Here is a 144,179-nt window from a genome sequence, read left to right as displayed (position 1 = left end):
TATAACCGGCCAATCCTCACAGCACATAGTGTATGCGCTGGAGGTGAATCATTTTGGACTGGACAACCTCTTTAATAACTTGTGAAATACTATGTCCATCATAAGGCGTCTCCCTTCAGTATTGGCAGTATTCAGCCATTATCTGCTTTTAGAAGTTGCAGCTGGAATGAAGCTCCGCCCTCAGCTGTTAACATGTTAACCCCTTAGCGACCGCCGATACGCCTTTTAACGGCGGCCGCTAAGGGTACTTAAACCACAGCGCCGTTAATTAACGGCGCTGTGGAAAAAGTGTATAGCGCCCCCCACAGGCCGATTTTCTCCGGGGTCTCGGCTGCCGAGGGTAGCCGAGACCCCAGAGAACATGATTCGGGGGGGTTTTAACCCTCCCCGCATTTGCGATCGCCGGTAATTAACCGTTTACCGGCGATCGCAAAAAAAAAAAAAAAAAAGCGATCTCTTTTTAATTTCTCTGTCCTCCGATGTGATCGCACATCGGAGGACAGAGAAAAGGGCTCCCAGGTGGCCCCCCAATACTCACCTAGCTCCCCCGATGCTCCTCGTGTCTCCCGGTGGGCGCCGCCATCTTCAAAATGGCGGGCGCATGCGCAGTGCGCCCGCCGGCCGGCACCGGGAGAATCTTTGGGGTCTCGGCTGCCTGGGGTAGCCGAGACCCCAAAGAGCATGATCGGGGGTCGGTTTTAGCGACCCCTGTTTTGCGATCGCCGGTAATTAACTGTTTACCGGCGACCGCAAAAAAAAAAAAAAAGTAAAGTGTAATTCTCTGTCCTCTGATGTGATCGCACATCAGAGGACAGAGAAATAGGGGGATTCGGGGACCCTAGCATACTCACCTAGGTCCCTGGATCCTCTTGCTGCTCCTCCTGGCCGCCGGCAGCAGAACATGGCGGACGCATGCCCAGTGCGCCCGCCATCTGTCTCCATCTGCCGGCCGGCAGGAGAACAGCGGTTAGGGCTAAAATTAGGGTTAGGGGTAGGGTTAGGGTTAGGGTTAGGGGTAGGGTTAGGGGTAGGGTTAGGGTAGGGTTAGGGTTAGGGGTAGGGTTAGGGGTAGGGGTAGGGTAGGGTTAGGGTTAGGGTTAGGTTAGGGTAGGGGTAGGGTTAGGGCTAGGGTTAGGTTAGGGGTAGGGTTACGGCTAGGGTTAGGTTAGGGGTAGGGTTAGGTTAGGGGTAGGGTTACGGCTAGGGTTAGGTTAGGGGTAGGGTTAGGTTAGGGTTAGGGGTAGGGTTGGGTTAGGGGTAGGGTTGGGGCTAAATTTAGGGTTAGGGTTGGGGCTAAATTTAGGGTTAGGGTTGGGGCTAAATTTAGGGTTAGGCTTCTTTCACACTTACGTCGGTACGGGGCCGTCGCAATGCGTCGGCCCGACATACCGACGCACGTTGTGAAAATTGTGCACAACGTGGGCAGCAGCTGTAGTTTTTCAACGCATCCGCTGCCCAATCTATGTCCTGGGGAGGAGGGGGCGGAGTTACGGCCACGCATGCGCGGTCAGAAATGGCGGATGCGACGTACAAAAAAACGTTTCATTGAACGTTTTTTTGTGCCGACGCTCCGCCAAAACACAACTGATCCAGTGCACGACGGACGCGACGTGTGGCCATCCGTCACGATCCGTCGGCAATACTATGGGCAAAAAACGCATCCTGCGGGCACATTTGCAGGATCCGTTTCTTGTCCAAAACGACGGATTGCGACGGAATGCCAAACAACGCAAGTGTGAAAGTAGCCCTAGGGCTAGGGTTAGGGTTGGGGCTAAAGTTAGGGCTAGGGTTGGGTCTAAAGTTAGGGTTAGAGCTGGGATTAGGTTTAGGGTTTGGATTAGGGTTGGTATTAGGGTTAGAGTTGGCATTAGGGTTACGCTTGGGATTAGGGTTAGGTTTGGGATTAGGGTTAAGGTTAGGGTTGTGATTAGGGGTGTATTGGGATTAGGGTTAGGTTTGAGGTTAGGGTTGAGATTAGGATTAGGGGTGTGTTGGATTTAGGGTTTTGATTAGGGTTATGGTTAGGGTTGACATTAGGGTTGTTTTGGGGTAAGGGTTGTGATTATGGTTAGGGTTAGTGATTAGGATTATGGATCAGGTTGGGATTAGGGTTAGGGGTTGGAGCTAGAATTGGGGGGTTTCCACTGTTTAGGTACATCAGGGGGTCTCCAAACACGACAGCCAATTTTGCGCTCAAAAAGTCAAATGGTGCTCCCTCCCTTCTGAGCTCTGCCGTGCGCCCAAACAGTGGGTTACCCCCACATATGGGGCATCAGCGTACTCGGGATAAATTGGACAACAACTTCTGGGGTCCAATTTCTCTTGTTACCCTTGTGAAAATAAAAACTTGGGGGCTACAAAATCTTTTTTGTGAAAAAAAAAAATATTTTTTATTTTCACGACTCTGCATTCTAAACTTCTGTGAAGCACTTGGGCATTCAAAGTTCTCACCACACATCTAGATAAGTTCCTTGGGGGGTCTAGTTTCCAAAATGGGGTCACTTGTGGGGGGTTACTACAGTTTAGGTATATCAGGGGCTCTGCAATCGCAACATAATGCCCACAGACCATTCTATCAAAGTCTGCATTCCAAAAAGGCGCTCCTTCCCTTCCGAGCTCTGCCGTGCGCCCAAACAGTGGTTTACCCCCACATATGGCACATCAGCGTACTCGGGATAAATTGGACAACAACTATTGCAGTCCAATTTCTCCTGTTACCCTTGTGAAAATAAAAACTTGGGGGCTACAAAATCTTTTTTGTGAAAAAAAAAATATTTTTTATTTTCACGACTCTGCATTCTAAACTTCTGTGAAGCACTTGGGCATTCAAAGTTCTCAACACACATCTAGATAAGTTCCTTGGGGGGTCTAGTTTCCAAAATGGGGTCACTTGTGGAGGGTTTCTACTGGTTAGGTACATCAGGGGCTCTGCAAATGCAACATAATACCCGCAGACCATTCTATCAAAGTCTGCATTCCAAAACGGCGCTCCTTCCTTCCGAGCTCTGCCGTGCGCCCAAACAGTGGTTTACCCCCACATATGGGGTACCAGCATACTCAAGACAAATTGGACAACAACTTTTGGGGTCCAATTTCTCTTGTTACCCTTGTAAAAATAAAAACTTGGGGGCTACAATATCTTTTTTGTGGAAAAAAAAAATATTTTTTATTTTCACGGCTCTGCATTATAAACTTCTGTGAAGCACTTGGGCATTCAAGGTTCTCACCACACATCTAGATAAGTTCCATGGGGGGTCTAGTTTCCAAAATGGTGTCACTTGTGGGGGGTTTCCACTGTTTAGGCACATCAGGGGCTCTCCAAACGCGACATGGCGTCCAATCTCAATTCCAGCCAATTCTACATTGAAAAAGTAAAACGGCGCTCCTTCACTTCCAAGCTCTGCGGTGCGCCCAAACAGTGGTTTACCCTCACATATGGGGTATCGACGTATTCAGGAGAAATCGCACAACAACTTTTGTGGTCTAATTTCTCCTGTTACCCTTGTGAAAATAAGAATTTGTGGGCAAAAAGATCATTTTTGTGTAAACAAAAGCGATTTTTTTATTTTCACGGCTCTACGTTATAAACTTCTGTGAAGCACTTGGGGGTTCAAAGTGCTCGCCACACATCTAGATAAGTTCCTTAAGGGGTCTAGTTTCCAAAATGGTGTCACTTGTGGGGGGTTTCCACTGTTTAGGCACATCAGGGGCTCTCTAAACGTGACATGGCGTCCGATCTCAATTCCAGCCAATTCTGCATTGAAAAAGTCAAACGGCGCTCCTTCACTTCTAAGTTCTGCGGTGCGCCCTAACAGTGGTTTACCCCCACATATGGGGTATTGGCGTATTCAGGAGAAATTGCATAACAAAATTTATGGTTACATTTCTGTTTTTACACTTGTGAAAATAAAAAAAATGGTTCTGAATTAAGAAGTTTGCAAAAAAAAGTTAAATGTTCATTTTTTCCTTCCACATTGTTTCAGTTCCTGTGAAGCACGTAAAGGGTTAATAAACTTCTTGAATGTGGTTTTGAGAACCTTGAGGGGTGTAGTTTTTAGAATGGTGTCACACTTCATTATTTTCTATCATATAGACCCCTCAAAATGACTTCAAATGTGATGTGGTCCCTAAAAAAAAATGGTGTTGTAAAAATGAGAAATTGCTGGTCAACTTTTAACCCTTATAACTCCCTAACAAAAAAAAATTTTGTTTCCAAAATTGTGCTGATGTAAAGTAGACATGTGGGAAATGTTATTTATTAACTATTTTTCGTGACATATCTCTCTGATTTAAGGGCATAAAAATACAAAGTTTGAAAATTGCAAAATTTTAAAAATTTTCGCCATATTTCCGTTTTTTTCATAAATAATCGCAAGTAATATCGAAGAAATGTTACCACTATCATGAAGTACAATATGTCACGAAAAAATAATCTCAGAATCAGCGGGATCCGTTGAAGAGTTCCAGAGTTATAACCTCATAAAGTGACAGTGGTCAGAATTGCAAAAATTGGCTCGGTCATTAAGTACCAAATTGGCTCTGTCACTAAGGGGTTAAATGGTGCTGTCAATCTGCAACAGAGGCATTTAATGCACACCGGAGGGGGACATGCCATTTTATTTCCTCATCGGCATTCCTGTGACGTGCTCAAGGAATCCAAGGTTTTGCCATAACGCCGGCGTCACACCAGTGAGTTTTATGGACGTATAAGAGGCGCAGAAAATACAGATTGCATACGGCACAATGATTCGCTATGGCCCAGCTCCTATCTGCCGTATTTTACTGATCCGTATTATACGTTCTTCAACGGCCGTAGAAAATCACAGCATGCTGCGTTTGTCACCGTATTGCGCAAAAAATACGCCAATGAAAGTCTATGGGGTGAGAAAAATACGGATTACACACGGACCAACAGTGTGACTTGCGAGAACTACGCAGCGGTGTTCTAGCGAAAAGCCGGCAATGCAGCGCGGTGTACAGTAAAATCACACTGGCAGGTTAGAATAGAATAGCTAAAATAAATGTCTACACATTGTATAGGGGTAAATAACGGACCGTATTTTCATACGCTATGTGTGACGCTCGCCTTATAGCCAGGGGTGTGCTGAAGACCCCTGTGTCTGTCATCATGATACTCCTGCAAAAAACAGCCTACGTACATAAATCCTTTGTCATTGCTGTATATAGCACAAAAACGAATAGACGATTGCAGGTTCAAGTTGGACACTGTGAAAAGTAAAAAAAAAAGTTTTTATAAAATTAAAGAGAAACAAAAAAGTTCAAATCACCCACCATTTCAGTAATTAAAAATAAAAAAATAAAAAAATACATATTTGATATCATTCAGAAAAGTCTGCTCGATAAAAAAAAATGAATTTATCCAATAGGTAAATGGCATAATGATAAAAATAATCAGAACACCAGAAAATTCCATGGCAGACAAAATGACTAGTGATAACAAAAATTCCCCATTAAATGTCACCTGCTTAACACAGTAGGAAGTACGGCGGCGTCTAAAAATCACTAAAATTGACAAATCTCCGGGCTCAGATGGGATACACCCTCGAGTACTGCAGGAATTAAGTACAGCCATTGATAGACCATTATTTTTAATCTTTAAAGATTCCATAATAACATAGTCTGTACCACAGGACTGGCGTATAGCAAATGTGGTGCCAATATTCAAAAAGGGGACAAAAACTGAACTTGGAAATTATAGGCCAGTGAGCTTAACCTCTACTGTGGGTAAAATCCTGGAGGGTATTCTAAGAGATGCTATGCTGGAGTATCTGAGGAGGAATAACCTCATGACCCAATATCAACATGGGTTTACGAGGGACAGTTCATGTCAGACTAATCTGATCAGCTTCTATGAAGAGGTCTGTTCCGGACTGGACCAAGGGAACCCAGTGGATGTAGTGTATATGGACTTTTCAAAAGCTTTTGATATGGTGCCACACTAAACGTTGATACGATTGTGAGCCCTCGCGGGCAGGGTCCTCTCCTCCTGTACCAGTTGTGACTTGTATTGTTCAAGATTATTGTACTTGTTTTATTATGTATACCCCTCCTCACATGTAAAGCGCCATGGAATAAATGGCGCTATAATAATAAATAATAATAATAATAATACATAAAATGAGAATAATGGGGATAGGGGAAAATATGTGTAAGTGGGTTAAGAGCTGGCTCAGAGATAGGAAACAAAGGGTGGTTATTAATGGAACACACTCGAACTGGGTCACGGTTAGCAGTGGGGTGCCACGGGGTCAGTATTGGGCCCACTTTTTAACATATCACATAGAAAAAACTCAGAAAAAATACATACCATGAGATATGGCCTTCCCAAAACCCTGTCTGATGACAAATGCACACTTAGCAGGATGCAGCAGGCCTTCACTGACAAAGGCCAGGGGCGGCACAGGTGCAAACTACTTGACAAAAACAGCCACCCCCACACCAACCAAACATTGCAGGGGTTGGCTGCCTAGTAGAAAAAATGCACAATGATATAACTCACATAGGACGCCAGTCACACTGATAAGTGTCGTGCACAGTGTCTGGTATGCAACCTATTAATGACACCCCTTGTATTAACAGCTGGGCTGCCCAGCACTATAATATGCAGCACACAGTGACAGACGCCCCAGAAAAACCTAACCAACATAAAGAGGCCTGGCCACATCCTGCAAAAAAGGATATGATATAGTGCAAAAAAATGTATGCATATGATAAACGCATACACTATATGAGGTATTGGTTTAATATTTTGGCCAAAATAAAGTAAGCCCGCAACCCAACGTCAAGGGTCCTCATAATATTGTGGGTCCTACCACTAATATCAAAAAACAGCTCACATAGAAAAAACTCAGAAAAAATACATACCATGAGATACGGCCTTCCCAAAACCCTGTCTGATGACAAATGCACACTTAGCAGGATGCAGCAGGCTGCCACTGATAAAGGCTAGGACCTTGCAGCGCTAGTGCTCAGTTCTCTGCACTGTTCACGGCTGTCTGCGAGGTCTCTTTGTGTGAGTGCAGCTCACGTTGTAGTGTGTTCTGCAGCCACCTCCGGTTGTAGTCGGCTCAGTGTGCATCACTGCCTCATACATTGTCCTTTTTTGCATTATTGCAGCTCATTTTTCCTTATTTCTCATATTAGTGTGGTTCCATCCGTATCCAGCTAGATTGCTTGCAAACACTATATAGGAGTAAATAGAGGAGCCTTTCTGCTGGCTTGTGCCCTGCAGCCCCAGCCAGATTAGTATTAGCCTATTTTTTGGAGCCTCATCTATTGCATTGTAGGTTACCTTCCTGCATTGTAATAGCTACAAACAGTTTGTGATACTATTGGTTTTACATCTTTGGGCACATCCAGTGTCTTTTTGTGAAAAAAAAAGGAAATAAAGTTCACCAAACACTCCACTTTACAGTTGTGTAGGCCACATTAGCTCATATTAAAGTCTAGTCCACACTTTATAAAATTAGTGTTTCTTATAACTGTTAGCAGCTGTTCAGGAATAAGCACACTAAGCCCTTAGTACATTTCTGCCTATCTTTATCAGTCTACCAAGATGAAGAAGGCAGGGAGTAAGGCACGTGGTCGTGGAAGTGGAGTTTCTGCAGTGAGAGGACATGGAAATTCTGTGCCTGCCGAGGGCACCAGTGACTCAGCATCCCCAGTTTTACCAGGGAACAGTCCTTTATGCGCAGCTTTGTAGGAGGCTGCTGCAGGTGGAACAAATTGAAGCCATTGTCGGATGGATGGCAGCTAACGCATCGACTTCAATTATTTCCAGATCCTCTCAGGTCCTGAGCACTGAAGAGCACCCATCAGTCTCTTCACCACCTGTCAAATTGCCCACGCAGTCAGAGAGCCCTGGACAGGAGACCTCTCTACTTCTGTTCTCTGAATCTCTTGGCTTGGAAAGAGGGGGCCAGCCAAGCAGCATTCTAGAAGTTGAAGAAGAGGTAGTATGCAGTGATGCACAACAGCTTTGTCTCTCTGAATCTGAAGAGGCGGTGGGCCAGTGCCTATGGTCAGCACACCTCAGTACGCATCTGATGATGAGACTCAGGTGCCACTATCTGGTGCATACTGTGCTGTCGAGACTACCCAGGAGAAGCAGTTGGTGGAAGAGGGTAGAGTAGATGATGAGGTCGTTGACCCATCATATCATGAGGTACAGGAAGGTGGTGGGAATAGCTCTGAGGAAGAGATTCCCCAAATGGCCAAAAAGGAGGGAGAGCGAGGGGGCAGACTCAGTTGCCTGTAGCCTCCACTTCGGCACCCATTAGGAGCATGCATCTTCCAAAACCCAAAATGGGCGCTCCCAAGACTTTCAGTGCCTGGTCCTTTTTTGCACAGTTGCGGATTACATTTGCTTTATCAAATACAAGCTGTTTAATCAGAAAATAAAAAGAGGGAAAAGTGTCAGCAACCTCAATACCACAAATTTGTGGAATCATGTGTATACCAAGCACGTGGTGGAGTTACAAAGACACACTGCAGACCTAGGCCAACCTACAGCGCCACCTACCACCTCTTCAGCTCGTGTTGTAGCCTCTTCCTCCAGCTCACACACAGCTGGTTCGGCTTCCTCTCAAGATCGCCTTGGAAGAACCTCTGGCACTGTTGTACAGAGACACAGTGTCATTCCACCCACAGCACCACGTTCCCTGTCATCCTCACACTCTCAGGCCAGTCTACAGCCATCGGTAGCACAGGCATGGGAAAAAAGGCGCCCATACTCGGCAAACCACCCCTGAGCACAGGCTCTGAATGCTGGCATTGTAAAACTACTGTCCCTTGAAATGCTATCATTCAGGCTGGTGGAGACTGACACCTTCCGTAACTTCATGGCATTGGCAGTCCCACAATACAATGTGCCCAGCCACTTTTATTTCAGCAGGCAAGCCGTCCCTGCCCTGCAAAAGCATGTGAATGGAAAAATTAAACATGTGCTACTAAACACCATCAGTAGCAAGGTCCACCTGACCACCGATACGTGGACCAGTAAGCACGGGCAGGGACGATACCTTTCCCTCAATGCCCATAGGGTAAATGTTGTGGAGCTGGGTACAGATCTTAAGAGTGGCGCTGTAAGTGTTCTGCCAACTCCAAGGATTGCAGGAATCCAGTCTGTACACATTGACTCCTCCTCATACTCCAGTTCTTCTAAATCAGCGCTGCAGGAGCCATCACGATCTACCTCCACATGGACCCGTGAACGCTTACCTGTTACGACCGATATGAGCACAGCCATGGCCAAACTTCAACAGGCTGTATTGAAATTAATTTCTTTGGGGAATCGAAGCCACACAGCGCAGGAGCTCTGGAATGCCATCAAGCAGCAGAGAGACATGTGTGGTTTGTGCCAGCGAATCTCCAGCCAGGCATGGTAGTGTGTGACAATGGCCGAAATCTGGTGGCAGCTCTGGGCCTAGGCAACCTCACTCACATCCCATGTCTGGCACATGTGCTCAAATTGGTCGTGCAGAGTTTTTTGAGGGACTATCCGGATCTTGATGCACTGCTGCACAAGGTCCGCATAGAGTGCGCTCACTTGCGGCATTCCAGCATGGCAAGATCGCGCATTGCAGCTCTGCAGCACCGATTCCGCCTTCCGGAACATCGCATCATATGTGACCTACCCACCAGGTGGAATTCAACGTTACATATGTTGGAGAAGTTGTGTGAGTAGCAGGAAGCAGTAATGGAGTACCAGCTGCATAAGACGCAAATAAGTCTCACTGCGCACCGTTCACACTTCACCACCACTGAGTGGGCCTCTATGAAGGACATCTGCCACGTTTTGCGTGCATTCGATGATTCCACGTGGATGGCGAGTGCAGATGATGCACTAGTCGGCATGACTGTCCCCCTTATCTGCCTGCTTGAAAAAACACTGCAAGCACTAAGGGAGAAGGTTGTGGAAGAGGTGGAGGATGAGGAGTCACAAATGCCATCTGCTTCTGGACAGTCTGTGCAATGTGGTTCCTCACAAAGGCCTAGGCCGGGGACCCTTTGTAAGGAGGATGAGGAGGAGCCAATGGAGGAGAAAGACAGAGGAGGGAGGTACACAATGCTATAGATGTCAGTATGTAGAGCGAGGGTGGGGTGATGCAGAGCAGGGAGAGATCATGCCTCAAGCAGGGGACAGCATTTCTTGGGGAGTTGGCAGGCTGCAGGACATTGTTGAGTTCATGCTGCAGTGCCTGAGAAATGACTGCCGCATTGCCCACATTCTCAACACGGCTGATTATTGGATGTACACCCTCCTAGATCCTCGGTACCGGGACAATTTACAAAGCCTCATAACACCGTTGAACCGGGAGCGTAAAATGCGGGAGTACCAAGACGCACTGGTGCATTCCATGATGTTCTCCATTCCACCCGAGAGCAGTGTTGCTAGTGCTTTACAAAGCAGCTCAGTGTGTCGAGGCAGTGGAGGAAGTTCTGCACAAAGAGGGAGCAGAAGCAGTGCCTCAGCACAAGGCAAGACCAGTATGGCTCAAATGTGACAAAGTTTTGTGTCCCCGCCACAAACGTCTATACCATCACAGATGGCTCCAGTCAGCGGGAGGCAACGTTTCTGTCAGATGGTGACAGACTACATGTCTTGCCCTCTCAGTGTACTCCAAGACAGCTCTTCCCCTTTAAGTTTTGGGTCTCTAAGCTGGATACATGGCCAGAGCTTAGCCAGTATGCATTGGGGGTGCTGGCTTGCCCAGCTGCTAGTGTATTATCGGAACGCATCTTTAGTGCCGCAGTTGGTGTACTAACAGACCGTTGCATGCGACTATCCTCCAATAACATTGACCAGCTTACTTTTCTGAAAATGAACAAGGCCTGGATCTCACTTTGCCAGTCTTCTTCCAGATTAATTAATTGGTTGGCAACAGTATCCAGGTCTCCTGTTGTGTTCATGTTTCTGCCACCTGAACTGTAATCTCTAGGCTCCAACACCGGTAGTTGCTGCTCAGAAGTGCCGTCTGCACAGTCAACACATGCTCCAGTGTTATTGGGGTTCAGTAACGTCAGCTGATCCCTTGCTGTGTCTCCGGCAATTTCTCCTGCTCTGTCCACATTCACACTACTAATGATTTTAAACTTGCTCCAATTAGGCCTCTGCCTCCACTCTGTTTCTAGTATTCACCCTGGGCTCCAACACCGCCAGTTGCTGCTCAGAAGTGCCGTCTGCACAGTCAACACATGCTCCAGTGTTATTGGGGTTCAATAGCGTCAGCTGATCCCCTGCTGTGTGTCCAGCAATTTCTCCTGCTCTGTCCACATTCACACTACTAATGATTTTAAACTTGCTCCAAGTAGGCCTCTGCCTCCACTCTGTTTCTAGTATTTACCCTGGGCACCAACACCGCCAGTTGCTGCTCAGAAGTGCCATCTGCACAGTCAACACTTGCTCCTGTGTTATTGGGGTTCAGTAACGTCAGCTGATCCCCTGCTGTGTGTCCAGCAATTTCTCCTGCTCTGTCCACTTTCACACTACTAATGATTTTAAACTTGCTCCAATTAGGCCTCTGCCTCCACTCTGTTTCTAGTATTTATCCTGGGCACCAACACCGCCAGTTGCTGCTCAGAAGTGCCGTCTGTACAGTCAACACATGCTCCAGTGTTATTGGTGTTCAGTAACGTCAGCTGATCCCCTGCTGTGTGTCTGGCAATTTCTCCTGCTCTGTCCACATTCCCACTACTACTAATTTTAAACTTGCTCCAATTAGGCCTCTGCCTCCACTCTGTTTCTAGTATTTACCCTGGGCTCCAGCACCGCCAGCTGGTTATCGGCAATGTCTTTGGCACGAGTACTCCCTCCTGCCCAGCCTGGTTCAGCACGCCAGCTGTTTCCGGTTAGTGTCAACGTCACTTTGCCTCCAATACGTTGTCCTGTCGTGTTGCGGTCGGGTTAGCTGACTCAATAGTGCCTTTGACATGCTCACGCCCTGACTGGTGGGCGTGAGCTCGGGGGGTTTGTGGCCCCTCTGTGCCACAAACCAGACTACCCTGGAAGGGGCGTGACTATGACAGCTGCCTGGGTTTTCACTGGAGCCTCTGATGGTGAGGTCAGGCTTGAGCAGTAGGCAGCTGCCAGGTGCTACTCCAAGTTTGTGTCCGGCTGTGGCTGCTGATCCCACTTGGAGAACAGGAACACTAGGACAGGTGCGGGTATCAGGCAAAACTGGCAGAAGAGAACGGCTGAAACTCAGACGAGTAGGCTGGCACGGATGAGACACAGGGCTGGCAGAGACATGGCAGAGAACACAGGGCTGGCAGGCACGGCAGAGAACACAGGACTGGCAGGCACGACAGAGAACACAGGGCTGGCAGGCATGGCAGAGAATACAGGGCTGGCAGAGACAGCAGAGAGCACAGGGCTGGCAGAGACACAGCAGAGCACAGGGCTGGCATAGACACGGCAGAGAACACAGGGCTGGCAGAGACACAGCAGAGAACACAGGGCTGGTTGGTGTGGTGTATGAAGGTACAGGTAGGGACCTGTTCACACTGGAGGTGGAGGTAAGGAAACAAGCAGAAAGGAAAGAAGTATGAACTAACAGGTTGGGACCTGTTCACACAGGAGATGCAGGTACAGAAACAAGCCAGAAGGAAAGGAGAATGAAGGAACAGGTATGGACCTGGTCACACTAGAAGAGAACTGCAAGGCTGCAGATAGGAGTGGAAGAGCAGCAAGAGATAGCGTAGCAACAAAAGCTAAGCACAGCAGAACTGTAAGGAATGTGGAGAGGAGCTGAAGCAAGAGATTACTGCAGTAGCAGAGCGGAGCCACAAAGAATGTGGAGAGGAGCTGCAGCAAGAGGTTTCTGCAGCAGCAAAGCAGAGCAGAACTGCAAGGAATGCGGAGAGGAGCTGCAGCAAGAGATTACTGCAGGGGCAAAGCAGAACTGCAAGGAATGCAGAGAGGAGCTGCAGCAAGAGATTACTGCAGAAGCTAAGCAGAGGAGAGCCACAAGGAATGTGGAGAGGCGCTGCAGCAAGAGATTACTGCAGCAGTTGAAGCTAAGCAGAGCGGAGCCACAAGGAATGTGGAGAGGCGCTGCAGCAAGAGATTACTGCAGCAGCAGAAGCTAAGCAGAGCGGAGCCTCAAGGAATGTGGAGAGGAGCTGCAGCAAGAGATTTCTGCAGCAGAAAAGCAGAGCAGAACCGCAATGAATGTGGAGAGGATCTGCAGCAAGAGATTACTGCAGCAGCAGAAGCTAAGCAGAGTAGAACCGCAGGAGTGTGGAGCAGAGCTAAAGCCACAAAGGTACAGAGCAGGCAGAGCCGCAAGAGTGCAGAGCATAAGCAGACTGAGAACACAAGGAAAGACACAACAGGGAAGGAAGCCACAGACAAGGAGACCGAGATAAGACTAAGTTCAGACAAGGAAATGGAACAAGACAAGAAACAAGAACAAAGACTAGGGGACCAGGATATTCTGCCTCCTGGAGGGCAGAAACAAGATCAAGGCAAGGAGAAAAGCCTCTAGAGAGGGAGTAACACAGAGCAAGGCCTGGCAAACTCAGAAGCTAAGCACAAACTGAGCTAACACATTGCACAGGCCCAGTCCACTGGGTGGAGCTGCACTAAATACTGGAGGCCTCTTGGTAATTGGTCAGGAACAGATTAGACAGGTGCACCTGATTCCTATAAGAACCAGAGAGTTCAGGCGCCTCCCCCTTATACACACAGCCAGGAAGCATGCAGAGAGCAGAGGAACAGAATATGGAGCTGGCAAGAAACAGAATCCACATCATGGCCTGGAGCAGTGGGTAAGATAGTGTGAGAGATGAGAGGCCATGCCGTGATGCCAGCAGAGTTGTTACAGCCTGCAGTTTAGGTGCTTCCTATGTGGGCTGCGGAATCTGGCAATGAAGCCTGGTTCCGTAGTGCCAATAGGACAAGCACCCCCTGTAGGACTGTGGGTTTTGGTAACTCTGTCCGGCTCGCGGTCTTGCAACTTTTTTTTTCATGTGTACCTTCTGCTACCTATCTGAGTTCCTGTACCATTAGCTGGTTCTTTGGAAGTCAATCTTGAATATGTCCCCCTGGGTTCCAGTAACATCAGCTGGTTCCAGGCAGTGCCTTTGGTTTAGATGCCTCCTTCTCGGTATCCGAGTTCCACCAATGTCTACTGGTCCTTGGTAGTGCTTTCTGGCACAGGTACCTCCTACTTAGTAACCGGGTTCCAGTACCATCAGCTGGTCCTCGGTAGTTCCTTTGGCTCTTGTACCTTCTGCTACCCATCCGGGTTCCAGTACTGCCAACTGGTTCTCGGCAGTGTCTTTGGCATGGTACTCCCTCCTGCCCAGCCTGGTTCCAGCACGTCAGCTGTTTCTGGGTAGTGTCAATGTCACTTTGCCTCCAATACATTGTCCTGTCGTATTGCAGTCGGGTTAGCTGACTCTATGGTTCCTGCAGTTTAGGTGCTTCCTATGTGGGCTGCGGGATCTGGCAATAAAGGCTGGTTCTGTAGTTCCAATAGGACAAGCACCCCCTGTAGGACTGTGGGTTTCGGTAACTCCAGCCGGCTCGCGGCCTTGCAACTTTTTTTCATGTGTACCTTCTGCTGCCTATCTGAGTTCCTGTACCATTAGCTGGTTCTTTGGAAGTCAATCTTGAATATGTCCCCCTGGGTGTTGTGAATTCTGTGGCTGAATTCACTCCTGTGGTCCAAGTTCCTGGGCTTTGCTACTTTTTATCGTCGCTTCATCTGTAATTTTTCTAGCATTGCCAAACCATTGACCGATTTGACCAAGAAGGGTGCTGATTTGGTTAATTGGTCTTCTGCTGCTGTGGAAGCTTTTCAGGAGTTGAAGCGTCGTTTTTGTTCTGCCCCTGTGTTGTGTCAGCCAGATGTTTCTCTTCCGTTCCAGGTCGAGGTTGATGCTTCTGAGATTGGAGCAGGGGCGGTTTTGTCACAGAGAGGTTCTGATTGCTCAGTGATGAAACCATGTGCTTTCTTTTCCAGGAAGTTTTCGCCCGCTGAGCGTAATTATGATGTGGGCAATCGAGAGTTGCTGGCCATGAAGTGGGCATTCGAGGAGTGGCGTCATTGGCTTGAAGGAGCTAAGCATCGCGTGGTGGTATTGACTGATCATAAGAACTTGACTTATCTCGAGTCTGCCAAGCGCTTGAATCCTAGACAGGCCCGTTGGTCGTTATTTTTTGCCCGCTTCGACTTTGTGATTTCGTACCTTCCGGGCTCTAAAAATGTGAAGGCGGATGCTCTGTCTAGGAGTTTTGTGCCCGACTCTCCGGGTTTATCTGAGCCAGCGGGTATCCTCAAGGAAGGAGTCATTGTGTCTGCCATCTCCCCTGATTTGCGGCGGGTGCTGCAAAAATTTCAGGCGAATAAACCTGATCGTTGTCCAGCAGAGAAACTGTTCGTCCCTGATAGGTGGACTAATAAACTTATCTCTGAACTTCATTGTTCGGTGTTGGCTGGTCATCCTGGAATCTTTGGTACCAGAGAGTTAGTGGCTAGATCCTTCTGGTGGCCATCTCTGTCACGGGATGTACGTACTTTTGTGCAGTCCTGTGGGATTTGTGCTAGGGCTAAGCCCTGCTGTTCTGGTGCCAGTGGGTTGCTTTTGCCCTTGCCGGTCCCAAAGAGGCCTTGGACACATATTTCGATGGATTTCATTTCTGACCTTCCCGTTTCTCAAAAGATGTCAGTCATTTGGGTGGTCTGTGATCGCTTTTCTAAAATGGTCCATCTGGTGCCCTTGGCTAAATTGCCTTCCTCCTCTGATTTGGTACCTTTGTTCTTTCAGCATGTGGTTCGGTTGCATGGCATTCCTGAGAATATTGTTTCTGACAGAGGTTCCCAGTTTGTTTCAAGGTTTTGGCGAGCCTTTTGTGGTAGGATGGGCATTGACCTATCCTTTTCCTCGGCTTTCCATCCTCAGACTAATGGCCAGACCGAACGAACCAATCAGACCTTGGAAACATATCTGAGATGTTTTGTTTCTGCAGACCAGGATGACTGGGTGTCCTTTTTGCCGTTGGCTGAGTTCGCCCTTAATAATCGGGCCAGCTCGGCTACCTTGGTTTCTCCATTTTTTTGCAATTCTGGGTTCCATCCTCGTTTCTCTTCAGGACAGGTTGAGTCTTCGGACTGTCCTGGTGTGGATTCTGTGGTGGATAGGTTGCAGCAGATCTGGACTCAGGTAGTGGACAATTTGATCTTGTCCCAGGAGAAAGCTCAACTTTTCGCTAATCGCAGACGCCGTGTGGGTCCCCGACTTCGTGTTGGGGATCTGGTTTGGTTATCTTCTCATCATATTCCTATGAAGGTTTCCTCTCCTAAATTTAAACCTCGTTTTATTGGTCCGTATAGGATTTCTGAGGTTCTCAATCCTGTGTCTTTTCGTTTGACCCTCCCAGACTCCTTTTCCATACATAATGTATTCCATAGGTCGTTGTTGCGGAGATACGTGGCACCTATGGTTCCATCTGTTGAGCCTCCTGCCCCGGTTTTGGTGGAGGGGGAATTGGAGTATATTGTGGAGAAGATTTTGGATTCTCGTGTTTCTAGACGGAAACTCCAGTATCTGGTTAAATGGAAGGGTTATGCTCAGGAAGATAATTCCTGGGTTTTTGCCTCTGATGTTCATGCTTCCGATCTTGTTCGTGCCTTTCATGCGGCTCATCCTGGTCGGCCTGGAGGCTCTGGTGAGGGTTCGGTGACCCCTCCTCAAGGGGGGGGTACTGTTGTGAATTCTGTGGCTGAATTCACTCCTGTGGTCACAAGTGGTACTGCAGCTTCTGAGCTTCCTCCCTCAGGTGTTCTGGTGAGCTCATTAACTGCTTCATTACTTAACTCCGCCTGATGCTGCTATCCTTGCTCCTTGTCAATGTTTCAGTGTTGGATCTGAGCTTCTCCTGATTGTTCCTGTGACCTGCTGCTCTGTATAGCTAAGTGCTTTTTGCTTTTTTGTTGCTTTTTTTCTGTCCAGCTTGTCTTTTGTTTTGCTGGAAGCTCTGAGACGCAAAGGGTGTACCGCCGTGCCGTTAGTTCGGCACGGTGGGTTTTTTTGCCCCCTTTGCGTGGTTTTGCTTTAGGGTTTTTTGTAGACTGCAAAGTTCGCTTTACTGTCCTCGCTCTGTCCTAGAATATCGGGCCCCACTTTGCTGAATCTATTTCATCCCTACGTTTTGTCTTTTCATCTTACTCACAGTCATTATATGTGGGGGGCTGCCTTTTCCTTTGGGGAATTTCTCTGGGGCAAGTCAGGCCTATTTTTCTATCTTCAGGCTAGCTAGTTTCTTAGGCTGTGCCGAGTTGCCTAGGTAGTTGTTAGGCGCAATCCACAGCCGCTTTTAGTTGTGTTTAGGATAGGATCAGGTGTGCAGTCTACAGAGTTTCCACGTCTCAGAGCTCGTTCTTGTATTTTTGGGTATTTGTCAGATCACTGTGTGCGCTCTGATTGCTAAGCACACTGTGTTTCTGGATATCCTTCATAACACCTGTCATTAGCAAACAGAACACCTGGGTTCCAGTAACATCAGCTGGTTCCAGGCAGTGCCTTTGGATTAGCTGCCTCCTTCTCGGTATCTGAGTTCCACCAACGTCTGCTGGTCCTTGGTAGTGCTTTCTGGCACAGGTACCTCCTGCTTAGTAACCGGGTTCCAGTACCATCAGCTGGTCCTCGGTAGTTCCATTGGCTCTTGTACCTTCTGCTACCCATCCGAGTTCCAGTACCGTCAGCTGGTTCTCGGCAGTTCCTCAGCTTTCTTGTACCTTCTGCTACATTTCCAAGTTCAAGCTTTTTGAAATGGTTTTTGATAATCACTCTGGATCTCCCTAACGACGACCCTAAAGATGACAACCCTGAAGACCACCCCGAAAAAGACGATGACCCCGAAGATGACAACCCTGAAGATGACCCTGAAGACCACCCCAAAGAAGACGACGATCCCGAAGATGACGACCCTAAAGATGACAACCTTGAAGACCACCCCGAAGAAGACGACGACCCCGAAGATGACGACCCTGAAGACGATGACCCTGAAGACCACCCCGAAGAAGACAATGACCCCGAAGACGATGACCCTGAAGACTATCCCAAAGAAGACGACGACCCCGAAGACGACGGCCCTGAAGACCACCCCAAAGAAGACGACGACCCCGAAGACAACGACCCTGAAGACCATTCTGAAGAAGACGATGACCCCAAAGACGATGACCCTGAAGACAAAGACCTTGAAGACCACCCCGAAGAAGAAGATGATCCTGAAGATGACAACCCTGAAGACCACCCCGAAGAAGATGACCCCGAAGACGCCAACCCTGAAGACGACGACCATGAAGACCACCCCAAAGAAGATGATGACTCCAAAGACGATGACCCTGAAGACGACTACCCTGAAGACCACCCCGAAGAAGAAGACGACCTCGAAGATGACAACCCTAAAGACCACGCTGAAGAAGACGTCAACCCTGAAGACGGCGATCCAGAAGACCACCCCAAAGAAGACGACGACCCTGAAGACGATGACCCTGAAGGCCACCCTGAAGAAGACGATGACCCCGAAGATGACGACCCTGAAGACGACGACCCTGAAGACCACCTTGAAGAAGACGACAACCCTGAAGATGATGAACCTGAAGACCACCTCAAAGAATACCAAGAAGATGACCCTGACAAAGATGACCAAGAGGACAAAGAACAAGAAAACAACCACCAAGATACAGAAGAGCAAGAGACAGAAGACCAAGAAGCAGAAGAACAAGAAGCTGCAGAACAATAAGCAGAAGAACATTAAGCATAAGACTAAAAAACAGAGCAAAAGATATTATCTATATTATAAGCAGAAGAAGACTAAGCAGTGTATGGGGGTGAATCCGTTCCTCCTCATGGTGCCCCTGGAAAATACCTGCTGCTGCAGGCGAAACTGAACGCGGACAAATCCTGTTGTAAATCTTTTGTGACAGGCAGAAAGGAAGGTGTAACCTTCAAACTTTTATAGATAATAACTACAGGAATGCCTGCCACAAATAAGAATATGATGAAGAAAAAGAATATGAAGAAGTTGAAGAAGTAGAATATGAAGAAGAATAATAGTTGAATAAGAAGAATATGAAGAATGTAAAAAAAGAATGATAGTAAGAAGGTGAAGAAGATGAATAAGTTGAAGAAGAAGTTGATGAAAAAGATGCTGCTGCTGAGGATGATGAAGGAGAAAGTGTGGGAGAAGTAAAAAAGAAGGTGAAGAGCATGGAAGTAGTGAAACATAAATATCTGACAAAATTTAAAAAAGCTTAACATAGTCAATATCTTTGTAACTCCGAACGTCTTAAAAAAAATTTAATTTCTGCTATTCCATTTGATTGGGCTAAACCTCTATGCCTTTAATGCCTCCTTCACCTCCCCAATACATTCTACATTATTCTTAGTTGTTTTCCTTCATATAGAATTAACCTACAAGGAAAGAAAGGGTTTATTTTCATTCCGAAATTTGTGTCCCATTGACTTGCATTGGTTTCTGGTATCGGAATCGGCATATCCGATATTTTTTGGGCATCGGTCTGATCCAATCCGATCCGATATTTCCTGATATCGGAAGGTATCGCTCAACACTAATTATAACCTATTCTATTCTATACTGCATGCCGCAGATCATTTGCCAGCTTTTAAACTATCTATCTATCTAAGTATCTATGTATCTAATATTTATATATCTATATGTTTTGAAGAATATTTCAATTGAAAACAATGTGTTAATTACAGAGAACTGTATGTAAAAGCTCATGTTAAAATCACATTGCATACAGATGTCATACGGATGCGAAGAAATCGCATCATCACATTGCAAACGGATTACACATGGATGACCATACAAAGGACATTGGTGCGATTCTTGGCCGTCAAAATCGGACTGATTTTTTTATACCTTGAGTGTGACTCCGGCCTTAGGCTAGGTTCATATTTATACAGAGCATTTCACTGGAACTACATACCTCAGTTTCAAAAAGCTGCATTCAGACATATATAGCAATGTATTCATAGACAAAAATAGACAAAACAATGTCAAAATAATGTTCTTTTGACTACATTTTGTCAGGTATACATCACTTTGTATTTCCAAATCGTAGTTCACAACATTTTTTGCTCACCAAAAAGTATGAAAACGAATACGTAATTTTCTCCATTATTTTCAATTGAAGACGTAATGAAATGGAGCGCCCCCAGACACAGGGCCGCGGGTTACTCGGTACCGGTCCTCTACTGGCTCAGTTCTGGGGATGTCACGGTGGCTGGACCCGGTCCGTGACCCTGCTAAGGGGCACCCAATGAAAGGTGACACGAGTCTGTCAAGGTTTAGTGACGCCACCTGTGGTATTCGGTCAGGGTGACCGACGCTGCTTGGGGTCCACTGGGGTGATGTGATGGCAGCTAGATGGTATACCTTCCCACAGGTGAAGTATGTCCCCAGGGCTTCCCAGTATGATGGATGGTGATGGTGTGGGGTGCAGACAATAACGAGGACACAAGGTTGCAGTCTCTTTACCTCTTTACTGAAGACATCAGGATCCTCAATCCAGAGCACAGTTAACAGGGCTGTCTGAGACCGGCTGGTCCGAAGGCACATCCAGAGTTCCCTTTGCAGGTGGAAATCGTTGCCTACCACTAGAGCCTGTGTGTTGCAGTGCTTCCCTGCTGAGCATTCGGGATAGTCCTCCCAACTTCTATTCTCATTTTTTTCTAATTCGTTCCAGTTCTTTCTAGTTCTCCGTCCCCCAGGTATCTTATGGCTAGGATGCACCCGTTTGACGGGTAGGCTCGGAGTTCTTCCGGGACCCTAGAGACACCCCTCTCCACGCGTTGCCCCCTATGTCTGCTTAGGTGATGTAAGGTAGACAGCCAACCTATAATTAACTGTCCTGCGGAGTTTGAAGTAAGGCATAGAGTCAGTTACTTCCTCGGTGTTCCGGCCACCGGCTACGCGCCTCAGTAGGATGTTGCTGTTCTCCGGGCACGACTCCTACTGGCTCTCCTTTGTGCTTGATCTCGTTTCTCACTGTCCACAATATCCTTCGCCTCGTGTCTCTTTCTTAGGATACCGCCGCGGGTAGTGCAGGCGCGGTTCCGTAACATTCTGTTCTGGTCGCTAGGTACCTGCCAGGTTCCCACGCCTGAAAGGGACCCCCCTGAATCTTCTCCCTGCAACACCCCCTGTTGCCTGAATCCAACCCAGTCAGCTTCTGACTAACTTCCTATCCAACCCCTAGTTTTACCAGTGTGAGGAGTGGCCTAATAAATAAAACCTTTTGCTCCCCCTAGTGGCCGGAGTGTGAAGTGTAATGTGTGCTGGTGATATCTTGTCAGAAGAACTCCTTTAGTGCCATCAGACGTACCATCACTCCCCTTAGTGGCAGAGCGACGTTACTGCAGCGACCAGATCTCTGGGGCGCTGCAGAAACATACGAGGGGCGATCCAAAAGTAATGATAATCGGTTATTTCTATTGCACACAGAAATTAAATTAAAATGTTTTCTTCTCTCTTAGTGGATGCTTTCCTGAAACGGAAAGTACTTGCAAGCAGCATAATACAAAGAATAGCAGGTTTACCCAGAATCCTTTGCAGTAGGCGGAGCTATGCAAATCATCTCTTTCCACCCCAGTCTAATCCACAGCGCTTGGAATCGCCAAGCGTGCAATGCTGCGGATTAGTTTCTAAATTTACACAGCCAACCAATTCCTACCTGTGGACACGTGTTTCGGGCTTTAGGCCCTCATCAGCACAGGGCTGGAATTGGTTGGCTGTATGGAGTGGGGCTCGGTGAGCAAGCGATACATACATGCTAGCCACCTTAGGGAGAGACCCAAGTTGGGCTAAATGTAGCGGGACGAAAGAGACCGAAAAGCCCTCTACTTAAAGGAAATACATAGTGGATGCTTTCCTGAAACGGAAAGTACTTGCAAGCAGCATAATACAAAGAATAGCAGGTTTACCCAGAATTAGGGTTGAGCGAAACGGGTCGAACATTTTCAAAAGTCGCCGACTTTTGGCGAAGTCGAGTTTCATGAAACCCGATCCGACCCCTGTGCGTGGTCGGCCATGCGGTACGCGACTTTCGCGCCAAAGTCGCGTTTCAATGACGCGAAAAGCGCCATTTCTCAGCCAATGAAGGAAAACGCAGAGTGTGGGCAGCGTGATGACATAGGTCCTGGTCCCCACCATCTTAGAGAAGGGCATTGCAGTGATTGGCTTGCTGTCTGCGGCGTCACAGGGGCTATAAAGGGGAGTTCCCGCCGACCGCCATGTTACTGCTGCTGATCTGAGCTTAGGGAGAGGTTGCTGCCGCTTCGTCAGAAGCAGGGATAGCGTTAGGCAGGGTCCATTAACCACAAAACCGCTTGTGCTGTAGCGATTTCCACTGCCCAACACCACCTTCGGTGTGCAGGGACAGTGGAAGCTCCTTTTTTTTTTTTTTTTCCTCAGCGCTGTAGCTCATTGGGCTGCCCTAGAAGGCTCCCTGATAGCTGCATTGCTGTGTGTACGCCGCTGTGCAAACCAAATGCTTTTTTCAAAGCACAAATCCTCTTGTTCCTTCCTTTCTGCACAGCTATCTTGTTTGTTTGTCCACACTTTTTATTTAATTTGTGCATCAGTCCACTCCTTATTGCTGCCTGCCATACCTGGCTGAGATTACTGCAGGGAGATAGTAATTGAAGGACAGTTCCTTTTTTTTTTTTTTGTGGGAGATTAAGATTGACATTTCTGCTAGAGTGCCATCTCTGTCTGTGTCATCTCTCACTCAGTGGGCCATAGAAAGCCTATTTATTTTTTTGCTTGATTTGGGTTCCAAAATCTACCAGAAAAAATCACAACATCAATCAGTGGGAGAAAAATATTGGCCTCAGGGCTTGTGTGCCACTCCTTAAGGCCCCTTCACATTTAGCGACGCTGCAGCGATACCGACAACGATCCGGATCGCTGCAGCGTCGCTGTTTGGTCGCTGGAGAGCTGTCACACAGACCGCTCTCCAGCGACCAACGATGCCGGTAACCAGGGTAAACATCGGGTAACTAAGCGCAGGGCCGCGCTTAGTAACCCGATGTTTACCCTGGTTACCATGCTAAAAGTAAAAAAAAACAAACACTAGATACTTACCTACCGCTGTCTGTCCTCGCCGCTCTGCTTCTCTGCTCTCCTCCTGTACTGTCTGTGAGCCGGAAAGCAGAGCGGTGACGTCACCGCTCTGCTTTCCGGCTCACAGCCAGTACAGGAGGAGAGCAGAGCACAGCGCTGGAGGACAGACAGCGGTAGGTAAGTATCTAGTGTTTGTTTTTTTTTACTTTTAGCATGGTAACCAGGGTAAACATCGGGTTACTAAGCGCGGCCCTGCGCTTAGTTACCCGATGTTTACCCTGGTTACCAGTGAAGACATCGCTGGATCGGTGTCACACACGCCGATCCAGCGATGTCTCCAGGGAGTCCAGCGACGAAATAAAGTTCTGGACTTTATTCAGCGACCAACGATCTCCCAGCAGGGGCCTGATCGTTGGTCGCTGTCACACATAACGATTTCATTAACGATATCGTTGCTACGTCACAAATAGCAACGATATCGTTAACAATATCGTTATGTGTGAAGGTACCTTTACTCCTGTGTGTGCCATCTCTCACTCAGTGGGCCATAGAAAGCCTATTAATTTTTTTGCTTGATTTGGGTTCTAAATTCTACCTGAAAAAATCAATAAATCAATCAGTGGGAGAATAATATTGGCCTTTGGGCTTGTGTGCCAGTCCTAAGCGTGCCATCTCTCTCTCTCTCAGATAGTGGGCCATAGAAAGCCTATTTTTTTATTATTTTATTGGGTTTATAAATTTTCCCTGGAAAAAAAAAAAAGTGGGAGATTAATATTGGCCTCTGGGCTTGTGTGCCAGTCCTGAGCGTGCCATCTCTCTCACAAATAGTGGGCCATAGAAAGCCTATTTATTTTTTTGGTTGATTTGGGTTCATAATTCTACCTGAAAAAATCAATCAATCAATCAGTGGGAGATTAGTATTGGCCTTTGGGCTTGTGTGCCAGTCCTAAGCGTGCCATCTCTCTCTCTCAGATAGTGGGCCATAGAAAGCCTATTTATTATTATTTTTTTTATTGGGTTTATAAATTTTCCCTGGAAAAAAAAAAAAAAGTGGGAGATTAATATTGGCCTCTGGGCTTGTGTGCCAGTCCTGAGCGTGCCATCTCTCTCACAAATAGTGGGCCATAGAAAGCCTATTTATTTTTTGGGTTGATTTGGGTTCCTAATTCTACCTGAAAAAATCAATCAATCAATCAGTGGGAGAAAAATATTTGCCTCAGGGCTTGTGTGCCACTCCTTACTCCTGTGTGTGCCATCTCTCACTCAGTGGGCCATAGAAAGCCTATTAATTTTTTTGCTTGATTTGGGTTCTAAATTCTACCTGAAAAAATCATTAAATCAATCAGTGGGAGATTAATATTGGCCTCTGGGCTTGTGTGCCACTCCTGACTCCTGTGTGCGTCATCTGTCACTCAGTGGGCCCTAGAAAGCCTATTTTTTGTTTTATTTGTTTTCTAAATTCTCCCTGAAACAATCATTTTATTTTCTTTGGTTTCTAAATTATTCCTGAAAAAAATCATTTTTTTTGTATTTTTTTTCTCTCAAGTCTCCCTGAAAAAAAAAAAAAAAAATCTGTGGGAGATTCATATTGCCCCTTCTGCTTGTGTGCCAGTCTTGACTCCTGGGTGTGCCATCTCTCTCTCTCTCCCCAATTGTGGGCCATAGAAAGCCTATACATTTTTTTGCTTGATTTGGGTTCCAAAATCTACCAAAAAAAAACACTAAATCAATCGGTGGGAGATTAATATTGGCCTCTGGGCTTGTGTGCCACTCCTGACTCCTGTGTGCGTCCTCTCTCACTCAGTGGGCCCTACAAAGCCTTTTTTTTTTTTTTTTTTCCTAAATTCTCCCTGAAACAATCATTTCATTTTATTTGTTTTATAAATTCTTCTGTAAAAAATAATTTTTTTTTAATTTTTTTTTTTTCTGAAGTCTCCCTTTTAAAAAAAACAAACACAAATCAGTGGGAGATAAATATTTACATTTGCGCTTCAGTGACAGTCCTGCGTGTGTGCCATCTCATTTGTTGCCAACAACAACAGAGTGTGTAACATTGTGGCTGATTTTCGTTGTGGTCTCACCCACCTGTAAAGGGGTAGCTAAATCATACTGAAGTTATAGCTCACCGTGTAAGTTGTGTGACAGCAACAAATACCGTTCGTTTGGTAACGTTTTTAAAACAATGAGGAAGTCTGGTGGAAGAGGTCGTGGCCGGGGGCGTTCATTGTCAGCTGGTAATGAGGGTAGTGGTAGTGGTGGAGCATCAGCTGGTCGTGGGAAAAAAAATATTGCACCTAAGTCTGGAGCTGTGGAGCCAGGTTCGTCGTCTGGCTACACAAGGCCTCGAACGCTCCCTTTTCTGGGAGTAGGAAAACCGCTTTTAAAGCCGGAGCAGCAAGAGCAAGTTTTGGCTTATCTTGCTGACTCAGCCTCTAGCTCTTTTGCCTCCTCTCGTGAAACTGGTAAATGTCAAAGCAGCGCGTCGTTAGTGGATGTTCACGGTCAGGGACAAGTCGCTTCCTTGTCCTCTTCAGCAAAAACAACAACAGAGAAGAATGCAGCAGGCGACACAACGGGTTACTCCATGGAGCTCTTTACACATACCGTCCCTGGCTTAGAAAGTGAAGCAGTTAACAGTCCATGCCCATTACAAGTTGAATCTGACATGGAGTGCACTGATGCACAGCCACAGCCAGACTACTATCCTGGTCCTTTGACTCAGACCACAACATTGCCATCGCAGGGTGCTGATCAAGAATCAGACCCTGATGAGACTATGTTGCCCCATCACGAACGCTATACCACCGACCGACACGGTGACACAGACGAAGTTGCACACGAGCTACAAGAAGAGGTAATAGATGACCCAGTTCTTGACCCCGATTCGCAGCCATTGGGGGAACAGGGTGCAGGCGGCAGCAGTTCTGAAGCGGAGGAGGAGGGGCCGCAGCAGGCATCAACATCGCAACAGGTTCCATCTGCCGGGCCCGTATCTTGCCCAAAACGCGTGGCAAAGCTAAAACCTGTTGGAGGACAGCGTTGCCATCCGGTTAAAGCTCAGTCTGCAATGCCTGAAAAGGTATCCGATGCTAGAAAGAGTGCAGTCTGGCATTTTTTTAAACAACATCCAATTGATCAGCGCAAAGTCATCTGTCAAAAATGTTCAACTACCTTAAGCAGAGGACAGAATCTGAAAAGTCTCAATACAAGTTGCATGCATAGACATTTAACCACCATGCATTTGCAAGCCTGGACTAACTACCAAACGTCCCTTAAGGTTGTAGCACCCTCGGCCAATGAAGCTAGTCAGCAACGCAACATCCCTTCCGGCAGTGTAGGGCCACCATTTTCCGCACCACCTGCAGTATCTGTGCAGGTTTCTTTGCCAGGCCAAAGCCGTCAGGGTCAGGGAATCACCAGTTTCGTAGTAGGAAACACTGTATCTAGGGCACCGGTGGCAACAATACCATCTCCCACCGTCTCTCAGTCTGCCATGTCCACCGGCACCCCCGCTAGTTCCACGATCTCCAGCTCTCCAGTCCAGCTCACCCTACATGAGACTATGGTTAGAAAAAGGAAGTACTTAGCCTCGCATCCGCGTACACAGGGTTTGAACGCACACATAGCTAGACTAATCTCGTTAGAGATGATGCCCTACCGGTTAGTTGAAAGCGAAGCTTTCAAAGCCCTGATGGACTACGCTGTACCACGCTACGAGCTACCCAGTCGACACTTTTTTTCCAGAAAAGCCATCCCAGCCCTCCACCAGCATGTTAAAGAGCGCATCGTCCATGCACTCAGGCAATCTGTGAGCACAAAGGTGCACCTGACAACAGATGCATGGACCAGTAGGCATGGCCAGGGACGTTACGTGTCCATCACGGCACACTGGGTAAATGTGGTGGATGCAGCGTCCACAGGGGACAGCAAGTTTGGGACAGTTCTGCCTAGCCCACGGTCTAGGAAACAATTGGCTGTAGCTGTTCGCACCCCCTCCTCCTCCTCTTCGTCCTCCTGCAGAAGCGAGAGCTCGTCCACAGACCGCAGTCGCACAACCACTCCATCCGCAGCTGCCACTGTTGCACACCAGGTCTCCCATTATGGGGCAGCTACTGGCAAACGTCAGCAGGCTGTATTGGCTATGAAGTGTTTGGGCGACAACAGACACACCGCGGAAGTTCTGTCCGAGTTCTTGCAGAAAGAAACGCAGTCGTGGCTGGGCACTGTAGATCTTGAGGCAGGCAAGGTAGTGAGTGATAACGGAAGGAATTTCATGGCTGCCATCTCCCTTTCCCAACTGAAACACATTCCTTGCCTGGCTCACACCTTAAACCTGGTGGTGCAGTGCTTCCTGAAAAGTTATCCGGGGTTATCCGACCTGCTCCTCAAAGTGCGTGGACTTTGCTCACATATCCGCCGTTCGCCCGTACACTCCAGCCGTATGCAGACCTATCAGCGTTCTTTGAACCTTCCCCAGCATCGCCTAATCATAGACGTTGCAACAAGGTGGAACTCAACACTGCACATGCTTCAGAGACTGTGTGAACAGAGGCGGGCTGTTATGTTTTTGTGGGAGGATACACATACACGGGCAGGCAGTAGGATGGCAGACATGGAGTTGTCAGGTGTGCAGTGGTCGAAGATTCAAGACATGTGTCAAGTCCTTCAGTGTTTTGAGGAATGCACACGGCTGGTTAGTGCAGACAACGCCATAATAAGCATGAGCATCCCCCTAATGCGTCTGCTGATGCAAAGTTTGACGCACATAAAGGATCAGGCGTCTGCAGCTGAGGAAGAGGAAAGCCTTGATGACAGTCAGCCATTGTCTGGCCAGGGCAGTGTACAGGACGAGGTAGCGGGCGAAGAGGAGGAGGAGGACGAGGAGGATGATGGGGATGATTATATTTTTAATGAGGAAGCTTTTCCGGGGCCACTGGAAATTGGTGGCGCGGCAAGGCCGGGTTCTGGTTTTTTGAGGGACACAAGTGACGTGGATTTGCCTGAAACTGCCCCTCAACCAAGCACAACCGCAGATTTGAGAACTGGAACTTTGGCCCACATGGCGGATTATGCCTTACGTATCCTCAAAAGGGACACACGCATAACTAAAATGATGAATGATGACGATTGCTGGTTGGCCTGCCTCCTTGATCCTCGCTATAAAGGCAAATTGCAAAATATAATGCCACATGAGAACTTGGAACTAATATTAGCAACCAAACAATCAACTCTTGTTGACCGTTTGCTTCTGGCATTCCCTGCACACAGCGCCCGTGATCGTTCTCACACGAGCTGCAGGGGCCAGCAGACCAGAGGAGTTAGAGGGGCAGAAATCAGAAGTGGCGTTGGCCAGAGGGGTTTTCTGACCAGGTTGTGGAGTGATTTTGCTATGACCGCAGACAGGACAGGTACTGCAGCATCAATTCAAAGTGACAGGAGACAACATTTGTCCAGTATGGTTACAAACTATTTTTCATCCCTTATCGATGTTCTCCCTCAACCGTCATTCCCATTTGATTACTGGGCATCAAAATTAGACACCTGGCCAGAATTGGCAGAATATGCATTGCAGGAGCTTGCTTGCCCGGCAGCTAGTGTCCTATCAGAAAGAGTATTCAGTGCTGCAGGTTCAATACTAACAGAAAAAAGGACTCGTCTGGCTACCCAAAATGTAGATGATCTAACCTTCATTAAAATGAACCACAACTGGATTTCGAAATCTTTTGCCCCACCTTGCCCGGCTGACACCTAGCTTTCCTATGAAAAGGTCTTGCCTGTGGACTATTCTGAATGCCTTTTCCAATCTCGTAATTTTCAGCACCTGATTGTCCAGCATACGACATGTTTACACCTCACTAAATGGCCAAACTCCCCACACGGGGCCATGGTATCGACACTTGGCGACAGCACCCGTGAGAGTGCAGTTTGTCTGAAGAGGTGGGTGAGCCCGCTTTTGGTCGACGGCACTGCCACTGGGCCCCTCCTAGTACAATAAAGTGTCTCTGGCGGTGGTGGTGCGCACCCAACGTCAGACACACCGTTGTAATATGAGGGGCCCTGGGCCTGTACCGCCGGCCACAAGACAGTTTCCCCCCACCCCAGCTCAAACAGTGCTCTACCACTTGCAAAATTATCTCACAGCTCCACCAATGTTTAGTCTATGCGCTGACATCCTTCAATGCCTGCCACTGACAATACCATTGTATTGACATTTTTGTTATGTTAGGCCTTCGATGCCTGTCTGTGGTCACTCCTTCCACTAGGCCTCCACTGACCACACCACTGCTGCCCGTGTACCCCTGGAACCAATTTAAAATTGCCTACAGCCATGTGTTATTATTTTAGGCCTTCGATGCCTGTCTGCGGTCACTCCTTCCACTAGGCCTCTACTGACCACACCACTGCTGCCAGTGTACCCCTGGAACCAATTTAAAATTGCCTACAGCCAGCCCAATTTTTTTATTTTAGGCCTTCGATGCCTGTCTGCGGTCCATTCTTTCAACTACTACTACACTGACCAGGTCACTGCTGCCCGTGTACCCCTGGAACCAATTTAAAATTGCCTACAGCCATGTGTTATTATTTTAGGCCTTCGATGCCTGTCTGCGGTCACTCCTTCCACTAGGCCTCCACTGACCACACCACTGCTGCCCGTGTACCCCTGGAACCAATTTAAAATTGCCTACAGCCATGTGTTATTATTTTAGGCCTTCGATGCCTATCTGCGGTCACTCCTTCCACTAGGCCTCCACTGACCACACCACTGCTGCCCGTGTACCCCTGGAACCAATTTAAAATTGCCTACAGCCATGTGTTATTATTTTAGGCCTTCGATGCCTGTCTGCGGTCACTCCTTCCACTAGGCCTCCACTGACCACACCACTGCTGTCCGTGTACCCCTGGAACCAATTTAAAATTGCCTACAGCCATGTGTTATTATTTTAGGCCTTCGATGCCTGTCTGCGGTCACTCCTTCCACTAGGCCTCCACTGACCACACCACTGCTGTCCGTGTACCCCTGGAACCAATTTAAAATTGCCTACAGCCATGTGTTATTATTTTAGGCCTTCGATGCCTGTCTGCGGTCACTCCTTCCACTAGGCCTCCACTGACCACACCACTGCTGTCCGTGTACCCCTGGAACCAATTTAAAATTGCCTACAGCCATGTGTTATTATTTTAGGCCTTCGATGCCTGTCTGCGGTCCATTCTTTCAACTACTACTACACTGACCAGGGCACTGCTGCCCGTGTACCCCTGGAACCAATTTAAAATTGCCTACAGCCATGTGTTATTATTTTAGGCCTTCGATGCCTGTCTGCGGTCACTCCTTCCACTAGGCCTCCACTGACCACACCACTGCTGTCCGTGTACCCCTGGAACCAATTTAAAATTGCCTACAGCCATGTGTTATTATTTTAGGCCTTCGATGCCTGTCTGCGGTCACTCCTTCCACTAGGCCTCCACTGACCACACCACTGCTGTCCGTGTACCCCTGGAACCAATTTAAAATTGCCTACAGCAATGTGTTATTATTTTAGGCCTTCGATGCCTGTCTGCGGTCCATTCTTTCAACTACTACTACACTGACCAGGGCACTGCTGCCCGTGTACCCCTGGAACCAATTTAAAATTGCCTACAGCCATGTGTTATTATTTTAGGCCTTCGATGCCTGTCTGCGGTCACTCCTTCCACTAGGCCTCCACTGACCACACCACTGCTGCCCATGTACCCCTGGAACCAATTTAAAATTGCCTACAGCCATATGTTATTATTTTAGGCCTTCGATGCCTGTCTGCGGTCACTCCTTCCACTAGGCCTCCACTGACCACACCACTGCTGTCCGTGTACCCCTGGAACCAATTTAAAATTGCCTACAGCCATGTGTTATTATTTTAGGCCTTCGATGCCTGTCTGCGGTCCATTCTTTCAACTACTACTACACTGACCAGGGCACTGCTGCCCGTGTACCCCTGGAACCAATTTAAAATTGCCTACAGCCATGTGTTATTATTTTAGGCCTTCGATGCCTGTCTGCGGTCACTCCTTCCACTAGGCCTCCACTCACCACACCACTGCTGCCCGTGTACCCCTGGAACCAATTTAAAATTGCCTACAGCCATGTGTTATTATTTTAGGCCTTCGATGCCTGTCTGCGGTCACTCCTTCCACTAGGCCTCCACTGACCACACCACTGCTGTCCGTGTACCCCTGGAACCAATTTAAAATTGCCTACAGCCATGTGTTATTATTTTAGGCCTTCGATGCCTGTCTGCGGTCACTCCTTCCACTAGGCCTCCACTGACCACACCACTGCTGTCCGTGTACCCCTGGAACCAATTTAAAATTGCCTACAGCCATGTGTTATTATTTTAGGCCTTCGATGCCTGTCTGCGGTCACTCCTTCCACTAGGCCTCCACTGACCACACCACTGCTGTCCGTGTACCCCTGGAACCAATTTAAAATTGCCTACAGCCATGTGTTATTATTTTAGGCCTCCGATGCCTGTCTGCGGTCCATTCTTTCAACTACTACTACACTGACCAGGGCACTGCTGCCCGTGTACCCCTGGAACCAATTTAAAATTGCCTACAGCCATGTGTTATTATTTTAGGCCTTCGATGCCTGTCTGCGGTCACTCCTTCCACTAGGCCTCCACTGACCACACCACTGCTGCCCGTGTACCCCTGGAACCAATTTAAAATTGCCTACAGCCAGCCCAATTTTTTTATTTTAGGCCTTCGATGCCTGTCTGCGGTCCATTCTTTCAACTTCTACTACACTGACCAGGTCACTGCTGCCCGTGTACCCCTGGAACCAATTTAAAATTGCCTACAGCCATGTGTTATTATTTTAGGCCTTCGATGCCTGTCTGCGGTCACTCCTTCCATTAGGCCTCCACTGACCACACCACTGCTGCCCGTGTACCCCTGGAACCAATTTAAAATTGCCTACAGCCATGTGTTATTATTTTAGGCCTTCGATGCCTGTCTGCGGTCACTCCTTCCACTAGGCCTCCACTGACCACACCACTGCTGCCCGTGTACCCCTGGAACCAATTTAAAATTGCCTACAGCCAGCCCAATTTTTTTATTTTAGGCCTTCGATGCCTGTCTGCGGTCCATTCTTTCAACTACTACTACACTGACCAGGGCACTGCTGCCCGTGTACCCCTGGAACCAACATCAGAAAATATAAAAATAAGTATTTTGCTTACAAAAAAGAAAATACTGGTGAGATATCAAATGCAGACATTTTAACATTAAAAACAAACACACAACTAAAATCTGGTACAGTACTAAAAATGGCCACCAGCTACAATTACTTTCTCATGCAAGTAGTTAACTGAAAGGTTTTTTAAATTGAAAACACACATATGGCATCCACCGAGTGTTGTCCTGTCGCGTCTTCTTTATATTATTGCCGAGAAGATGCAAAACAATGAAAATAATAAAATCATTAATTACCAAAATAATAGAGAAAGTCAACACCACATTGCAAATAAACATTCATTCCAAATAAAGAAGCAGGGCGCGTCCGAGGGTGAGTATATACCTAATAAGAATATAATCACCCTCGGACGCGCAATGCTTATTTCCAACAGCCTTCCTTCCTAAGAATCAGCCCTTCCGTGGTGTAGAGAGACGTTGTGTTACACTCCAAGGTGTTCCCCAGGTTGCCTTTCCTGAGCTTCGATCTTCCGGCTCTCGTTTAGTAGTTGTTGGAAACTACGCTGCATTAGGCCTTCAAATTGGGTATGGGGTGTAGAGAGATGGTGTGTTCCACTCCAAGGTGTTCCCCAGGTTGCCTTTCCTGAGCTTCGATCTTCCGGCTCTCGTTTAGTAGTTCTTGGAAACTACACTGCATTAGGCCTACAAATTGGGTATGGGGTGGAGAGAGATGGTGTGTTACACTCCAAGGTGTTCCCCAGGTTTCCTTGCCATTGCTTCAGTCTTCCGACTCTCGTTTAGTAGTTGTAGAAAAGTACACTGCATTTGGCCTACAAAATGGGTATGGGGTGGAGAGAGATGGTGTGTTACACTCCAAGGTGTTCCCCAGGTTGCCTTTCCTGAGCTTCCATCTTCAGGCTCTCATTAAATTGTGGTTAAATGGAACAACTGCATTTGGCGTACTAGTTGGTTTGGGGCCTACTATCGGTGTCTGCCACTCCTTGCTGTTCTCCTGGTTTCCTGTCCTGAAATTCCATTTTCAGGCTCTCGTTAAGTAGTTGTTAATGTTAGACTGCATTTGGCCTACTAGTTGGGTTGGGGCCTACTATCGGTGTCTGCCACTCCTTGCTGTTCTCCTCCACTGAACAAAGCTGTGCCGCCTGTTTACTACGGTTGCCAATTTTGAACTGCATTTCGACTACTTACTGATTTGGCCCTACTCTCTGTGTCAGCCTCTCATTCCAGTTGTCCTCCACTGCAATGCCCCCTGGTTATTCCTGTGTTACCAATTTTGAACTGCATTTAGCCCACTTTATTCTTTGGGCCTATATCTGTGTTTCCACTTCATCGTGCCCATTGCCCAGCCAGTGATAGATGAGTCTGCTGGTACATTGACCCATAACGCAACATTCCCCGTGCATGCTACACAACAACATTGTGACCCTGCTGAAAGTCAGGTTGCTCTTCCCGCATACCATACCACCTTACACGGGGACAAAGAGGAAGGTGCAGATGAAAGTGCAGGTTCCTTCATCAGGTGGGGGGAGGAATACTAGTTGGCGACATCACTGGCACAGGGCCTCTCATAGTACGCAAAAGTGTTGCTGCCGGTGGGAGGCGCCCCCGCCGTGCAAACACACCGCTGTACTTTGAGGGGCCCTGTGCCAGTGCCAATGCCAACAAGTGGGCCCCCCCTGCTTGCTCAGGATCACAGCACTTGCAAAGTTGAAATACTTACCTCTCCCTGCTCCACTGCCGTGACGTGGTCCAGATTTCCTGGGCCCACTAATTACTTGAACCAGCCCTACCCCACACAACTTTAGCCAAATGACCCCCAATTTCAAATGCCTTCCAATTATTATAAGGTAAATTACGCTTGACAAGCTTCATTAAGAAGAATGGATGGTTTTGACATTAAAATGGGCACTCTAGGTGTTTTCCTGGCCCCCACTCACTGCCGACTATGCTGCCCCATTGACTTGCATTGGGTTTCGTGTTTCGGTCGATCCCGACTTTACGTCATAATCGGCCGATTTCACTCGACCCGACTTTTGAGATAGTCGGGTTTCGCGAAACCCGGCTCGACTCTAAAAAGGTCAAGGTCGCTCAACTCTACCCAGAATCCTTTGCAGTAGGCGGAGCTATGCAAATCATCTCTTTCCACCCCAGTCTAATCCACAGCGCTTGGAATCGCCAAGCGTGCAATGCTGCGGATTAGTTTCTAAATTTACACAGCCAACCAATTCCTACCTGTGGACACGTGTTTCGGGCTTTAGGCCCTCATCAGCACAGGGCTGGAATTGGATGGCTGTATGGAGTGGGGCTCAGTGAGCAAGCGATACATACATGCTAGCCACCTTAGGGAGAGACCTAAGTTGGGCTAAATGTAGCGGGACGAAAGAGACCGAAAAGCCCTCTACTTAAAGGAAATACATAGTGGATGCTTTCCTGAAACGGAAAGTACTTGCAAGCAGCATAATACAAAGAATAGCAGGTTTACCCAGAATACTTTGCAGTAGGCGGAGCTATGCAAATCATCTCTTTCCACCCCAGTCTAATCCAGTCTTTCCACCCCAGTCTAATCCGCAGCATTGCACGCTTGGCGATTCCAAGCGCTGTGGATTAGACTGGGGTGGAAAGAGATGATTTGCATAGCTCCGCCTACTGCAAAGGATTCTGGGTAAACCTGCTATTCTTTGTATTATGCTGCTTGCAAGTACTTTCCGTTTCAGGAAAGCATCCACTATGTATTTCCTTTAAGTAGAGGGCTTTTCGGTCTCTTTCGTCCCGCTACATTTAGCCCAACTTGGGTCTCTCCCTAAGGTGGCTAGCATGTATGTATCGCTTGCTCACCGAGCCCCACTCCATACAGCCAACCAATTCCAGCCCTGTGTTGATGAGGGCCTAAAGCCCGAAACACGTGTCCACAGGTAGGAATTGGCTGGCTGTGTAAATTTAGAAACTAATCTAAAGAAACCAGGGATTCAAGCTTGAGGAGGCTAATTTGCATATTCCAGGTGCCTTCTGGGAAAAGCGAAGAGTCTCCCTAAGCTAGAAGAGCGTTGGGTACAGCCGGGACCAGCTGCTTGGAAAGAATCACTAAACCAGGGATTCAAGCTTGAGGAGGCTAATTTGCATATTCCAGGTGCCTTCTGGGAAAAGCGAAGAGTCTCCCTAAGCTAGAAGATCGTTGGGTACAGCCGGGACCAGCTGCTTGGAAAGAATCACCAAACTTTTTGCCTGTAGGGCATTATTGCAAGAGAGCTTGGCTGACTAGATTACACAAGAAGGAAAACACACAGCAAGTCAGCAGGATCTAGGAGCAACATGGCAGATGTGACAACCTACATGGTGAGCTGCAGCATGTGCTACATGTTCACAGATCGACCAGAAGAAGAATTAAATTTCACTTGTCAGAAGTGTAGACTAGTGGCCCTTTTAGAAGAAAAGGTGCGGGGTCTGGAAAAAAGAATAGCAACTTTGAAACTCATCAAAGAGAATGAAGACTTTCTAGACAGAACAGAAGCATCTCTACTGGTCACAGAAGGTGAAAAAAGTGTCAGAGAACCTCTCTCTGATGAGTGGAAGCATGTGACCAAAAGAAGCAAGAAGACCATGGAGAAATCACCAACCACACAACTGAAGAACCGATATCAAATCTTTGTAGAGGATGAAGATGGCACACCTAAGGATGAAGCAATACCAGCAAGCAAAAAAGAAAAGGGCACACAGCAACAAGTGACAGCAAAAAGTACAGCCAAGAAGCAACGAAGAGTGGTGGTGGTGGGAGACTCACTACTGAGAGGCACAGAAGCAGCCATCTGCAGACCGGACATAACTGTAAGAGAAGTATGCTGCCTTCCAGGTGCGATGATCAAGGATGTGACCGATAGGATACCAAAGCTCTTCAACTCCAAGGACGTCCACCCATTTCTTCTGATACATGTTGGCACCAATGACACGGCAAGGAAGGACCTACCGACAATCTGCAAAGACTTTGAAGAGTTGGGGAAGAAAGTAAAGGAACTGGATGCACAGGTAGTTTTTTCTTCTATCCTTCCAGTAGACGGGCATGGCACCAGGAGATGGAACAGGATCCTTGATGCAAACAACTGGCTAAGACGATGGTGCAGACAACAAGGATTCGGATTCCTGGACCACGGTGTGAATTACTTGTACGATGGACTCCTCGCCAGAGACGGACTACACCTCAACAAACCTGGGAAACACACATTCGCCAGAAGACTCGCTACACTCATCAGGAGGGCGTTAAACCAGAAGAAGAGGGGACGGGAAGAAAAACATTAGACTTGAACAAAGAAGATCCAGGAAAACATGCTCAGAAGGGAGGTAAGAACATTTCTAAAACAATCCACAGTGAGGAGATTGGAACAAATCAAAATCCTCTAAACTGCATGCTCGCAAACGCCAGAAACCTGACAAACAAGATGGAAGAACTAGAAGCAGAAATATCTACAGGTAACTTTGACATAGTGGGAATAACCGAGACATGGTTAGATAAAAGCTATGACTGGGCAGTTAACTTACAGGGTTACAGTCTGTTTAGAAAGGATCGTAAAAATCGGAGAGGAGGAGGGGTTTGTCTCTATGTAAAGTCTTGTCTAAAGTCCACTTTAAGGGAGGATATTAGCGAAGGGAATGAGGATGTCGAGTTCATATGGGTCGAAATTCATGGAGGGAAAAATGGTAACAAAATTCTCATTGGGGTCTGTTACAAACCCCCAAATATAACAGAAACCATGGAAAGTCTACTTCTAAAGCAGATAGATGAAGCTGCAACCCATAATGAGGTCCTGGTTATGGGGGACTTTAACTACCCGGATATTAACTGGGAAACAGAAACCTGTGAAACCCATAAAGGCAACAGGTTTCTGCTAATAACCAAGAAAAATTATCTTTCACAATTGGTGCAGAATCCAACCAGAGGAGCAGCACTTTTAGACCTAATACTATCTAATAGACCTGACAGAATAACAAATCTGCAGGTGGTCGGGCATCTAGGAAATAGCGACCACAATATTGTACAGTTTCACCTGTCTTTCACTAGGGGGACTTGTCAGGGAGTCACAAAAACACTGAACTTTAGGAAGGCAAAGTTTGACCAGCTTAGAGATGCCCTTAATCTGGTAGACTGGGACAATATCCTCAGAAATAAGAATACAGATAATAAATGGGAAATGTTTAAGAACATCCTAAATAGGCAGTGTAAGCGGTTTATACCTTGTGGGAATAAAAGGACTAGAAATAGGAAAAACCCAATGTGGTTAAACAAAGAAGTAAGACAGGCAATTAACAGTAAAAAGAAAGCATTTGCACTACTAAAGAAGGATGGCACCATTGAAGCTCTAAAAAACTATAGGGAGAAAAATACTTTATCTAAAAAACTAATTAAAGCTGCCAAAAAGGAAACAGAGAAGCACATTGCTAAGGAGAGTAAAACTAATCCCAAACTGTTCTTCAACTATATCAATAGTAAAAGAATAAAAACTGAAAATGTAGGCCCCTTAAAAAATAGTGAGGAAAGAATGGTTGTAGATGACGAGGAAAAAGCTAACATATTAAACACCTTCTTCTCCACGGTATTCACGGTGGAAAATGAAATGCTAGGTGAAATCCCAAGAAACAATGAAAACCCTATATTAAGGGTCACCAATCTAACCCAAGAAGAGGTGCGAAACCGGCTAAATAAGATTAAAATAGATAAATCTCCGGGTCCGGATGGCATACACCCACGAGTACTAAGAGAACTAAGTAATGTAATAGATAAACCATTATTTCTTATTTTTAGGGACTCTATAGCGACAGGGTCTGTTCCGCAGGATTGGCGCATAGCAAATGTGGTGCCAATATTCAAAAAGGGCTCTAAAAGTGAACCTGGAAATTATAGGCCAGTAAGTCTAACCTCTATTGTTGGTAAAATATTTGAAGGGTTTCTGAGGGATGTTATTCTGGATTATCTCAATGAGAATAACTGTTTAACTCCATATCAGCATGGGTTTATGAGAAATCGCTCCTGTCAAACCAATCTAATCAGTTTTTATGAAGAGGTAAGCTATAGGCTGGACCACGGTGAGTCATTGGACGTGGTATATCTCGATTTTTCCAAAGCGTTTGATACCGTGCCGCACAAGAGGTTGGTACACAAAATGAGAATGCTTGGTCTGGGGGAAAATGTGTGTAAATGGGTTAGTAACTGGCTTAGTGATAGAAAGCAGAGGGTGGTTATAAATGGTATAGTCTCTAACTGGGTCGCTGTGACCAGTGGGGTACCGCAGGGGTCGGTATTGGGACCTGTTCTCTTCAACATATTCATTAATGATCTGGTAGAAGGTTTACACAGTAAAATATCGATATTTGCAGATGATACAAAACTATGTAAAGCAGTTAATACAAGAGAAGATAGTATTCTGCTACAGATGGATCTGGATAAGTTGGAAACTTGGGCTGAAAGGTGGCAGATGAGGTTTAACAATGATAAATGTAAGGTTATACACATGGGAAGAAGGAATCAATGTCACCATTACACACTGAATGGGAAACCACTGGGTAAATCTGACAGGGAGAAGGACTTGGGGATCCTAGTTAATGATAAACTTACCTGGAGCAGCCAGTGCCAGGCAGCAGCTGCCAAGGCAAACAGGATCATGGGGTGCATTAAAAGAGGTCTGGATACACATGATGAGAGCATTATACTGCCTCTGTACAAATCCCTAGTTAGACCGCACATGGAGTACTGTGTCCAGTTTTGGGCACCGGTGCTCAGGAAGGATATAATGGAACTAGAGAGAGTACAAAGGAGGGCAACAAAATTAATAAAGGGGATGGGAGAACTACAATACCCAGATAGATTAGCGAAATTAGGATTATTTAGTCTAGAAAAAAGACGACTGAGGGGCGATCTAATAACCATGTATAAGTATATAAGGGGACAATACAAATATCTCGCTGAGGATCTGTTTATACCAAGGAAGGTGACGGGCACAAGGGGGCATTCTTTGCGTCTGGAGGAGAGAAGGTTTTTCCACCAACATAGAAGAGGATTCTTTACTGTTAGGGCAGTGAGAATCTGGAATTGCTTGCCTGAGGAGGTGGTGATGGCGAACTCAGTCGTGGGGTTCAAGAGAGGCCTGGATGTCTTCCTGGAGCAGAACAATATTGTATCATACAATTAGGTTCTGTAGAAGGACGTAGATCTGGGGATTTATTATGATGGAATATAGGCTGAACTGGATGGACAAATGTCTTTTTTCGGCCTTACTAACTATGTTACTATGTTACTATGTAATCCGCAGCATTGCACGCTTGGCGATTCCAAGCGCTGTGGATTAGACTGGGGTGGAAAGAGATGATTTGCATAGCTCCGCCTACTGCAAAGGATTCTGGGTAAACCTGCTATTCTTTGTATTATGCTGCTTGCAAGTACTTTCCGTTTCAGGAAAGCATCCACTATGTATTTCCTTTAAGTAGAGGGCTTTTCGGTCTCTTTCGTCCCGCTACATTTAGCCCAACTTGGGTCTCTCCCTAAGGTGGCTAGCATGTATGTATCGCTTGCTCACCGAGCCCCACTCCATACAGCCAACCAATTCCAGCCCTGTGCTGATGAGGGCCTAAAGCCCGAAACACGTGTCCACAGGTAGGAATTGGTTGGCTGTGTAAATTTAGAAACTAATCCGCAGCATTGCACGCTTGGCGATTCCAAGCGCTGTGGATTAGACTGGGGTGGAAAGAGATGATTTGCATAGCTCCGCCTACTGCAAAGGATTCTGGGTAAACCTGCTATTCTTTCTATTATGCTGCTTGCAAGTACTTTCCGTTTCAGGAAAGCATCCACTATGTATTTCCTTTAAGTAGAGAGCTTTTCGGTCTCTTTCGTCCCACTACATTTAGCCCAACTTGGGTCTCTCCCTAAGGTGGCTAGCATGTATGTATCGCTTGCTCACCGAGCCCCACTCCATACAGCCATCCAATTCCAGCCCTGTGCTGATGAGGGCCTAAAGCCCGAAACACGTGTCCACAGGTAGGAATTGGTTGGCTGTGTAAATTTAGAAACTAATCCGCAGCATTGCACGCTTGGCGATTCCAAGCGCTGTGGATTAGACTGGGGTGGAAAGAGATGATTTGCATAGCTCCGCCTACTGCAAAGGATTCTGGGTAAACCTGCTATTCTTTGTATTATGCTGCTTGCAAGTACTTTCCGTTTCAGGAAAGCATCCACTATGTATTTCCTTTAAGTAGAGGGCTTTTCGGTCTCTTTCGTCCCGCTACATTTAGCCCAACTTGGGTCTCTCCCTAAGGTGGCTAGCATGTATGTATCGCTTGCTCACCGAGCCCCACTCCATACAGCCAACCAATTCCAGCCCTGTGCTGATGAGGGCCTAAAGCCCGAAACACGTGTCCACAGGTAGGAATTGGTTGGCTGTGTAAATTTAGAAACTAATCCGCAGCATTGCACGCTTGGCGATTCCAAGCGCTGTGGATTAGACTGGGGTGGAAAGAGATGATTTGCATAGCTCCGCCTACTGCAAAGGATTCTGGGTAAACCTGCTATTCTTTGTATTATGCTGCTTGCAAGTACTTTCCGTTTCAGGAAAGCATCCACTATGTATTTCCTTTAAGTAGAGGGCTTTTCGGTCTCTTTCGTCCCGCTACATTTATCCCAACTTGGGTCTCTCCCTAAGGTGGCTAGCATGTATGTATCGCTTGCTCACCGAGCCCCACTCCATACAGCCAACCAATTCCAGCCCTGTGCTGATGAGGGCCTAAAGCCCGAAACACGTGTCCACATGTAGGAATTGGTTGGCTGTGTAAATTTAGAAACTAATCCGCAGCATTGCACGCTTGGCGATTCCAAGCGCTGTGGATTAGACTGGGGTGGAAAGAGATGATTTGCATAGCTCCGCCTACTGCAAAGGATTCTGGGTAAACCTGCTATTCTTTGTATTATGCTGCTTGCAAGTACTTTCCGTTTCAGGAAAGCATCCACTATGTATTTCCTTTAAGTAGAGGGCTTTTCGGTCTCTTTCGTCCCGCTACATTTAGCCCAACTTGGGTCTCTCCCTAAGGTGGCTAGCATGTATGTTCTTCTCTCTTAGGTACCCACTAGTCCAGGAAAAAAAAAATCACTTAAATAGACCACTATTCCTGGGAGCTACATTCATTTGAATATGAACTGCCGAGGAGTGAACATCAAAATGGAAAAAAATGAGCTCAGAGCTGTCATCAAATACCTCTGCTTGAAAAAAATGACTACCAAAGACATACACAGCGACTTGGTGGAAACATTGGGGGACTCTTCTCCTCCATATTCCACAGTTGCACGCTGAGCCAAGGAATTTAAGCTGGGTAGAACATCGACGGAAGATGAATGCATAATTGTGGCTTTAAGTCTCCTCATCTCAGCATGCTTAGCATGTCAATCTCCGCAAGGAGAAACAATACTTCTTGGATAACGGTCTGACGCCTCTCACACAGCCAAACTAGATCTCCGCTTTGCACTGATGAGAGGCAGTACCCTGAAACACAGTGTCTGCAAATTGAGATTCTGCAATCAGAAGAGAAACCAATCGTATGTACAAATAAATTATTTCTAGCACTAATTGACAAAAATCCTCCTAAAAATTTTGTGCAATAAAACGACAATGTTCTTATAAAATTAATTATTTTATTGAAAATTGTAAAAATAAAATATAATATATAAAAACAGTTAACAGCTGATAATAGAAGCACATATGATCATGTATGATACAGGTATAGGAAACTCAATAATTCATAATATATTATAACATACTTTGTAATACAAAAATTATAACTAAAACCGTGAAAGATTCCCTAAAAACGTCATATACTAAAGTGCATATTATTGTGAAAATATTAGATAATTCCCAAGCAACATGTGCTGCAGCATATAATAAATATTATATTATTGCCACAATTCCACAAAAAGTTCTATCGTGCAAAAAATAAAATACATAATAAATGTGTCTTATTAGGAATCACCTATATCAGGTACTGCCAGAAGCCTAACAAAGTGCCGAAAAAAAGGAGGGGGAAAAAATACCCTGAAAATGTCATACACTAAAATGCATGATATTGTGTCAATGTTGAATAACTCCTAAAAACATGTGAAACAGTGCAAAAAATGTGTAATTATATTATTGCCACAATGCCACAAGGTGTAAACAAAACCATGAAAAAAGTGCTATAGTGCTAAAATAACGTCCACAAAAAGTGTATCCTATTAGGAGCCACCTATATCAGGCATTGCCAGAAACCTAACAAAGTGTCATAGTACTAAATTAATTAGACCTGTATAAACCTAGATGACAAGTATTATCAAATGTATGCAGAGCTCCTCATACCTGGTGTGCTTCTTAAATCCCTAAGCACGTTTTGGCGTTTAGCCTTCTTCGGGGGGGCGTAAATTGAGATTCTGGTTTGGCTATTATCCTAAGTCATGTGACAAGGCTCGTTAAAGGGTCAACATTGACTTGTAGGATTGGTAACTTCCAATAGGTGGAACTAGAGTTCTAGCTCTCTTGCTCTCTGAAGAGATAATTAGCATATTACCCAGAGGAGCATTGCGGCTTTATGTCTCCTCATCTCGGCATGCTTAGCATGTCGATCTCCGCAAGGAGAAACGATACTTCTTGGATAACGGTCTGACGCCTCTCACACAGCCAAACTAGATCTCCGCTTTGCACTGACGAGAGGCAGTACCCCAAAACACAGTGTCTGCAAATTGAGATTCTGGTTTGGCTATTATCCTAAGTCATGTGACAAGGCTCATTAAAGGGTCAACATTGACTTGTAGGATTGCTACCTTCCAATAGGTGGCACTAGAGTTCTAGCTCTCTTCCTCTCTGAAAAGACGTTTTGCATAATTTAAAAAAAATTAGATGGAAGTCGAAGCAGCGTTCAAGAAGGCAGATGGAGCGCCCCCAAGGGCGGCGAGGTACTCGGTACCAGGCCCTTTGGTTCTCAAGGGGAATGTCACGGTGGCTGACCCGGTCCGTGGCCCTAGGGGAGTACATTGCAAAAAAGGGGGAAAGGTATTTAAAGGGATAATGTTCTTGACGCCACCTGTGGTATTCGGTCAGGGTGACTGACGCTGCTTAGGGGTCCACTCGGGTGATGTTATGGCAGCTAGATGGTATACCTTCCCACAGGTGAAGTGTGTCCCCAGGGCTTCACAGAGGTGTAGATAGTGGATGGTATGAGGCGCACTGAAGAACGAGGACACAAGGTTGCAGTCTCTTTACCTTTTTACTGAAGGCTTCAGCATCCACAGTCCAGAGCACCAGATCACAGGATAGGCAGAGTCCGGCCGGTCTGAAGGCAAATCCAGAGTACCCTTATCCAGGTGGAAATAAGTAGCCTTCCTCTAGCGCCTGGATGTTGTAGTGCCTTACTGCTGAGCTTCTCATAAGGTCCTCACAACTGCTGAATATGTTATATCTTTCTCTCTGTCCCCCAGATGGATAGGAACAACCTGTATGACTGATGGCCTGAGGCTTTTTACAGGGACTCTAGCACGCCCCAGCCCACACAAGTTGCCACCGTGCCTCCTGGGTAAAGGTCGGGCAACTAATATGGAATTAGCTGTCCTGCCGGTCTCTGGAGCAAGTCTTGGAGACGATGATTCCCTCGGTGTTCCGGCTACCGGATCCTGCGCCTCAGAAAGGAGGCAGCCTTTTACAGGGCAGAACTCCTTCTGGTTTCCTCTCCTTTTGCTATGACTTCGTTTCTCACTCTCTGCAACACATTTCTCCCTCAATGTCTTTTTCTTAGGATGCTGCCGCACATCGGGCCGATGCAGCTCCGTGGCCTTCTGTCTAGGCCTCTGACAGGATCCCACCCCTGTCAGGGACCCACTACCTGAGTTGAACTCTGATAGCAGCTAACTGGGTGAAGCCCAGCTCGCTTCTGCCAAACTTCCTATCCAGACCACCAGTTTTACCTAATTGTGAAGAGTGCCCTACTAAATAGGAGCATAGCTCCCCCTGGTGGACTGGAGTATGAAGTGTGTTGTGTGGTCGGTGATACCTGGTAAAGTGATCTCATTTATTTCCTTCAGACGTATCATCACTCCCCATGGTGGAAGAATGACATTACTGCAACGACCAGGACCCTGGGGCGCTGCACAGAAATGAAAGCAAGTGCAGCACGCATGAAGGCAGAAATGGGAGCCAGTGCAGCATGCAAAGAGGCAGAAATAGAGGCCCTAGAGAAGGAATGTGAATACGCCACAGCCATGTCAAGGTTAAAGGTCCTGGAACAAGCTATCACTTGGAGCCAAAGAGATCGCATCAGTTTAAGTGATTTTAATACTGAAGACCCTCTTAAGTGACAAGGAAAGAGACTATGTACTAAGCCAAAATAGGGCACCCCTGACTCCAACAATTATTTTTGATCCCACAAACATTCCTCTAAGACAACAGAATGCAGATCGTTCACCAGCATCCTGCATTCAAGATCAATACAACATGCTGCCAATTCTTCATTCAGAACATCCTTTATGCACCAGAGCGTTCCAGGCCCCTGCACCTCAACAAACCCTATACACAGAAGCGCACATGCAAGCCAATATGCAGGCAAGTTATCATGCTCTGGTCAGCCACACAGTCCCAGCTTCATGGCAGAAACTATGCACATTAAACCAGTGACTGGACTGAATACCTATGCTGCACCAAACTTTCCTGTGTTCCTAGGTCATAACGCCACAAAAAATTCTGTGGAAGCATGGTAGAAAAGCAATGTCTGACTTTCATTTGTTCATTTTCATAGAATTATATTTATTATTACATTTGTCAGATTCAGGTTATTTCTGTGACTATTGTGGGTTGTTCTGTTATTAAACGAGGGGTACCAACAATTTTGACCACGTGTGTAGGTTCAGTGTTTTGAGCATTTTTAAGAGAACTCAGGCAAGCATCAACTAGCTGATTTCAGAACAGGACTTCAGATTAAAAAAAGGTAGTCTTTTCGAGACAAGCCAAATAATGAGTTAAATAATAATTTTTAATATAAGCATTATATATTTGATGTAAGCAGGTATCTAATGTATTAACTTTTTTTAAACAAAGGAAAATATTTTGCATCTTCAATATTTAGGTAAATTAGACAAATATAAATATGTAGAAAAAAACACGTAGAACTAATATCTGGTTCTGGTATATCTGAAAGTACAGCACAAGGTCAAAGAAAACTATTTCTTTTTCAATCCTTAAAACACGTACAAGAGTTGGGACTGATTTATGAATGTATTTCCACAATTTACTTGGAAATGTGTAATGTCTGTGCAACTTGGCAGAAAAAAAGTTGAGGGTAATTTGAAGGAATGTTTCTATTCCACTTTATTGTAAAATTATCCCATGTTACCTGCTTTAATCCCCTGAAAACAAATTAAATCCTCACTAAGCTGACTTTAAATCAATAGTTTCATTTAAGAATGGTGTGACTTAATAAAAATAAAAAACTAACCGCTCCAGCCAATTTAAAAGGGAAATAAATCATTGCCCAATGAAAAAAGGCAGATTTGACTTGTATATCAGGGAAGACTTTGTTGAAATAAAGATCCGGGTGTCTAAATCTACTTCAGTTCTGCTGCAAATCTCCAAGATATCATTAGCAAAATCTCTATTGAGTGAGTATGTTAAAATAAGTTACAGGAAAATGTGCAGAATAAAAAGAAAAAGGCTCAGAATAAAGTGTCCATGTCTCCTCATTCTCTTACATATTGTTTTATCAGGTAAGATCATGTTACTAAGCAATTTCCTGGACTAGTGACCAGAATTGAAGACGAGATATAATGTTTCACAATTTGGTGGAAGGAATACATTTTATAGTTCAAAAAATGATTCTGATATTGAAAGGTTTTCAACATTTTTTATATATTTTTTCTCACTCTCAAAAAAATCCCATCTAATATGACTATACTTGCCTCATTTTGTTTTCAGGAGAGTTTTTCTCCTTTCTCCTGTCTTTGTGCTTGCTAAGGCGGGCGCACCTGATTGATTCACAGCTCGGACCAACGACTTGGTAGCATCCCTGGCTTGTACTGTGTTCTCCAATGCTGCAAGCAAAAGTAGCTGTGCCTCTACAGTATCGAAGGAACACAGAGGAGCGGAAGCCGGTTGGATGAAATTCCCCAGCCAGCTTCTGAGCAGCGCTTACAAACTTTATAGAAGGGAGCTTGTGAGAGCTGCACTCCTTGTATAGAAAAAAAGCAACCACTGACTGTAACAGTAGCCAGTAACCTAGATGACAGGCAGTAAACTGCAGAATTAAAAAACATTTTGTTCTTGAAAATGAAGATTTTTTTATAAAAATTAAAGTGTAAACTTTTTTGCTTTACTGGCATTTTTACCCATTTATGAAGATAGGCAGAGAACCTCAAAGGTAAAATCACTTATAGTAAATAAATAATGGCCAACAATAGAGATACTAGAGGTGAGAAAAATGACAATCACCACTACATGTGTATATAAGATGAGTAAAGACTAGTGATTAGGGTTGAGCGACCTTGACCTTTTTAGAGTCGAGCCGTGTTTCGCGAAACCCGACTATCTTAGAAGTCGAGTCGAGTGGAATCGGCCGATTATCGCGAAAAGTCGGGTATCGCCCGAAACACGAAACCCAATGCAAGTCAATGGGGGAGCATAGTCGGCAGTGAGTGGAGGCCAGGAAAACATCTACACTGCCCATTTTAATGGCAAAAACATCCATTCTTGTTAAAGAAGCTTGTCAATCGTAATTTACCTTATAATAATTGGAAGGCATTTGAAATTGGGGGTCATTTGGCTAAAGTTGTGGGGGGTAGGGCTGGTTCAAGTAATTAGTGGGCCCAGTAAATCTGGACCACGTCACGGCAGTGGAGCAGGGAGAGGTAAGTATTTCAACTTTGCAAGTGCTGTGATCCTGAGCAAGCAGGGGGGGGCCCACTCGTTGGCATTGGCACTGGCACAGGGCCCCTCAAAGTACAGCGGTGTGTTTGCACGGCGGGGGCGCCTCCCACCGGCAGCAACACTTTTGCGTACTATGAGAGGCCCTGTGCCAGTGACGTCGCCAACTAGTATTCCTCCCCCCACCTGATGAAGGAACCTGCACTTTCATCTGCACCTTCCTCTTTGTCCCCGTGTAAGGTGGTATGGTATGCGGGAAGAGGAACATGACTTTCAGCAGGGTCACAATCTTGCTGTGTAGCGTGCACGGGGAATTTTGCATTATGGGTCAATGTACCAGCAGACTCATCTATCACTGGCTGGGCAATGGGCAGGATGAGGAGGAAACACAGATATAGGCCCAAAGAATAAAGTTGGCTAAATGCAGTTCAAAATTGGTAACACAGGACTAACCAGGGGGCATTGCAGTGGAGGACAACTGGAATGAGAGGCTGACACAGAGAGTAGGCCCAAATCAGTAAGTAGTCGAAATGCAGTTCAAAATTGGCAACCGTAGTAAACAGGCGAAACAGCTTTGTTCAGTGGAGGAGAACAGCAAGGAGTGGCAGACACCGATAGTAGGCCCCAACCCAACTAGTAGGCCAAATGCAGTCTAACATTAACAACTACTTAACGAGAGCCTGAAAATGGAATTTCAGGACAGGAAACCAGGAGAACAGCAAGGAGTGGCAGACACCGATAGTAGGCCCCAAACCAACTAGTACGCCAAATGCAGTTGTTCCGTTTAACCACAATTTAATGAGAGCCTGAAGATAGAAGTTCAGGAAAGGCAACCTGGAGAACACCTTGGAGTGTAACACACCATCTCTCTACACCCCATACCCAATTTGTAGGCCTAATGCAGCGTAGTTTCCAACAACTACTAAACGAGAGCCGGAAGATCGAAGCTCAGGAAAGGCAACCTGGAGAACACCTTGGAGTGGAACACACCATCTCTCTACACCCCATACCCAATTTGTAGGCCTAATGCAGTGTAGTTTCCAACAACTACTAAACGAGAGCATGAAGATCGAAGCATTGGCGAGGAAACCTGGGGAACACCTTGGAGTGGAACACACCATCTCTCTACACTCCATACCCAATTTGTAGGCCTAATGCAGCGTAGTTTCCAACAACTACTAAACGAGAGCCGGAAGATCGAAGCTCAGGAAAGGCAACCTGGAGAACACCTTGGAGTGGAACACACCATCTCTCTACACCCCATACCCAATTTGTAGGCCTAATGCAGTGTAGTTTCCAAGAACTACTAAACGAGAGCCGGAAGATCGAAGCTCAGGAAAGGCAACCTGGAGAACACCTTGGAGTGGAACACACCATCTCTCTACACCCCATACCCAATTTGTAGGCCTAATGCAGTGTAGTTTCCAAGAACTACTAAACGAGAGCCGGAAGATCGGAGCTCAGGAAAGGTAACCTGGAGAACACCTTGGAGTGGAACACACCATCTCTCTACACCCCATACCCAATTTGTAGGCCTAATGCAGCGTAGTTTCCAACAACTACTAAACGAGAGCCGGAAGATCGAAGCTCAGGAAAGGCAACCTGGAGAACACCTTGCAGTGGAACACACCATCTCTCTACACCCCATACCCAATTTGTAGGCCTAATGCAGTGTAGTTTCCAAGAACTACTAAACGAGAGCCGGAAGATCGAAGCTCAGGAAAGGCAACCTGGAGAACACCTTGGAGTGGAACACACCATCTCTCTACACCCCATACCCAATTTGTAGGCCTAATGCAGTGTAGTTTCCAAGAACTACTAAACGAGAGCCGGAAGATCGGAGCTCAGGAAAGGTAACCTGGAGAACACCTTGGAGTGGAACACACCATCTCTCTACACCCCATACCCAATTTGTAGGCCTAATGCAGTGTAGTTTCCAACAACTACTAAACGAGAGCATTAAGATCGAAGCAATGGCGAGGAAACCTGGGGCACACCTTGGGGAGGCAGACACCGTTAGTAGGCCCTACCAAAGTTGTACCCCCAATGCAGTTTTAAAATTCCTAGAGGCTGAAAACAAGACTATTGACGCTCAGCTTTTTTCAAAGGAACACAGCTGAATTGAGTGGCGCAAACAGACACAGGTAGTAGGACTTAACCCAAAAATGTGGCTCACTGCAGCTTAAAAAAGTTACAGGGGTACACAAGCAGCAGTGCTCTGGGCAGTGGAGGACAATTTCAATAGTGGACCGCAGACAGACTTTGTACGCCTACTATTAAAAAAAGGATGCTCTATGCAATTAAAAATAGGTTCCAGGGGTCCACGGGCAGCAGTGGTGTGGTCAGTGGACGAGTATTGGAAGGAGGGACCGCAGACAGGCGTAGTAGGCCTAACATAACAAAATTAGGCTGTAGACACTGTAAAATTGGTTCCAGGGGTACACGGGCAGCAGTGGTGTGGTCAACGGAGGAAAATTGGAATTAGGGACTGCAGACAGACTTTGTAGGCTGTCCCCTGTGGACCATGCATCCAACACATTAACCCAGTGCGCCGTAATGGACACGTAACTTTTTGTGGACATGCCTACTGGTCCATGCGTCTCTTGTCAGGTGCACCTTTCTACTGTTTGATTGCCTGAGTGCTATGACAATGCAGACTTTTTCATGCCGGCGGAGGGCTGGGATGGCTTTTCTCGCAAAAGAAATGTCGACTGGGTAGCTTGAACCGTTGCACAGCGTAGTTCATCTGGGCTTTCTAAATATAAAACAAAGAAAAAAAGGAGGCTACATGCACTTTCAGCTGGGTTCCAGGGGTACACGGCCAGCATTGGTCTGGTCAGTGGAGAACTATTGGAAGGAGTGACCGCAAACAGGCATCGAAGGCCTAACATAATAACACATTGCTGTTGGCAATTTTAAATTGGTTCCAGGGGAACACGGGCAGCAGTGGCCTGGTCAGTGTAGTAGTAGTAGAAAGAACGGACCGCAGACAGCCATCGAAGGCCTAAAATAAAAAAATTGGGCTGCCTGTAGGCAATTTTAAATTGGTTCCAGGGGTACACGGGCAGCAGTGGTGTGGTCAGTGGAGGCATATTGTAAGGAGTTACCGCAGACAGGCATCGAAGGCCTAAAATAATAACACATGGCTGTAGGCAATTTTAAATTGGTTCCAGGGGTACACGGGCAGCAGTGGTGTGGTCAGTGGAGGCCTAGTGGAAGAAGTGACCGCAGACAGGCATCGAAGGCCTAAAATAATAACACATGGCTGTAGGCAATTTTAAATTGGTTCCAGGGGTACACGGGCAGCAGTGGTGTGGTCAGTGGAGGCCTAGTGGAAGGAGTGACCGCAGACAGGCATCGAAGGCCTAAAATAATAACACATGGCTGTAGGCAATTTTAAATTGGTTCCAGGGGTACACGGGCAGCAGTGGTGTGGTCAGTGGAGGCCTAGTGGAAGGAGTGACCGCAGACAGGCATCGAAGGCCTAAAGTAAAAAAATTGGGCTGGCTGTAGGCAATTTTAAATTGGTTCCAGGGGTACACGGGCAGCAGTGGTGTGGTCAGTGGAGGCCTAGTGGAAGGAGTGAACGCAGACAGGCATCGAAGGCCTAAAATAATAACACATGGCTGTAGGCAATTTTAAATTGGTTCCAGGGGTACACGGGCAGCAGTGGTGTGGTCAGTGGAGGCATATTGTAAGGAGTGACCGCAGACAGGCATCGAAGGCCTAAAATAATAACACATGGCTGTAGGCAATTTTAAATTGGTTCCAGGGGTATACGGGCAGCAGTGGTGTGGTCAGTGGAGGCCTAGTGGAAGGAGTGACCGCAGACAGGCATCGAAGGCCTAAAATAATAACACATGGCTGTAGGCAATTTTAAATTGGTTCCAGGGGTACACGGGCAGCAGTGGTGTGGTCAGTGGAGGCCTAGTGAAAGGAGTGACCGCAGACAGGCATCGAAGGCCTAAAATAATAACACATGGCTGTAGGCAATTTTAAATTGGTTCCAGGGGTACACGGGCAGCAGTGGTGTGGTCAGTGGAGGCCTAGTGGAAGGAGTGACCGCAGACAGGCATCGAAGGCCTAAAGTAAAAAAATTGGGCTGGCTGTAGGCAATTTTAAATTGGTTCCAGGGGTACACGGGCAGCAGTGGTGTGGTCAGTGGAGGCCTAGTGGAAGGAGTGACCGCAGACAGGCATCGAAGGCCTAAAATAATAACACATGGCTGTAGGCAATTTTAAATTGGTTCCAGGGGTACACGGGCAGCAGTGGCCTGGTCAGTGTAGTAGTAGTAGAAAGAACGGACCGCAGACAGGCATCGAAGGCCTAAAATAAAAAAATTGGGCTGGCTGTAGGCAATTTTAAATTGGTTCCAGGGGTACACGGGCAGCAGTGGTGTGGTCAGTGGAGGCATATTGTAAGGAGTGACCGCAGACAGGCATCGAAGGCCTAAAATAATAACACATGGCTGTAGGCAATTTTAAATTGGTTCCAGGGGTACACGGGCAGCAGTGGCCTGGTCAGTGTAGTAGTAGTAGAAAGAACGGACCGCAGACAGGCATCGAAGGCCTAAAATAAAAAAATTGGGCTGGCTGTAGGCAATTTTAAATTGGTTCCAGGGGTACACGGGCAGCAGTGGTGTGGTCAGTGGAGGCCTAGTGGAAGGAGTGACCGCAGACAGGCATCGAAGGCCTAAAGTAAAAAAATTGGGCTGGCTGTAGGCAATTTTAAATTGGTTCCAGGGGTACACGGGCAGCAGTGGTGTGGTCAGTGGAGGCATAGTGGAAGGAGTGACCGCAGACAGGCTTCGAAGGCCTAACATAACAAAAATGTCAATACAATGGTATTGTCAGTGGCAGGCATTGAAGGATGTCAGCGCACAGACTAAACATTGGTGGAGCTGTGAGATAATTTTGCAAGTGGTAGAGCACTGTTTGAGCTGGGGGGGTGGGAACTGTCTTGTGGCCGGCGGTACAGGCCCAGGGCCCCTCATATTACAACGGTGTGTCTGACGTTGGGTGCGCACCACCACCGCCAGAGACACTTTATTGTACTAGGAGGGACCCAGTGGCAGTGCTGTCGACCAAAAGCGGGCACACCCACCTCTTCAGACAAACAGCACTCTCACGGGTGCTGTCGCCAAGTGTCGATACCACGGCCCCGTGTGGGGAGTTTGGCCATTTAGTGAGGTGTAAACATGTCGTATGCTGGACAATCAGGTGCAGAAAATTACGAGATTGGAAAAGGCATTCAGAATAGTCCACAGGCAAGACCTTTTCATAGGAAAGCTAGGTGTCAGCCGGGCAAGGTGGGGCAAAAGATTTCGAAATCCAGTTGTGGTTCATTTTAATGAAGGTTAGATCATCTACATTTTGGGTAGCCAGACGAGTCCTTTTTTCTGTTAGTATTGAACCTGCAGCACTGAATACTCTTTCTGATAGGACACTAGCTGCCGGGCAAGCAAGCTCCTGCAATGCATATTCTGCCAATTCTGGCCAGGTGTCTAATTTTGATGCCCAGTAATCAAATGGGAATGACGGTTGAGGGAGAACATCGATAAGGGATGAAAAATAGTTTGTAACCATACTGGACAAATGTTGTCACCTGTCACTTTGAATTGATGCTGCAGTACCTGTCCTGTCTGCGGTCATAGCAAAATCACTCCACATCCTGGTCAGAAAACCCCTCTGGCCAACGCCACTTCTGATTTCTGCCCCTCTAACTCCTCTGGTCTGCTGGCCCCTGCAGCTCGTGTGAGAACGATCACGGGCGCTGTGTGCAGGGAATGCCAGAAGCAAACGGTCAACAAGTGTTGATTGTTTGGTTGCTAATATTAGTTCCAAGTTCTCATGTGGCATTATATTTTGCAATTTGCCTTTATAGCGAGGATCAAGGAGGCAGGCCAACCAGTAATCGTCATCGTTCATCATTTTAGTTATGCGTGTGTCCCTTTTGAGGATACGTAAGGCATAATCCGCCATGTGGGCCAAAGTTCCAGTTCTCAAATCTGCGGTTGTGCTTGGTTGAGGGGCAGTTTCAGGCAAATCCACGTCACTTGTGTCCCTCCAAAAACCAGAACCCGGCCTTGCCGCGCCACCAATTTCCAGTGGCCCCGGAAAAGCTTCCTCATTAAAAATATAATCATCCCCATCATCCTCCTCGTCCTCCTCCTCCTCTTCGCCCGCTAACTCGTCCTGTACACTGCCCTGGCCAGACAATGGCTGACTGTCATCAAGGCTTTCCTCTTCCTCAGCTGCAGACGCCTGATCCTTTATGTGCGTCAAACTTTGCATCAGCAGACGCATTAGGGGGATGCTCATGCTTATTATGGCGTTGTCTGCACTAACCAGCCGTGTGCATTCCTCAAAACACTGAAGGACTTGACACATGTCTTGAATCTTCGACCACTGCACACCTGACAACTCCATGTCTGCCATCCTACTGCCTGCCCGTGTATGTGTATCCTCCCACAAAAACATAACAGCCCGCCTCTGTTCGCACAGTCTCTGAAGCATGTGCAGTGTTGAGTTCCACCTTGTTGCAACGTCTATGATTAGGCGATGCTGGGGAAGGTTCAAAGAACGCTGATAGGTCTGCATACGGCTGGAGTGTACGGGTGAACGGCGGATATGTGAGCAAAGTCCACGCACTTTGAGGAGCAGGTCGGATAACCCCGGATAACTTTTCAGGAAGCACTGCACCACCAGGTTTAAGGTGTGAGCCAGGCAAGGAATGTGTTTCAGTTGGGAAAGGGAGATGGCAGCCATGAAATTCCTTCCGTTATCACTCACTACCTTGCCTGCCTCAAGATCTACAGTGCCCAGCCACGACTGCGTTTCTTTCTGCAAGAACTCGGACAGAACTTCCGCGGTGTGTCTGTTGTCGCCCAAACACTTCATAGCCAATACAGCCTGCTGACGTTTGCCAGTAGCTGCCCCATAATGGGAGACCTGGTGTGCAACAGTGGCAGCTGCGGATGGAGTGGTTGTGCGACTGCGGTCTGTGGACGAGCTCTCGCTTCTGCAGGAGGACGAAGAGGAGGAGGAGGGGGTGCGAACGGCTACAGCCAACTGTTTCCTAGACCGTGGGCTAGGCAGAACTGTCCCAAACTTGCTGTCCCCTGTGGACCCTGCATCCACAACATTCACCCAGTGTGCCGTGATGGACACGTAACGTCCCTGGCCATGCCTACTGGTCCATGCATCTGTTGTCAGGTGCACCTTTGTGCTCACAGATTGCCTGAGTGCATGGACGATGCGCTCTTTAACATGCTGGTGGAGGGCTGGGATGGCTTTTCTGGAAAAAAAGTGTCGACTGGGTAGCTCGTAGCGTGGTACAGCGTAGTCCATCAGGGCTTTGAAAGCTTCGCTTTCAACTAACCGGTAGGGTATCATCTCTAACGAGATTAGTCTAGCTATGTGGGCGTTCAAACCCTGTGTACGCGGATGCGAGGCTAAGTACTTCCTTTTTCTAACCATAGTCTCATGTAGGGTGAGCTGGACTGGAGAGCTGGAGATCGTGGAACTAGCGGGGGTGCCGGTGGACATGGCAGACTGAGAGACGGTGGGAGATGGTATTGTTGCCGCCGGTGCCCTAGATGCAGTGTTTCCTACTACGAAACTGGTGATTCCCTGACCCTGACTGCTTTGGCCTGGCAAAGAAACCTGCACAGATACTGCAGGTGGTGCGGAAAATGGTGGCCCTACACTGCCGGAAGGGATGTTGCGTTGCTGACTAGCTTCATTGGCCGAGGGTGCTACAACCTTAAGGGACGTTTGGTAGTTAGTCCAGGCTTGCAAATGCATGGTGGTTAAATGTCTATGCATGCAACTTGTATTGAGACTTTTCAGATTCTGTCCTCTGCTTAAGGTAGTTGAACATTTTTGACAGATGACTTTGCGCTGATCAATTGGATGTTGTTTAAAAAAATGCCAGACTGCACTCTTGCTAGCATCGGATACCTTTTCAGGCATTGCAGACTGAGCTTTAACCGGATGGCCACGCTGTCCTCCAACAGGTTTTGGCTTTGCCACGCGTTTTGGGCAAGATACGGGCCCGGCAGATGGAACCTGTTGCGATGTTGATGCCTGCTGCGGCCCCTCCTCCTCCGCTTCAGAACCGCTGCCGCCGGCACCCTGTTCCCCCAATGGCTGCCAATCGGGGTCAAGAACTGGGTCATCTATTACCTCTTCTTGTAGCTCGTGTGCAACTTCATCTGTGTCACCGTGTCGGTCGGTGGTATAGCGTTCGTGATGGGGCAACATAGTCTCACCAGGGTCTGATTCTTGATCATTACCCTGCGAGGGCAATGTTGTGGTCTGAGTCAAAGGACCAGCATAGTAGTCTGGCTGTGGCTGTGCATCAGTGCACTCCATGTCAGATTCAACTTGTAATGGGCATGGACTGTTAACTGCTTCACTTTCTAAGCCAGGGATGGTATGTGTAAAGAGCTCCATGGAGTAACCCGTTGTGTCGCCTGCTGCATTCTTCTCTGTTGTTGTTTTTGCTGAAGAGGACAAGGAAGCGACTTGTCCCTGACCGTGAACATCCACTAACGACGCGCTGCTTTGACATTTACCAGTTTCACGAGAGGAGGCAAAAGAGCTAGAGGCTGAGTCAGCAAGATAAGCCAAAACTTGCTCTTGCTGCTCCGGCTTTAAAAGCGGTTTTCCTACTCCCAGAAAAGGGAGCGTTCGAGGCCTTGTGTAGCCAGACTTAGGTGCAATATTTTTTTTCCCACGACCAGCTGATGCTCCACCACTACCACTACCCTCATTACCAGCTGACAATGAACGCCCCCGGCCACGACCTCTTCCACCAGACTTCCTCATTGTTTTAAAAACATAACCAAACTAACGGTATTTGTTGCTGTCAAACAACTTACACGGTGAGCTATAACTTCAGTATGATTTAGCTACCCCTTTACAGGTGAGTGAGACCACAACGAAAATCAGGCACAATGTTACACACTCTGTTGTTGGTGGCAACAAATGAGAGAGATGCCACACACGCAGGACTGTCACTGAAGCACAAATGTAAATATTAATCTCCCACTGATTTGTTTTTTTTGTTTTTTTCAGGGAGACTTTAGGAAAAAAAAATAATAGAATAAAATGATTTTTTCAGGAAGAATTTAGAAACCAAATAAAATAAAATGATTTTTTCAGGGAGAATTTAGAAAACAAAAAAAACAAAAAAAGGCTTTCTATGGCCCACTGAGTGAGAGATGACGCACACAGGAGTCAGGAGTGGCACACAAGCCCAGAGGCCAATATTTATCTCCCACTGATTGATGTAGTGATTTTTTCAGGTGGATTTTGGAACCCAAATCAAGCTAAAAAAATAATAGGCTTTCTATGGCCCACAATTGGAGAGAGAGAGAGAGATGGCACACCCAGGAGTCAAGACTGGCACACAAGCAGAAAGGGCAATATTAATCTCCCACTGATTTGTTTTTTTTTTTTTTTCATGGAGACTTTAGGAAAAAAAAATAATAGAATAAAATGATTTTTTCAGGAAGAATTTAGAAACCAAATAAAATAAAATGATTTTTTTCAGGGAGAATTTAGAAAACAAATAAAACAAAAAAAGGCTTTCTATGGCCCACTGAGTGAGAGATGACGCACACAGGAGTCAGGAGTGGCACACAAGCCCAGAGGCCAATATTTATCTCCCACTGATTGATGTAGTGATTTTTTCAGGTAGATTTTGGAACCCAAATCAAGCTAAAAAAAATAATAGGCTTTCTATGGCCCACAATTGGAGAGAGAGAGAGAGAGATGGCACACCCAGGAGTCAAGACTGGCACACAAGCAGAAAGGGCAATATTAATCTCCCACTGATTTGTTTTATTTGTTTTTTTCAGGGAGACTTTAGGAAAAAAAAATAATAGAATAAAATGATTTTTTCAGGAAGAATTTAGAAACCAAATAAAATAAAATGATTTTTTCAGGGAGAATTTAGAAAACAAATAAAACAAAAAAAGGCTTTCTATGGCCCACTGAGTGAGAGATGACGCACACAGGAGTCAGGAGTGGCACACAAGCCCAGAGGCCAATATTTATCTCCCACTGATTGATTTATTGATTTTTTCAGGTAGAATTTAGAACCCAAATCAACCAAAAACATAAATTGGCTTTCTATGGCCCACTATCTGAGAGAGAGAGATGGCACGCTTAGGACTGGCACACAAGCCCAAAGGCCAATATTAATCTCCCTTTTTTTTTTCAGGGAGAATTTATAAAACCAAAAAAAAAAAAATAAATAGGCTTTCTATGGCCCACTATTTGTGAGAGAGATGGCACGCTCAGGACTGGCACACAAGCCCAGAGGCCAATATTAATCTCCCACTTTTTTTTTTTTGTTCCAGGGAAAATTTATAAACCCAATAAAAAAATAAATAAATAGGCTTTCTATGGCCCACTATCAGAGAGAGAGAGATGGCACGCTTAGGACTGGCACACAAGCCCAAAGGCCAATATTAATCTCCCTTTTTTTTTTCAGGGAGAATTTATAAAACCAAAAAAAAAAAAATAAATAGGCTTTCTATGGCCCACTATTTGTGAGAGAGATGGCACGCTCAGGGCTGGCACACAAGCCCAGAGGCCAATATTAATCTCCCACTTTTTTTTTTTTTGTTCCAGGGAAAATTTATAAACCCAATAAAAAAAATAATAAATAGGCTTTCTATGGCCCACTATCTGAGAGAGAGAGATGGCACGCTTAGGACTGGCACACAAGCCCAAAGGCCAATATTAATCTCCCACTGATTGATTTATTGATTTTTTCAGGTAGAATTTAGAACCCAAATAAAGCAAAAAAAAAAAAAAATGGGCTTTCTATGGCCCACTGAGTGAGTGATGATGCACACAGGAGTCAGGAGTGGCACACAAGCCCTGAGGCCAATATTTTTCTCCCACTGATTGATGTAGTGATTTTTTCAGGTAGATTTTAGAACCCAAATCAAGCAAAAAAATAAATAGGCTTTCTGTGGCCCACTATTTGTGAGAGAGATGGCACGCTCAGGACTGGCACACAAGCCCAGAGGCCAATATTAATCTCCCACTTTTTTTTTTTTGTTCCAGGGAAAATTTATAAACCCAATAAAAAAAATAATAAATAGGCTTTCTATGGCCCACTATCTGAGAGAGAGAGATGGCACGCTTAGGACTGGCACACAAGCCCAAAGGCCAATATTAATCTCCCACTGATTGATTTATTGATTTTTTCAGGTTGAATTTAGAACCCAAATAAAGCAAAAAAAAAAAAATGGGCTTTCTATGGCCCACTGAGTGAGTGATGATGCACACAGGAGTCAGGAGTGGCACACAAGCCCTGAGGCCAATATTTTTCTCCCACTGATTGATGTAGTGATTTTTTCAGGTAGATTTTATAACCCAAATCAAGCAAAAAAATAAATAGGCTTTCTATGGCCCACTGAGTGAGAGATGGCACACACAGGGATGGCACTCTAGAAGAAATGTCAATCTTAATCTCCCACAAAAAAAAAAAAAAAAAAACAGGGAGTGTCCAACAATTACTATCTCCCTGCAGTAATCTCAGCCAGGTATGGCAGGCAGCAATAAGGAGTGGACTGATGCACAAATTAAATAAAAAGTGTGGACAAACAAAAAAGATAGCTGTGCAGAAAGGTAGGAACAAGAGGATTTGTGCTTTGAAAAAAGCAATTGGTTTGCACAGCGGCGTACACACAGCAATGCAGCTATCAGGGAGCCTTCTAGGGCAGCCCAATGAGCTACAGCGCTGAGGGGAAAAAAAAAAATGTAGCTTCCACTGTCCCTGCACACCGAAGATGGTGTTGGGCAGTGGAAATCGCTACAGCACAAGCGGTTTGGTGGTTAATGGACCCTGCCTAACGCTATCCCTGCTTCTGACGAAGCGGCAGCAACCTCTCCCTAAGCTCAGATCAGCAGCAGTAACATGGCGGTCGGCGGGAACGCCCCTTTATAGCCCCTGTGACGCCGCAGACAGCAAGCCAATCACTGCAATGCCCTTCTCTAAGATGGTGGGGACCAGGACCTATGTCATCACGCTGCCCACACTCTGCGTTTACCTTCATTGGCTGAGAAATGGCGCTTTTCGCGTCATTGAAACGCGACTTTGGCGCGAAAGTCGCGTACCACATGGCCGACCCCGCACAGGGGTCGGATCGGGTTTCATGAAACCCGACTTTGCCAAAAGTCGGCGACTTTTGAAAATGAACGACCCGTTTCGCTCAACCCTACTAGTGATGAGTGAGTATACTCGTTGCTTGGGTTTCTCTGAGCACGCTTGGGTGGTCTCCGACTGTTTGTGAGTGCTCGGAGATTTAGTTTTTGTAAACACAGCTGCATGATTTGCAGCTTCTAGACAGCTTGAATACATGTGGGGATTCCCTAGCAACCAGGCAACTCCCACATGTATTCAGGCTGGCTAGCAGCTGTAAATCATACAGCTGCTTCAACAAAAACTAAATCTCCGAGCACTCACAAATACTCAAAGTCCACCGGAGCATGCTCGGGAAAACCCGAGCAATGAGTATACTCGCTCATCACTAAGGCTGGTTTCACACTTGCGTTTTTGAATGCATGCGTTTTTAAAAAAAAAACGCATGGTGCAAAAACGCATGTAAACGCGTGTAAACGCTGCGTTTTTTTGCCGCACGCGTTTACCGCATGCGTCAAAAAAACGCAGCGTTTACACGCGTTTACATGCGTTTTTGCATGCGTTTGCGTTTTTTTGAGCATTTTACAAAAAAAAATACAAAAAAAAGGTAACCAGACACAACCAATGGGAATAGAGAGGGTGTGTATGATTGTCTCTCAATATATAGACCCTAGGGGTACAGAAATTTTCACAGCTTGCTACTGTTTCCGGTGTCATGATGGATCTTTCAATGGAGAACTTTTATTTCAAACTGGAGTTCAGCTTCAAGATTTTCCTTGCCTGTGTTTTTGCTTGGGAGCAAGACCGAAACCGCCAAAGATGGAGAAGGAGACAGCGTCGGCGTTTTTGGAGGCACCCCATCATTGAAGTGCGTGAGAGCCGTGGAGCATATCACACGCTCTATGCGGAGCTGAATGCCAACCCGGAGAAATTCCAGGATTACACGAGAATGTCTCAAGAATCTTTCCGGGATTTACTGTCTCATGTCGAAATTTCCCCAAAGGAAAAGGCAGCCCCCCACAAATATTAACTGTGAGTTAAGTTGAAAGTCACAAACACAGAAATGAAACAGGTTTAGCAAAGGGAGGCCAGACTAACTAAATAGACAGAGGATAGGAAAGGTATCTTTGCGGTCAGCACAAAACTACAAAAGACCACGCAGAGTGTGCAAAAAGACCCCCGCACCGACTCACGGTGCGGAGGTGCCACCCTGCATCCCAGAGCTTCCAGCTAGCAAGACAAAATCATGAAAGCAAGCTGGACTAGAAAACCATGAACAGAAAATAACAAACGGGGACTTAGCTTCTTGCAGGAAGAGACAGGTCTCCAGAAGATCCAAGAGCAAACTGAACCAGCACAGGAACATTGACAGCTGGCCTGGAGTAACGATCTGAGTGGAGTTAAATAGAGCGGCCAACCAAAGGATAAACCACGTCACCTGTGTAAGGAACCTCAGAAGCAGCAGCTTCACTCACAGCCACCAGAGGGAGTCCATGGACAGAACTCGCCGAAGTACCATTCACGACCACAGGAGGGAGTTCAACAACAGAATTCACAACACTCGTCATTGTGTTGGCACTGTAGTGGAGTACACCTGTGGAGGGAATAGAGGTGGCCGTGCAGTGGTATGCAGCAGAGGTAGGAATGGTGGTTAATCGTGACAGTGACGGCACAGTTGGATATGCCGCCACATTACGACTCTGACTCTGCTGCATAGCCTGCACAAAAGCAACATTGCAGGCCTGCATCACACTCAGCTGGAGATCAGGGCTAAGGTGTTCCGACATGCCCTGTTGTATTTGATTAAAAAAATGATGAGCTGGCTTCTGGAGGTCGGCTTTAACTTGATCAACGCTTTTGGCGACATCCTGGATGCGGCAATCTAAGAGGTTATGGGACACACCCATTCTGTCACCTAAAGCCTTGATTGCTTCGTGTAAAACCAAGCTCAAGTGCAAAAACTCGGGCATGAGGGACCTATCCGAAGCCCTCTGTCGCTGCCGGGATGAGCCCGCAAAAATGGGTGCAGTGAAAGAGGACTGCGAAAGGGGAAGACCTGATGGGCCAGCCCCCTGGTCTCCAGTGAGTGTGGAAGACCCACCTGCTGCTGCGCTGCTGGATGGCTGGGACGGGTCCGTGGCTGCCGGCTGAAGGACCGCTCCAGAACCTGTTGCGACAGTCGTGCAGTGTGTGCTGTGAAAAAAGAAAACAGAAAATTAATACCAAAATATAACAAGACGGTACATCCTGTGGAATTTAAAATGACAGATTATGTCAATGCAATACAACCGGAAGCATGTGAGAAATACTTACGTTCTTATGAGAAGGACCGGTCTTAAAAAGGCCAGCACACGGTGGTATTTGTACAGCCGGTGCCTTGCTCCGGAACCACTAGCTGCACGATTCTCTGCACGAAGGTCCTTGTTGAAGCGATCCTTCATGGAACGCCAACGTGTTCTTATTTTGTCCACTGTGAAATAACAAAAACATATAATGGTCAGAAAAAGTACTTTTGGCCGTGTTCTCTTGACTGTGTGTGATGACAGAAACTCCGAAAAGTTTCTTTCATCACACACAGTCAAGAGAGTCCGGCCAAGGTCTCTGCTGCTTCACACTGCAGTGCAATACTTACCAAATGCATTACGGACCCGTGGCGGGGCATTCTCCCAGCCATCCCACAACGCTTGGGCCACCTCACTCCACAACCGACGGAGCGTACTATTGACTGCGTGCTGTGGATCCCGGCTGTCCCACAACGGGACTCGCTCCTGGACCAGGGTGATCAGGAGGTCATTATCGATCCGGTCGTCATCCCGTTGTGAAACCTAAAAGTAAAAGAAAATCATATAAGTTTGCTCAATCACATTGGGAAAAAAGAAAAAAAAAGAAGATGAGAAAGGGCAGGAATATGAAAGTCAACTTTCAGAAAAGGATCATACAAGAAAAGTTAAAAGAAAATCAAGGGTACAGAAAAGAAGATTCAAGAATATTACAATGAGGACAGTCTGCCTTGTATACATACCCGCTGACGTCTTCCCACCGGACCTTGACTCCGCTGCTCCGTCCCTCTCTGTCCCTCAGTTGAAGTGCTCTATAAAAAAAAAAAATCAAATTGTCTCATGTGTCGATGTGACTGTCAATACTTACCAAGCTGAAGGACAAAAAACTAACCTCACTGACATGATCCACTTCTGACTGACGTGGCTCAAACTCCTCATCAGATGAAGACTCCGCAGAAGACATTCTGATGCATGTTGAAATAAAAAAAAAAGAAGAAATTAGGACATGTAGATCCAAAAAATTAAAAATAAATGCATTGGCTAGGATATACTCACATTGCTCTGGGTCTTGTCCACCAATGCGTCCGAGCAGGGTCTTGTCTTCTTTGGAGTCTGATGAGAAGTGACCAGAAAATTCACCCAACCTTCCTTTTATAACCCTGCTGCTATGGGGGAGGCTTATCAGTGTCTAGACAACCTTATCTACAGTCTATTCAACCTTTGTTAAAAAAAACGCATGCATCAAAAAAACGCATGCAAACGCATGTATAAAAAAACGCATGCGTCCCCATTGACGCCAATGTATTTTTGGTCCAAAAAAACGCATGAAAACGCATGCGTTTTTTTGTGTCCAAAAAACGCCCCTCAAAAATACTACAAGTTGCATTTTTGAAAATGAACGCATGCAGTAAAAAAAGCATGCAATTGAAAACGCGACCAAACGCGTACACAAAAAAACGCATGCGTTTTCAATGTTAAGTATAGGAAAAAAAACGCATGCGTTTTTTTGTGCAAAAAACCCTGCAGACAAAAACGCAAGTGTGAAACCACCCTAATAGAGACCCATTGGTGAAACTATAAATGTAAAAATAAAAGGGGTATAAATGCAATTAGAATCACACGGCAACACATGCATGACATCAAGTGTTAAATATGTTTAGATATTACATAAAGTGCATAGGTTCATAAAGATAGCTAAATACCTGTGATGCCAGAACAAAGAATTGCTGGAGAATGCTTATGTCAGAGATGTGTTATACTCCCAGATGTATAGTGTAATACAGATTGGTAACGTGATAAGTATTCTGGATAAATTGCTTGTGCACATACTGTACATATATATATCTATGGGCTGCTTTGTCTATGGAAAATGCCAAGTGGTATATCAAAGCCCCATATGTAACTGCAAAAAAGCCAAAAGAGAGATATGCAGGAATATACATCACCTGTATAGAAGCTGATACTGGGTGTAACTGGATGCGTCCACCCCGACACGCGTTTCGGCGTCTGCCTTTATTTCTTTGTTCCACATCACTGCAATCCGGTAAGAAATATTCACATTCAGCCAGTCTCCAGCAAAATTGTTCTTTAGGTCCGTATACCTTACATCTAACTGGTTTCATGTTAGCACTTTCGGATGGTCACCTGGTGTTTCTTTTTAGGTTTTCTTTTTAGGTTTTTACAATAGATACACTGGTTATTATATTATTTTTGTGGTTTATACCTTTTTGATCTCCTATGGCTTTCTATCAGCATATATTTTGCATGCATGTGTTAATTTAATTTCCTTATTTTTATATATGTTGTATGTACATAGTTCACTTTTTGGAAATGTACGTTTAATATTTTAGTTATTGTTGTATACACAGATTTTGTCTATATTCTTTATTTACAGCATTACTGATAAAAGGTGATTTTTTTGCATTTAGGATTGCTTGCACCAAATACATTTGCATCTATAATATATCTGAATACCATGTTTTCTCTTAATTCATGGGACAGAATCCTACTTGGGTACAGGAGTAAAATGATTCTATATATTATAATATTAAATAGTTAAGTATCATTTCTTCAAGGGTTACTTTACACTTGTAATGGGTAATTCTTCTGGTGATGAGTATCTATTGCTAGTTCTTCAGCTTCAACATGACAACAGCACCTGCACAGAGAGGGAGATCACACAAGGAATAGAACCCTGATTTTCTGTTTGCCATTGTCTGAACACCATGTTACCAATAAAAAGTACTATCCAAAGCTGATAGGACACAGAGACACAGTGTTGATGGCAGAAGAATGGATGACCATCAAGTCCAGGACCCTGCATGCCTAATTTATAAAATGCATAGTCAACAAGGTTGGGAGTGACCTAGAGATTTAGGAAGGAGAATTCTTAGTTGGCCCTGTGAAAGAAATTTCAGTCATTGTCGTGAACATACAGGTGGGCTCAAAACAGTGTGCCCGATGACCATAAACTAAGTGGTATCATTTTTTTCACCTGTATGTTAATGTTATAAATCATGAAAAATCTGTTTGTCTGATCAATGTATAAACAAGTTGTTGGTTATCGGCCTAGTTTAACCCTAGCATGCGTCTTGGGGACCTTTTAGGCCCCCATGCTTACTTTTTTGCTATTATCTGCAAAATTACTTAAGTTAGAATTTTGAAACTCCAGGTAATCCTCAAGTATGTCGTTGTTGGTAATATCCAGTTGTTCATATAATTTTTTTCATAGGCATTTTGGTGTAACAATGCTTTTTTGGTGAAAACCACATCTGTACGGATTGGGGGGCCTAAGGCCCCCATGTATTTTTTATCATGTTCTCAGTAGTGTTTGTGTCTCAAGTTACTTTATTTGTACTCAGTAATGCTGGTGGAGGGGCCAGGGTGTTGATAATGCCATATGAGGATGTCATGTGATTTTTGTAGGGAGAGATAAGGCCATGACATCATCTCAGGTCTTTCTGAACACAGTAATGAGCTGTGTAGAGAGCAATGAGGACATTATACACTATGAGCTAATTAGGGGGACCCGAGATGAGATAAGATAAGATGTTGAGATGAAGTCTGATTGAGTTTGTTTCTCTGATTCTAAGAAGCCTGCAAAGGGTAAAGCTATTGAGCTACAGACATCCAGAGAATTGTACAACACCTAAAAGAAAGTATGAAAGGTAAGAGGTGCTGAGGGTGAGAGGAGGGAGGGGGAACTTTACACTTACAGTGTGTCACACACAAGCAAAGTGTAAGGATTTGGACTGTACATCTGTTCCTGTCTGCTGTTGCCCTCAGTTCGGTTACTTTTGCCCTTACCTAAGATGGAGTCACTGGCCTCACGGGGGCCATCTTGCTTCCTGTCACTTTCCCTGTTCCTGTCTGTGGTGTATATAAGGGAGCTCTGTATATTACTCATTGCTTGAGTATCTTGTTTCTGGACTTGTGATCAAGCTGGAAGAACTGCTATCTTGCTGGTTCTTCATTACCTTGGGATACCCCGTCTGTCTCCGGATCTACATCTCTTCATCGTAAGACTTGTTTCCCTGGATCTGCTCTGCACTCCTCTCTGCTGCTGGACTGTTCCCTGCTAGGAGGCCTGGCCTGGTCTCCAGGTCTCTGGACCCTGACATATTTGGACTTCCACGGTCTGTACACGTGCTTACTGCTTATCCAGCTCTGTCTGCTACTAACCTGCTGTGTCATAGCTGTTTACCTGCATACCATCATAAATATTCTTGAACTCTTAACCTGTTGTCTCTCGGCCTCTTTTCTGACCCATAATACTGATCTCCACTGCACTTAGCACTAAGTTTATAACAGAATACTCAAGCCCCCAAAAATGGAGATCTCTGGGTCAGATTCTAAGGAGGTGCGAATGAAAAAACTTTGCTCTTTTGTCTCTGGACTTCATGGGGAGCTGCAGGCTATAAAAACAAAACTGGGGACATTAGAATCACAAACTAATCATAATGCGAATGTGGCCGATACGTCTATTCAGGCCTTAGTATCTCGACTTTCAAATGTGGAGACTACAGCTGCAACCATGGTATCTGCTCCAATCCCAGCTCCTGGTCCGGCTTTTCCTAAACTCCCACCATTCAGGTTTGGTGGTGAAAGAGAGAAATTCGGGGTTTTTTGAATCAATGTCAGCTGTATTTCTCTGCTCGTGCGGCCCAGTTTGCAACTGATCGGGATAAAGTATTGACTATAATTATGTTGCTAAAAAACAAAGTCTTAGCCTGGGCTAATCCTCTGATTGAGACTAAAAATGTGTGCTTGAATTCCTTGAAAGACTTTACTGCAGCAATGTGTCAAATGTTTGATGACCCTAATCGGAGTATCACAGCTGAAACCGCACTACTGACACTACGTCAAGGGAAGCGTCCTGTTGTGGAATACGCAATGGAGTTTCGGAAATGGGTGCTGGATACTACATGGTGCGATTCAGCGAAATATGCAGTGTTCAGGAGAGGTTTATCTGCTTCCATCAAAGATGAACTAGCTTGAGGTGAATCACCTACTAACTTGGCTGACTTTATACATCATTGTATTCGGATTGATATTCGTCTCACCGAATGTCGTCAAGAAAAATGGGCCGATGCTAATCGTAATAACTTTATGCCTTTTCCATCCCCCATCAAGGAGGCGCTGACTAAGACTTTATCTCAGACAGAGCTGGAACCTATGCAGGTTGACGCAGTACGGAGGAAACCCATTGATGCACGTAAGGAATATCGTTTCAAGGAGAATCTATGTTTTTACTGCAGTAAATCGGGTCACTATATTTCAGAGTGCCCTGGGAAAAATCGCAAGTCCGCAGCTGCAGTAACTGGACTTGACTTTTCAGATGTATCTTCAGTGTGTTCTCTTCCACACAGACAGGAAATATCTGCTGAAAACTTTGATTTTCCTGATGATTCATCGTTAACATCATCACCTGTGGACATAGTCTTACTTTCTGTAAGTTCTACCACGGCGAGGAGGGATTCGCTCTGCTGCGTTTCCATCAAAAATTGGGTGTGATCACCTGGTCCGCCATGATAGACTCTGGAGCTTGCAGCAATCTCATGGATATCTCCTTTGCTGAAAAACATGGCATACGCTCACGAAAAAGAGACTCTCCGGTGTTTATGGAGACCATGGACGGGTCTCCACTAATATCTGGGCCTGTGAAACTCGAAACAGCCCCATTAAAGATCCGTATGGGCGCGGATCATTCTGAAAATATGTCCTTTTTGTTGATTTCTTCTCCCAATTTTCTGATTATTTTAGGTTTGCCCTGGTTGCGGCTGCGAAATCCGACTATCAATTGGACAACGAAGGAATTACAGTTTCCAAATGAATCAGCGTTGTCCGGAGAGCTGGCTCCAGTGAAGACAGCAGTCACGGTCAACTCAACATTGCCGGTAGAGTATCGGGACTTTAGTGATGTGTGTGACAAAAAAATGCGGATAAATTACCGCCACATCGGCCATATGACTGCCCCGTGGAATTATTGCCTGGTGCCGCGATTCCTTTCGGGAGTATTTATCCATTGTCTGGGCCAGAATTAAAAGCTCTCAAGGAGTACATAGATGAATACCTAGCTAAGGAGTTTATACGACCATCTTCCTCCCCAGCAGGTGCTCCAATCTTCTTTGTCAAAAAAATGATGGCTCACTCCGACCATGCATTGACTACCGGGAGCTCAACAAAGTCACAATCAGGAACTCTTATCCACTCCCACTAATTCCCGAATTACTTGAGAGAGTGCGACATGCCAAAATCTTCACAAAATTGGACCTTCGTGGAGCGTACAATCTAGTACGGATTCGTCCTGGCAATGAGTGGAAAACGGCTTTTCGGTCACGTTATGGACATTTCGAGTACCTCGTTATGTCTTTCGGTCTCCGTAACACACCAGCTACATTCCAGCACTTGGCGAAAAATGTTTTCCGGGATATACTCGATATTTTTGTTGTGATTTATTTGGATGACATTTTGATTTTTTACAGCAATATTGAGGACCATCAGCGACACTTGAAAATGGTTTTGGATCGTCTACGGCAGAATCATTTATACATCAAACTGGAGAAATGTGAGTTTCACAAAACAGAAATTCAATTCTTGGGATATGTTATTTCTCCCCAGGGTCTCAGCATGGACGCAAGCAAGACACAAGCCATTCAGGAGTGGCCGACTCCCAAGTCAGTGAAGGAAGTACAGCGATTCATCGGATTCGCCAATTTTTACAGACGCTTTATTAACAAATTTTCAGCGATTGTTGCACCCATCACTCAGTTAACCAAGAAGAAAACGGCATTTGTCTGGTCTCCCCAAGCTCAAACAGCATTTTCTACGTTGACATCTAAATTTACGACAGCTCCCATTCTTGTCCACCCTGATCCAGACAAAGCCTTCATAGTGGAAGTGGATGTCTCGGACTGTGCTGTAGGGGCCATACTCTCGCAAAGAACAGGCGAGAAAGATCTCTTGCATCCGTGTGCCTTTCTCTCGCAAAAATTGTCACCCGCAGAAAGGAATTACTACGTTGGCAACAAGGAACTGTTAGCCATCATAACTGCATTTAAGGAATGGAGGCATCTGTTACAAGGAGCATCCCAACAGATTGTTATACTCACAGATCATCGGAATCTCGAATTTATGAGGTCGGCAAGATGTCTGAAACCTAGACAGGCTCGATGGAATCTTTTTCTTAATCAATTTGATTTTATCATTTCCTATAGGCCGGGCTCTCGTAATAAGAAGGTTTATGCACTATCCAGAATTCATTCAGATGAAGCATCTTCGGCTTCGTCTTCAAGGACCATTCTATCTGAGAAAAACTTTGTAAGCGTCTTGCATAGTCGCTTTTGAGTCAACCACCCACTCAGGTAAATCTAACTTTCAAGAATGGACTTTGGTTTCAAGGACAGCGTCTGTATATCCCAGAAACAGTAAAACTGAGTGTGTTGAAATTAATGCATGACTCTAAGTTTGCCGGTCATAGGGGAGTTCAGAAGACTCAGGAATTTCTGTCTCGTTTTTTCTGGTTGCCGACTTTTCGGAAAGATGTTCTTTGGTACGTGTCATCGTGTGAGGTATGTGCCAGGTCAAAAGTCCCTCGTTCTTCACCTACAGGACTGTTGCAACCTCTGCCTGTTCCATATCGCCCCTGTGGGTCTATTTCAATGGATTTTATTGTGGAGTTGCCTTTGTCACAGGGAAAAACCACGATTCTTGTAGTAGTTGACCGGTTGACTAAAGCTGCTCATTTTATTCCCTGTGCTGGTGTTCCAACAGCTAAGCAAACAGCGGATCTTGTTGTGCAAAATGTTTTTCATTTACACGGAGCTCCGGATGAAGTAATATCTGATCGTGGAGTTCAATTCACCTCACGGTTCTGGCAAAGCTTCTGTGCTGCTCTGGACATCAAAGTAAAATTATCTTCTGCCTTTCATCCACAGTCTAACGGCCAAACAGAGCGAACCAATCAAACCTTGGAGCAGTATCTGCGTTGCTACGTGTGTCATTTACAAGACGATTGGGTGAGTCTACTGTCGTTGGCCGAGTTCACGTACAACAACTCCCAGAATGCTTCCACCAAATTATCTCCGTTCTTTGCTAACAAGGGATATCATCCCAGTATTCTCCCTCTACTCCCCATAGACATGTCTGTGCCTGCGGTTGCTGACCGCATTGCATCTTTACAGGAAAATTTGGACGCTCTAAAAAACACCTTAGTTTCAGCACAGGAAAGATTCAAGAAGCACCAACATACAAGGTAGGAGACATGGTCTGGCTCTCAACAAAAAACTTAAAACTCAGAATTCCGACAGCCAAGCTAGGGCAAAAATATGTTGGCCCATATAAGATCAGCGGTATTGTGAGTCCTGTAGCCTGTCGACTCAAGTTGCCTAACTCTTTAAAAATTCATCCTGTTTTCCATGTTTCCCTGCTTAAACCAGCAGTGCCTAATTCTTTTCCCGGACGCACCTCTGCTCCTCCTGACCCAGTCCTCATTGACGGGCAAGAGGAATTTGTCGTGGAGAAAATCTTGGATTCACGGATTCATAGGAGACGTCTTCAGTATCTGGTGAAGTGGCAGGGATACTCGGTTGAAGAAAATTCCTGGGAACCTCTGGAGAACATCCATGCTCCCCATCTGATCAGACTGTGTCACAGCAGATACCCCAATAAGCCAGACTTAAGATCGTCCAGAGGACGTCTTTTAAGAAGGGAGTAATGTAAGGATTTGGACTGTACATCTGTTCCTGTCTGCTGTTGCCCTCAGTTCAGTTACTTTTGCCCTTACCTAAGATGGAGTCACTGGCCTCACGGGGGCCATCTTGCTTCCTGTCACTTTCCCTGTTCCTGTCTGTGGTGTATATAAGGGAGCTCTGTATATTACTCATTGCTTGAGTATCTTGTTTCTGGACTTGTGATCAAGCTGGAAGAACTGCTATCTTGCTGATTCTTCGTTACCTTGGGATACCCCGTCTGTCTCCGGATCTACATCTCTTCATCGTAAGACTTGTTTCCCTGGATCTGTTCTGCACTCCTCTCTGCTGCTGGACTGTTCCCTGCTAGGAGGCCTGGCCTGGTCTCCAGGTCTCTGGACCTGACATATTTGGACTTCCACGGTCTGTACACGTGCTTACTGCTTATCCAGCTCTGTCTGCTACTAACCTGCTGTGTCATAGCTGTTTACCTGCATACCATCATAAATATTCTTGAAATCTTAACCTGTTGTCTCTCGGCCTCTTTTCTGACCCATGATACTGATCTTCACTGCACTTAGCACTAAGTTTATAACACAAAGAGTGGACAACCCTGATTGTGTTCATTGTTTTTTCTTTTAGTTTGCTAACATCTAGTCAGCAATGACACAGACTTCCTCCAAGCGCCTGAGTGACCAAGAGATTGAAGCAATTGTGTTTCAAAGTGATGATGAAAGTGAACTATCTTTGTCCGATGACGAGTACCTGCCACCAGAGGATCAAACATCCTCAAGTGATTCTTCTTCTGATGATGAAGAAGTGAATACAGTGGATCCTCAAGAAATGATAAGTAGAACATTCAAAGCGGATGTTTTTTGGGACAGTAATCCTACATTAGTCGGACGTACTGCAATCCATAATATTGTGAGACAGGCTCCAGGAGTCGTGGGAAGTCCCAGTTACTTTTCCCCTAAAGACGTATTCTGTACTTTTTTTCTGACAATATTGCAGAAGAGGTCCATTTATGTTCAAACCTAGAAGGAAGATGTATCGTTTCTGCAAAAAATAAGTCCTGGAAAAAAATCTCAAAAGAGGAACTTTATGCATACATTGGACTTTTACTGCTGTTAGGGAGTCAAAAATCGTATAATGTTCCAATACGAGAATTATTTCAGGACCCACTTTCTGATCCACACTATAAGGCGACAATGTCAGTGGACAGATATGAAGAAATTAGAAGACACATTCGATATGATGATAAGCGAACACGTGCATTGAGGTTTGAAACAGACAAATTAGCCCTTATCAGTTATAACTGGAACATATTTATGAAAAATTGCACCAAACTTTACAATCCTAGTACTACTGTTACAGTAGATGAGCAACTTGTACCGTTCAGAGGACGCTTCAAGTTCATACAAAAAAGGTTGCACTCTATCGTGCAAAAGCATGTCTAATATGAAATATATGAAATATGAATAGCAAAATGGCTTTTGAACATTAGAAAAATATTTAAGAGACGCTTTGCACAGAATTTGATATAATCAAATAGTGTGAGCCCATCAACCAATCGTCAAGGTGGTCTCATAAAACTGATGGGTCCCTGATCTCCCTGTCCAAATGTGAACACTTACCGAAGGCCAATGTCTGTATGCCTGGGTGAATGTGGACACCTCTGTTCAGCAAAGCCTACATATGAGTTGACCGGGACCAAGTGTGATGAGATGCAATTAAAAACCACATGGTGATGGGAGGAGTGCGCAGTCAGTCAGCTAACATAGAAATGACAGAAAAAAAGACTCGCACATCCAAACTAGTGTGAATAGGTGCATACCAGGAGCAGCTACCTCCATACATAAATATACAAAAAAGGTTGCACTCTATCGTGCAAAAGCATGTCTAATATGAAATATATGAAATATGAATAGCAAAATGGCTTTTGAACATTAGAAAAATATTTAAGAGACACTTTGCACAGAATTTGATATAATCAAATAGTGTGAGCCAATCAACCAATCGTCAAGGTGGTCTCATAAAACTGATGGGTCCCTGATCTCCCTGTCCAAATGTGAACACTTACCAAAGGCCCATCAGTTTTATGAGACCACCTTGACGATTGGTTGATGGGCTCACACTATTTGATTATATCAAATTCTGTGCAAAGCGTCTCTTAAATATTTTTCTAATGTTCAAAAGCCATTTTGCAATTCATATTTCATATATTTCATATTAGACATGCTTTTGCACGATAGAGTGCAACCTTTTTTGTATATTTATGTATGGAGGTAGCTGCTCCTGGTATGCACCTATTCACACTAGTTTGGATGTGCGAGTCTTTTTTTCTGTCATTTCAAGTTCATACAATACATGCCCAGCAAGCCATCCAAATATGGAATAAAAATCTTCTGCATATGTGATTCTGCAAATTATTATGGCATAAATGACGTAGAGGTTGGTGCACCAGTACAGAAGGATCTGGGGTCTGAAATTGTCAAAACTCTTGCTGTTCCAATATTCAATTCAGGTAGAAAAATTACCATGGACAATTATTTCACCAATGTTGAACTAGGCAATTTTCTGCTTCAAAAAGCTATTACACTTGTTGGTACTATCAAGCCAAACTGACTAGAAATTCCAGAAGCACTGAAACACAATCGTCAGCGAGCACTTTATGAGAGTGTCTTTGGATTCAATAACAAAGCGACTTTGGTATCTTACAAAGTGAAGAAGGAGAAATCAGTGATTTTACTCTGTACCATGCATCACAATTGCAGTATTGACAGCAATGACAGAAAATTAAAACCAGAAATCATCCTGCATTACAATAAAACAAAAGGAGGTGTAGACAAATGGATGAGATGGTGGGAGAATATTCATGCAAGAGGCAAACAAAACAATGGCCTGTAGTACTTTTTTCAAATATGCTTGATGCAGCAGCCCTAAATTAATTCATCATTTATACAGAAACTTATCCAGAATTCCATGCACGGAGGAAGGACAGGAGACGCCTATTTTTGAGGGACCTTTGTCATGAACTTGTAATGCCTCACATGATACAGTGAAGTGACGTGAAAGGCTTGCTAAAGCAAACTAAGGAAGCAATGAAACAGTGTGGCGTACAGTTTCAGATGATTCCAGGGCCAGGAGAAAGAAAAAGAAAACGCTGTTTCATGTGTCCAAGAAACATAGAAAGGAAAACTGAGAGATTTTGTTCAATTTGTAAGGAAAATGTCTGCAAAGAACATTCTTCCAAAAAAATAACTTGTCAAAATTGTTTAGCAAACTAATATAATAGAAAAGAAACAATAGAAATGTAGCTGCAGCAAGTTTGGTATAGATTTCTATGCGTTTTTGTGTGTTTTTTCATATGTTTGTGTGAAATTTTGAAAAAAAAAACTTTTTTTGGTGTTTACGGTGAAAAATTATAATTAAAATTTTGTTTACTAATCATATTAATTTAGCAGTTTTAAAATAAACTTGTAAAAGTTATATAAGTGTGTTTTTCCATATGATTTGCATGGGGGCCTCCAATACGTTAATATGAAGATTTCTGATGTCACACATACTAGGGTTAAACATGGAGCCAGAAGTGCTGCACAATAGAGGTGCCGAAAATCAGACAGTGGGCAGTGAACAGCGAGGGCAGCCTGAGAGATTAGCAGTGAAGTGAGTACAAGTTTTTTTTTCTCATTTTACATCTTACTTTTTGCTGTGTGGTCTGAAATAACCCTAGAGCATGAAATGGAACATTCAATGCAAGGAGGATAGCTTAACTGTGAATCAAATTTACCTGTAAAACCTGCGTAATTCAGCAAATTCTAACTTTGCCATATGCACTCATCTCTACTAGGGAGACCTCAGACTGGTGCACATCTTCTCAGGGCACTTAAAGGCTTAGCAGTACTTGCGATTCACTGTGAATCACATTTTTTGAAAAATTTGTCAAAGCTGGTGAATTTGAATTTCAAAATTCGATCAACTCTATTAATTATCCAAAGACAGGGCACCCCAGTTCTCAAATAAAAATAGTATCACAAAATGGAAACATTTTCATTGCCTTCTTCTGATGTATCTACAAATACTTTATCATGTACCAAAGAAGATGTTTACAGAAACTTTCTAAGACTAAAAAAAAATATTCTCTAAAAGTTCTCGTTCCCTTAAAATAACTATTTCCCAGTAAAACATAGGCATTTTTCCAGAGAAAGGAATTGCATTCAAATATTCTGTTCTTGATAACATGCCTCAAGCTTTTGGCTATCATTGGTGTGTTGGACAAGTTCCCACCTTAGTCACATTGTCGTAATTTATTATATTTTAGACATATCCATTGACAACAGACGCAAACCAAAATGATTTTGAGCATTAATTTACCTGAACCAGAAATGACAGTTATCTGTAGAGTAGATAATTTCCAGCAAGCATCTTTACTAGATTTCCAACTTTTGTCTTCATTGATATTAATACACAGTCATAAAATAGTCTGGTGAGTAAAGGTGCATTTGCATTAGACTATGGCAGTCATTAAACAACCACTGATAACTACTTTTTTGTCAATAAGGGTAGTTTAATAACCTGTTATGACAGGTAGACAACAGTTTATATTAGTAATAGATCATTCGGTACATAAAGACTGTCATTGTTCTCTACTGCTCACAAAGGATGATGTGCTTGTAAGGAGGTGGACATACTGCCCATGTTTCCCCTTGAAGACACATGCGTTGTTGTAATATGTATTACGACATCCATTATTATTGACGTTGTTGTTTGAGCAACAGTAGAGACAGATATGATTAATGTTTGGGATTAGCCCATGGTGGGAAATCTAAGTTAAAGGGGCAGAGACAGTTGCCTATCAAGAGTTTAGATAGGGCCTAGAATGCAGTAGAAGCAGACCAGCGAGCAAAGCAGCATGAAGTGGGTGTCTTTTAAGTGAGAGGAGACCGAGGCAATAGATAGCGTGATCCAGAGTGGTGACAATGAAAATAGACAGATGGAGTGAGTGATTCTCCAGAGACAGGGCCCAAGGCAGGAGGCCTAGCAGAATGGTCCTAGCTTTGCAAACTGAAGAGGTAATGGGATGAAGCAGAGTAGAGAATGTCAGTTGAAGAGAGTGCCCCGGGTGGTAGTTCCAATACGTAAACAAACAAAGAAGCTAAGTAAAGGCCGTAGTGGCACATGTAGCTCACCTAAGGGGAAAAGGATGCGGAACCACGAGTTGAGAATTAGGACTTACTGAACTTATAGATCCATGATTGGGGACAATGGAAGCTCCCGAAGCACTGTGCTGGGTTGTGATGAAGGCAGAGGAACAAACTGAGGCAGAACCATGTGAGATTAAAAGTAAAGAAAGAATGTGTATTGAGATTGTCAAGTGTAAATGCATTCCTAAAACTGTGTGTGTATGTATGAATGTGTATACAATACCATGCAGAAGGCTGCATTCACAGGAGATCTGTGGTTGGTTTTCCAAGATGTTTAGCATAACTTCCCTGCCTTGTTCCTGCAAAATCTGTATGCAAATGTAGTTTGAAGAATTGATGCTGTTTAAAGGCAAAGGATGGTCACACCAAATATTGATTTTATTTATATTTTTGTTGGTTTCATTCACTTTACTTTCTGTCAATTAATAAAAATACACTTTTATTTTTAAATCATTCTTATATTGCATCATGTTCTTCACACCTGTCTAAAACTTTTCCACTGTCTGGTTTATATATATAAATGGCCATCAGACAGGTCCTCGAGGGGAGATATGTGTCATCGAGGTGGTTAGCCTCAGTGATATAATCCTGGAAAAGCAGGCTCCAACATCTATAATGTTGAGTCAGTTAATAGGGAGTAGTGAGGGTCGGGTTTAGGAGCAGTCAAAGAGATTTGTGGCACTGGCTGCTCCCATAACTCCACCTCTGGCTGTGGTACAGCCTACATAAGGCAGTTCAGCTGCCTCATTGTCTGTGAATAGAGGTTTAATGAGGACAGAGAGAAAGAGTAAATGGTACAAAATTATTATAACATTAGATTACACAAAGGTTCTTTTAGTAGTTTACAGCTGAGAGAGTAGTCATAGATGGTGTAAAGGTAACTGATGCATTCCAAAAAACTCACTACCCTCTACCACAAATGACACAAGTATTATAACTTGTACGTGGAAGGTGGGAGGCCTAGTTACAGATTTTGCATTAGGGCCCAGAAGCTCCAAGCTATTTTTTTGTATGTCACCATAGTGACACATAAAATAGACCTTAAGTGTACAAGCTATATAGTAAGTATTATTCATACAAATAGGAAAAGTAATTACTAGGAAATCCCGCAATATAATCGAGTAGGTAGAAAAAAATGGGACCTAAAACTTAAAATGTATTCTAAACATTAAAATACAATAAAATGACATAAACAAGATGCGCATATAACAGATGAATCACCTTCAACAGATGATAGACAAAAACTGCATGTAATATATACTTATAACATGGGGAAAATGTCAATGGTCTTTATGGGAGATTATAAAGTACTAAGTATATTGTCACTGACTAATAATCAGTCCACCATTGAATGTTATTTCATACAAAAGGCAAGGTCTCACCCAATTCCTAGTGATGCCCCGAAAATGATGATGATAGGGATCAAAGCAACATCAGGATGCCTGCCTCATGTGGTCTCCTGACACGTTTCCTCCTATGCGGGATTCATCCGGGAAGCTTGTACTTCTAAATGCCTTCATTTACATCTTTAATAATTCCCACCACTTCACGGGATAATAATGCATCTCACTTTGTTTGTCCTACGTGTATTTAAATATGTGTGCGCCGGACCCCTATCGACATCTCTTCTGGGAATTCGGAGCATCTGCTTCCAGTTTTCTAAGATTTACCAGGTAACTAAATATGGTTTTATTAAAAATTCTGGACCATTTACTTTTTATAGCCCCTATGAACGACAGTACAGAAAGAGGTACCTGTGAACCAATCAGTGAGCGTATTCCGATGTCAGAATTTGTATCCCTCATCTCTCTTCTCCTAAACTCTTCTAAACTGATTTTTGTCTACATCAAAGTTTATGAAACCCTATTGCAAACAAAATTTATGCAAAAAAAGTATGCATTCAAATTAACGGCCAAGAAAGTGATTGCATATTTTATCTATTAAAGCTACTAGTATGACCAGTTCTAAACAATGAGATTATTAGGTTGCAGAGCTCTCTAAGCTATCCATTTCGTAAGTAGTAAATGTGTAGCTGAAGTGACATTTCCCTCATGCTCAGATTGATTCATTAGCTATCCTTTAGCTTTGATATACTGTAAGTGCATTCAAAAGATTATTAACGAAGAGTTATTTAATGCAACACAGTTTATGCTTATGGTCTTCCTTTTGTTTCCAATTAACATCACAAGGTCATTGTGCTGGTATTGTCCTTTTGTGAACTGGCACTTGTCTGTTATTTACACTCTGAATTCTTTTTGGCCAGAAGCCTAGCAATGAAAAAGACAAAAGACAACAAAGAGTACGAGTAAAAGACAAACTTGAATCAGCAAACTTAATTATTAAAAACAATACAATTTTATATAAAATGTTGATGTTTAAAGCAAAGACAGTCAGTGGAACTCAGTTGTTCAAAACAACTTAAGCGTTAGTCCAGATGGGGATTAAGCTTATCAGTTCCAGAGTTTGGAACAAATGTTTGGTGGTTGCAGTCCATGGCACAGATGCTTGGTGGTTACAGTCCATGGCACAGATGCTTGGTGGTTACAGTCCATGGCACAGATGCTTGGTGGTTACAGTCCATGGCACAGATGCTTGGTGGTTACAGTCCATGGCACGGATGCTTGGTGGTTACAGTCCATGGCACAGATGCTTGGTGGTTACAGTCCATGGCACAGATGCTTGGTGGTTACAGTCGATGGCACAGATGCTTGGTGGTTACAGTCCATGGCACAGATGCTTGGTGGTTACAGTACATGGCACAGATGCTTGGTGGCTACAGTCCATGGCACAGATGCTTGGTGGTTACAGTCCATTGCACAGATGCTTGGTGGCTACAGTCCATGGCACAGAAGCTTGGTGGTTGCAGTCCATGGCACAGATGCTTGGTGGTTACAGTACATGGCACAGATGCTTGGTGGTTACAGTCCATGGCACAGATGCTTGGTGGTTACAGGCAGCTGTAAGTTACCAAATGCTAGCTATACTGTAGACTTGAATCAGAATTAACCCCTTTATGGTTATGGATACATCTAAGCAATTTTGCGCTCACAGCGGCAGTGCACACACCATCGCCGCCGGGTGTCAGCTGATTCTGACAGCTGAAAACTGGGCCTTCAGTACCAAGAGTGGCAATTTAACCACCTAAATGCTGCTGCAGCATTTCGTGAGCAGTGAGAGGGAATAAAGCCCACCTCTGCCTTTGGATCGGAGAGCAAGCAGCATCACCGTGGGGTTCCGATCCTTGCCATGGTGACCTAATGTCGTCATGATGACATCCAGGTCACCAGGCACTAGAAAGTTAGTTAGATCATGCACAGTGCATGATCTAACCAACTTATGTCTGCAGGGCCGACAGGCTATAAGGTATAGCAATGCTCCTGCATTCCTATTCCTTATAACAGCAATCAGACTGCAGAAAGTGAAAGTCCCTTAGTGGGAACAAGTAAAAAAGTGAAAAAAAGTTATAAAAATATTTTTTAAAGAACATCACTAAATAATTTAAAAATATACAGGCGCTTCTCACAAAATAAGAATATCATCAAAAAGTTAATTTATTTCAGTTTTTCAATACACAAAGTTAAATTCATATATTATATATAGTCATTGCAAACAGAGTGATCTATTTCAAGTGTTTATTTCTGTTAATGTTGATGATTATGGCTTACAGCCAAAGAAAACCCAAAAGTCATTATCTTAGTAAATTAGAATAATTAACAAAAACACCTGCAAAAGCTTCCTAAACATTTAAAAAGGTCCCTTACTCTGTTTCAGTAGGCTCCACAATCATGGGAAAGACTGCTGACTTGACAGATGTCCAGAATGCAGTCATTAACACACTCCACAAGGAGGGTAAGCCACACACAGGTGTATCCAGGACATGGGCTACAAGTGTCGTATTCCTTGTGTCAAGCCACTCATGACCAAAAGACAACACCAGTATCACAGCCACTCCTTCTGCGGCCGTGTCTGCTGCAGGGACCACCACCACTCCCCCCGCTCATACTTACCCGCTGCGGCATGCTCCTCCTGCAGGTGCATGTCCTTTCCTTCATTCTTCTCTGCTCCCTGGTTCTCGTCGGGTGCGCGTGCGCACCACCCACTCCAGCACTTCCACTTTCTGATTTACAGATGCTCTGTATCTCCTCCTCCTCCTCTGTCCAGCCAGTTCAGCTTCTCTGCCTTTCCCAGGCTTCCTTGCCTCCTCGTCCAGTCCAGCCTTCCCAGTGTCTGCTCCGTACTCTGTTAGTCTGGTGTCTCTGTCCTGTCCTGCTTTCTTTTGTGTCTTCCCCTTCCCAGTGCCCTTTGGTCATGCCTGTACTTGGCACTTACCAAACTGTACTTCATGTTACCTAGCTCTGTCCATCTTACGCCGAGTTTCTCTATTTTGTACCTCACACTACCTGTCTTCAGGTTCCAGCTTCTGCGGCAATAGTCTCCCTTGGGTCTGACCCTAACGCTCCCTGTATAGGGGGTGGTCTACCTGGTCAGCTCACCCTTAGGAGGTTCATTGTCGTGGATCTGCAGGTCCACTCCAGGTGTTCCAAAAGATCTCACAGTATAGATAGGCCATGGACCCCGCTGGTACCCCGACTCCTACCCAGAAGGAATTATTGTTCCTTAGGGAGAATCAGTCTAGGATTATGTCCTTTTTGAAAACCTTGGAATCTCGTCTCTCGTCCCTGCAGGCCTCTGATCCTGGGAGCGCTTTGCAGTTAGCAAGTCTCCAACAGGAGCTGGCCCAACAGCGTGACACTCAATCTCATATCCTAAATTTTATGGCTTCTGTGAATGATCGTCTTCGTGCCCTCCAGTCTTCGGCTCCCGTCTCTTCTCTGCCTCGGCTCCTCACCCACCTCCCCGTCTGGCTAAACCTCCTCGCTATAGTGGGTGTTATGATAAGGTAATTCAGTACCACAATGGACATAGAGGTCAGAGCACATACAGTTCAAAAACCTGACCTGCACATCCAAACATAGACTGAGTGTGAACAGGTGCTGAATCCAGAGTCGCCAACTCGTATATAGTTAAATAAATAGGGCAGCACACTGCAGCGCCAAAACATGCAAACTTGAAAACACGAAATTTGAACTGCATTACTGCACTAGAAATATGAAAAATGAGAGCTTTCAGCGCACAAAAATGGCCAATTTTATGTGTACCTCGTAGCCACTTTACGGCATCTCTCTTATACGAAGTCCTACGCTTGACCTACCTCACTGAGAATAAACGTCTCCATCTGAATGGGTACATGTGAAACCTCTTCCTGGACTCAAATTCTCTCTCTCTGTGGAGGGGTATTGGACCTACTATAATTAAAACACCTGAAGCTAGGAGGCGGGGAGTGCACGATCAGAAGGCTAGAGAATACATTTCAAAAACCTGACCTGCACATCCAAACATAGACTGAGTGTGAACAGGTGCTGAACCCAGAGTCGCCAACTCGTATATAGTTAAATAAATAGGGCAGCACACTGCAGCGCCAAAACATGCAAACTTGAAAACACGAAATTTGAACTGCATTACTGCACTAGAAATATGAAAAATGAGAGCTTTCAGCGCACAAAAATGGTCAATTTTATGTGTACCTCGTAGCCACTTTACGGCATCTCTCTTATACGAGGTCCTACGCTTGATCTACCTCACTGAGAATAAACGTCTCCATCTGAATGGGTATATGTGAAACCTCTTCTTGGACTCAAATTCTCTCTCTCTGTGGAGGGGTATTGGACCTACTATAATTAAAACACCTGAAGCTAGGAGGCGGGGAGTGCACGATCAGAAGGCTAGAGAATACATTTCAAAAACCTGACCTGCACATCCAAACATAGACTGAGTGTGAACAGGTGCTGAACCCAGAGTCGCCAACTCGTATATAGTTAAATAAATAGGGCAGCACACTGCAGTGCCAAAACATGCAAACTTGAAAACACGAAATTTGAACTGCATTACTGCACTAGAAATATGAAAAATGAGAGCTTTCAGCGCACAAAAATGGCCAATTTTATGTGTACCTTGTAGCCACTTTACGGCATCTCTCTTATACGAGGTCCTATGCTTGACCTACCTCACTGAGAATAAACGTCTCCATCTGAATGGGTACATGTGAAACCTCTTCTTGGACTCAAATTCTCTCTCTCTGTGGAGGGGTATTGGACCTACTATAATTAAAACACCTGAAGCTAGGAGGCGGGGAGTGCACGATCAGAAGGCTAGAGAATACATTTCAAAAACCTGACCTGCAAATCCAAACATAGACTGAGTGTGAACAGGTGCTGAACCCAGAGTCGTCAATTCGTATATAGTTAAATAAATAGGGCAGCACACTGCAGCGCCAAAACATGCAAAATTGAAAACACGAAATTTGAACTGCATTACTGCACTAGAAATATGAAAAATGAGAGCTTTCAGTGCACAAAAATGGCCAATTTTATGTGTACCTCGTAACCACTTTACGGCATCTCTCTTATACGAGGTCCTACGCTTGACCTACCTCACTGAGAATAAACGTCTCCATCTGAATGGGTACATGTGAAACCTCTTCTTGGACTCAAATTCTCTCTCTCTGTGGAGGGGTATTGGACCTACTATAATTAAAACACCTGAAGCTAGGAGGCGGGGAGTGCACGATCAGAAGGCTAGAGAATACATTTCAAAAACCTGACCTGCACATCCAAACATAGACTGAGTGTGAACAGGTGCTGAACCCAGAGTCGCCAACTCGTATATAGTTAAATAAATAGGGCAGCACACTGCAGCGCCAAAACATGCAAACTTGAAAACACGAAATTTGAACTGCATTACTGCACTAGAAATATGAAAAATGAGAGCTTTCAGTGCACAGAAATGGCCAATTTTATGTGTACCTCGTAGCCACTTTACGGCATCTCTCTTATACGAGGTCCTACGCTTGACCTACCTCACTGAGAATAAACGTCTCCATCTGAATGGGTACATGTGAAACCTCTTCTTGGACTCAAATTCTCTCTCTCTGTGGAGGGGTATTGTTATGTTTGCTAAGGACAGGTGTTATGAAGGCAATCCAGAAACACAGTGTGCTTAGCGATCAGAGCGCACACAGTGATCTGACAAATACCCAAAAATACAAGAACGAGCTCTGAGACGTGGAAACTCTGTAGACTGCACACCTGATCCTATCCTAAACACAACTAAAAGCGGCTGTGGATTGCGCCTAACAACTACCTAGGCAACTCGGCACAGCCTAAGAAACTAGCTAGCCTGAAGATAGAAAAATAGGCCTGACTTGCCCCAGAGAAATTCCCCAAAGGAAAAGGCAGCCCCCCACATATAATGACTGTGAGTAAGATGAAAAGACAAAACATAGGGATGAAATAGATTCAGCAAAGTGGGGCCCGATATTCTAGGACAGAACGAGGACAGTAAAGCGAACTTTGCAGTCTACAAAAAACCCTAAAGCAAAACCACGCAAAGGGGGCAAAAAAAACCCACCGTGCCGAACTAACGGCACGGCGGTACACCCTTTGCGTCTCAGAGCTTCCAGCAAAACAAAAGACAAGCTGGACAGAAAAAAAGCAACAAAAAAGCAAAAGCACTTAGCTATACAGAGCAGCAGGTCACAGGAACAATCAGGAGAAGCTCAGATCCAACACTGAAACATTGACAAGGAGCAAGGATAGCAGCATCAGGCGGAGTTAAGTAATGAAGCAGTTAACGAGCTCACCAGAACACCTGAGGGAGGAAGCTCAGAAGCTGCAGTACCACTTGTGACCACAGGAGTGAATTCAGCCACAGAATTTACAACAGTACCCCCCCCCCCCTTGAGGAGGGGTCACCGAACCCTCACCAGAGCCCCCAGGCCGACCAGGATGAGCCGCATGAAAGGCACGAACAAGATCGGAAGCATGAACATCAGAGGCAAAAACCCAGGAATTATCTTCCTGAGCATAACCCTTCCATTTAACCAGATACTGGAGTTTCCGTCTAGAAACACGAGAATCCAAAATCTTCTACACAATATACTCCAATTCCCCCTCCACCAAAACCGGGGCAGGAGGCTCAACAGATGGAACCATAGGTGCCACGTATCTCCGCAACAACGACCTATGGAATACATTATGTATGGAAAAGGAGTCTGGGAGGGTCAAACGAAAAGACACAGGATTGAGAACCTCAGAAATCCTATACGGACCAATAAAATGAGGTTTAAATTTAGGAGAGGAAACCTTCATAGGAATATGACGAAAAGATAACCAAACCAGATCCCCAACACGAAGTCGGGGACCCACACGGCGTCTGCGATTAGCGAAAAGTTGAGCTTTCTCCTGGGACAAGATCAAATTGTCCACTACCTGAGTCCAGATCTGCTGCAACCTATCCACCACAGAATCCACACCAGGACAGTCCGAAGACTCAACCTGTCCTGAAGAGAAACGAGGATGGAACCCAGAATTGCAAAAAAATGGAGAAACCAAGGTAGCCGAGCTGGCCGGATTATTAAGGGCGAACTCAGCCAACGGCAAAAAGGACACCCAATCATCCTGGTCTGCAGAAACAAAACATCTCAGATATGTTTCCAAGGTCTGATTGGTTCGTTCGGTCTGGCCATTAGTCTGAGGATGGAAAGCCGAGGAAAAGGATAGGTCAATGCCCATCCTACCACAAAAGGCTCGCCAAAACCTTGAAACAAACTGGGAACCTCTGTCAGAAACAATATTCTCAGGAATGCCATGCAACCGAACCACATGCTGAAAGAACAAAGGTACCAAATCAGAGGAGGAAGGCAATTTAGCCAAGGGCACCAGATGGACCATTTTAGAAAAGCGATCACAGACCACCCAAATGACTGACATCTTTTGAGAAACGGGAAGGTCAGAAATGAAATCCATCGAAATATGTGTCCAAGGCCTCTTTGGGACCGGCAAGGGCAAAAGCAACCCACTGGCACGAGAACAGCAGGGCTTAGCCCTAGCACAAATCCCACAGGACTGCACAAAAGTACGTACATCCCGTGACAGAGATGGCCACCAGAAGGATCTAGCCACTAACTCTCTGGTACCAAAGATTCCAGGATGACCAGCCAACACCGAACAATGAAGTTCAGAGATAAGTTTATTAGTCCACCTATCAGGGACGAACAGTTTCTCTGCTGGACAACGATCAGGTTTATTCGCCTGAAATTTTTGCAGCACCCGCCGCAAATCAGGGGAGATGGCAGACACAATGACTCCTTCCTTGAGGATACCCGCTGGCTCAGATAAACCCGGAGAGTCGGGCACAAAACTCCTAGACAGAGCATCCGCCTTCACATTTTTAGAGCCCGGAAGGTACGAAATCACAAAGTCGAAGCGGGCAAAAAATAACGACCAACGGGCCTGTCTAGGATTCAAGCGCTTGGCAGACTCGAGATAAGTCAAGTTCTTATGATCAGTCAATACCACCATGCGATGCTTAGCTCCTTCAAGCCAATGACGCCACTCCTCGAATGCCCACTTCATGGCCAGCAACTCTCGATTGCCCACATCATAATTACATAGTAACATAGTAACATAGTAACATAGTTAGTAAGGCCGAAAAAAGACATTTGTCCATCCAGTTCAGCCTATATTCCATCATAATAAATCCCCAGATCTACGTCCATCTACAGAACCTAATAATTGTATGATACAATATTGTTCTGCTCCAGGAAGACATCCAGGCCTCTCTTGAACCCCTCGACTGATTTCGCCATCACCACCTCCTCAGGCAAGCAATTCCAGATTCTCACTGCCCTAACAGTAAAGAATCCTCTTCTATGTTGGTGGAAAAACCTTCTCTCCTCCAGACGCAAAGAATGCCCCCTTGTGCCCGTCACCTTCCTTGGTATAAACAGATCCTCAGCGAGATATTTGTATTGTCCCCTTATATACTTATACATGGTTATTAGATCGCCCCTCAGTCGTCTTTTTTCTAGACTAAATAATCCTAATTTCGCTAATCTATCTGGGTATTGTAGTTCTCCCATCCCCTTTATTAATTTTGTTGCCCTCCTTTGTACTCTCTCTAGTTCCATTATATCCTTCCTGAGCACCGGTGCCCAAAACTGGACACAGTACTCCATGTGCGGTCTAACTAGGGATTTGTACAGAGGCAGTATAATGCTCTCATCATGTGTATCCAGACCTCTTTTAATGCACCCCATGATCCTGTTTGCCTTGGCAGCTGCTGCCTGGCACTGGCTGCTCCAGGTAAGTTTATCATTAACTAGGATCCCCAAGTCCTTCTCCCTGTCAGATTTACCCAGTGGTTTCCCGTTCAGTGTGTAATGGTGATATTGATTCCCTCTTCCCATGTGTATAACCTTACATTTATCATTGTTAAACCTCATCTGCCACCTTTCAGCCCAAGTTTCCAACTTATCCAGATCCATCTGTAGCAGCGGGCGAAAACTTCCTGGAAAAGAAAGCACATGGTTTCATCACCGAGCAATCAGAACCTCTCTGTGACAAAACCGCCCCTGCTCCAATCTCAGAAGCATCAACCTCGACCTGGAACGGAAGAGAAACATCTGACTGACACAACACAGGGGCAGAACAAAAACGACGCTTCAACTCCTGAAAAGCTTCCACAGCAGCAGAAGAGCAATTAACCAAATCAGCACCCTTCTTGGTCAAATCGGTCAATGGTTTGGCAATGCTAGAAAAATTACAGATGAAGCGACGATAAAAATTAGCAAAGCCCAGGAACTTTTGCAGACTTTTCAGAGATGTCGGCTGAATCCAATCCTGGATGGCTTGGACCTTAACTGGATCCATCTCGATAGTAGAAGGGGTAAAGATGAACCCCAAAAATGAAACTTTCTGCACACCGAAGAGACACTTTGATCCCTTCACAAACAAAGAGTTAGCACGCAGGACCTGAAAAACCATTCTGACCTGCTTCACATGAGACTCCCAATCATCTGAGAAGATCAAAATGTCATCCAAGTAAACAATCAGGAATTTATCCAGATACTCACGGAAGATGTCATGCATAAAAGACTGAAACACAGATGGAGCATTGGCAAGTCCGAACGGCATCACTAGATACTCAAAATGACCCTCGGGCGTATTGAATGCAGTTTTCCATTCATCTCCTTGCCTGATTCTCACCAGATTATACGCACCACGAAGATCTATCTTAGTGAACCAACTAGCCCCCTTAATCCGAGCAAACAAGTCAGATAACAATGGCAAGGGATACTGAAATTTAACAGTGATCTTATTAAGAAGGCGGTAATCAATACACGGTCTCAGCGAACCATCCTTCTTGGCTACAAAGAAGAACCCTGCTCCCAGTGGTGATGACGATGGGCGAATATGTCCCTTCTCCAGGGATTCCTTCACATAACTGCGCATAGCGGCGTGTTCGGGCACGGATAAATTAAATAATCGACCTTTAGGGAATTTACTACCAGGAATCAAATTGATAGCACAATCACAATCCCTATGCGGAGGTAGAGCATCGGACTTGGGCTCTTCAAATACATCCTGATAATCAGACAAGAACTCTGGGACCTCAGAAGGGGTGGATGACGAAATCGACAAAAATGGAACATCACCATGTACCCCCTGACAACCCCAGCTGGATACCGACATGGAATTCCAATCCAATACTGGATTATGGGTTTGTAGCCATGGCAACCCCAACACGACCACATCATGCAGATTATGCAACACCAGAAAGCGAATAACTTCCTGATGTGCAGGAGCCATGCACATGGTCAGCTGGGCCCAGTATTGAGGTTTATTCTTGGCCAAAGGTGTAGGATCAATTCCTCTCAATGGAATAGGACACCGCAAAGGCTCCAAGAAACACCCACAACGTTTAGCATAATCCAAATCCATCAGATTCAGGGCAGCGCCCGAATCCACAAACTCCATGACAGAAAACGACGACAAAGAGCATATCAAGGTAATGGACAGAAGGAATTTGGACTGTACAGTACCAATGACGGCAGACCTAGCGGACCGCTTAGTGCGCTTAGGACAATCAGAAATAGCATGAGTGGAATCACCACAGTAGAAACACAGACCATTCAGACGTCTGTATTCCTGCCGTTCAACTCTAGTCATAGTCCTATCGCACTGCATAGGCTCAGGTTTAACCTCAGGCAGTACCGCCAAATGGTGCACAGATTTACGCTCGCGCAAGCGTCGACCGATCTGAATGGCCAAAGACAAAGACTCATTCAAACCAGCAGGCATAGGAAATCCCACCATGACATCCTTAAGAGCCTCAGAGAGACCCTTTCTGAACAAAGCTGCCAGCGCAGATTCATTCCACTGAGTGAGTACTGACCATTTCCTAAATTTCTGACAATATACTTCTATATCATCCTGACCCTGGCACAAAGCCAGCAAATTTTTCTCAGCCTGATCCACTGAATTAGGCTCATCGTACAGCAATCCGAGCGCCAGGAAAAACGCATCGACACTACTCAATGCAGGGTCTCCTGGCGCAAGAGAAAATGCCCAGTCTTGAGGGTCGCCGCGCAAAAAAGAAATAATAATCAAAACCTGTTGAATAGGATTACCAGAAGAATGAGGTTTCAAGGCCAGAAATAGCTTACAATTATTTTTGAAACTTAGAAACTTAGTTCTATCTCCAAAAAACAAATCAGGAATAGGAATTCTTGGTTCTAACATAGATTTCTGATCAATAGTATCTTGAATTTTTTGTACATTTATAACGAGATTATCCATTGAAGAGCACAGACCCTGAATATCCATGTCCACACCTGTGTCCAGAATCACCCAAATGTCTAGGGGGAAAAAAAAAGTGAACACAGAGCAGAAAAAAAAAAAAAAAAATGATGTCAGAACTTTTTCTTTCCCTCTATTGAGAATCATTAGTTAGGCTCCTTGTACTGTTATGTTTGCTAATGACAGGTGTTATGAAGGCAATCCAGAAACACAGTGTGCTTAGCGATCAGAGCGCACACAGTGATCTGACAAATACCCAAAAATACAAGAACGAGCTCTGAGACGTGGAAACTCTGTAGACTGCACACCTGATCCTATCCTAAACACAACTAAAAGCGGCTGTGGATTGCGCCTAACAACTACCTAGGCAACTCGGCACAGCCTAAGAAACTAGCTAGCCTGAAGATAGAAAAATAGGCCTGACTTGCCCCAGAGAAATTCCCCAAAGGAAAAGGCAGCCCCCCACATATAATGACTGTGAGTAAGATGAAAAGACAAAACGTAGGGATGAAATAGATTCAGCAAAGTGGGGCCCGATATTCTAGGACAGAGCGAGGACAGTAAAGCGAACTTTGCAGTCTACAAAAAACCCTAAAGCAAAACCACGCAAAGGGGGCAAAAAAAACCCACCGTGCCGAACTAACGGCACGGCGGTACACCCTTTGCGTCTCAGAGCTTCCAGCAAAACAAAAGACAAGCTGGACAGAAAAAAAGCAACAAAAAAGCAAAAGCACTTAGCTATACAGAGCAGCAGGTCACAGGAACAATCAGGAGAAGCTCAGATCCAACACTGAAACATTGACAAGGAGCAAGGATAGCAGCATCAGGCAGAGTTAAGTAATGAAGCAGTTAACGAGCTCACCAGAACACCTGAGGGAGGAAGCTCAGAAGCTGCAGTACCACTTGTGACCACAGGAGTGAATTCAGCCACAGAATTCACAACAGGGTATTGGACCTACTATAATTAAAACACCTGAAGCTAGGAGGCGGGGAGTGCACGATCAGAAGGCTAGAGAATACATTTCAAAAACCTGACCTGCAAATCCAAACATAGACTGAGTGTGAACAGGTGCTGAACCCAGAGTCGCCAACTCGTATATAGTTAAATAAATAGGGCAGCACACTGCAGCGCCAAAACATGCAAACTTGAAAACACGAAATTTGAACTGCATTACTGCACTAGAAATATGAAAAATGAGAGCTTTCAGTGCACAAAAATGGCCAATTTTATGTGTACCTTGTAGTCACTTTACGGCATCTCTCTTATACGAGGTCCTACGCTTGACCTACCTCACTGAGAATAAACGTCTCCATCTGAATGGGTACATGTGAAACCTCTTCTTGGACTCAAATTCTCTCTCTCTGTGGAGGGGTATAGAGAGATGCCGTAAAGTGGCTACGAGGTACACATAAAATTGGCCATTTTTGTGCGCTGAAAGCTCTCATTTTTCATATTTCTAGTGCAGTAATGCAGTTCAAATTTCGTGTTTTCAAGTTTGCATGTTTTGGCGCTGCAGTGTGCTGCCCTATTTATTTAACTAGAGCACATACAGTGACCTGACAATAACCCAAAAATATAGAATGAGCTCTGAGACGTGGGAACTCTGCTGATCGCAATCCCTAATCCTCTCCAACAACACTAGAGGCAGCCGTGGATTGCGCCTAACGCTCCCTATGCAACTCGGCACAGCCTGAGAAATTAGCTAGCCTGAAGATAGAAAATAAGCCTATCTTGCCTCAGAGAAATACCCCAAAGGAAAAGGCAGCCCCCACATATAATGACTGTGAGTTAAGATGAAAAGACAAACGTAGAGATGAAATAGATTTAGCAAAGTGAGGCCCGACTTTCTGAACAGAGCGAGGATAGGAAAGGTAACTTTGCGGTCAACACAAAACCCTACAAAAACCACGCAAAGGGGCAAAAAGACCCTCCGTACCGAACTAACGGCACGGAGGTACACCCTCTGCGTCCCAGAGCTACCAGCAAGCAGGAAAAAACAAAAAGACAAGCTGGACAGAAAAAAACAGCAAACAAATAGCAAAGCAGAACTTAGCTATGCAGAGCAGCAGGCCACAAGAATGATCCAGGAGGAAACAGGTCCAATACTAGAATATTGACTGGAGGCCAGGATCAAAGCACTAGGTGGAGTTAAATAGAGCAGCACCTAACGACTTCACCACATCAACTGAGAAAGGAAACTCAGAAGCCGCAGTACCACTTTCCTCCACCAACGGAAGCTCACAGAGAGAATCAGCCGAAGTACCACTTGTGACCACAGGAGGGAGCTCTGCCACAGAATTCACCACTGTACCCCCCCCCTTGAGGAGGGGTCACCGAACCCTCACCAGAGCCCGCAGGACGACCAGGATGAGCCATATGAAAGGCACGAACAAGATCGGGAGCATGGACATCAGAGGCAAAGACCCAGGAATTATCTTCCTGAGCATAACCCTTCCACTTAACCAGATACTGGAGTTTCCATCTTGAAACACGAGAATCCAAAATCTTCTCCACAATATACTCCAACTCCCCCTCCACCAAAACCGGGGCAGAAGGATCAACAGATGGAACCATAGGTGCCACTTATCTCCGCAACAATGACCTATGGAATATGTTATGTATGGAAAAAGAATCTGGAAGGGTCAGACGAAAAGACACAAGATTAAGAACCTCAGAAATCCTATACGGACCAATGAAACGAGGTTTAAACTTAGGAGAGGAAACCTTCATAGGAATATGACGAGAAGATAACCAGACCAAATCCCCAACACGAAGTCGGGGACCCACACAGCGTCTGCGATTAGCGAAACGTTGAGCCTTCTACTGGGACAAGGTCAAATTGTCCACTACATGAGTCCAAATCTGCTGCAACCTGTCCACCACAGTATCCACACCAGGACAGTCCGAAGACTCAACCTGCCCTGAAGAGAAACGAGGATGGAACCCAGAGTTGCAGAAAAACGGCGAAACCAAGGTAGCCGAGCTGGCCCGATTATTAAGGGCGAACTCAGCCAAAGGCAAAAAGGACACCCAGTCATCCTGATCAGCAGAAACAAAGCATCTCAGATATGTTTCCAAGGTCTGATTGGTTCGTTCGGTCTGGCCATTAGTCTGAGGATGGAAAGCCGAGGAAAAAGACAAGTCAATGCCCATCCTACCACAAAAGGCTCGCAAAAACCTCGAAACAAACTGGGAACCTCTGTCAGAAACGATATTCTCTGGAATGCCATGTAAACGAACCACATGCTGGAAGCACAATGGCACCAAATCAGAGGAGGAAGGTAATTTAGACAAGGGTACCAAATGGACCATCTTAGAGAAGCAATCACAGACCACCCAAATGACTGACATCTTTTGAGAGACGGGAAGATCTGAAATAAAATCCATAGAGATATGTGTCCAAGGCCTCTTCGGGACCGGCAAGGGCAAAAGCAACCCACTGGCACGAGAACAGCAGGGCTTAGCCCGAGCACAAATCCCACAGGACTGCACAAAAGTACGCACATCCCGCGACAGAGATGGCCACCAAAAGGATCTAGCCACTAACTCTCTGGTACCAAAGATTCCAGGATGACCAGCCAACACCGAACAATGAACCTCAGAGATAACTTTATTCGTCCACCTATCAGGGACAAACAGTTTCTCCGCTGGGCAACGATCAGGTTTATTAGCCTGAAATTTTTGCAGCACCCGCCGCAAACCAGGGGAGATGGCAGACACAATTACTCCCTCTTTGAGGATACCCGCCGGCTCAGATAAACCCGGAGAGTCGGGCACAAAACTCCTAGACAGAGCATCCGCCTTCACATTTTTAGAGCCCGGAAGGTACGAAATCACAAAGTCAAAACGGGCAAAAAACAGCGACCAACGAGCCTGTCTAGGATTCAACCGCTTGGCGGACTCGAGATAAGTCAAGTTCTTATGATCAGTCAAGACCACCACGCGATGCTTAGCTCCTTCAAGCCAATGACGCCACTCCTCGAATGCCCACTTCATGGCCAGCAACTCTCGATTGCCCACATCATAATTTCGCTCAGCAGGCGAAAACTTCCTGGAAAAGAAGGCGCATGGTTTCATCACCGAGCAATCAGAACTTCTCTGCGACAAAACAGCCCCTGCTCCAATCTCAGAAGCATCAACCTCGACCTGGAACGGAAGCGAAACATCTGGTTGACACAACACAGGGGCAGAAGAAAAACGACGCTTCAACTCTTGAAAAGCTTCCACAGCAGCAGAAGACCAATTGACCACATCAGCACCCTTCTTGGTCAAATCGGTCAATGGTTTAGCAATACTAGAAAAATTGCAGATGAAGCGACGATAAAAATTAGCAAAGCCCAGGAACTTTTGCCGACTTTTCAGAGATGTCGGCTGAGTCCAATCATGGATGGCTTGGACCTTAACAGGGTCCATCTCGATAGTAGAAGGGGAAAAGATGAACCCCAAAAATGAAACCTTCTGAACACCAAAGAGACACTTTGATCCCTTCACAAACAAAGAATTAGCACGCAGGACCTGAAACACCATTCTGACCTGCTTCACATGAGACTCCCAATCATCCGAGAAGATCAAAATGTCATCCAAGTACACAATCAGGAATTTATCCAGGTACTCTCGGAAGATGTCATGCATAAAGGACTGAAACACTGATGGAGCATTGGCAAGTCCGAATGGCATTACTAGATACTCAAAATGGCCCCCGGGCGTATTAAATGCAGTTTTCCATTCATCGCCTCGCTTTATACGCACAAGATTATACGCACCACGAAGATCTATCTTGGTGAACCAACTAGCCCCCTTAATCCGAGCAAACAAATCAGATAACAACGGCAAGGGGTACTGAAATTTCACCGTGATCTTATTTAGAAGGCGGTAATCTATACAAGGTCTCAGTGAACCATCCTTCTTGGCTACAAAAAAGAACCCTGCTCCTAATGGCGACGATGACGGGCGAATATGCCCCTTCTCCAAGGACTCCTTCACATAACTCCGCATAGCGGCGTGCTCAGGCACAGATAAATTAAACAGTCGACCTTTTGGGAATTTACTACCAGGAATCAAATCGATAGCACAATCACAATCCCTATGCGGAGGTAGGGTATCGGACTTGGGCTCATCAAATACATCCCGGTAATCAGACAAGAACTCTGGGACCTCAGAAGGGGTGGATGACGAAATAGTCAGAAATGGGACATCACCATGTACCCCCTGACAACCCCAGCTGGACACAGACATGGATTTCCAATCTAATACTGGATTATGGACTTGTAGCCATGGCAACCCCAACACGACCACATCATGCAGATTATGCAACACCAGAAAGCGAATAACCTCCTGATGTGCAGGAGCCATGCACATGGTCAGCTGGGTCCAGTACTGAGGCTTATTCTTGGCCAAAGGCGTAGCATCAATTCCTCTCAATGGAATAGGACACTGCAAGGGCTCCAAGAAAAACCTACAACGCCTAGCATACTCCAAGTCCATCAAATTCAGGGCAGTGCCTGAATCCACAAATGCCATGACAGAATACGATGACAAAGAGCAGATCAAGGTAACGGACAGAAGAAATTTTGACTGTACCGTACCAATGGTGGCAGACCTAGCGAACCGCTTAGTGCGCTTAGGACAATCAGAGATAGCATGAGTGGAATCACCACAGTAGAAACACAGCCCATTCAGACGTCTGTGTTCTTGCCGTTCAACTCTGGTCAAAGTCCTATCGCACTGCATAGGCTCAGGTTTAAGCTCAGGTAATACCGCCAAATGGTGCACAGATTTACGCTCACGCAAGCGTCGACCGATCTGAATGGCCAAAGACATAGACTCATTCAGACCAGCAGGCATAGGAAATCCCACCATGACATCCTTAAGGGCTTCAGAGAGACCTTTTCTGAAAATAGCTGCGAGCGCACCTTCATTCCACTGAGTGAGTACGGACCACTTTCTAAATTTCTGACAATATACCTCTATCTCATCCTGACCCTGACATAGAGCCAGCAAATTCTTCTCTGCCTGATCCACTGAATTAGGCTCATTGTACAGCAATCCGAGCGCCAGGAAAAACGCATCGATATTACATAATGCAGGATCTCCTGATGCAAGAGAAAATGCCCAGTCCTGAGGGTCGCCACGTAAAAAAGAAATAATGATCCTAACTTGTTGAACTGGGTCACCAGAGGAGCGAGGTTTCAAAGCCAAAAATAGTTTACAATTATTTTTGAAACTCAGAAATTTAGTTCTATCTCCAAAAAACAAATCAGGAATAGGAATTCTCGGTTCTAACATAGAATTCTGAACCACAAAGTCTTGAATATTTTGTACTCTTGCCGTGAGCTGATCCACACATGAAGACAGACCTTTAATGTCCATCGCTACACCTGTGTCCTGAACCACCCAAATGTCTAGGGGGAAAAAAAGGCAAAACACAGTGCAGAGAAAAAAAAATGGTCTCAGAACTTCTTTTTTCCCTCTATTGAGAATCATTAGTACTTTGGGCCTCCAGTACTGTTATGATAAGGTAATTCAGTACCACAATGGACATAGAGGTCAGAGCACATACAGTGACCTGACAATAACCCAAAAATATAGAACGAGCTCTGAGACGTGGGAACTCTGCTGACCGCAATCCCTAATCCTCTCCAACAACACTAGAGGCAGCCGTGGATTGCACCTAACGCTCCCTATGCAACTCGGCACAGCCTGAGAAACTAGCTAGCCTGAAGATAGAAAATAAGCCTATCTTGCCTCAGAGAAATACCCCAAAGGAAAAGGCAGCCCCCACATATAATGACTGTGAGTTAAGATGAAAAGACAAATGTAGAGATGAAATAGATTTAGCAAAGTGAGGCCCGACTTTCTGAACAGAGCGAGGATAGGAAAGGTAACTTTGCGGTCAACACAAAACCCTACAAAAACCACGCAAAGGGGCAAAAAGACCCTCCGTACCGAACTAACGGCACGGAGGTACACCCTCTGCGTCCCAGAGCTACCAGCAAGCAGGAAAAAACAAAAAGACAAGCTGGACAGAAAAAAACAGCAAACAAATAGCAAAGCAGAACTTAGCTATGCAGAGCAGCAGGCCACAAGAACGATCCAGGAGGAAACAGGTCCAATACTAGAACATTGACTGGAGGCCAGGATCAAAGCACTAGGTGGAGTTAAATAGAGCAGCACCTAACGACTTCACCACATACCTGAGGAAGGAAACTCAGAAGCCGCAGTACCACTTTCCTCCACCAACGGAAGCTCACAGAGAGAATCAGCCGAAGTACCACTTGTGACCACAGGAGGGAGCTCTGCCACAGAATTCACAACAAGTGGGGATCCAAAATTGTGTAGAGGGTTTTTAAATCAATGCCAGCTTCATTTTGAGTTACTTCTCATGCTGTATCCCACTGACCGTTCTAAAGTGGCTTTTGTAATCTCTCACTTAGAGGGTGAGGCTTTGGCGTGGGTTAATCCTCTCTGGGAGCGGGATGATAATCTTGTTTCTCAACTCTCCACCTTCTTTGATACTTTTCGCAAAGTGTTTGATGAACTGGGTCGTTTGGCCTCTACCACCGAGTCTCTGTTCAACCTTCAACAAGGTATGCTTTCGGTGGGCCAATACGCTATCCGTTTTCGCACCCTTTCATCCGATTTAGGATGGAATAATGAGGCTTTGGTGGGAACCTTCTGGTGGGAGCTTTCTCCTCGTATTAAGGATGAGTTGACGGGTCATGATACTCCAACTTCCTTGGAGGATCTCATCTCGTTGGCAACCCGCATTGACTTACGTTTTCAAGAACGTTCTTGAGAATCCGCTAGAGAGAGGAGATTTCCTCGACTTCCTCCTGTTTCTCCTAGCTCTTCCCGTCTTCGGTCTGAGTCTTTTTCTGCTAATTCTGCCCCAGAACCCATGCAGGTGGATCGCCTTAAGCCTGTGGAGCAACGTCAGAAAGGGAGACTAACTTAAGGTCTGTGTTTCTATTGTGATAGTGCTTCTCATCTCTTGCGTTCCTGTCTTTTGAGGCCGGGAAATACCTCCACCTAGGACTGGTAAGAGAGGTCTACCTAGGTATCCCAGAACCCTCTCAACCCCTCACTCTTTCTGTTCTTTTACATCTGGGTAATAAATGTTTCTCTGCCTCTGCTTATATAGATTCCGGGGCAGCCGGGAACTTTATTCAACTCGAGGCAATTAGGAGATTGCAGATTCCGGTCAGATCCCTGGAGACTCCTCGACAGATTGCTTCAGCCAATGGCAAACCTCTGCGGGAGTCTGTTACTTTGGTAACTGAAGAATTGGAACTCCAAGTTGGAATCCTGCATCGTGAGAAGATCGTCTTCTATGTGCTGCCTGCTTTATCCCACTCGTTTCTTCTTTGACTTCCTTGGTTGTGGACTCACGAGCCTTGTATTGACTGGCGGTCTGGCAAAATCCAGCATTGGGGGACTCTTGTGCCAGAGTAACTGTCTGCTTCCTGTTTTGCCAAAAAAAAACCTTCTCAACCAATTTCGGTGTCTTCAAATTTTACCTTCTTCATATTTGTCTTTCAAGGATGTATTCAATGAGAAAAAGGCAGAGACTTTACCTCCGCATCGACCCTATGACTGCCCAATTGATCTTGTTCCGGACTCTATTCCTCCCCGAGGTCGAATCTACCCATTGTCTCAAGCCATGACTGAATACGTCCGGGAGAATTTATCCAAAGGTTTTATTCGCAAATCTTTCTCCCCTGCAGGTGCGGGTTTTTTGTTCATTAAGAAGAAGGACGGGTCCCTTCGTTCTTGTATTGACTACCGTGGTCTCAACAATCTCATGATCAAGAACAAGTACCCACTACCTTTCATTCCTGAGTTGTTTGATCACCTGAGGGGAGCCCGAATGTTCACGAAATTGGATCTTCGCGGAGCTTACAATCTAATCCGTATTCGTTCAGGAGACGAATGGAAAACCGCTTTTAACACTGGAGATGGCCACTATGAGTATTTAGTCATGCCTTTCGGCTTGTGTAATGCTCCAGCGTTGTTCCAGGAGTTTGCAAATGTTGTTTTCTGTGATCTACTCTACTCCTGTATGGTGATGTATTTAGACGACATTTTGGTGTTCTACTCAGATCATGCTTCCCACAGAAGAGATGTCCGCCAAGTGCTGTCTCGTCTTAGAGAGAACCGTCTTTATGCCAAACTCGAGAAGTGTGTTTTTGAGCCGTCTTTGCTACCATTTCTTGGCTATATCATTTCTGACTCTGGCCCACAAATGGACCCGGAAAAAGTGTCTGCTGTGCTTAACTGGCCACGTCCTCAGGGAGTAAAAGCTATGCAATGCTTCCTCGGGTTCGCAAATTACGTTTATCCCACATTTCTCCACTCTGGTCGCATCAATTTCTGCTTTGACTCACAAGGGGTCCAACCCCCACATCTGGTCTTCTGAAGCTGAAGATGGTTTTTGCTCTCTGAAACAAGCCTTTGCTTTGGCTCCTGTACTCCGTCGGCCTGAGGTAAACAAGCCCTTCATTCTTGAGGTAGACGCTTCTGCCATTGGTGCTGGTGCTACTTGTGGCTTCTTTTCCAAAATCTTCTTTGCCTCGGAGAGGAACTACGCCATCGGTGACAAGGAACTATTGGCCATAAAATTGGCGCTGGAGGAGTATTGTTATCTGTTGGAGGGAGGTGTTCACCCTTTCAAGATCTTCACAGATCATAAGAATTTGAAATATATCTGCTTGGCGCAAAGATTGAATCCTCGACAAGCCAGATGGTCGTTGTTCTTTGCCTGTTTTGACTTCGAATTACATTTTTGTCCTGGAAGCAAGAACTTTAAAGCCAACGCTTTGTCCAGGATATTTCTGGCATCCGATGTTGAGGAGGAGCCGGCACACATCGTGGATCCTAGCAAAATTATTCTTGTGGCTCCGCTCAGCATGTCTTCTTTACCACAGGTAAAACCTTTGTCCAGGTGAACGAAAGGTCTCGAGTCCTACGTTGGGGCCATGCCTGAAAACTAGCAGGCCATGTAGGATACAAGAAGATACTCGCACTCATCATGCGCCACTATTGGTGGCCGTCTCTTCTTCCGGATGTTTGAAGTTTTGTCGCCTCATGTCCTTCCTGTGCAAGAAACAAGATCCCCAGACATCTGTCCTCTGGTCTCCTACATCTGCTTCCAGTTCCTCCGGCTCCCTGGCAGCATATCGCTATGGATTTTATTACCGACCTTCCTCGGTCTTCTGGTCATACGGTCATTTTTGTAGTTGTGGATCGATTGTCAAAGATGGTTCATTTCGTCCCTTTGCCAGGATTACCTTCCGCTCCTGAATTGGCGAGAATCTTCATTGCTCATATCTTCCGGATTCACGGGTTTCTGTTGCACATAGTCTCTGATAGAGGAGTCCAGTTCACCTCTCGTTTTTGGCGAGCTCTATGCAAACTGATGAATGTCACATTGGATTTCTCTACACCTTATCATCCTCAGACCAATGGACAAGCAGAGCGCACAAACCAAATACTGATGACTTATCTCTGTCATTTTTCCAACGATCATCAAAATGACTGGTCTGATTTGCTTCCATGGGCTGAGTTCGCGTACAATAACCACATCAATGAGTCTTCTTCCAAATCTCCCTTCTTCATCGTCTATGGGCAACATCCTGGTATCCCTCTACTGGTACTTCCTGTCTCGGGTGTGCCAGCGGCTGATCTTCTGTCCGAGGAGTTCTCCAGGGTCTGGCAGGAGACCAAAATTGCCTTGGAATGGGCACAGGCCAGGATTAAGAGATATGCTGATAAGAGACGTCTGGATCCTCCAGGTTTATTCGTTTAAAGGTCCCCTCATGTAAATTGGGTCCACGGTACGTAGGTCCTTTCAAGGTTTTGTCTCGTATCAATGATGTTGTTTACAAAATGAAGTTGCCCACTTCTCTTCGCATACCTAACTGTTTTCATGTTTCCTGTTATGATCTGGTGGCCTAGGAGCAGCATTAGACGGACTCTGGAGAAGGTGGTCCCTGTACTGACCGCAAACTTTGAACCTAGCAGCGCAACCAGAAGTAGCCGTGGGGGGTACCTAACACTCCCTAGACCCCTCAGCACAGCCTAAGATCTAACTACCCCTAAAGACAGAAACAGGAAACCTATTTTGCCTCAGAGAAAATTCCCAAAGGATAGATAGCCCCCCACAAATATTGACTGTGAGAGGAGAGGGAAATAACATACGCAGATATGAAATCAGATTTTAGCATAGGAGGCCATACTAGCTAAAAAGAAAGAATAGAACAGAGTACTATGCGGTCAGTATAAAAACACTAGAAAATATCCACCACAGAAAATACGGATCACCACATCTGACTAAAGACATGGGGGGTATATCTGCATCTCCAGAGAAATAGCTAGGCTGCAAAAAATCATTCACAGACAAAACTGGACAAGACAAAAGCATGAATATGCACGGAACTATAAGGTCCACAGCAGGTGGAAAGCAAAAACAAAGCCAGGACTTATCTTTGTAGAAAAGCACAGAAAACTGGAGAGACCAGCAGGGAAGGGAATCCTGCAAAAACAATGAACAACTGGCACAGACTAAAGAGTCCTGCAAAGCTATATACCCCAGTCAGTTTTGCAATTAGTAGATACACATGTCCTCTCCTGCAGTCCAGGCACAACTGCATTACCCTCTACAACCACCGGAGGGAGCCCAAAAGCTGAATTCACAACAGTACCCCCCCCCCCTTTAGGAGGGGTCACCGAACCCTCACCAGAGCCCCCAGGCCGATCAGGATGAGCCCGATGAAAGGCACGAACCAAATCAACGGCATGGACATCAGAGGCAGAAACCCAAGAATTATCCTCCTGGCCATAACCCTTCCACTTGACAAGGTACTGAAGCTTCCGCCTCGAAAAACGAGAATCCAAAATCTTCTCAACAACATATTCCAACTCCCCATCGACCAATACAGGGGCTGGAGGATCAACAGAGGGAACAACGGGCTCCACATATTTCCGCAACAAAGATTTATGGAAGACATTATGAATAGCAAACGAGGCCGGAAGCGCCAGGCGAAAGGACACCGGATTAATAATCTCAGAAATCCTATCAGGACCAATAAATCAAGGCTTAAACTTAGGGAAAGAAACCTTCATAGGAACATGACGGGAAGATAACCAAACCAGATCCCCAATCCGAAGCCGGGAACCAACACACCGACGACGATTAGCAAAACGTTGAGCCTCCTCCTGAGACAGCACCAAATTGTCCACCACATAAGCCCAAATCTGCTGCAACCTGTCGACCACAGAATCCACACCAGGAAGGTCAGAAGGCTCAACCTGCCCAGAAGAAAAACGAGGATGAAAACCAAAATTACAAAAAAAAGGCGAAACCAAAGTAGCTGAACCTGCCCGATTATTAAGGGCAAACTCGGCCAATGGCAAAAAAGCCACCCAATCATCCTGATCAGCAGACACAAAGCATCTCAAATAGGTCTCCAAGGTCTGATTCGTTCGCTCAGTCTGGCCATTTGTCTGAGGATGAAATGCAGAAGAAAAAGACAAATCAATGCCCAGCTTGGCACAAAAGGCCCGCCAAAACCTAGAAACAAACTGGGAACCTCTGTCGGACACAATATTCTCCGGAATACCATGCAAACGTACCACATGCTGAAAAAACAACGGAACCAAATCAGAAGAAGAAGGCAATTTAGACAAAGGCACCAAATGAACCATCTTAGAAAATCGGTCACAGACAACCCAGATAACCGACATTCTTTGGGAAACAGGAAGATCGGAAATAAAATCCATAGCAATATGTGTCCAGGGCCTCTCGGGGACCGGTAATGGCAAAAGCAACCCACTAGCGCGGGAACAGCAAGGCTTAGCCCGCGCACAAATCCCACAGGACTGCACAAAAGAACGCACATCCCGCGACAAAGAAGGCCACCAAAAGGACCTACTAACCAAATCTCTGGTACCAAAAATCCCAGGATGGCCAGCCAACACAGAACAATGAACCTCAGAAATCACTTTACTTGTCCATCTATCAGGAACAGTTTCCCCACAGGACAGCGGTCAGGCTTATCAGCCTGAAATTCCTGAAGAACCCGTCGCAAATCAGGGGAGATGGCAGAAAGAATCACCCCTTTCTTCAAAATGCCGACCGGCTCAAGAACCACAGGGGAATCAGGAAAAAAACTCCTAGAGAGGGCATCCGCCTTAACATTCTTAGTACCAGGAATGTACGAGACCACAAAATCAAAACGGGAGAAAAACAGGGGCCATCGAGCTTGTCTAGGATTCAGCCGTTTGGCAGACTCGAGGTAAATCAGATTCTTATGATCGGTCAGGACCACAATACGGTGCTTGGCCCCCTCAAGCCAATGTCGCCACTCCTCAAATGCCCACTTCATAGCCAACAACTCCCGATTGCAGACATCATAATTGCGTTCCGCAGGCGAAAACTTCCGAGAAAAGAAGGCACACGGTTTCATCAAGGAACCTTCAGAATTCCTCTGAGACAAAACGGCCCCTGCCCCAATCTCAGACGCGTCAACCTCAACCTGAAATGGAAGAGAAACATCTGTTTGATGCAACACAGGGGCAGAAGTAAATCGGCGTTTAAGCTCCTGAAAGGCAGAAACAGCCGCGGAGGACCAATTCGTCACATCAGCGCCTTTCTTGGTCAAATCGGTCAGAGGTTTAACCACACTGGAGAAGTTGGCAATGAAACGACGATAAAAATTAGCAAAGCCCAAGAATTTCTGAAGGCTCTTCACAGATGTGGGCTGAATCCAATCATGAATGGCCTGAACCTTAACCGGATCCATTTCTATAGATGAGGGAGAAAAAATGAAACCCAAAAAAGAAACCTTCTGCAATCCAAAGAGGCACTTTGACCCCTTCACAAATAAAGCATTATTACGGAGGATCTGAAATACCATCCTGACCTGTTTCACATGAGACTCCCAATCATTGGAAAAAATCAAAATATCATCCAAATATACAACCATGAATTTATCAAGATAACTCCGAAAGATATCATGCATGAAGGATTGGAACACAGATGGGGCATTAGAGAGTCCGAATGGCATCACAAGGTATTTAAAATGGCCTTCGGGCGTATTAAATGCAGTTTTCCATTCATCACCCTGCTTGATACGAATAAGATTATATGCCCCTCGAAGGTCAATCTTAGTAAACCAGCTAGACCCCTTAATCCTAGCAAACAAATCAGTAAGCAAAGGCAAGGGGTATTGAAATTTGACCGTGATCTTATTCAAGAGGCGATAATCAATACAGGGTCTCAAGGAGCCATCCTTCTTGGCAACAAAAAAGAACCCCGCTCCCAACGGTGAAGAAAATGGCCGAATATGCCCTTTCTCCAAAGACTCCTTAATATAGCTCCGCATGGCGGTATGTTCAGGCACAGACAGGTTGAAAAGTCGGCCCTTAGGGAACTTACAACCTTGAATCAAGTCAATAGCACAATCACAGTCCCTATGCGGTGGAAGGGAACTGGATTTGGGCTCATCGAATACATCCTGGAAGTCTGACAAAAACTCAGGAACTTCAGAAGAGGGGGAAGAGGAAATTGACATCAAAGGAACCTGATCATGAACCCCCTGACAACCCCAACTAGTCACAGACATGGATTTCCAGTCTAACACCGGATTATGTAGCTGTAACCATAGAAAACCCAGCACAATATCATCATGCAAATTATGCAACACCAGAAAACGACAATCTTCCTGATGGGCTGGCGCCATGCGCATGGTCAGCTGTGTCCAAAACTGAGGTTTATTTTTAGCCAACGGTGTAGCATCAATGCCCCTCAAAGGAATAGGGTTCTGCAAAGGCTGCAAGGGAAAACCACAACGTCTGGCAAATTCTAAGTCCATTAAGTTCAGAGCGGCGCCTGAATCCACAAATGCCATGACAGAAAATGATGATAATGAGCAGATCAAGGTCACAGATAACAGAAATTTAGGTTGTATAGTACTGATGGCAACAGAACTAGCGATTCTCTTTGTACACTTAGGGCAATCAGAAATAACATGAGCAGAATCGCCGCAGTAGGCTCAGGGCTCCGCTCAGAGGACAACGCCACAGTGTGCACAACTCTGTACTCGCGCAAGCGCCGATCAATCTGAATGGCCAGAGACATAGAATCACTCAGACCAGCAGGCGTGGGGAACCCCACCATAACATCTTTTACGGATTCAGAAAGACCCTTTCTGAAAATTGCCGCCAAAGCATCCTCATTCCATTTAGTCAGTACAGACCATTTTCTAAATTTCTGGCAATACGATTCTGCCGCTTCTTGACCTTGACACAGGGCTAACAAGATTTTCTCAGCCTGATCCACAGAATTAGGCTCATCATACAACAACCCCAATGCCTGAAAGAACGAATCAACATTAAGCAAAGCAGGATTGCCAGTTTCCAGGGAAAATGCCCAATCCTGTGGGTCACCACGCAGCAGAGATATGATGATTTTAACCTGCTGAATAGGATCACCAGAAGACCGGGGTCTTAATGCAAAAAACAGTTTACAGTTATTTTTGAAACTCAAAAATTTGGATCTGTCACCAAAGAATAAATCAGGAGTGGGAATCTTAGGTTCTAAGGCAGGTGTCTGAACAATATAATCTGAAATACCCTGTACCCTAGCAGCAAGCTGATCCACCCGAGAAACTAACTCCTGAACATTCATGTAAATACTAGATTCCGTAGCCACCCAGAGATAAAGAGGGAGGAAAATACCAAACAGGCTAAAGAAAAAAAAATGGCTCAAAAGCTTCCCTCCCTTCTTCTGAGATGCAATTAACTCATTGTTGGCCAGTTGTACTGTTATGATCTGGTGGCCTAGGAGCAGCATGAGACGGACTCTGGAGAAGGTGGTCCCTGTACTGACCGCAAACCCTGAACCTAGCAGCGCAACTAGAAGTAGCCGTGGGGGGTACCTAACACTCCCTAGACCCCTCGGCACAGCCTAAGATCTAACTACCCCTAAAGACAGAAACAGGAAACCTATCTTGCCTCAGAGAAAATTCCCAAAGGATAGATAGCCCCCCACAAATATTGACTGTGAGAGGAGAGGGAAATAACATAAGCAGATATGAAATCAGATTTTAGCATAGGAGGCCATACTAGCTAAAAAGAAAGAATAGAACAGAGTACTATGCGGTCAGTATAAAAACACTAGAAAATATCCACCACAGAAAATATGAATCACCACATCTGACTAAAGACATGGGGGGTATATCTGCATCTCCAGAGAAATAGCTAGGCTGCAAAAAATCCTTCACAGACAAAACTGGACAAGACAAAATCATGAATATGCACAGAACTATAAGGTCCACAGCAGGTGGACAGCAAAAACAAAGCCAGGACTTATCTTTGTAGAAAAACACAGCAAACTGGAGAGACTAGCAGGGAAGTGAATCCTGCAAAAACAATGAACAACTGGCACAGACTAAAGAGTCCTGCAAAGCTATATACCCCAGTCAGTTTTGCAATTAGTAGATACACATGTCCACTCCTGCAGTCCAGGCACAACTGCATTACCCTCTACAACCATCGGAGGGAGCCCAAAAGCTGAATTCACAACAGTTTCCCTTTTGAAACCATTCATCTTCAATCAGTTCCATGTTTCTTCTGCTCAAACTCCTTTACCTGTCTCCGAACCAGATGTCTTTGAGGTTAAGGACATTCTTGCCATGAAAAAGTCTTGAGGTAAAACTCTCTTTTTGGTTGATTGGAAGGGTTTTGGTCCCGAAGAGAGGTCTTGGGAGCCCCGTGAGAACATACAAGCTCCAGGTTTCTGTCTTGTCTTAGAAATGAGGGGATTAATGGGAGGGGTACTGTCATGGCCACTCCTTCTGTGGCTGTGCCTGCTGCCGGGACCACCGCCGCTCCCCCCGCTCATACTTACCTGCTGTGGCGCACTCCTCCTGCAGGCGCGCGTCCTCTCCTTCATTCTTCTCCGCTCCCTGATTCTCGTCGGGTGCGCGTGCACACTGCTCACTCCAGCACTTCCTCTTTCTGATTTACAGACGCTCTGTTTCTCCTCTCTGTGATCCTGGAGGACCGTGACCCAGAAGTCCTTCAGTACTCCATGTGTTGTGAATTCAGCTTTTGGGCTCCCTCCGGTGGTTGTAGAGGGTAATGCAGTTGCGCCTGGACTGCAGGAGTGGACAGGTGTATCTACTAATTGCAAAACTAAATAAAAAAGAACCACTTGAAAAGATAATAAATAACCGAATCCAAAAACCATAATGTACAAATATCAATAATTTTATTAGAGACACCAATCCAGACTAACACAGAAACATGATAAAAAACATAAACGACAAATTAAAAACCAGAGGGAGCAGAGCACCACTCATAATCTGAACCATCAATCAAGAAAATACCATATGTTATACAATTCCTACTTCCATATAAGGGGAAATATATACCAAATTTCATAAATCTAAATAAATAAATAAACAAAGTGCCTATAAATATTTAATCCAATCCAGGTAGTATTACATAAAGTGCATAAGTTATAGGGTATATATAACCTCTAAATAAAGTGCACCTAGTGACATTACCTATAGTATTACCTAATAGGACGGTAACCAGCACATAGTAAGAGGACAAGTCTCCATATACTAACCCAATTCCCTGACGAAGCAACGTGTGAAACGCGCGTTGGAGTGCAGGGCAGCAGCAGCACCACGTGGGAAATGAATTTGGGTTAGTATATGGAGACTTGTCCTCTTACTATGTGCTGGCTACCGTCCTATTACGGAATACTATAGGTAATGTCACTAGGTGCACTTTATTTAGAGGTTATATATACCCTATTACTTATGCACTTTATGTAATACTACCTGGATTGGATTAAATATTTATAGGCACTTTTGTTTATTTATTTATTTATTTAGATTTATGAAATTTGGTATATATTTCCCCTTATATGGAAGTAGGAATTGTATAACATATGGTATTTTCTTGATTGATGGTTCAGATTATGAGTGGTGCTCTGCTCCCTCTGGTTTTTAATTTGTCGTTTATGTTTTTTATCATGTTTCTGTGTTAGTCTGGATTGGTATCTCTAATAAAATTATTGATATTTGTACATTATGGTTTTTGGATTCAGTTATTTATTATCTTTTCAAGTGGTTCTTTTTTATTTATGTTTAGTTGTCTGCTTGGGTCTTACTTTGGAAGTTATTTGATAGGTTCATTTTATGCTCCTATTCTTTTTGGGTTTAAGTCTAATTGCAAAACTGACTGGGGTATATAGCTTTGCAGGATCCTTTAGTCAGTGCCAGTTGTCCATTGTTCTGGAAGGATTCACTTCCCTGCTGGTCTCTCCAGTTTGCTGTGCTTTTCTACAAAGATAAGTCCTGGCTTTGTTTTTGCTGTCCACCTGCAGTGGACCTTATAGTTCTGTGCTTTTTCATGTTTTTGTCTTGTCCAGCTTAGTCTGTGAAAGATTTTTTGCAGCCTAGCTATTTCTCTGGAGATGCAGATATACCCCCCATGTCTTTAGTCAAATGTGGTGATCCGTATTTTCTGCGGTGGATATTTTCTAGTGTTTTTATACTGACTGCATAGTACTCTGTTCTATTCTTTCTTTTTAGTTAGTATGGCCTCCTATGCTAAAATCTGATTTCATATCTGCGTATGTTATTTCCCTCTCCTCTCACAGTCAATATTTGTGGGGGGCTATCTATCCTTTGGGGATTTTCTCTGAGGCAAGATAGGTTTCCTGTTTCTGTCTTTAGGGGTAGTTAGATCTTAGGCTGTGCCGAGGGGTCTAGGGAGTGTTAGGTACCCCCCACAGCTACTTATAGTTGCGCTGCTAGGTTCAGGGTTTGCGGTCAGTACAGGGACCACATTCTCCAGAGTCCGTCTCATGCTGCTCCTAGGCCACCAGATCATAACAGTACAACTGGCCAACAATGAGTTAATTGCATCTCAGAAGAAGGGCGGGAAGCTTTTGAGCCATTTTTTTTCCTTAGCCTGTTTGGTATTTTCCTCCCTCTTTACCTCTGGGTGGCTACGGAGTCTAGTATTAACATGAATGTTCAGGAGTTAGTTTCTCGGGTGGATCAGCTTGCTGCTAGGGTACAGGGTATTTCAGATTTCATTGTTCAAACTCCTGCCTTAGAACCTAAGATTCCCACTCCTGATTTATTCTTTGGTGACAGATCCAAATTTTTGAGTTTCAAAAATAACTGTAAACTGTTTTTTGCATTAAGACCCCGATCTTCTGGTGATGCTATTCAGCAGGTTAAAATCATCATATCTCTGCTGCGTGGTGACCCACAGGATTGGGCATTTTCCCTGGAATCTGGCAATCCTGCTTTGCTTAATATTGATTCATTCTTTCAGGCATTGGGGTTGTTGTTTGATGAGCCTAATTCTGTGGATCAGGCTGAGAAAATCTTGTTAGCCCTGTGTCAAGGTCAAGAAGCGGCAGAATTGTATTGCCAGAAATTTAGAAAATGGTCTGTACTGACTAAATGGAATGAGGATGCCTTGGCGGCAATTTTCAGAAAGGGTCTTTCTGAATCCGTTAAAGATGTTATGGTGGGGTTCCCCATGCCTGCTGGTCTAAGTGATTCTATGTCTCTGGCCATTCAGATTGATCGGCGCTTGCGCGAGCGCAGAGTTGTGCACACTGTGGCGTTGCCCTCTGAGCGGAGCCCTGAGCCTATGCAGTGTGATAGGATTTTGTCTAGAGCTGAACGTCAAACATTCAGGCGTCAGAATAGGTTGTGTTTTTACTGCGGCGATTCTGCTCATGTTATTTCTGATTGCCCTAAGCGTACTAAGAGAATCGCTAGTTCTGTTGCCATCAGTACTATACAACCTAAATTTCTGTTATCTGTGACCTTGATCTGCTCATTATCATCATTTTCTGTCATGGCATTTGTGGATTCAGGCGCCGCTCTGAACTTAATGGACTTAGAATTTGCCAGACGTTGTGGTTTTCCCTTGCAGCCTTTGCAGAGCCCTATTCCTTTGAGGGGCATTGATGCTACACCGTTGGCTAAAAATAAGCCTCAGTTTTGGACACAGCTGGCCATGCGCATGGCGCCAGCCCATCAGGAAGATTGTCGTTTTCTGGTGTTGCATAATTTGCATGATGATATTGTGCTGGGTTTTCCATGGTTACAGCTACATAATCCGGTGTTAGATTGGAAATCCATGTCTGTGACTAGTTGGGGTTGTCAGGGGGTTCATGATCAGGTTCCTTTGATGTCAATTTCCTCTTCCCTCTCTTCTGAAGTTCCTGAGTTTTTGTCAGACTTCCAGGATGTATTCGATGAGCCCAAATCCAGTTCCCTTCCACCGCATAGGGACTGTGATTGTGCTATTGACTTGATTCCAGGTTGTAAGTTCCCTAAGGGCCAACTTTTCAACCTGTCTGTGCCTGAACATACCGCCATGCGGAGCTATATTAAGGAGTCTTTGGAGAAAGGGCATATTCGGCCATCTTCTTCACCGTTGGGAGCGGGGTTCTTTTTTGTTGCCAAGAAGGATGGCTCCTTGAGACCCTGTATTGATTATCGCCTCTTGAATAAGATCACGGTTAAATTTCAATACCCCTTGCCTTTGCTTACTGATTTGTTTGCTAGGATTAAGGGGTCTAGCTGGTTTACTAAGATTGACCTTCGAGGGGCATATAATCTTATTCGTATCAAGCAGGGTGACGAATGGAAAACTGCATTTAATATGCCCGAAGGCCATTTTGAATACCTTGTGATGCCATTCGGACTCTCTAATGCCCCATCTGTGTTCCAATCCTTCATGCATGATATCTTTCGGAGTTATCCTGATAAATTCATGGTTGTATATTTGGATGATATTTTGATTTTTTCCCATGATTAGGAGTCTCATGTGAAACAGGTCAGGATGGTATTTCAGATCCTCCGTAATAATGCTTTATTTGTGAGGGGTCCAAGCACCGTATTGTGGTCCTGACCGATCATAAGAATCTGATTTACCTCGAGTCTGCCAAACGGCTGAGTCCTAGACAGGCTCGATGGTCCCTGTTTTTCTCCCGTTTTGATTTTGTGGTCTCGTACATTCCTGGTACTAAGAATGTTAAGGCGGATGCCCTCTCTAGGGTTTTTTTTCCTGATTCCCCTGGGGTTCTTGAGCCGGTCGGCATTTTGAAGGAAGGGGTGATTCTTTCTGCCATCTCCCGATTTGCGACGGGTTCTTCAGGAATTTCAGGCTGATAAGCCTGACCGCTGTCCTGTGGGGAAACTGTTTGTTCCTGATAGATGGACTAGTAAAGTGATTTCTGAGGTTCATTGTTCTGTGTTGGCTGGCCATCTTGGGATTTTTGGTACCAGAGATTTGGTTAGTAGGTCCTTTTGGTGGCCTTCTTTGTCACGGGATGTGCGTTCTTTTGTGCAGTCCTGTGGGATTTGTGCGCGGGCTAAGCCTTGCTGTTCCCACGCTAGTGGGTTGCTTTTGCCATTGCCGGTCCCTGAGAGACCTTGGACGCATATTTCTATGGATTTTATTTCCGATCTTCCTGTTTCCCTAAGAATGTCGGTTATCTGGGTTGTCTGTGACCGATTTTCTAAGATGGTTCATTTGGTGCCTTTGCCTAAATTGCCTTCTTCTTCTGATTTGGTTCCGTTGTTTTTTCAGCATGTGATGCGTTTGCATGGTATTCCGGAGAATATTGTGTCTGACAGAGGTTCCCAGTTTGTTTCCAGGTTTTGGCGGGCCTTTTGTGCCAAGCTGGGCATTGATTTGTCTTTTTCCTCTGCATTTCATCTTCAGACAAATGGCCAGACTGAGCTAACTAATCAGACCTTGGAGACCTATTTGAGATGCTTTGTGTCTGCTGATCAGGATGATTGGGTGGCTTTTTTGCCATTGGCCGAGTTTGCCCTTAATAATCGGGCAGGTTCGGCTAATTTGGTTTCGCCTTTTTTTGTAATTTTGGTTTCATCCTCGTTTTTCTTCTGGGCAGGTTGAGCCTTCTGACCTTCCTGGTGTGGATTCTGTGGTCGACAGGTTGCAGCAGATTTGGGCTTATGTGGTGGACAATTTGGTGCTGTCTCAGGAGGAGGCTCAGCGTTTTGCTAACCGTCGTCGGTGTGTTGGTTCCCGGCTTCGGGTTGGTGATCTGGTTTGGTTATCTTCCCGTCATGTTCCTATGAAGGTTTCTTCCCCTAAGTTTAAGCCTCGATGTATTTGTCCTTAAAGGATTTCTGAGATTATTAATCCGGTGTCCTTTCGCCTGGCGCTTCCGGCCTCTTTTGCTATTCATAATGTCTTCCATAGATCTTTGTTGCGGAAATATGTGGAGCCCGTTGTTGCCTCTGTTGATCCTCCGGCCCCTGTATTTGTCGATGGGGAGTTGGAATATGTTGTTGAGAAGATTTTGGATTCCCGTTTTTCGAGGCGGAAGCTTCAGTACCTTGTCAAGTGGAAGGGTTATGGCCAGGAGGATAATTCTTGGGTTTCTGCCTCTGATGTCCATGCTGTTGATTTGGTTCGTGCCTTTCATCGGGCTCATACTGATCGGCCTGGGGGCTCTGGTGAGGGTTCGGTGACCCCTCCTCAAGGGGGGGGTACTGTTGTGAATTCAGCTTTTGGGCTCCCTCCGGTGGTTGTAGAGGGTAATGCAGTTGTGCCTGGACTGCAGGAGTGGACAGGTGTATCTACTAATTGCAAAACTGACTGGGGTATATAGCTTTGCAGGATCCTTTAGTTAGTGCCAGTTGTCCATTGTTCTGGAAGGATTCACTTCCCTGCTGGTCTCTCCAGTTTGTTGTGCTTTTCTACAAAGATAAGTCCTGGCTTTGTTTTTGCTGTCCACCTGCAGTGGACCTTATAGTTCTGTGCTTTTTCATGTTTTTGTCTTGTCCAGCTTAGTCTGCGAAGGATTTTTTGCAGCCTAGATATTTCTCTGGAGATGCAGATATACCCCCCATGTCTTTAGTCAGATGTGGTGATCCGTATTTTCTGCGGTGGATATTTTCTAGTGTTTTTATACTGACCGCATAGTACTCTGTTCTACTCTTTCTTTTTAGCTAGTATGGCCTCCTATGCTAAAATCTGATTTCATATCTGCGTATGTTATTTTCCTCTCCTCTCACAGTCAATATTTGTGGGGGCTATCTATCCTTTGGGGATTTTCTCTGAGGCGAACAAATAGAAAATGGGGGCACCACGGTCAGTGGGACTCAAACCCTGGGCTTAAACAGTACCAAGTATAAACTAAACAAAAGAAAAAGTAGGCCCAAAAAAAGGGGAGTACACCACAAAGACGGTATAAATGTAACCAACGCAGCTTTATTACACAAGTATGCAAAAGACAGAATACACATTAAAAACATTTAAAACAGGGAAAAACTAAACCCCATGTAAGCACAGGCCCAGAATGAGGCCGAAAACCCACACCTACCCAAACAGAGTACAGTACACATGCCTATAAGCTAGCAATAACCCATATACCAGCGTGATACCATGACAAAAAGTGCCCAGACAGGTCCCTGCAAATGATAACAAAGGGACACAAAAATGTCCAGGGATGAAGGCACGTGACCCACCAGGTTAATATGCCATGATGGCCATATGAGCAATAACGATGGTGAAGTTGGCACCTAAACACGGCCGTGCCTGCGGTGGACTCAACATGCAAGAAACAAGGTATAGAGTCTGCATGTAGTCCAATACCCACCATTCATGTACTGACCACCTGGAGTCAGGAAGCCTCGTGGAGGGAATAAAGAGAAAAAATACTACCTATCCAAAGGAGGGCAACAAGGCATATGGACCCTGAGAGGGAAAAGGTGCGGGCACCAGGCACCCAACGCATATCGCCACGCACTGGTGGCTTCCTCAGGGGTGATGCCTGAAGTACCTGCCCTTTGCTTAAATATCTTGTAATCAGCAACTTACCGAGGAGCAGCTGCGTAGCAGCTGAGAGCGTCACATGGAGAGCGCATAGTGGCGAATCTGCAAGCCGGGCCCGGCGTGTGTGCACTGCGCATGCGCCGGCGTCCAGGAGCGGAAGTGTATACTCCGCTCCTGGTCACCATGGCAGCACGCGCACTGCGCTTGCGCGCGCCATCTAGGCAGATACAATGAGCACCGAGGGCATGAAGGATCAACGTAATCGGTGATGAAAACAGGGGCGCACAAAAGAGCATGATAACTTCAGGGGAAACGTGCGTCCTAGGCGCATGAATAGCTAGAAAAGCCAGGTACAATCCTGAACGCCAGGGCAGCACACACCATACTTATGGCCAGGGGAATTAAGCGAGCCCCGATATATAGAGCCATAGAACTAAAACGCATATCAAGGCAAATAATAAGCAGTGATGGCAATAAGGGGCATGTATACACATAACGGACAGCGGTAATACCAAGCCCAATAAGTTATGATAAATCCCCCCATGGACATAAAAAAGGACAAAATACTCTAGGCCACCCTGCACACTCTACCACAGAACAGGTAAATAGGACAATAAAAAAAGAAGAAAATATATAGTAAAAAATAATAGAAAATAGAAAATAAATAAGAAACTATAAATACGTAATAAAGCATAAACAAAAAGCAATTTTTTTTCCCTTGTGGCAATTGTAATATTTGTCCCTATACCAGCGGTGATGAAAGAATCATGGTGCCCTCTTTGTCTCCACAGACTCCCATCAAGGCCTATTTTAATTGCAGATCCCAGAATTTGGTTTATGCGTTGGTATGCCCTTGCCCAAAAGTGTATGTGGGCCAAACCACTCAGGAGCTAAGACGACGAATTGAGCAACACTTTTCCACCATCACCACGGCAAAAAGGGATAAAGCAATGGGGAAAACCCTTACATCGGTGGCTGCGCATTTCTTGGCCGAACATGATGCACAATGGGCTGGCACGAAGTTTCTAGGACTCGAGGCAGTACATACGAACATTTGGGGAGGAAATGTTACTCTTGAACTTTTGAAGCGGGAATCGAAGTGGATCTTCGATCTGAAATGTGTCATCCCCAATGGCATCAACGAAGATCTGTTATTTACGGGCTTTTACAAACAATAGGACACAATACTATTGGCTTGGATATTTCTTCCTTCAGCGGACTTTGATGAGCCCTGGTTCACCGTTTAATTCAATTAGGACATTTGTTTGTATATTTATGCTTATTTATATTCTTTTTCATATCTCTTTCTTTATTTAATGTTTTTTTTTTTTTTTATTGTGCTGCTTTTTGTTTATGCTTTATTACGTATTTATAGTTTCTTATTTATTTTCTATTTTCTATTATTTTTTACTACATATTTTCTTCTTTTTTTATTGTCCTATTTACCTGTTCTGTGGTAGAGTGTGCAGGGTGGCCTAGGGTATTTTGTCCTTTTTTATGTCCATGGATGGGATTAATCATAACTTATTGGGCTTGGTATTATCGCTGTCCGTTATGTGTATACATGCCCCTTATTGCCATCACTGCTTATTATTTGCCTTGATATGCGTTTTAGTTCTATGGCTCTATATATCGGGGCTCGCTTAATTCCCCTGGCCATAAGTATGGTGTGTGCTGCCCTGGCGTTCAGGATTGTACCTGGCTTTTCAAGCTATTCATGCGCCTAGGACGCACGTTTCCCCTGAAGTTATCATGCTCTTTTGTGCGCCCCTGTTTTCATCACCGATTACGTTGATCCTTCATGCCCTCGGTGCTCATTGTATATGCCTAGATGGCGGGCGCAAGCGCAGTGCGCGTGCTGCCATGGTGACCAGGAGCGGAGTATACACTTCCGCTCCTGGACGCCGGCGCATGCGCAGTGCACACACGCCGGGCCCGGCTTGCAGATTCGCCACTATGCGCTCTCCATGTGACGCTCTCAGCTGCTACGCAGCTGCTCCTCGGTAAGTCGCTGATTACAAGATATTTAAGCAAAGGGCAGGTACTGCAGGCATCACCCCTGAGGAAGCCACCAGTGCGTGGCGATACGCGTTGGGTGCCTGGTGCCCGCACCTTTTCCCTCTCAGGGTCCATATGCCTTGTTGTCCTGCTTTGGATAGGTAGTATTTTTTCTCTTTATTCCCTCCACGGGGCTTCCTGACTCCAGGTGGTCAGTGCATGAATGGTGGGTATTGGACTACATGCAGACTCTATACCTTGTTTCTTGCATGTTGAGTCCACCGCAGGCACGGCCGTGTTTAGGTGCCAACTTCACCATCGTTATTGCTCATATGGCCATCATGGCATATTAACCTGGTGGGTCACGTGCCTTCATCCCTGGACATTTTTGTGTCCCTTTGTTATCATTTGCAGGGACCTGTCTGGGCACTTTTTGTCATGGTATCACGCTGGTATATGGGTTATTGCTAGCTTATAGGCATGTGTACTGTACTCTGTTTGGGTAGGTGTGGGTTTTCGGCCTCATTCTGGGCCTGTGCTTACATGGGGTTTAGTTTTTCCCTGTTTTAAATGTTTTTAATGTGTATTCTGTCTATTGCATACTTGTGTAATAAAACTGTGTTGGTTACATTTATACCGTCTTTGTGGTGTACTCCCCTTTTTTTGGGCCTACTTTTTCTTTTGTTTAGCTTATACTTGATTTTCTCTGAGGCAAGATAGGTTTCCTGTTTCTGTCTTTAGGGGTAGTTAGATCTAAGGCTGTACAAAGGGGTCTAGGGAGTGTTAGGTACCCCCCACGGCTACTTCTAGTTGCGCTGCTAGGTTCAGGGTTTGCGGTCAGTACAGGGACCACCTTCTCCAGAGTCTGTCTCATGCTGCTCCTAGGCCACCAGATCATAACATCCATGTATTTAAGGCGATTCCTTCCTCTGCTCCTTGCCTGTCTGTCATTTGTGCTTCTGCGACTCAGGTCCACCTTTGTCTTTGCACTGCCTGTTCTGAGTCTCCGCTCTGTCCAGCCAGTTCAGCTTCTCTGCCTTTCCCAAGCTTCCTTGCCTCCTCGTCCAGTCCAGCCTTCCCAGTGTCTGCGCCGTACTCTGTTAGTCTGGTGTCTCTGTCCTGTCCTGCTTCCTTTGTGTCTTCCCCTTCCCAGTGCTCCTTTGGTTTCGTCTGTACTCGGCTCTTACCAAACTGTACTTCATCTTACTCCACTCTGTCCATCCTACGCCCAGCTTCTCTATTTTGTACCTCCCACTACCCGTCTCCGGGTTCCAGCTTCTGCAGCAATAGTCTCCCTTGGGTTTGCCCCTAACGCTTCCTGTATAGGGGGTGGTCTACCTGGTCAGCTCACCCTTGGGAAGTTTGTTGTCGTGGATCTGCGGGTCCATTCCAGGTGTTCCAAAAGATCTCACAACCAGAAGCATCTTACCTGGGCCAAGGAGAAAAATAACTGGACTGTTGCTCAGTGGTCCATGGTGTTGTTTTCAGATCAAAGTAAATTTTGCATTTCATTTAGAAATCAAGGTCCCAGAGTCTGGAGGAAGAGTGGAGAGGCACATAATCCAAGCTGCTTGAGGTACAGTGTGAAATTTCCACAATCAGTGATGGTTTGGGGAGCAATGTCATCTGCTGGTGTAGGTCCACTGTGTTTTATCAAGACCAATGTCAGCATAGCCGTCTACCTGGAAATTTTAGAGCACTTCATGCTTCCCTCTGCCAACAAGCTTTTTGGAGATGGAAATTTCATTCTCCAGCAGGACTTGGCACCTGTCCACATTGCCAAAAGTACCAATACCTGGTTTAAAAACAAAGGTATCAATAATAATAATAATAATCATTTTATTTTTTTTACATATTCCGCAGCACTTTACAGTTTGCACATATTATCAATGTGCTTGATTGACCAGCAAACTCGTCTGACCTTAACTCCACAGAGAATCTATGGTTTATTGTGAAGAGTAAGACACCAGACCCAACAATGCAGATGCGCTGAAGGCTACTATCAAAGCAACCTGGGCTTCCATAACACCTCAGCAGTGCCACAGGCTGATCGCCTCCTTGCCGCACTGCATTGATGCAGTAATTGATGCGAAAGTAGCCCTGTCCATGTATTGAGTGCATTTACTGAACATACATTTCAGAAGGCCAACATTTTGGATTTTAAAATAATTTTTCAAGCTGGTGTTATAAAGTATTCTAATTTACAGAGATAATGACTTTTGGGTTTTCATTGGCTGTAAGACATAATCATCAACATTAGCAGAAATTAACACTTGAAATAGATCACTCTGTAATGACTCTATATAATGTATGAGGTTCACTTTTGTATTGAAGAACTAAAATAAATTAACTTTTTAATGATATTCTAATTTTAAATAAAAATAAATGTTATTTGGAAAAAAAGAAAAAAAAAACAGTTTGTATACATATTTGGTATCGCTGCATCTGGAACAACCCGACCTATAAAACTTTCTCAGTAGTTAACCCCTATGGTGAACACTGTAAGAAAAAAAATGAGGCAAAAAACAATGTTTTATCATCATACCGCTGAACAAAAAGTGGAATAAAACACGATCAAAAAGACGAATGTAAATAAAAATGGTACCGCTAAATACGTCATCTTGTTCCACACAAAAAAGATGTCATACAGCGCCATCAGCCAAAAAAATAAAAACGTTATAGCTCTCAGAATAAAGCGATGCAAAAATAATTTTTTCTGTAAAAGTTTCTATTGTGTAAACGACATAAAAACAATATAAATGAGATATCACTTTAATCACATTGACTCGAAGAATAAAGCTGCCTTAAGAATTTTAACATAACATTTACCTAACAGACCAGACATCCAGCATCTCCCACTCGCACATCACCTCCTCTCCTAGCCCCCTATCTGTCGGAGTCTCGCAAGGTTTAGTCCGAGGGCCACTGGTCTTCTCCATTTGCACCTTTGGCCTGGGACAGCTCATACAATTTCACGGCTTTCAGTATCACCTCTATGCTGATGACACACAGATCTACATCTCTGGACCAGATATCACCACCCTACTAACCAGAATCCATCAATGTCTGTCCACTATTTCATCCTTCTTCTCTGCCAGATTTATAAAACTTAACATGGTTTAAAACTGAATTGCTCATTTTTCCCCCATCTCACGTGACCCCAACAGACCTATCCATTAAAGTAAACAGCTGCCTACTCTCCCCAGTCCCACTAGCTCGCTGCCTTGGGGTGATCCTTGACACTGATCTCTCTTGCAAACCACATATCCAAGCCCTTTCCACTTCCTGCCGACTTCAACTCAAAAATATTTTACGGATCCATACATTCCTCAACCAAGAATCTGCAAAAACCCTAGTCCATGCCCTCATCATCTCCCGCCTCGACTACTGTAACCTCCTGCTCTGTGGCCTCCCCTCAAACGCTCTCACACCCCTCCAAACTATTCTAAACTCTGCTGCCTGACTAATCCACCTGTCCCCCCGCTATTCCCTTTGCTTCTGTCCAGGGGTGGATTAAGGGTAGCCAGGGCCCCGGGCTGTTCAGACACTGTGGGCCCCCCCAGTCATGTGACGGGGGTCATTATATACCCGAACCAGATTATTCCAGAAAAATGGCCGGGCCCTACTCTACTGTAACCTATTAAATATTTGTTAAAATCAGCAATACAATTTAGGTATATTTTGACCAATAATATCACATACAAGGAACAAATACCACCGCACCATGTCAAGACCACATATTACCACCACTTGGTGACCAAATAGCACATACAAGGGACAAATACCACAACACCATTTCCAGACCACATATGTTAGGTCTCGAGTTCCCGCTTCTGCACAGGGGGAATCTCGAGCCATCTCCGCTGCGGTCTCCCATTCTTGTCCAGCTGCAGTGGAGTCTGCTCAGCAAGGACGACGGTCCCAGCGTCTTGCTCGGTCTCACTCTGTACAGAGAGTTACTGCTGCTTCTTCAGCCCCTGCCATTAATGCCAGTGCTGGTCAGCGGCGAGCGGACTTCTCTGGGACTAAGTCCTTGTCTGCACACACTGAGCATGCCCAGGGCAAGATCTCCCGTTGGATATCGAGGGTCATGTGCTCAGGCTCTGCAGCACGTTCCATTGGTCCTCTTGGCAGGTCTTGGAAGGACAAAGTTTCTGTGGCCACTTCCTGTGCTGCAACTATATAAACTGCGCATGACCGCACGGCCATGCGCTAGTATATTATTATGTGGTGTGTGTGTAGATGGATGTATGTCGAAGGATGAAAGCTCCTAAGTATCCCTCCCTAGAGTTGTTGTCTGCTCGCGGATGATGGTAGCTCTCTAGCGCCCGACTAACCATCTGCACGATACACACTTCACAGCGTCCTTTTGCTGTGTCCGCCAGTACGGCGCCGTGCGCTTGCCTTGCGCTTTCCATTCCCAAGTCTGGGTGGTTAGTGGCGTCCGTCAGTGCGGCATAGCACGCACTCTTGTGCTCATATTATATTATAAGGTTCTTTATACACCTAGTTTCGGTGTTGTGCCAGCAAGGGTCTAATCGGACTTCTATCCCAGTTGGGATTTAGTTAGCTGACTACTTGCTCGCGCTCTAAGTGTGGTACCGCGGTCCTGTGACGCTAACAGGATCGCTTTCTTCACACTGGGTGAGGTTTAACCCACGTGTGTATACTTTTGGGTACCGCCATATAGTCAGCCATTTACTAGCAGCAGGTTTTACCTGCACAGTGGACCTCGGACTGCGAATGCATCCACAACATCTTTCTTGGTGCGTTCCGCCAGTCCTAACAACATATTACCACCACATAGTGACTGAATACTACAATACTGATCAGTAATAAAAAAAACAAAAACACAATACTATCACCATAAGTGCCAGTATTCACAGGAGATCTGTACTTAGTATGCAGTAGTGTCTGTGTAGAGGTAATACAGAGATCACTGGTGACATTATACACAGGAGCTCTGTATATAATGTATGGGTAATACAGTGATCACTGGTGACATTATACACAGGAGCTCTGCATATAAAATGTATAGGTAATACAGAGATCACTGGTGACATTATACACAGGAGCTCTGTACATAATGTATAGGTGATACAGTGATCACTGGTGACATTGTACACAGGACCTCTGTATATAGTATACAGTGTATAGTGTCAGTGTATAGGTAACACTAACTCACCAGTAGTGTTGAGCGATACCGTCCGATACTTGAAAGTATCGGTATCGGATAGTATCGGCCGATACCCGAAAAATATCGGATATCGCCGATACCGATATCCGATACCAATACAAGTCAATGGGACATCAAGTATCGGAAGGTATTCTCATGGTTCCCAGGGTCTGAAGGAGAGGAAACTCTCCTTCAGGCCCTGGGATCCATAGGGATGTGTAAAATAAAGAATTAAAATAAAAAATATTGATATATTTACCTCTCCGGCGGCCCCTGAACTCAGCGCGGGTAACCGGCAGGCTTCTTTGTTCAAAATCAGCGCTTTTAGGACCTGAGAATCACGTCCCGGCTTCTGATTGGTCGCGGGCCGCCCATGTGACCGCCACACGACCAATCACAAGCCGCGACGTCACCGCAAGCTATTAACGCGCTCATTTTTAAAAATGAGTGCGTTAATGGCTTTCAAAGACGTAGCGGCTTGTGATTGGTCGCGGCCGCGACCAATCACAAGCCGCTACGTCTTTGAAAGCCATTAACGCGCTCATTTTTAAAAATGAGCGCGTTAATAGCTTGCGGTGACGTCGCGGCTTGTGATTGGTCGCGTGGCCGTGACCAATCACAAGCCGCTACGTCTTTGAAAGTCATTAACGCGCTCATTTTTCAAAAATGAGCGCGCTAATAGCTTGCGGTGACGTCGCGGCTTGTGATTGGTCTCGTGGCGGTCACATGGGCGGCCCGCGACCAATCAGAAGCCGGGACGTGATTCTCAGGTCCTAAAAGCGCTGATTTTGAACAACGAAGCCTGCCGGTTACCCGCGCTGAGTCCAGGGGCCGCCGGAGAGGTAAATATATCAATATTTTTTATTTGAATTCTTTATTTTACACATCTCTATGTATCCGATACCGATACCCGATACCACAAAAGTATCGGATCTCGGTATCGGAATTCCGATACCGCAAGCATCGGCCGATACCCGATACTTGCGGTATCGGAATGCTCAACACTACTCACCAGTGATGTCTCTAGGTGAAGTCCTTCATCTTTCATCCAGCACAGACCGCTATCATTTCTTCCAGCCAGGACTCGCTTCTGCAGGAAATAACACAGTTATCTCGAGCTCCGCTTGCAGAACACATTACTTAATTTTTCACAACTTCTACATTACACCACATGAAGAAAAAAGGCGATATAGTGTCACTCTGCACAGTAACAGGACCGCCCCCCCATTTAAAACAGTGTCCTCAAAAAATACAATAAATACATCACTGCAGTAATAATATCCCTTAATTAGCCCCTATGGTAATAATATTCCCCATCCTGGTCCCGTTTATCTCATTCCTGGCTCCAGCCATATGTTCTCACATCCTGCACTCATGAGTATCCATTCTACATTTTTACCCCATATGATCTCCCCATCCTGCCCCATCTGTCTCCATCGTATCCATCCTGCCCCATGTCTTTCATTTTGCCCCATGTCTCCAATCATGCCCCACATCTACATTCTGCCTATGCCTCCAGTCCTGCCCCCAGTGTGCCCAGCAATCTGCCCCAGTGTGTCCAGCAATCTGTCCCAGTGTGTCCAGCATTGCCCCCAGTGTGTCCGACTCCAGCATATTGCCCCAGTGTGTCCAGCATTGCCCCCAGACAGTGTGTCCAGCAATCTACCCCAGTGTGTCCAGCATATTACCACCAGTGTGTCCAGCAATCTGCCCCAGTATGTCCAGCAATCTGCCCCAGTATGTCCAATTGTCCAGCATTGCCAACAGTGTGTCCAGCAATCTGCCCCAGTGTGTCCAGCATTGCCCCAGTGTCTCCAGCATTGCCCCAGTGTCTCCAGCATTGCCCCAGTGTGTCCAGCATTGCCCCCAGATAGTGTGTCCAGCAATCTACCTCAGTGTGTCCAGCATATTACCCCCAGTGTGTCCAGCAATCTGCCCCAGTGTGTCCAGCATATTACCCCCAGTGTGTCCAGCAATCTACCTCAGTGTGTCTAGCATATTACCCCCAGTGTGTCCAGCAATCTGCCCCAGTATATCCAGCATTGCCGTCAGTGTGTCCAGCAATCTGCCCCAGTGTCTCCAGCATTGCCCCAGTGTCTCCAGCATTGCCCCAGTGTCTCCAGCATTGCCCCAGTGTCTCAAGCAATCATCTGCCCCCAGTGTGTCCAGCAATCTGCCCCAGTGTCTGCAGCATTGCCCCAGTGTGTCCTCCAGCATTGCCCCCAGTGTGTCCTCCAGCATTGCCCCAGTGTGTCCACCATTGGCTTACCAAAAAAACCCCCAAAAAACGAGTCTCCTCACCTGATGTGGCGCTCCAGCAGCGATCTCCCTCCAGCAGCGCACACTCGCCGGTGACTGACAATGACGTCAGACGCTGGCGACGTGTGCGCTGCGACCGACATCAGCCGCCAGCCTCCAATTGGTTGACGGCTGTTGTTAACTATTGACATGCGGGCGCGCGGCCGCACGTCAATAGAAAACCGCCGCAGCGCTGGAAGGGGCCCGGTGAGCAGACGAGACGGGGCCCGATGCGGGCCCCTTCTCTCTGCCCACCGGGTCCAGGGACACATAAATGCCAGCGGGCAACGGGCATTCACCACCACACTCAGGGGCGGATTATCAGAGGGTCAATCTGTGCGGTAGCCCAGGGCCCCCCCACACCACTGGGCCCTGGGCTACCGCCCATATTGACCCTCTTATAATCTGCCCCTGCTTTTGTCGATCCCTACACTGGCTCCCCATTGCCCAAAGACTCCAGTTCAAAACCCTAACCATGACATACAAAGCCATCCACAGCCTGTGTCCTCCGTATATCTGTGACCTCGTCTCCCGATACTTACCTGCACGCAACCTCCGATCCTCACAAGATCTCCTTCTCTACTCCCCTCTTATCTCCTCTTCCCACAATCGCATACAAGATTTCTCTTGCGCATCCCCCATACTCTGGAACTCTCTACCACAACATATCAGACTCTCGCCTACCATCGAAACCTTCAAAAAAACCCTGAAAACCTACCTCTTCCGACAAGCCTACAACCCGCAGTAACCACCGATCCACCAATCCGCTGCATGACCAGCTCTACTCTCACCTACTGTATCCTCACCCATCCCTTGTAGATTGTGAGCCTTCACGGGCAGGGTCCTCTCTTCTCCTGTACCAGTCATGACTTGTATTGTTTAAGATTATTGTATTGTTTTTAATATGTATACCCCTTCTCACATGTAAGCGCCATGGAATAAATGACGCTATAATAATAGATAATAATAATAACATACGTGGAATGACATAAAAACTGAATTGTTGGCTTTTGTTTAGTCTGCCTCACAAAAATAAGAATAGTAAGTGATTTAAAAATGTCATAAGCCAAAAAATGGTACCAATTAAAACGTAAACTTGTCACGTAAATAATAAGCTCTCTTAGGACTCTGTTGGCCGAAATATGTAAAAATTATAGGTCTCAAAATGTTGCAAAGCAAACATTTGTTTGTTTGTTTTTTTAAAAAAAGAGCCTTTTAGTGTTTGAGAGCGGCCAAACATAAAAAATCTCTATAAATCTGGTATCGCTGTAATTACGCGTACCCAAAATATAAAGTTTTCTATGCACTTATACCGCACGAGGAAAAGTGTAAAAAATAAATAAAACCAATTCTTCTCCTGCTGTTGATTAGTTAATTATGCATCCCAAAGATCGTAATAAGACTCGGTGCCCATTTATTCTGTGCTGAGCACTTACACCCTGAAATACGTGATTCAGATGGAACCCCAGGCGGAAGATTCCCTATAATGATGCAGATGGAGGCTCTGTGGATGTTGTCTGGCCTATGATCAAGCGGTATCTTGGGCATTTTATTAAGAGTGCATAAAAGTGCCATCAGCCTCAGTTTTGTGCACTTTGGGAAAAAAAGGGCACCACTTTCAAGAGGTCAGACAGGGTCCAGAGTAACTTTGCTGTCTCATTATAGTGAATAGATCTCTCGGGTGTTTAATCTGAATTATGTCACTTGGAGATTTAAAGGGAAATCCCAATGAAATTTTTGGATTGTTAAAATCTCCCATGACCACTATTTCATACTTTTTTAAGAGCAGAGACATATGATGTATAAAGAGTTCATCCATATCTTTAGTCTGTCCAGGTGGCCTATAGTAAACATCTGCAATAGTGTCCTTTCTGTTCTTCTCTTCTTGTATTCTTACCACAACAGGTTTTCCTAACATACAATGCAACACCTCCTCCTTTTCTTGTTAATCCTGTTTCTAGTAAACTAGATGGTGGCCCGATTCTAACGCATCGGGAATTCTAGAATATGTATGTAGTTTATTTATGAAGTTTTCAGAACAATGCAATTTATACACAGGATTCGGCCAGGCGCTACCAATTAGTGAAGCGTGGTTCAAATTCCACGCCAATTCGCGGCTGGACTGTGCCTGTCGCTGATTGATCGCGGCTGGGTGGGCGTGACCAATCAGTGAAGCCAGGACCTACTCCAGTTTTTTGAGAGCCCCGGGCAAAAGAGTCTCAGTGGGCCCCCCTCTTTAACACATACCACGATTCATGATGCACAGATACAGCAGAGAAATATAGTACAGCCACGTAGCATGTAATACAGCCCACGTAGCATATAACACAGGCCACGTAGCATATAACACAGCCTACGTAGTATATATCACAGCCTACATAGTATATATCACAGTCACATAGTATATAGCACAGCCACATAGTATATAGCACAGCCACGTAGTATATTGCACATCCACGTAGTTTATAGCACAGCCCACATAGTATATAGCACAAGCCATGTGGTATATAACACAGTCACGCATTATACAACACAGCCATGTAGTATATAGCACAGTCCACACAGTGTATAGCACAGCCCACGTAATATATAGCACAGCCCACATAGTATATAGCACAGCCCACGCAGTATATAATACAGCTCACATAGAACACAGCCACGTAGTATATAGCACAGCCACGTAGTATATAGCACAGCAACATAGCATATTGCCCAGCCATGTACATTGCACAGCCACGTAGTATATAGCACAGCCCACGCAGTATATAAAACAGCCATGTAGTATATTGCACATCCACGTAGTTTTTAGCGCAGCCCACGTAGTATATAGCACAGCCCACGCAGTGTATAACACAGCCCACACAGTATATAGCACAGTCCATGCAGTATCTAACACAGCCCATGCAGTATCTAACACAGCCCACGTAGTATATAGCAATGTGGGCACCATATCCCTGTTAAAAAAAGAATTAAAATAAAAAATAGTTATATACTCACCTTCTGGGAGCCCCTGGATCCAGGCCAGTCATTTAGCGATGCTCCTCGCGACGCTCCGGTCCCAGGAATGCATTGCAGTCTCGCGAGATGATGACGTAGCGGTCTCACGAGACCGCTACGTCATCATCTCGCGAGACCGCAATGCATTCTTAGGACCGGAGCATCGCGAGGAGCGGGAAAGGCGCCGAAGGTGAGAATATAATTATTTTTTATTTTTTTATTATTTTTAACATTAGATCTTTTTACTATTGATGCTGCATAGGCAGCATCAATAGTAAAAAGTTGGTCACACAGGGTTAATAGCAGTGTTAACGGACTGCATTACACCGCAGCATAACGCGGTGTAATGCAGCCATTAACCCTGTGTGAGCGCTGACTGGAGGGTAGTATGGAGGGGGCACTGACGGAGAGTAGGAAGGTGCGAATTCGTGGCCGGACTATGCCCGTCGCTGATTGGTCGCGGCCTGCCAGCCGCAACCAATCAGCGATGCGGGATTTCCATGACAGACAAACAGATGGAAGTGACCCTTAGACGATTATATAGATAGATAAGAAACCCAAAATGTTGCTGACAGCACCTTTGACGTAGTCAGTTGTTCACCTTTAGAATCCTGTTCAATCTCCTAGGTCCATGTAAATCCACTGGGAGGATGGATGAAAAAATTACCTGCGCTCACTGTTCCTTCACTTTCTGGCCTAGGTCTTCAAAGTTTCTAAAGGTACCTTCACACATAACGATATTGTTAACGATATCGTTGCTATTTGTGACGTAGCAACGATATCGTTAATGAAATCGTTATGTGTGACAGCGACCAACGATCAGGCCCCTGCTGGGAGATCGTTGGTCGCTGAATAAAGTCCAGAACTTTATTTCGTCGCTGGATCTCCCGCGGACATCGCTGGATCGGCGTGTGTGACACCGATCCAGCGATGTCTTCAATGGTAACCAGGGTAAACATCGGGTAACTAAGCGCAGGGCCGCGCTTAGTAACCCGATGTTTACCCTGGTTACCATGCTAAAAGTAAAAAAAAACAAACAGTACATACTTACCTACAGCCGTCCGTCCTCCAGCGCTGCGCTCTGCACTCCTCCTGTACTGTCTGTGAGCCGGAAAGCAGAGCGGTGACGTCACCGCTCTGCTTTCCGGCTCCCAGACAGTACAGGAGGAGAGCAGAGAAGCAGAGCGCAGCGCTGGAGGACGGACGGCTGTAGGTAAGTATGTAGTGTTTGTTTTTTTTTACTTTTAGCATGGTAACCAGGGTAAACATCGGGTTACTAAGCGCAGCCCTGCGCTTAGTTACCCGATGTTTACCCTGGTTACCGGCATCGTTGGTCGCTGGAGAGCGGTCTGTGTGACAGCTCTCCAGCGACCAAACAGCGACGCTGCAGCGATCCGGATCGTTGTCGGTATCGCTGCAGCGTCGCTTAATGTGAAGGGGCCTTAATAGTCTCTAGGTCATTTTTTGCTGTGTCATTTGTTCCTGCGTGTATTAGTAAACATGGGTAGTAAAGTTTACTGCAGGTCACAGAGGCATCAGCTGATGTCAGTACTACTCCCATCAGCCGCCTGCTGTCGCTGATAACAGCAAGAGCAGGCTCCACTGATAAGAATATTCATGAGCCGCTGCCTGCGTTATAAATGAATAAATTAATATGACATTGGGTCGGATCTATTCTTTATAACCAGTGCAGACAAAACTGTCAGCTGCAGGATGCAACCCTCAGCTGTCAGCTTTATCATGACCGGTTATCAAGAATAGAGGGCTCCCCATGCCATTTTTTTAAATGATTTCAATAAATAAAAAAACAGCATGGGTTCCCCTCATTTTTGACCAACCAAGCTTAAACAGACAGCTGGTGGCTGGTATTCTCAGGCTAGTGAGGGGTCATGAATATTGGCCAGTCCAGCCTAAAGATAGCAGCCATCAACTGACCCAGGAAAGTCGCATCTATTAGATGCACCAACTCTGGCACTTTGCCTGGCTTTTCCCACTTGCCCTGAGGCCGGGCAAGTGCGGTAATATTTGCCGGGTGGTTGTCACCTTTGTATAGACATCAACTCCAGGTATTAGTAATGGAGAGGTTTCTATAAGACGCCTCTAGATTACTGACCCGACTGTCATATTGTAAATAGAGGACACCCAGAATAAAGTCCTTTATTTTAAATTAAAATCTATAGGATGGATCTTCCCATCCTTGTCTGTATACCCTTACATGGTAACGTTTAGCCCTCATATCTTGCAGTTGGTTGTTGTGTGTGTGTATCTTCTTATAATTAATATTCCTTACTTTTGTGCCAGTGGTATGTGCTTCTCCATGTTATTTCATGGGAATATATATATATATATATATATATATATATATATATACACTTTTGGGTACTATTAATTACAATCCATATTACATGCTTCACCATATTGCACATGCACTTTCTGCTTTATACGATTTATATATGTATATGTTCCTTGCACCCTATTGCGTTCAGGGTTGATTTGCCTTGATTGTCATGGTTATTTCTCTCTGTACCTTATAGAACATATATTCCTTATCACTGGGGTTATTATGGAATTTTTTCCCTTAGCAGCATGTTATCTTCTTGTGCTACTGTGCACACATTTTTATTAGGCTATTACTTGATTTGGTTACCTATTTATTCTATGTGGACCTAGCACTATAGTGTTGAGGTCCAATATACACTCTGTGTCATAGCCTTTTGTTCTTTTTAATTGTTTTTAAACATTTTCTGCCTTGATTGTTTGTGAATAAATTATTCATACATATTTTTATGATGATGCTTGTCAAAACATACTTCTTTTTCTTGCATATATATTGAAATAAAAATCCACACCGTTTTACAAATTTATATAAAAATAACAAAGGGATACTCACCTTAAGCCCATTCCATTGAAGCCTTTGTCACCTGTAAAAACAGAAAATAACAAACAACCATATCCCTTACCTGTCCGAAGTGAAGATAATCCAGAATGTCCCACAATGATTTGGATTATTTGGAGCGCAGTCACATCAGTCATTTGAAGAAACAAAAAGAGCAGCACTCACCGTTCCTTTTAAAATGGAAAGTCCTTTATATTTCAATGCATTAGGAGTTGAGACATCCATAGGGTATGGTATTTTAGGGTGCAAGAGAGATTCACATTAGTGACCGCTCTCCCCGTCATCTGGTTTACACTAACAGGAGCGTAATCGCTCCTGTCAGTGTCTAGCGTTAAGCGCACTTGAGAAAGTTCATAGTTGAACCCCGGTGAACTTATGGCACCACTTGCAGCGTGAGAAAGTTCTCAAGCAGCAATGCCATAAGTGAGCTCACTGGATTCATCTGACAGTGTTCAGGTTCATCTGACAGCATGGGAACCACATCCGCCGGCGTTTCTCATGCTGTCATTCAGATGACATCATGGGAAACACCAGATGTTCGAGGTGCCAAACCCAAACAGTAACTTGTACTTCCTGAAGAAGCCTGTGTTCAGGATCCATACCCGGACAGTAGGTGTTTGGTACGGACCCCGGAGTTTACTGTTCAGGTTCGCCTATCACTAATCATGTTAACTAAGATCAGTGATTGGATACAGCAATCACGTAGATGTACAACATGTCACCAAAGTAAAAAAACACTGGGGGGACCACTAGAGCCCTGACCATGGAGCTGTGCAGGGTTTTCACAGGTGAGTAATAGTTATAATTTTATTCCATTTCTTAATGTCAGGCTATTTTCTTTAATGCAGAGACAACCCTTTAAAATCTAAATTGATTTTTTTTGTTTTTTTTCCTTCCTCTTCTGATTTCTGTAAATGTACTTTTTCTACATTTGCTATGTGAATGTGTTCTTTCTAGTCTGATATAAGAACTGTATAGTGTGCTCTGATCCAGTTTGATGTCTCCCTCTGCTTCCCCTTTTCCCTCTCTCACAGCATGTGGTCTTTCATGGAAAATATGCAAAATACTGTTTTACACTACATAGATTCCTTGGAGGAAGTTTCTGTTTTTTTATTTAAAGAAAACCTATAGAAAGTAAGAGGAACTACAGACTGCCGGATGGTGAGGAGGAAGATGACACTTTTTACTTGTTAAGATTACAATGTTTTACAAATTCATATAACACTGATTTGAGCAAAAAATTCTATGAATAGATTATTCCACTCAAGTCAAATCAGACTAAACTTCCCAACATATCTTAGAAATTGACTAAATTTTTAAAATGTTCAAAATATTTGCTAAATTAAATACAGCAAATGCTTAAAAAAAATGAAAGTAAAAAATATAATTGCTACATTTTTATATAATTATAACAATAATAATTTTATTTATATAGCATCAACATATTCTGCAGCACTTTTCAATTAGGCGGGGACATGTACAGATAATAACGACATTACCAAGTAACACATAATTCAAAAGTTACAGGAGGAGTTTACAATATATAAGAAAATTGGATAACACAATAGGTAAAAAAATGCTTGTCATGTTTGGTCCAGCCATCAATATAATAAATAGGGTTCTTCAAATAAAGCTGCACAAACAGGTCATCAGTCAGTGCTTGTACAAGTACAGTTACCAAGTGCTTTTCGGTGCATGGATGATTTGGAGAAAGATGAATAGAAAGGACCAGATTCTGAGGAATAGTTAAAAAGAGGGAACAGGGAAGAGTTAGATTAGTGAAATGAGTTGGTAGGCCTATCTAAACAGATATGTATTAATCAGATTATCCTGGGGAGTGCATTCCAGAAAACTGGCACAGCATTAGAGAAGTATGGGAGATGGAAGTGCGAGGTATGGATATGGAGAATGATCTTAGATCAGCTGCAGAATGGAGAGCATGGATAGGGTTATTGACAGAGATGAAGAAGATGATGTAGGATGATGCAGAACTGTAGAGAGATTTGCACATATGAGATATGTCTTAACATGGGCTTGATGATGCTTTAAAACACCACATATGTGATCATTATATGGTTTTGCTGTCCTGAAACAGATATTTTCCATTGAAGCACTAACTCTACAAGAGCTTTGAATTTGTCATGTGGAAGAGTGTGACTTGCACACTAAGCGCAATGGTTGCCAAATCGCAACCGCTCCAACTTCAGTACCTCTAAAACAGTTCACAATGGGGATACCAGCATGATGGGTCAGTGGTTATCACATTGCACTATTGGGGTTCTAGGTTCAAATCTCACCAAGGACAACATCTGCAAGGAGTTTCCATAGGTCTTCTCCGGGTCCTGGCGTTGTGTTATGGTAGGTATAAAAAAAAACTGTATTATTTTTTCACAAGATAATTAAGTCTATGGGCACCTTCATTCTCCTAGTGTGAAGCTAAGCAATGTGATTCACACTGTAGCAAATCTTTCTGCTCACAATACTCACCCTGATATTCATTTCTTTAAAAGACTATTCAGACAAGGTGGGATTATCCTTGGCGGAGATTTTAACATTCCCATTAACTATGATCTTGATTGCCAAAGAGTATTCACTACCAGCTGCTCTGAGCTACAAAGCCTTTGAAATACTTAAATTTATGATATCTGGATATATTTACATGCAGGAGAACATGATTTTACTTTTTTTATAGCAAGTCTGACCACTTTCCTTTTAGCATAGAAATATATGATAATACAGTATCTCAAATCCTATCAGTCCCCAGCAAAACGCCCACGACCATTGCCACAACCAATCAGCGACAGGCGCAGTCCGGCGGCAACATGGCCGTTCCTTCCTCCCTGCAGTCAGTGCCTGCTCCGTACTCCCCTCCAGTCAGCCCTCACACAGGGTTAATGGCAGCGCTAATGGACCGCGTTATGCCGCGGTTTAATGCACTCCATCAACGCTGCTATTAACCCTGTGTGACCAACTTTTTTACTATTGATGCTGCCTAGCAGCCTCAATAGTAAAAAGATCTAATGTTAAAAATCATTAAAAAAAATAAAAAATCATCATATACTCACATTCCGGCACCTTTCCCGCTCCTCGCGACACTCCGGTGACCGCTCCATGCAAACGGCAGGTTCCGGTGGCAAGAATGGTATTCAACAAGGACCGGCCATGACGTCACGGTCTTGTGAACACGACGTCATCACAGGTCCTGCGAGAAAGACCTGCCATGATGTCACGGTCATGTGAATGCAACGTCATCACAGGTCCTGCGAGAAAGACCTGCCATGACGTCACGGTCATGTGACCGCGACATCATCACAGGTCCTGCGCCCATGCCAACCCTGAGACCGGAAGCTGCCGCATGCACCGCACACAGGGCCAGGACTTCAACGGAGGGTGAGTATATGTTTATTTTTTATTTTAAGTATGTATACTACATGGCTCTGTGCTGCATACTCCGTTGCTGTGCAATATACTACGTGGCTGGGAAATATACTACATGGATCTGTGCTGTATACTCCGTCGCTGTGCAATATACTACGTGGCTGGGCAATATACTATGTGACTGGGCAATATACTATGTGGCTGGGCAATATACTACGTGACTGGGCAATATACTACGTGGCTGGGCAATATACTACGTGGCTGGGCAATATACTACGTGGGCTGTGCAATATACTACGTGGCTTGGCATTTATACTATGTGGCGGGGCAATATACTATGTGGCTGGGCAATATACTACGTGGCTGGCAATATACTACGTGGGCTGTGCACTATACTACGTGGCTGGGCAATATACTATGTGGCTGGGCAATATACTATGTGGCTGGGCAATATACTACATAGCTTGGTAATATACTACGTGGCTGGGCAATATACTACGTGGACATGCATATTCTAGAATACCTGATGCATTAGAATCGGGCCACCGTCTAGTGATATTATATTCTTAGTCATATCAAGTATTTATCTAGAATCTCTAGCATTGCAATCCATCACATACCCTTATTGGCCAACTTGCTAAAGTAAAGATGGAATTAAGAGCCTTGGTTTTATACAAATTAATGAAATTTAAGATGAGCTAAGGCTAAATTTTAAAGTTTATGGCAGCAGGAAGGTTCACTTTTACCTAATAGGCTCTTTCAAAGAGCATCTACAACCAAAATATACTGCTCAAAAAAATAAAGGGAACACTAAAACCCCACATCCTAGATATCACTGAATGAAATATTCCACTTGTAAATCTTTATTCATTACATAGTGGAATGTATTGAGAACAATAAAACCTAAAAATAATCAATGTAAATCACAACTAATATCCCACGGAGGTCTGGAGTTGGAATGATGCTCAAAATCAAAGTGGAAAATGAAGTTACAGGCTGATCCAACTTCAGTGGAAATGCCTCAATACAAGGAAATGATGCTCAGTAGTGTGTGGCCTCCACATTCCTGAATGACCTCCCTACAATGCCTGGGCATACTCCTGATGAGGCAGCGGATGGTCTCCAGAGGGATCTCCTCCCAGACCTGGACAAAAGCATCCGCCAACTCCTGGACAGTCTGTGGTGCAATGTGATGTTGGTGAATGAGGCGAGACATGATGTCCCAGATGTGTTCAATCAGATTCAGGACTGGGGAATGGGCGGGCCAGTCCATAACTTCAATGAATTCATCTTGCAGGAACTCCTGACAAATTCCAGCCACATAAGGTCTGACATTGTCCTGCATTAGGAGGAACATAGAGCCAACCGCAACAGTATATGGTCTCACAAGGGGTCTGAGGATCTCATCTCAGTACCTAATGGTAGTCAGGATACCTCTGGCGAGCACATGGAGGGCTGTGTGGCCCTCCAAAGAAATGCCACCCCACACCGTTACTGACCCACTGCCAAACCGGTCATGCTGAAGGATGTTGCAGGCAGCAGATCTGTCATATGTGCTCAGTGTGAACCGGCTTTCATCTGTGAAGAGCACATTGCGCCAGTGGCGAATTTGCAAATCCTGGTGTTCTTTGGCAAATGCCAAGCGTCCTGCATGGTGTTGGACTGTGAGCACAACCCCCATCTGTAGACATCGTTCACTCAGACCATGCTCATGGAGTCCGTTTCTAACCGTTTGTGCAGACACATGCACATTTGTGGCCTGCTGGAGGTCATTTGCAGGGCTCTGGCAGTGCTCCTCCTTTCCTCCTTGCACAAAGGCTGAGGTAGCGGTCCTGCTGCTGGGTTGTTGCCCTCCTATGGCCCCCTCCATGTCTCCTGGTGTACTGGCCTGTCTCCTGGTAGCGCCTCCAGCCTCTGGACACTATGCTGACAGACATGGCAAACCTTCTTGCTACAGCTCGCATTGATGTGCCATCCTGGATGAGCTGCACTACCTGAGCCACTTGGGTGGGTTGTAGAGTCCGTCACATGCTACCACGAGTGTAAAAGCACAACCAACATTCAAAGGTGACCAAAACATCATCCAGAAAGCATTGGTACTGAGATGTGGTCTGTGGTCCCCACCTGCCGAACCACTCCTTTATTGAATGTGTCTTGATAATTGCCAATAATTTCCATCTGTTGTCTATTCCATTTGCACAACAGCCTGTGAAATTGATTGTCAAAAAGTTTTGCTTCCTAAGTGGACAGTTTGATTTCACAGAAGTTTGATTTACTTGAAGTTATACTCTGTTGTTTAAGTGTATTTTTTTTAAGCAGTGTAGAATGTTTAAAATGCCCAGATTGAACATTCGTTAAAGATAGTGGTTGTGTTTGCAGAATGCTACATATCTTTATATATATCTTGTTTATTTGTTTAACTTGCTTATATAGCACCAATAATTTCACAGCGCTTTACAGGCGTCATCATCACTTTCCCTATTGGGGTTAATAATCTAGATTCCCTTTCAGTGTCTTTGGAATGTGGGAGGAAACTGGAGAACCCAGAAGAAACTAGAGATGAGTGATTTTGTTCGGGTTCCCTCTTATTCGGCAAGCTATAGAGCTTGCCGAATAGGCTGCAGATGGAACTCAGCTTCTTGGATCATGCCGGCCAATCAGCTGACCGGCGCCGCAGCTGCATGTGTCGCGGTTGTGTCACAGTCATGACACATGCATGGAGAGTCTGTGTGTTGGGCTCTCCATCCATGTGTCATGATTGTGACACAGCTGCGATACATGCAGCTGCGGAGCTGATCAGGTGATCGGCTGGCATGACCCAGTTATCCAGGTTCCATCTGCAGCCTATTCGGCAAGCACTATAGCTTGCCGAATAAGAGGGAACCCAAGCAAGTTTCCTCATCTCTAGAGGAAACCCACGTAAACAGTGGTAGAACATACAATTCCTTGCATTTCTACCTCTCAACCAAAACTCAACAGTTTTAGCATTATTATTAGATTTCATTTCTATTTCAAATATAACACAAGAAATTTTAGTAGAGCTAAGCCTGTCCACCACAAACAATGAGATACATTCTGCCATTACATCAGCAAAACCACAAAAATCAAAAGGCCCTGAGGGTTACATAAATGGTTATCACCATACCTTTAAATATACTCTTCTTCTATACCTAAATACTCTAACAGCTTCTTTATTACAAGGAAAAATTATTTTCGAAACATATTCAAGTGTCACCATCAAAAATTTTTGGGTACTCCTTTCAATAGTTATTAAGACAGCCAGTCATAGATATAGATCCTGTTATTGGCGGGTCAAAACTGCCAGATGGCAAGTAGATAGTGCAGGGTAGTTCAATTAATAATTTCTCTGTGAATCAAATTTTCAGGGAAAATCTGCTTAAGCAGGCAAAATTGAATTATACCTGATCCGCTCATCTCTAATAACCAATGAATATGCCAACCAATGTTAGAGGGTACCTGTATAGCAAAAATCATATTAATCATATTAAAGGGAACCTCCATCATCCACACAGTCTCCTCCGCATCGAGCTCCTACGCAGGTGTACTTCTTTACCTGATCAAGGCAGACCTAAGTACAGTAGTGCCCATGCACCAGGATAGGTCAAAGGGCCTCGATGCATGCACACTGCAGTACTTTGCTCTAGCCAGGGCAGGAAAGCACACCTGCGCAGGAGTATGGTGCTGGGGAAACTGTGGGAATGATGTAGGGATGTGTCATCCACACGAAGCGAGTCCATCTGACCCGACTGCCCCGATAGTTGAGTATAATAAAAGGTGGTTTTCTTTTATTTCAGGTGGTATTGGAGGCATATGTATGGCATGCTAGAATGCTGTATTTCAGGGCTGAAAGGTGGTGGCCGTATCTCATATAGGACAAACCTGGTGACAGGTTCCCTTTAAATCCTTTTATATACAAGCATTACCAATTAAAAAACAAACAATGGATAAAAAACACTGACAAGGAATAATATAGGTTTTATCAGTTAGCTAAGATGGCCACAAGATTTGACATCAAACCGCGCACAAGTGCTTACTTCTATACGAACAGATCAATCCGCTGTAATAATATTCACACCTTGATAAACTATGAAATAGACAACTCAATTCTGAAGTCATTATAAAATCCAAGAAGCAATAAAAAAAGAATATCCCTAAAATAGTACGTGAGTGTAACATGCAAAGGAATAATGTATAAAGCAAATATTGACATATCTCGCAAACTTTAAAGTTATACTGAGTTGGTTCAATGAGGCATACTAGTTGAAAAAAATCCCAACTGCTGGAACAACAGCTTTGTCAGGGGACTACTTCCTCATAGGACAAATCCATTCTCACTCATTTGCTTTATATATTACTATTTCTATGTCACACTTATCATGTTGTATTTTGAGGTATATTCACCTTGTGTAAGGGTATATATTGGTTGTTGGAATATATTGAATTCTGCATTGACTTCTGTATTTCATAGTTGTTCAGGGTATGCTTTTATTACTATGGATTGATCTGTGTGTAAAGAAGAAAGCATTTGTGAGGAATCTCATGCCAGATTTCTCAGATTTCTTGACTGCCTTGATTAGGTGATAGGACCTACATTATTTCTTGTTGGGATTTTTTCATCCTTTTGTATGTTTTTAATAAATTGTAACAGTGTACCGTATTTTTCGCTTTGTAAGACGCTCCGGATTATAAGACGCACCCCAAATTTTGAGGAGAAAAATAGGAAAAAACTTTTTTTAATAAATTGGTGGGGCGTCTTATAATCAATGCGTCTTATTACTTACCAGGGGTTGTGGCTGTGGAGGATCAGGGTCCCAGGGTCGTTGCTGGAGGCAGGAGTGGAGCATTGCTGCAGGCTGGGATGAGGGGGTCTGCAGGGGGCTCCTGTGCTGCAGGGGGGCTCCTGTGCTGCAGGCTGGGATGAGGGTCTGCAGGGGGGCTCCTGTGCTGCAAGATGGGATGAGGGGTCTGCAGGGGCTCCTGTGCTGCAGGGCTGTCTCCGGTGCTGCGGGGGGCTCTGGCAACATTTTGTGAAAGGCCAGAGCCCCCGGCAGTTCATCCATGCGTTCCTGTATGACTGACTCCGGGAAAATGGCCGCCGGAATCTCGAGAGATGAGATCTCAGCGCTGAAATCTCATCTCCCGAGATTCCGGTGGCCATTTTCCCGGAGTCAGTCATACTGGAAGTAACTCCGGGAAAATGGCCGCCGGAATCTCGAGAGATGAGATCTCAGCGCTGAAATCTCATCTCCCGAGATTCCGGCGGCCATTTTCCCAGAAATTGTCATACTGGAACGCATGGACGAACTGCCGGGGGGCTCTGGTCTTTCACAAAATGTCGCCAGAGCCCCCCGCAGCACCGGACCCTCCAGCATCACCCGGCGCAGCAGCGGACAAGCCTGGCAGCGGCGGCGGACGACAGCAGCGGCGGGCGGTAGCGCCGGCGGACACCCCCTCATCCCAGCCTGTAATGGTAAGCGGTATATCCGCTTTGTTAGACGCACCCACATTTCCCCCCCAAACTTGGGGAAAATAAAGTGCGTCTTACAAAGCGGAAAACATGGTATTTTGGTTGCAGTAAAGACACTCTTCTCCACTATGACTAGGCTATTTGTGAGCTTACTGTCATGCCGTTCTGTCTGTTTCTGGTTTTCGGCATGACAATGCATATGTTTGCTTTAACCCTTTACTCTTTTCCCCCTAATTTGAGCTGGGATACTGTTGGCTGTTACTTGGATTGAGCCTTCTCAGTTTTCTGCTCTGCTGCGCAGTCGTACATGGGCATTTAGGTATTTGCCCTGCTGCATACCTTGCTCATGTGCGGTCCCTGGTTGCTGCTGTGAAGCTGTCCGCGGGTTGTGAGGTCATTTGCAGCTGGTGCATGACTTTCCACATGGCTCAGTGCATGCAGTCTCAGCCAGGTGCCCTGAGTCTCAGATCCTGCACTGATGGTGCTGTAATGGTTTCTGTACTGTTTGTGCTTAGGGCGTGCACGGCCATACCTCCCCTGCTTTTATCAGGGTGAGGGTGTGTCCTCCAAATGCTGTCCCCAGCCAATTGCTGAGGGGCAGCTCATAAATAAAGCTCCCCTGCCCTATGGGCGGGGCCTGAGCTACACTCACAAAGCTCTTGAACTTTGCTATGTGTGTTTGTGTTCCTGCACCTCTCCTGTCTATGTTTTGGTACCAAAGTCCTTGCCTTGATTCCTGTTTTGTCCTGTTCTGGTGCCTGTCCTGGAGGCGGTAAATCCAGGCCTGAATCCTTGATCCTGTACCTGTCCTGTACCTAAACCTGTCTGAACTGTGTCTGCTGTGATTATGTTCCTGGAATCCCTCTGCATCTGAAGCCTCACTCCCAGTGACTTTGAGTCTCTTGAAACTGGTGTTTCTGCTGAGCATCTACTACTCTGTGCTCTGACTACCATGCGGTGTTAACCCGGTCTGGTTCATGTCCAGTACGGCGGTGTCTGCACCATCACGCTTGAGTTCCTTCCTAGGTCCTATGTCCAGAGCCAGACGACCGCAGTCTGGAACCTGATGACCGCTGTCTGGAGCTTGGAGCCTGATGTCTCTGGTGGTGCCTGTAGGTCGTGTCGGATGTCCGGAACCGAACGACTCCTGTCTGATGTCTGCCGGTGACCCTGGGCCCACATGTTTTTTTTTGCCTTCCTCTGGATCAACATGTTAGGACATGTTAGGTTAGGCTATGGGTTGAACTAGATGGACTTAAAGTCTTCCTTCAACCTTATTAACTATGTTACTATGTAGATGTCCTGATGTCCTGTTTGTACCCTGATGCCCTGTCTGTGTCTTGATGACCTCATGGACCCTGATGTCCTGATGCCCTGCCTGTGTCCTGATGTCATGAGGTGTTTCCTGAGTCCAGATGTCCTGATGTACTGTTTGTATCCTGATATCTTGCCTGTACCCTGATGTCCTCATGTACTCTGATGTCCTGCCTGGGTCCTGATGTCCCGCCTATCTGTGCCTCGGTGATCCGTTGGTACCTTGGGGTCCACTGGGTGGTACCTTTTTGAGGTGTGGAATTGGGAGCCTGACATCATCATGTTTTGTTTATGTACTGTGTGACTTTGCTTTATTAATAATAATAATAATAATAATTTTATTTATATAGCGCCAACATATTCCGCAGCACTTTACAAATTTTAGAGGGGACTTATACAGACAATAGACATTACAGCATAACAGAAATCACAGTTCAAAACAGATACCAGGAGTAGGGTTGAGCGACCTTTACTTTTATAGGATCGGGTCGGGTTTCACGAAACCCGACTTTTTCAAAAGTCGGGTCGAGTGAAATCGGCCGACACTATAAAAAAGTTGGGGTCGGCCGAAACCTGAAACCCAATGCAGTGCATTGGGTTTCCATGGTTCCCAGGGTCTGAAGGAGCGGAAACTCTCCTTCAGGCCCTGCGATCCATATTTTAGTGTAAAATAAAGAATTAAAATAAAAAATATCGCAATACTTACCCTCTGACGCGCCCTGGTACTAACCGGGAACCTTCCTTCCTTAGAATCAGCCTTCCAGGACCTTGCGGTGACGTCGCGGTGACGTCGCGGCTTGTGATTAGCCGCGCGGCCGCCCATGTGACCGCTCGCGCGACCAATCACAAGCCGCGACGTCACCGAAGGTCCTGGAAGGGCTGATTCTTAGGAAGGAAGGCTGCCGGAAAGAAGCAGGGCGCATCCGAGGGTGAGTCTATACCTAATAGGAATATACTCACCCTCGGACGCGCCCTGCTTCTTTCCGGCAGCCTTCCTTCCTAAGAATCAGCCCTTCCAGGACCTTCGGTGACGTCGCGGCTTGTGATTGGTCGCGCGAGCGGTCACATGGGCGGCCGAGCGGCCAATCACAAGCCGCGACGTCACCGCGACGTCACCGCAAGGTCCTGGAAGGCTGATTCTAAGGAAGGAAGGTTCCCGGTTAGTACCAGGGCGCGCGTCAGAGGGTAAGTATTGCGATATTTTTTATTTTAATTCTTTATTTTACACTTAAATCTGAATTCCAATACCAATTCCCGATATAAACATATCGGGAATCGGTATCGGAATTCCGATTCTAGATTCAAAAGATCGCCGACTTCATGGCCGACCCCACACAGGGGTCGGGTCGGGTTTCATGAAACCCGACCTTGCCAAAAGTCGGCGACTTTTGAATATTTTTGACCCGTTTCGCTCAACCCTAACCAGGAGGAATGAGGGCCCTGCTCGCAAGCTTACAAACTATGAGGAAAAGGGGAGACACGAGAGGTGGATGGTAACAATTGCTTTAGTTGTTCGGACCAGCAATAGTGTAAGGCTCGGGTGTTCATGTAAAGCTGCAGGAACCAGTTAACTGCCTAAGTATGTAGCAGTACAGACACAGAGGGCTAATAACTGCATAAAGTGTATGAGAACATGTGGCGAGGAACCTGATTATGTTTTTGTTTTTTTGAATGGGCCACACAGGGATAGTTAGGTTAATGCGTTGATGTGGTAGGCCAATCTGAACAAATGAGTTTTTAGGGCAAGCTTAAAACTGTGGGGATTGGGGATTAATCGTATTAACCTGGGTAGTGCATTCCAAAGAATCGGCGCAGCACGTGTAAAGTCTTGGAGACGGGAATGGGAGGTTCTGATTATTGAGGATGCTAACCTGAGGTCATTAGCTAACCTGAGGTCATGAGGCTTTAGTAAACTTTACTTTCTCTATACCTGAAGTATCGGTGTAATCATGTCCTACGTGTTTCTTTCCTTGTCCACATGCTCAGCTGCCACAGAACCCCGGTCGCTGCCCTCCCTTAGTTTGGGTAGGCCCGGGTCCCCCTCTGTGGTTTAAAGGGTCCATATTTCATCCCCGGGGGACGCACGCCCCACGCCTTCTGAGGTTGGTCGGCTTGGGGGCGTCTATGGGCTGGGCCGCATCTGCGGCTGCAGCTGATCATGACACTTACAAGATAAAAAGCAGTGCTGGTTGGTAAACTGTATAGAAAAGAAAAGTTTTAATATCTCAAGATGCTATGAAAACTGTTGAAGGAATGAGCACAAATAGTGACTTATCTGAGAAGGTTAAAAGCTTAATCCATTGGATTGCACTCAGCAAATGTAGCTGAGTTGAAGCATTGAAAGGATTCGCTGCAGCAGATCAATGAGTCTAGGAAGGACCAGCTGTTAGATACAGATAGGAATAATTGTGGTAAATTTTTGCGCTGCTGAATCACTAGAATTCCAGAATTATTAGTACATGTATTTATTATTCTACGCGTTTCAGAGTTCAAGACTATTTCATCAGGACACACCACAGGAACAAGATTTAAGCATGTTTACCTCTATGAACTATGATTTTCTAGCCAAACAGCAATGGAGAAACACATTTGCGAGCATATTTGTATAGTAAAATTTAGCTGAATTAATCAGAATCCAATTTCATGTAAAAATAAGTTCTTTGGTCACTGCTGCTGCCGCCATTGATTGGCAGCAGACATCATACGCCACCTCGGCTTGAAGACCAAATGTAGAGACAAGCGTGGGACTCAGCGGTGCAGAGGAGCTGCGGGGAGTCAAGAGGTTAGCACATACTGTACTTTCATGTTAGACCATGCTGTGTCTTTTTTGAAAAAAATAAAACTTTTGAACTAACCTTTTTAATATGTCATGCTTTACCATGCAAATAATGACATAGTAAATGGAAGCATGATATTTTCTAACGACTGAAACACCACCACTGATTCATATATCAGCAGTATTCTTAAAAATAGTGTGTGCTTGCTACGTTCCCAACATTTTAATAGTCAATGTTCTCTCCTTTCTTGTCTTCTTCTGGAAGTGAATAGAAGGCAGGCAGAATGATCAGTTAGGACTTAACATCTATTGTTGAGAAGACATCTATTTATACATTAACTTTATCTTAAATGATTTTGATTAATAGCCTCGGTGAACACCCCCTGATTTTTTGAAAAGAGATAATTTTTGCTGCCGCAGCTGTTTAACTTTCTAGGGACAGAAGCGTAACAGTCTCTGAGCTCTCATATGATCAATGCCTGTCACAGCTGATTCCAGGTGAGAAATGAGGAGGGTGTTTTTTTTAAATTCCCACATTTTGCACGCTTCAGTCGAAGGATGTACTGGTAGCAACGTGATTCACAAGCACAGGAATAAACTCCTGCAATTCCACATTGCTTCTTTTTCCATTGCTGCTTTTATTGTCATGCCAATGTTACCATCATGTGGAGATAGAAAACTACTGATCTGCAAAGAACCAAAAACTCTCATTGAACTCCATGTCAAACAAGTACTGCATTTAAAGTTTTGGTAAAATATTGGAGTATTTTCACATCAGAAGAATTAAATGGTACCTGCCACCAGGTTTGGCCGACAAGAGATATGGCCATCACCTTTCAGGGCTGATATAATGATATTCTATAATGCTGTATATCTGCCCCCAACCCGACTTGTAAGAGAAGAAAAATAACTTTTATAATACTCACCTGTGAGGCGGTCTGGTCCGATGGGCATCTCTGGTCTTGGTCCGGTGCCTCCCTTCTTCTTGCGATGCTGCCCTCCTGCTTGCTTCGTGTGGATGATGCATCTCCTCGGTACTGCGCTCCTGTGCAAAGTAGTGCAGTGCGCAGGTGCCAGGAAAGGTGAAAGAGCCCCAGCGCATGCGCACTGCAGTACTTTGCTCTGCCCTCGACAGGGAAGAGGAATATGCCTGCGCAGGAGCGCTGTGCCGAGGAGACTGTGTGGATGACGAAAGGCACGTCAACCACATGAAGCAAGCAGGAGGACGGGGATCGTAAGAAGATGAGAGGCGCCGGACCAAGACCAGCGTCACCCATTGGACTGGACAGCCAAGCAGATGAGTATAATAAAAGTTATTTAACTTCTCTTGCAGGTTGGATTGAGGGCAGATATACAGCATTATAGAATGCTGTTGTGACACCCCAGGAGTTCGGTTGTCACAGTGGTATTGCCTGCCTCATGGGGAGGGTGATGCCATGCTTGGAAGCAAGGAGGGATCCCTTTAACAGGTAGCATGTACACATAACACTGTTCTGACTCCGTGCCAGAAGGGGGAGCTCTGATCCAGTTTGTGGGTGACTTACTTATATATTCTGGCCGGAGGAGGAGTTAGAGTTCAGTCTGTCTTAGAGGAGTGAAAAGCTGGGGCCTAGCAGGCACGTGGTTCTGCAGCTCCTGGATAGAGAAGAGAAAGACAGAGCAGTCTGTGAGAGACTGCAAGGGGACAAGAGGCAAAAGGAGAGGAAAGATACTAGGAGTGGAGCTGCGAGAGGGCTCACTCCATAATCGGCGCAAGTAACTGGAAGCCGTAGTTCCGAGGTGGTGGGGGTAACTGTAAGCCCCACAGCAGAAACCTGTGGGCAGGAGATTTCAAGTCGCCTGTCCACCATTAACACCCGAAGGCACAGCAGCATATAGAGCCCGGAGTTGCAACCAGAGACACCTGTAAAAAGGCTCGAGTTGCCTGCCATGCTGGTAGTGTCCTACTTAAAGGGACATAGAGAGAGTGAGGACCTTGTGTGAAGCCTTAGGCAGCAAGGGACTACAACACAGCGCAGTAAGGAAGGCTTCCAGCCCCACCTGGCTAGGGGGATTCCAAATCGCTTCAAAGCTGGCCAAGCCTCACCATCACCTGTGATCTGTACCCTGGACTGTGGCTGCATCATACCAGTAAAAGTTAAAGAGACTGCAAACTTGTGTCCTCTCATTCTTTTCTGCACTTTGCCATCTGTCATCTTTACCCACTACACCGGGAGCCCTGGGGACTTCTCCTGTGGGAAGCCACACCATCACTGCTGCATTACCATCATCCCCAGTGGACCCCTTTAAGCAGCGTCGGTCATCTCTGACCGAATACCACAGGTGGCGTCACAAACATTCTTAATTCAAACAATCCCTTTAAAGACCTTTCCTTTAACCTTTATGCCCAGGGCCACGGACCGGGTAGCTGCCACCGTGACCACCCTTTTAATGACCATCGGACCCAATACCAAGTACCCCACGGCCCTGGCGGGCGCTCCACTGTATATCAGCTTTGAAACGTGATGGCCGTATCTCTTATTGGCCAAACCAGGTAAAAGGTTCCCTTTTTAACAACTCCTTTCACATAAGTTTTTTTGTAAATGTTACTATTCTCGCTAGTGTGATATGCTTTTCTGACTTACTGTTTATCTTCTTCAGATTAATTCTGATGTGAGGACATTACCGATGATAACTTCAGATTTTGGAGTCTCAGGCAACTGTAGTAGGTAGTGGGAGGTTATGCTTAACCCCTTCCAGTCATAAGACATTATAGTACATCCTATTTTGGGTCACCATGTATGGCTCAGGCTCAGGAGCTGAGCCCGCACCATTCCAGGCATATGCTGAATGCAATACATAGCTGGAATCTGCTTGTGACTACAAGTGTTTGCTGTATTTTAACAACTTAAATGCTACTATCAATCTCTGAAAGCTGCATTTAAATTACGCCAATGAGCAAACTCATAAGCTTCAACTGTCCCAGCACGATCACTAGGAACCAATGGGTTGTCACTGCAACCAGGAGCCTGCCTAAGTTGCTGCTGTTTTAATACTCCTATGAAGCATAGCCTATCAGTGGACCTCATAGGAGATCAGCTTTTTCACTTTTTCACTATATACTGCAATACTGCTGTATATATGCTATCGATTGCAGGTTCAAGTACAAAAGGAGTGAAAATGTTTTTAACAATATTTAAAAAAAAAAAAAAACATACAAATTTGAATCCCCCCCAACCCCCTCTTTTCCATAGTTAAAACATAGATATGTATTAGAAAAACATGAATGATATCACTGTGTCCACAGAAGTCCATTCTATCAAAATATCAACTGTTTTTGCCTCTATGGTAATTGTAGTAAAAAAGAAATGGTAAAATTGCAGGGTTTTCTATTATCGCACTTCCCACAAAAAATACTACAGAAAGTGACCAAAATGCAGTATGTTCAGCAAAATAATATCAATAAAAAACACCAGTTTGCCATGGAAAAACCAAGACATCAAACAGCTCCATCAAGGGAAACGTAAAAAAGTTATTGATCTTGGAAAATGGCAACAGAAATAAAAAAATTTATTGCAAAGTTCAGTATTTTTTAAAGCCAGCTAAATAATAAAAATAAAAAAAAACACTATACAGGTTTGGTATTGTTACACTCATACTGAGTTGAAGAATCAAGCTGGCACGTCATTTTTCAAACAAATAAAGCAGTAAAAATGAAATAAAAAAAAAACATTTTGCCACACTTTGATTTCTTTCCCCATTTTTTAATATA

The sequence above is a fragment of the Ranitomeya imitator genome, chromosome 6 (genome assembly GCF_032444005.1).
Source record: "Ranitomeya imitator isolate aRanImi1 chromosome 6, aRanImi1.pri, whole genome shotgun sequence".
In the NCBI taxonomy this organism is placed as follows: Eukaryota; Metazoa; Chordata; class Amphibia; order Anura; family Dendrobatidae; genus Ranitomeya; species Ranitomeya imitator.
Note: the sequence above shows the minus strand (reverse complement) of the source record.